General features: G+C 46.9%; 2 protein-coding genes across 4 annotated transcripts; one reads left to right on the plus strand and one right to left on the minus strand.

Annotated features, from left to right (window-relative positions):
• The first annotated feature begins 24,774 nt into the window (after nucleotides 1-24,774).
• LONP2 (lon peptidase 2, peroxisomal) lies at nucleotides 24,775-75,352 on the plus strand. The gene is made up of 15 exons (XM_044274636.1): nucleotides 24,775-25,064; nucleotides 27,124-27,358; nucleotides 27,464-27,595; nucleotides 28,465-28,587; nucleotides 28,711-28,886; nucleotides 29,216-29,310; nucleotides 39,238-39,496; nucleotides 41,391-41,532; nucleotides 50,754-50,904; nucleotides 53,483-53,609; nucleotides 54,816-54,949; nucleotides 66,951-67,093; nucleotides 72,388-72,595; nucleotides 74,213-74,403; nucleotides 74,735-75,352. Exons 1-15 carry the CDS (start codon nucleotides 24,835-24,837, stop codon nucleotides 74,954-74,956), a joined length of 2,568 nt encoding a protein of 855 aa, XP_044130571.1. The 5' UTR covers nucleotides 24,775-24,834; the 3' UTR covers nucleotides 74,957-75,352.
• Nucleotides 75,353-79,005: 3,653 nt separating this feature from the next.
• Nucleotides 79,006-101,947, minus strand: SIAH1 (siah E3 ubiquitin protein ligase 1). 3 transcript variants are annotated; one of them, XM_044274635.1, is made up of 2 exons: nucleotides 101,801-101,947; nucleotides 79,006-81,349 (listed from the first exon to the last, which is right to left on the minus strand). In XM_044274635.1, exon 2 carries the CDS (start codon nucleotides 81,345-81,347, stop codon nucleotides 80,499-80,501), a length of 849 nt encoding a protein of 282 aa, XP_044130570.1. In that variant the 5' UTR covers nucleotides 81,348-81,349; nucleotides 101,801-101,947; the 3' UTR covers nucleotides 79,006-80,498. The 3 variants fall into 3 exon arrangements, with proteins under 3 accessions (XP_044130570.1, XP_044130569.1, XP_044130568.1); XM_044274634.1 differs by lacking the exon at nucleotides 101,801-101,947 and adding an exon at nucleotides 83,403-83,791; XM_044274633.1 differs by lacking the exon at nucleotides 101,801-101,947 and adding an exon at nucleotides 81,884-83,381.
• Nucleotides 101,948-144,179: the final 42,232 nt, after the last annotated feature.

Below are 144,179 nucleotides of genomic sequence, written 5' to 3' on the forward strand. Positions count from 1 at the left end.
TATAGCCATTTTCCACCCAAAAACTGATCCGCAGTGCAGAAAATTCACATCATGACAATTTCAGTTACAGATTTTCACGCTTTTCAATATAGTGGGGTAAAACCCGCTGTGAATCGCAGCAAAATCTGCACAATAAACATGTGGATATTGAGGTGGATATGCTGCGGAGCAAAAAAATTGCCTTGGATTTGCAGCAAAGAAAGCCACCATGTGTGGACCTACCCTAAGGGTAGGTTCACACAACGGATTTAGAAAATCTGCCTACAAAATTCAGCATGGAATCCATGCAGTTTTTTCTCATACACTTTGCTGGTAATGTATTAGGGCTCGTTGACACGCAAAGCACAGATGCCGCCCGTGTGCCTTCCGCAATTTGCGGAAAGGAATGGACGGCCCGGTATAGAAATGCTTATTCTTGTCCGCAAAACGGACAAGAATAGGTCATGAGCTATAATTTTTGCAGGGCCACGGAACAGAGCAACGGATGGGTCTGCACCCGAGCCGCAAAAAATGCGCCTCAAATGTGACACCAAACCACAGTCGTGTGAATGAGCCCTTAGGCTGCAGAGAATCTGTATGGAAAAAATGCACGTAATTGGCAAGGTGTGCAGGTAGCCTAAGACTAGTTTCACACTAGCGGCAAGGAACTCCAGCAGGCTGTTCCGGCGGGTGAACAGCCTGTCGGATCCGTGCTGCCACTAGTGCACGCGTGCCCCTGGACTACCGCTCCGGCCCAATTGACTATAATGGGGGCGGGCCGGAGTTCCGGCTGCAGCACGGCAAACATGCCAAGAGGCGGCCGGAATAAAACTATGACATGTAGTTTGCGCCGTGTGCATTCCGTTTTTGGCGGAACGGAACATCTGGCCCCTAATAGAACAGTCCTATCCTTGTCCGTTATGCTGACAATAATAGGACGTGTTCTATCTTTGAATGGAACGGAAAAACGGAAATACGGAAATGGAATGCATACGGAGTACATTCCGTTTTTTAGCGGACCCATTGAAATGAATGGTTCCGTATACGGAACGGAAACGGAAAAAAATAAACGTTCGTGTGCATGAGGCCTAAGTCCTGACACTATCCAACACTGGATCCTGGATTTTAAAATCCATAAATAATGAAACACTGAAGCGTTCATTAGAATGTGACAGAAGACGTCATTACATAATGTTCTTACCTGGACTGCCCTCTCTGTTTGTCCCCGCAGCGTCCCTCCTACCCCTGCGCAGACTATAGGCTGCCATCAAATATCCCAAACTGGACTCGATCAGAAACATTCTTGTAAAACCTGAATCGCTCCCTGCAACAGATAGGAATACTTATGACACTTGCAGGATGAGAGTAACACTGGGTTCACACCTGAGCGTTCCGAAAGGAGCGCTCTGTATGTGCAATTGTACCGGCGTTTACAATCGCGCATACAGAGACAAGCGAACGCTCATTGTCGTGCGTTCCCGAATGTCTATGTACGGGAACGCGCGACAAAACGCCCCAAAGAAGCTCATGTACTTTTTTGAGCGTAAGGGCGTTTTACAGCGCAATCGTACGCGCTGTAAAACGCCCAGGTGTGAACCAGGGCCATAGGGAATCATTGGTTTCTCCTTGTTGAGCGTTTTACAGCGCGTAGGAACGCGCTGTAAAACGCTCAGGTGTGAACCCAGCCTAAATACTAGTTACAACCAACTTTTTAAAATTGCAAAGAGGGACAATATGTGCGGCACGCAACACGGCAGTTTTTTTTCATACTAGGCCACGCCAGTGGGGTACATGGAGAAGTAAGGGCCCCATAGCAAGGATCAAACCAGGCCCCCCACACAGGACAGAAGGGTTTCTGCCTAATTCCTTTAAATGACCGTTGGGCCATTTTTTCCACTGCATCATTTGCTAAAAGTTGTTCTAGAGGGTAGAGTCCTGACCAAGTTTTCACCCCCAGTAGAAGAGGAGATAATCCCAACTAAATCGGGGCCCCCTCTTGCCCTGGGCCCAATAGTAGTCGCATGGTCTGCCGCTATGGTAGTTACGCCCTGGGCCACGCCTCTAACTCCGCCCAAAGCATAATTACGGACTCCGTCAGGACTGCAGGGGCTGGGGGTCGGTTAGGCAAGTGGAAGTTTCTTTATTTTTTTACAGCATGTGGCGACCCAGGGACATTTTTTTTCTTTAGCTTCAATATCCATTTAAATATTAACTCATAAATCATCAGATTATAGATATTTTAAGGTCCAAATAGCACAAAGTTCTGGTCTAATATAACGGTAGAAACCTTGCAGACACTTTAGTAAGGAGCAATTTAGTAAAATTATTAATGCACATTTATGCATTTAGGCTACTTTCACACTTGTGGCAGAGGATTCCGGCAATCCAGACGCAAACGGATGCATTTGTCAGACGGATTCATCTGACAAATGCATTGCAATACCGGATCCGTCTCTCTGGAGTCATTCAGAAAAACGGATCCAGTATAAAAAAAAAACATTTTTAAAAGGTATGCGCAGCCGGATCCGCTTTGCCGGAACACTTAATGCCAGATCCGGCACTAATACACTTCTATGTAAATTAATGCCTGGCAAGTGATCAGTATTTTTGGCCAGAGAGAAAACTGCGTCCAAAAAACGTAAGAGGGACTGAACTGATGCATCCTGAACAAAATGCTCTCTATTCAGAATGCATGGGGATAAAACTGATCAGTTTTTTTTCCGGTATTGATCTCCTGTGACGGAACTTAATATCGGAAAATAAAAACGCTAGTGTGAAAGTAGCCTAATTCTCCAGGTCAAAAAGAGTGACATTTAAAGGGATTCTGTCACCAGGTTTCACCCCTGTCAGCTAAACATATGCTGATGTTCAGGGCCTCATCAGGATTCCTAATGTGGGCTTCTAAATGTGATCCGTAGCCTTATTTTGTTAAAAAAACTGGTTTTACTAACCTGTCACTCAAAGAAATAAGGTGCCCAAGGGGATGTCGAGGGATGCAAGGTGCCGACCACACCCACCGCCGTTCGTGCCCAGCGCCGCCTTTCCAGACTTCTGCACCGCCTCCTAATCCTCTGTGCCGCCTCTCGCTCTCCCTCCCTCCCCCCTCCTCCTGCTGTAAGATCTCGTGCGCACAGGGCTCTGAGAGGCTGGCGCCAGAGTGCAGGTCATACCTGGGTTGAACGAAGTGCCGACGCATGCGCACTTCGCTTTAAGAAGCCAAATCGAGAAGTCCGCACGGGCGCATCAGGCAGAGCCCTGTGCGCACGAGCAAGATCTTACAGCAGGAGGAGGGAGGAGGGAGGGAGAGTGAGAGGCGGCACAGAGGATTAGGAGGCGGTGCAGAAGTCTGGAAAGGCGGCGCTGGGCACGAACGGCGGTGGGTGCGGACGGCACCTTGCATCCCTTGACATCCCCTTGGGCACCTTATTTCTTTGAGTGACAGGTTAGTAAAACCTGTTTTTTAGCAAAATAAGGCTACGGATCACATTTAGAAGCCCACATTAGGAATCCTGATGAGGCCCTGAACATCAGCATATGTTTAGCTGACAGGGGTGAAACCTGGTGACAGAATCCCTTTAAGGATCAAAGAGGGACAGAGGGACTTGGGTCAAAAAGAGGGAAACTTGGGAGGCACGTAGTTAAACAATTGTACGATATATTTTTGCAAAGTGGGACTTTTTGAAGAAGTTTTATCAGTCACCACGGTCACGACTGAGATGTAACCCTTCCTCCTCGCCATCTGTGGAGCCCCGACAGGAGGAATCCATTACAAATCATTCTGATTGTGCTTCAATATAAAGCGCGGCAGCGACCCCGATATCAGATCTCCCATTGTCTCCTCTCCACAGAGAATAATCCCTTATAACCTCGTAGCCTGATTAGGAATCTGAATCGACCAAGTATACAATCAGCCACAGGGATACATGGTATCCAGGATTTTATTACAGCACACGAGGCGAGCATTATGCCTTACTTTCTTTTTACTGAATCCGCAGCTAAAGAGTTAAACATTGATACATAAAAGAAAAACTTGTTTAGGCACAACCTAGTGTGCTTGGACATATGGTAACCAATAAGGATGTACCAGAGAGTATATAAGTAATGTGAGGACAAACTGCGCCCTCTTTCTTTAGCTGCGTCCGCAGTGATAACAAGCTAAGTGAAAAATTTGGAATTTACTATGGTTATATTCATATATACTTTTAACTCCATTTCTCCACTGCTCTACGGCGTATATTTACTTCGTTTCCTCTCGATTACCTCCGATTACCACCTACCACACAGTCTTTTCTGTCATATCTCACACATCCCGACACCCTCGGCCTACACAGCAATTCCAAGCAGCCCGGTCACTATAATTAGCTGCGCGTCACGCAGGGCCGTCTTAAATAATGATTGGACCCTGGGCAAAAATTTACTTGGGCCCCCTGGATCCCGCCTTCCCACACCTTAGCATGTAATCACGGCCTCCACCACAAAAAATCCACACACCTGGTAGAGTACAGTGATATAAATACTTCCAGTTCTGAAGACTCCAGCGGCTCAGGATCAGTGCCCTGGGCTCAGGCTGGAAGTGGGCACCGCTCTGCAGGAAGGAGACCGGGGCTCGGCTCACCCTAGTGTTACAGTGCACCCCAGAGTATGCATTATAGCACCCTATAGTATACAACAACCCACAGTATGCAGTGTAGCACCCTATAGTATATAGCACCCCACAGTATGCAGTATAACACCCCACAATATACAGTATACAGCACCCCACACTATACAGTATACAGCACCCCACAGTATACAGCACCCCTCAGTATGCAGTATAACACCCCACAATATACAGTATACAGCACCCCACACTATACAGCACCCCACAGTATATAGTAGAGCAGTATAGCACCCCACAGTATACACCTCACAGTATACAGTAGAGCAGTATAGCACCCCACGATATACAGCACCTCACAGTATACAGCACCCCAAACTATACACTATACAGCACCCCACACTATACAGTACAGCAGTATAGTACTCCACAATATAGAGCACCTCACGGTATACAGCACCCCAAACTATACAGAATACCGCACCTCACAGTATACAGTACCCCACAGTATACAGCACCCCGAAATATACAGCCCCCCACAGTATAAAGCACCCCACAATATACAGTATACAGCACCCCCATAGTATACAGTATAGTATAGCACCTCACAGTATACAGCACCCCCATAGTATACAGTAGAGCAGTATAGCACCCCACAGTATACAGTAGCTTAGCCTTACAGTATATTAGTATAACAGCCCCTGTCACTTTTTCCTGATGTAATCTTCACAAAAAAAGCTCCACATTTATGGGAAACTTCTCCTGCAGCAACACTCCTGGTAGAGAGAAAGGACCTTATAGCCATGTGACCAGTAATATTGCTAGGTTACTGGTCACATGGTGATGAGGTCATCTAAGGTCCTAGAAAATCACAGCTCTGACAGTAGGCTGCCTGGAGTGCCGGCAGGCAGGCATGGCATGGCAGCACCCCCTGTGTAGCTGACAGCCTGATACCTGGGGCAGCTGCCTTGGGCCCCCCAGGAGCAACTGGGCCTGGGGCAGCTGCCCCTTTTGCCCCTTGTTAAAGATGGCCCTGGCGTCACGTGACCCCGACGTTGGTTGGTCGTCAGCCTTCGTCTCCCGCCCATTCCAGTCAGTGTGAGCGCTGCTTGCTGTGTGAGAAGATTTACCTCACAGGTTCTTCATAATTATCCTCTGTGGTCCCATACTGACCTCCGGTGGCCATATTAGGGATTGCGCTCTATATACAATATATATATATATATATATACGGTATATTAATTCTAAGACTCTGAATACCTCACCTGAAGAAAATATTTAATATATACACTTATATATTATATCTTTTTGCAGATAGTTAATTTATCTATAACTGTGAAAACTTGTGGCTACATTGCCTCTTATATATTTATATATTCAGTCATGTCTGCCCCAAATCAAGACAAAGATACAGACTTTATGTCTGGAGACCAAATCCAAGATTTGGTTAATCAGTCTGTACAGGAGGCTATGCGCTCAGCTATGTGATCTGTACAAGAGACAATTTCCAGGTCTGTCGCTATGGCGATTGCCCAATCGGAACTTCAAAAATCCCCTCAAATTACACCACAAACCCCATCTGAGGTGTTTTGGTCAACAACTGACACTACAACTAATTTTGCTAAAGGTTTTAAAATATCACATAAACCTGTCCTCAAACGGCATTTACTGAGTGATGACCATATTCCCAACAAACAAACTAAGTCTGCCCATACTGGGAAAGGTCAATCAATGTATGACGACTCACCAGTACCCATACTGATGCTCATGCTATGCATCCAAGACCGTGAGGACGATGCATATAGACGGGCTCGGACTGCCGGTAAAAGACTTAAACCAGACTATTATATGGAGTCTTCGGACAGGTCTTCTCTAGATCAGTCCGATAATTCAGACAATGAGAGATATTATGACCTGAGAGAAGAATCTGATTATGATGAAAATGTCTCTCAAGATCCCCCTTTGTAAGAGTCCCTAATTTTAGATGGCACGGGGACTCCTTATTTCGACCCCTCCGTTCCGGAGAGTGAGTTCCTAATCCACAGGTCCAACAGTTTATCTCCGTATGGATCAAAAAGGGCTAGATCGTACCTCTAGTAATAAATTAAAGGCTGAATGCCCACGACTTACATTACTGGGAAACGCAGCTGCTACTCCTGACATAGATGGCATTCTTATCAAATACCTGTTAAAATCAGGAAAAAAAACAAGAAGGGGATAGACCGCTCGTTTTGAGTGTGCCAAGATAAGCTCCTGAATATTTTGGGACCGCTTACCAAAATACTTAATTTGACTGAAGAGACAGCAGTCTCTGAAACTGCTATTGATATACCTACCATGAAAGGTTGGGTTCAAAGAGCCATGGTACTGTTCAGCAACGCCAATGCCGCTCTCTGTGCGGAAAGACGACGTTCAGTACTAATGCGCTTGGACCCACAGTTGTCCCAATTAGCTACCTCAGAACCAGAACTTCCCACAGACGTCTCTCTCGTCGGAGAACCGTTCATAAAAGAGATTAATAAATATGTGGAATTATTTTCCTCTCTTGACCGGACACAAACCAGCCTGAAGAAGGTATTTCAGAATAAGGTTTTTTCTCGGGCCGGGAAAGGAAATAGGGTCCGCTTTCCCGGCCGAGCATACCAGAAATACAATAACAGAGGTTCCTACCAACCTGAGAGAACAGCGTTCACCACTCCACCTAACCTACCTACATCGTTCTTCCCCTATCGGGAACGATCCTGGTGTGGCCGAGGACAACGCGGTTTCACATGCTCAAGAACACCTGGCGGTAAGTCAACACTCTCTCCATTCTTCTCTCATACCCCTAGGAGGCAGACTCCGACATTTTATCCATCATTGGGCTATGATTTCTACAGACTGCTGGATCCTCAGTACTGTCCAGGGCTTCCAAATAGACTTCGTGTCCTGTCCAATACAGTCACACCTCCCTCATCCCATACAATTTTCGACCGAAGTTCGATTATTAATAGACCTAGAAATCAAGGAATTATATTCCAAACAGACAATAATTCTATTCAGAAATTGACAACCATCCTCATTACCCCTTGGTGGCCGACCCAGTCGTGGTTTCCCCAAATTCTGGGAATGCTTATAGATTTCCCGAGAATTCTCCCTTATTCTCCAGATCTGCTGTTCAATCCTTCCGGCGAACAACATCCGTTAATACTGTCTCACCAACTACCTCTAGTAGCATGGCTCATTTCCGGCCTTCCGAAAGCGTCCCAAACCTTTCTCAATCAACTAAAGATCTCCTTTTTGAAGCCTGGGCTACAGATACCAGAAAGGCTTACGGATTGGTGCAGTCAACGGGACTTGGATCCCGTACATGCCTCTCTCACCCACATCTTAAATTTTCTTTCTGCCTCTTTTGAATCCGGCAAAGCTTACCGCACCATAAACCTTTATCGTTCGGCAATATCTGCATCTCATGTTCCTATTCAATCCTTACCCATTGGGAAACACCCTCTCGTCTGTAGACTACTTAAGGGCCTCCTTTTTAGACGCCCCCCCCTGCCAAAATACCAATCAACTTGGGACATTAACGTTGTCCTGGACCTCATATCATCTTGGGGAGATAACGACTCTTTATCTTGAAAACTTTTGTCTTTCAAACTAACTGTCTTATTATGTCTTATATCCATTAAAAGGGTCTCGGATATAAAATCACTGGATATCTCTAACAGATCGTTTTCCCCTAACGGTGTACATTTTACTATAGTGAGACGAACTAAAACCAACCTTCATTCCGTCTTCTATCCAGCCTTTCCACACAACGAACACCTATGTGTGGTCAAATGTTCACATTCTAATGAATCTAGGACTGCTTCACTTCGACATCCCTCTAAACCTCAACTACTGATCTCTTACTGCAAACCACATTTGCCGGTGTCCTCCCCCACTCTAACCCGATGGGTTAAACAGGTGATGTCTAACATTGATATTTCAGTTTTTGGAGCCCATTCTCTTAGGGGAGCCGTGTCTACCAAACTTATTCAATCAGGTGGTTCCCTAGTTGATCTTCTTAAAGCTGCTAACTGGTCCTCGGAGTCTACTTTCCGAACCTTTTATTTCCATCCTTCTTCTCATGTTTCAACTACTTTACTAGACTAATTTCATAGCCATTGTAATTCTTTTACTTATGTATTTTATGCTATTCATTTGGTTAGGTATTATAATCTTATATATGTGATATATAACAAGCTTTGAACTCGCATAATGTGAGCCTCGTGTGCTGTAATAAAATTGGACATTTTCCTAACTATAGTGCTGGAAAATATAGATTTTATTAAGGACACAAGGCGAGCATTATCCCACCCTATTTAACCCATCCCTATATTCTTATCTCATATTTTTTTTTTTCAGCTTATCAACAATAGAAAAGAAGATTCAAGCTTCTGGGAAATATCCGTCGTCTACCTGACCTCCGAATATAAGCATTCCACGAGAATCTTCCCAATTCCTGCCATTCACTCTCCATACCCGGAGTTCTAATATCAACTAATGCAGAGAAACTCCTGTTCCTGTGACCCTCAATATTTAACTGTTTATCCATGTTATACTACTAAAGAAAGAGGGCGCAGTTTGTCCTCTCATTACTTATATACTCTCTGGTACATCCTTAGTGGTTACCATGTGTCCAATCACACTAGGTTGTACCTAAACAAGTTTTTCTTTCATGTATCAATGTTTAACTCTTTAGCTGCGGATTCAATAAAAAGAAAGTAACGCATAATACTCGCCTCGTGTCCTTAATAAAATCTATATTTTCCAGCACTATAGCTAGGGAAATTGTATGATTTTCCTAAAATATGACGTAAAGTCATGATTTTATGAAAGACACGGAGGCGAGTATTGCTTAACCCTTTCTTTACTGACACTCAACAGCAGCAAAGAATCCAATAACAAAATCAACCAATGGGCACACAGCCCTCCCCTTAGCCCCAGTATAAAGGGACCACCCCTTCAGCTCCTCTTCCTCTTTCTTTGTCTCCATAAGTCCACCAACGGAAAAAAACTGGAACAACCGGAACCAGGAGAAACTCCAACGAAAGGATCACCACATCCTCGAACGAACGACTCGGAGGCACGGTGTCCACCGAAACCACCGAAGATATCCACAGCAGGTCCGCAGCAGCGACGAATCAACCTTAAAGAAATAAATAATAATAATAATAATAACGACATCAAGGGCGTCGAAGACGCGCATATCTTACACACATAACCGGAACACCGGACGCGGCAATAAAGCAACAATAAATTAACATTCGGTAATCATAAATAGCAACAGTAAACAATTACAGAACCCCATAAACGTATCAAACGAAACCCATACACCCAAGGGAGGGACAACAATGGGCGGGGCAATACTCGCCTCCGTGTCTTTCATAAAATCATGACTTTACGTCATATTTTAGGAAAATCATACAATTTTATTTCAAGACACGGAGGCTCATATTGCTAGTTTAAAGCCTTCCAACAAGTGGCGCGAAAAGATGAGGATCCAGCCTAAAGTAAAACTCCCTAAACGTGGAGGCACGGGACCAATCCGCCAACCTCATGACATCTTCCAGACGAGCCCCGGAGAGAGTCAAGGAGGTCGCTGAGGCACCACGAACGGAATGCGCCGTAAAAATGGCAGTGTCAATGCCAGACAGGGACAATATCCATTTCACCCAACGCGAGAGAGTCACAGTGGCCACCGGAGCAAAGGGTCTCCGGAAAGATATGAACAACTGAGAAGCAGAGGAGGACCGCAAAGACCGAGTCCTAGCCTCGTATTCCCTCAGACAAGCAACCGGACAAAGCGCCACCGATGAAGGAAAGGCAGGGTAAGAAACCGACCTGATATGAGTCTTGGTACGCCGAGAAATGTTAAACGTCACGCCCTCCGGAGAGAAGGACCGGGCGTCATGATCCAAGGCCCGGACATCCGAAACCCTCTTGCAAGAAATGAGGCAAAAGAGGGTAACCAACTTGGCCGAAAGTTGGCGCAGGGATAAGTCCTCATTGGCGTGCCAGGAGGAAAGAAAAGAGAGAACGGAAGAAACATCCCAAGAACTAGAAAAACGAGGCCTGGGGGGTCGCGCGAACCGGGAGCCCCTGAGCAACCGGCACACCAGCGGATGGCGTCCAGCCGGACAACCATCGAAACCCCTATGGCCGGAAGAAATGGCCGACCGAAACACATTAATAGTGCGATAGGCCTTTCCGTCCTCATAAAGGGAACTGAGGAATTGAACCAACTCACCTACAGCGGCCGTAGAGGGATCCACGTTCCGAAGGAGGCACCAACCAGCCCAAGATCGCCAAGCTGCCCTATAGGCTCTTCTGGTACTTGGGGCCCACGCACTTTCCAATAAGAAAACAGCCGTCTCCGAAAGTCCCTCGGTCCGCCAAGACAACCCGACACCCTGCATGCCAGAAGACGAAGGGATCCGTCCAGTACTAGAGGATGAGGATGGTTCAGAGGATCCAGCAGCAGCGACGTCCGGAGAGGAAGTAGCAGGGGGACCTCCACCAGAAGCTCCAAGAGCTGCGGGAACCACGACTGAGTGCTCCAAAAAGGAAGTATCAACACCAGTTCCGAGGCATGCAGTCGTATCTTGGCCAAAATCCGCGGGATCAGCGAGAACGGCGGGAAGGCATACATCACTCCCTCCGACCACTGTTGAAGCAGGGCATCCACCGCCTCCGCGGCCGGGTCCGGTCTCCAACTGAAGTACCTGGGAAGTTGTGCGTTCCAGCGCGAAGCGAAAAGGTCTATCGAAAACGGACCCCAACGAGATACGATGGTAGAGAAGACCTCCACATCCAATCTCCAGTCGCTGGCGTCCGAGATGTAACGTGCGTTCCAATCGGCCAGCGTGTTGTGTAAGCCCGGAAGGTACTCCGCCACTACCGAGACGTTGCGGTCCAGGCAATAATCCCAAAAGTCCTTGGCCAGATGAGTCAACATCGACGATCGGGTACCTCCCATGGAATTGATGTAACGGACAGCTGAGATGTTGTCCATGCGAAGGCGAATACATGCCCTGGCTCTCCCACAGGTGAAACTGCGAATGGCAAAGGAACCCGCCAGAAGTTCCAGGGCATTGATGTGCAAGTGAGACTCCTCTGAGGACCAAGGGCCCCCCGTGGAAACCCCCTCGCAATGGGCGCCCCAACCGTGAAGGCTGGCGTCCGATTCGATCACCACATCCGGTTGGGGACCAAACAGAGCCCTGCCATTCCAGGCAGAGAGGTTGGCAATCCACCACTCCAATTCGTCCCTCGTCTCCGGATCCAAAGCGATTAGATCCGCATAAGACGCACCAGCCTGTAGGTGTGCGATCTTGAGACGCTGGAGGGCCCGATAATGAAGGGGAGCCGGAAAGATAGCCTGAATGGACGACGATAAGAGACCTATCACCCTGGCCAAATGACGCAGTGAGACCTGCGGAAGAGAGAGGGTGCGACGCAACTCCTTGCGGATCGACCGTACTTTCAAAGGAGGAAGACTCAGAGTCAAAGAGAGGGAGTCCACTTGGAAACCGAGAAACTCCATGGTTTGAGCAGGAATCAGACAAGACTTCTCCCGGTTGACTATGAAACCCAGGGAGGAGAGAAGGCGCACCGCCAACTGAAGGTGGGACAGGAGGGAGGTCCGGTTCACGGCCATGATCAGGATATCGTCCAGATAGATTATAAGTCTCACCCCCCGAGAACGAAGCCACGCCACCACCGGGCGTAAAAGCTTGGTGAAGCACCAGGGGGCGGACGAAAGTCCGAAGGGGAGACACGTGAAGCGCCATATCGACCCCTGCCAGTGGAAACGAAGAAGGTCCCTGGAGGGAAGCTCTATCGGAACCGTCAAGTATGCATCCTGGAGGTCCAACTTGGCCATCCAGTCTCCGGGAAGCAGCATGTCCCTCAGGAGGTGAATGCCCTCCATCTTGAAATGTCTGTACCTGACGAATGCATTTAGGGCCTTTAGGTTGATGACGGGGCGGAACTGGCCTCCCTTCTTTTCCACCAGGAAAATACTGCTGATCACGCCGTCGCGATCGAGCGGGGCCGGTTCCACCGCCCCTTTGAGATAAAGGGTCCGCAGCTCCACGTCCACCAGGTTCTGTGATACCTGCGACCGGAACGTGGGAGGAAGAGGGGGCGGGACCACGGGAGGGGCGACAAGCTCTATGCGGAAACCCTGAACCGTGGACAGTACCCACGGGTCGCTGGTGATGAATGCCCAAACATGCATAAAATGTTGGAGTCTGCCCCCGACATAATGTTCCGAAAAAGGGAGAACAGGAGGTAGACTTACCAAATGGGCGTCTGAGGTTTGGATTTCCTCTGTAAGATCGTCCTCGTCCCTGAGCACCACGGGAGGGGAAGAAGGACGGCTGGTGTCTCTGGTCATGGACAGGCGGACGGTAGGAAGCAAAGGAGCCTCGACCCGAGCCTCGGGTCTGGAACGAGGAGCGGCCGGACAGACGGCCCCTAGTACTGCCGGCCCTAGCGGAAACCCTACCGCTAAATACCCTTCGCATTGACGTCTGGGCTTTATCAAGGGCGGTAAAGGTCCCTACAAACTTCCCTAGCTCCTTAACGAAAGGATCCCCAAAGAGGAAACCTTGGGCCTCTTTACCTGATTCTGACAGGGCCATATTGGTCAGCTTAGGCTCGATTTTCAGGAGGATGGCCTTGCGCCTTTCTATACTCAGGGAGGTGTTTGCATTTCCTGCCATGCAAATGGCTCTTTGGGCCCAACCACGGAGTTCCTCCGGGTCGACCAGTTGCCCTTCCGCCAAGGCTGATTCCGCCAAGTCAAAGATCTTTGCCAGGGGCCCCATAATATCCAATAGCTTGTCCTGACAAGCTTTGAGAGCCGAGTCTAGGCCTCTCTTGGGGCTAAATCCCGTCTTAGACAGGAACTGGACCATCTTCGGGTCCACGACCGGGGTTTCGCATACCTTATTAGGTATCGTCGGCCGAGGGCATTCAGCCCGGAGTTTGTTCCGAGCCTCTTTGCTAAGCGGCTTGCGGACCATGGACTCCAGATAACTGGCAACGTGGGGTGCCGGAAGCCACTCCGCAGATCTGGGGTGATGAAGGGAGTCCGGGTCAAAGAGCGGGACACCCGTCGGGTCTACAAGGGAAACGGACTCGCCAGGGTCCGTCGGGTCGACCTCCACTGGTCTTTGTGGCAAGGTCGAAAACGAAACAGAGGTGCCTTGGACAGGCGACCCATCAATGTCTAGATCCTCAGAATCATTATAAGATTCTAACCAAGCCTCCTCCTCGGATTCCACATTAGAATCGGACTCTAGCTCCGGCTGGGACCGGGCAGACTTCCAGTGCCGTGCTCTTTCTGCCTGGCGCGGACAGGCTCTTTTGCGCGGCCGAGACGCGCCGTCATTGGATGGGGCCAGGCCATCATTCATATTGGTTCTGGAGGCATTAGGGGCTGGCATGGGGGCAGGGGTAGGAATCAGAGCTGGAGGTGATGTATTAGCAATGAGGACCTGGGATATAGATTGCGTCAAGGCTGACGACATAGAACCCATGGCAGACATAATGGCCTCAGATATAGATCTCTGCAGGGCCATGGCCTGAGTGTCCGATGGCACGGGAGCAACCCCTATGGTAGAAGGTATAATCCCCAAATTCTGAGGGGAAAGGGGGACCTCACCCTGAGAGGGGGTCCCTTGGGCTGAAGCTGGGGCCTTCTGGGCGGACATAGCTGTGTGGGTATGAACGACAGTGACACCTGGTAGTAATATAAAATCCCCTATGCTGCGGTACTAACCCTAACCAGAACTAACTATGCAGGGTTAGTCACCCTGCAGAAGGAGCCGCCGATCCGAAGTAGGTAGCTGCCGCTGGAGAATCGCCTCCCTAATGACCGGAGCGGTAAGGCGAAAATAAAATGGCGCCCGAAATCTCGCGAGATCTCGGGCGCACCAGCAGAGACGGCGGGAGCCAGCGGCAGGAACAGGAGCGAAGCCGCCCGAGATCCCGCGAAAAATCGCGAGATCTCGGACGCACGGAGGAGCGGAGAGGAGCGGGACCTCAGGGTAAGAGGCGCAGCGCAGTCCACAAACAACAGCCCCAAGCAGCACCGGGCAAGCAAGTGGGGACAAAGCAGAGCCACAAGCAGGGTAGAAAAAACAAAAAGGGGGGGAAAGATAACAGAGGCGAGGACCGACAGAAAACGGTCAAAACGAGCAGTAGGGAATAAAATACCACATTATAATACCCCCCAATATATGAGGAGAGAAAACCAACGGGAAAAAACAATATATTATACAGATATAATAACCACCAACCCCTGCAAGCAGGAGGGTGGACTACTTAACTTGAGTGCAGCAGCAAAGAAAGAGGAAGAGGAGCTGAAGGGGTGGTCCCTTTATACTGGGGCTAAGGGGAGGGCTGTGTGCCCATTGGTTGATTTTGTTATTGGATTCTTTGCTGCTGTTGAGTGTCAGTAAAGAAAGGGTTAAGCAATATGAGCCTCCGTGTCTTGAAATAAAATCTCCAATTATACAGTATGTATCAGGTCACGCACAATACATAGTAATGTCCCTAAGTTATAACAATACCATAATGACAGGCTTCTCCTAGTGTGACAACCATGCTCATCATACGGAAATGACTGACAGGTTGTCACAGCTCCCGCTTCTATGAGACATTATGCTCTCACATGGAGCTTCTATGGAGCTGAGCGGCAATACCAGACACACATGGACAGGTGTGGTGCCATTTGTGAGAGAAGGCAGACATCTTTTTGTGGTCCTGGAGAACCCCTTTAATATAGACCCCAGAGCAGTCCCCAAAGTTAATACAGACCCCAGAGCAGTCCCCAAAGTTAATACAGACCCCAGACCAGAGCACACGATTCAGACTCCAAACAAACTCCTAAATATATAGGAGTCCGTGACTGCACAGGCCAAGAGGGGCAAGACGAGGCTGGCGAAGGAAAGACCCATGGGATCCCGTGAGGAGGCCGACCGCTACCTGGGGACAAGCTGATGAGGAGTGGTGGACGGACAGCACCCGGGTAGTGGGATTACTTAGAATCACTTATAACGCAGCATTTTTGGCCGTGTTATATTTTAGAAATGATGAGAAAACACAAGTTTTTAAATGGCATAAAAGTCAGATAAATTTAAAACTGTCTAAGTTTGCAATTTATACATGGAAGACGGTTCTAGAGGAGACTAGTGATGGTTTCCCGCATAAGTAGCAGCCTCTTTAGGACTAAATATTCTTTATTTCAATAACTGCAACTTTCGTGCTGCTCCTCGGCTAAAAATACTCCTCAAAAATGGCAAAAGGAAACAATGTAGTGCGACTTCTGCCGTCACTTTAACAATGAAAAAAATAAATGAATTACCTATTCCAGAAATGTTTGTTGGCGGGAGGGGGTGGGGGTGTTGTGTGAAATATGTCAGGACTGATCGGGTGTAATATTAACATTTTACTTCTGTAATAAAGCCTGCGCTCTCTATGGACGCAGCAGAGCCGGGCGCTATGAGGTTGTCATAAACCTTAGCAGAGAACAAGACACCTCCAGCCCTGTAGCTGCCTCACAATTGATGGCCATGTCACTGCATACAGCCTCCAGACTACACGCTGGTGACAGGCAGCAGATTATAGCAGAGCCGAGCGCACGTGGGATCTCTAGCCTTGTCCCGGGAGCTTTCACAGACAAATATGAAAATATAAAGTGAAAAATAGACTGATGGTGATGATTGACAGGACGAGCAGCAGAGGCCACTGAGAAAAGGGGTCAATACCCACAAATGCAAGACCTGGGAGGTGACTGAGGTATGGTGGCCATATAATCTGTATGTTGTGAGCTCCCTCTAGTGGTGGCTGTATAATCTGTATGTAGTGAGCTCCCTCTAGTGGTGGCCGTATAATCTGTATGTAGTGAGCTCCCTCTAGTGGTGGCTGTATAATCTGTATGTAGTGAGCTCCCTCTAGTGGTGGCTGTATAATCTGTATGTAGTGAGCTCCCTCTAGCAATGGCTGTATAATCTGTATGTAGTGAGCTCCCTCTAGTGGTAGCCATATAATCTGTATGTTGTGAGCTCCCTCTAGTGGTGGCTGTATAATCTGTATGTAGTGAGCTCCCTCTAGTGGTGGCTGTATTATCTGTATGTTGTGAGCTCCCTCTAGTGGTGGCTGTATAATCTGTATGTTGTGAGCTCCCTCTAGTGGTGGCTGTATAATCTGTATGTTGTGAGCTCCCTCTAGTTGTGACTGTACAATCTGTATGTAGTGAGCTCCCTCTAGTGGTGACTGTATAATCTGTATATTGTGAGCCCCCTCTAGTGGTGGCTGTATAATCTGTATGTTGTGAGCGCCCTCTAGTGGTTGTTGTATAATCTGTATGTAGTGCGCTCCCTCTAGTGGTGGCTGTATAATCTGTATGTTGTGAGCTCCCTCTAGTGGTGGCTGTATAATCTGTATGTTGTGAGCTCCCTCTAGTTGTGACTGTACAATCTGTATGTAGTGAGCTCCCTCTAGTGGTGACTGTATAATCTGTATATTGTGAGCCCCCTCTAGTGGTGGCTGTATAATCTGTATGTTGTGAGCGCCCTCTAGTGGTTGTTGTATAATCTGTATGTAGTGCGCTCCCTCTAGTGGTGGCTGTATAATCTGTATGCAGTGAGCTCCCCCTAGTGGTGGCTGTATAATCTGTATGCAGTGAGCTCCCCCTAGTGGTGGCTGTATAATCTGTATGTAGTGAGCTCCCTCTAGTGGTTGCTGTATAATCTGTATGTTGTGAGCTCCCTCTAGTGGTGGCTGTATAATCTGTATGTAGGGAGCTCCCTCTAGTGGTGGCTGTATAATCTGTAGTAGTAAGCTCCCTCTAGTGGTGGCTGTATAATCTGTATGTAGGGAGCTCCCTCTAGTGGTGGCTGTATAATCTGTATGTTGTGAGATCCCTCTAGTGGTGGCTGTATAATCTGTATGTTGTGAGCTCCCTCTAGTGGTGGCTGTATAATCTGTATGTAGTGAGCTCCCTCTAGTGGTGGCTGTATAATCTGTATGCTGTGCGCTCCCTCTAGTGGTGGCTTTATAATCTGTATGTAGGGAGCTCCCTCTAGTGGTGGCTGTATAATCAGGTGATTTTCCTATTTCATGACGTAAAGTCATGATTTTATTAAAGACACGGAGGCGAGTATTGCTATTCTCCTTCTTTACTCTGACCAATAGCAGCAAAGAACAAATAAAAATATTGAAACATGTCATCAGCCCCTCCCCATAGTCTCTCTATAACAGGCCACACCGCCTGCAAAACCTCCTCTTTCTTTGTAAATCCAAACCGAACAGTCCAACTGAACCGCCAACCAGGAACCGGAACAGCCTGGGAACAAAAACGCCATCCATCCGGAAGCGAACAGGAACACCAGGAACAACCTTGAAGCACCTCCTGAAGCTGTCCACGTCACATGACCGGCTGGAACCAAACTGCCGACCCTCCGAACCAGGACGTAGACCAAAGGACACCACGGAACTGACCAATCTCAACCTGAAAAAAGGCAAAAACAGAACCATGATAGAAGCAAATTGGTGCATCGTATTCACAAACAATTGGTTGCGACAAACCTACTCAGGAAAAAACTCATAGAGTTAAAGCAATATGCAATGACACACAATCAAAATCATTCCTATTTTAAACCCACATAGGGAGGGAAAACATAGGGTGGGCAATACTCGCCTCCGTGTCTTTAATAAAATCATGACTTTACGTCATGAAATAGGAAAATCTCAATAATTGACGAAAAAACGTGAGGACCTGGACGAAAGTAAAATTCCCTGAACGTGGAGACTCTGGACCAGTCCGCCAGTTTCAAAATGTCCTCCAGTCTGGCGCCAGAAACCGCCAAAGAGGTAGCAGATGCCCCCCTAGCGGAATGCGCCGAAAAAACAGAAGTATCTACTCCCGCAAGTTCCATGATCCACTTCATCCACCTAGCCAGCGTGGGAGTGGTCACTGGGGCAAAGGGACGGATGGTTGAAAGGAAAAGATGCGGGAACTCACGTGACCGATGCGGAGAAGTGCGAGCCTCATACTCCCTGAGGCAGGCCACTGGGCAAAGTGAAGGTGAAGCCGGAAAAGCAGGATAAGCGACCGAGCGTATGTGGGTCTTAGTCCTCCTCGAGATGTCAAAAGAGACCCCCTCCGGGGTGTACGAGCGAGCATCATAGTCCAAAACCCGGACGTCTGAAACCCGCTTGCAGGAAATCAGACAAAAGAGAGTGACGAGCTTCGCCGACAGTTGCCGAAGGGAAAGGTCCGTATTCTGAGGCCAAGAAGATAAAAAGGAAAGGACACAAGACACATCCCAAGTGGCAGAAAATCTAGGCCTAGGAGGACGAGACATCCGAGAACCGCGCAGGAGACGACATACTAAAGGATGTTGTCCCGCAGGGGTACCATCAAATCCCTGGTGAGAGGCAGAAATAGCCGATCTGAACAGGCTGATTGTGCGGTAAGCCTTGCCTTGGTCAAACAAAGAGGATAGGAAATGTAAGATCTCCGTCACAGGTGCCGATACGGGATCCAAGTCCCTAGCCACGCACCAGCGAGCCCAAGATCCCCAGGCTGATCTGTAAGATCTTCTGGTGCCTGGGGCCCATGCATTTTCCAAAAGGACTCTAGCTGTTCCCGAAACTCCTGGGACCTCCCAGGGGCCCCGGAAATCCGACATGCCAGCAGGCGCAGGGATCCGTCCAGGAGAAGAGGATGTAGCTGGCGATTCGGTCCTCGGAGGAGAGTCTGAGATGTCGGGAGCAGGTACGGGATCTCTATCATCATCTCCAGAAGGTGGGGAAACCATGACTGGGAGTTCCAAAATGGGACCAGCAGCACCAGATCCGCTGAATAACGTCTCACATGAATCAGGGTCCTGGGGATCAGCTGGAATGGAGGAAACACGTAAAGCAGATCTCCGGACCAATCCTGCAGAAACGCGTCCACCGCTTCGGCTTCCGGGTCCGGGCGCCAACTGTAAAAACGTTGGAGTTGCGAGTTGAGACGGGAAGCAAACAGGTCGATGCAGCAAGGACCCCAAACCGACATTAAGGAACGGAACACCGTTGGATCTAACCGCCAATCGCTGGAATCGGAAAGATACCGAGAACTCCAATCCGCATGGATGTTCTGGACGCCAGGGAGATATTCCGCCAAAACAATCAACTCCTTGCCTAGACAGTAGTCCCAGAAATCCTTCGCCAAACGAGACAAGATGGTGGAGCGGGTTCCGCCCATGCCGTTGATGTACCTCACCGCTGACACGTTGTCCATGCGTAGTTGGATGCAGGATCTGGCCGTGTCCCTCGTGAAGCTCTTGATCGCAAAAGATCCAGCCAACAGTTCCAGCGCATAAGATATGGAATCCTGCCTCGGCCTCTGACCAACCGCCTACGGTCGTGATCCCCTCGCAGTGAGCTCCCCAGCCCGACAGGCTGGCATCCGAATCCACCACGAAATCCGGACGAAGGCCGAAGATCGCCTTGCCGTTCCAAGCTCGCAGATTGTGGATCCACCAGGATAGTTCCTCCTTGGTCTCCTCGTCCAGCGAGATCCAATCTGCATAGGAAGCTCCCGTCCGTAGGTGGGAGATCTTCAGGCGCTGTAGAGCCCGGTAGTGAAGCGGGGCTGGGAAAACCGCCTGGATAGATGAGGCCAGCAGACCTATGATCCTGGCCAGTTGACGTAGAGGGATCTGCGAAGACGACCTGGCCCTGCACAACTCCTTCCGTATGGACCGAACCTTGGCCGGAGGTAGGCTGAGCGTCCCTGCCGTGGCATCCACCAGAAACCCCAAGAACTCCATCACGTGAGACGGGGTGAGGCAAGATTTTTCCTGATTGAGGAGGAAACCCAGATCCGACAGAAGATCCATGGTCCAGCGGAGATGATCCAGTAATACTGACCGACTCTGGGCCATGACCAGAATATCGTCCAGATATATGATGAGACGAACTCCAAGACTGCGCAGCAACGCCATAGCCGGAAGCATCAGCTTGGTGAAACACCAGGGAGCCGAAGATAGGCCGAATGGGAGGCACGTGAACCGCCAAATCCTGTCCTGCCAAGAGAAACATAGAAGATTCCTGGACGCGTCCTCTACTGGGACAGTCAGATAAGCGTCCTTCAAGTCCAGCTTGACCATCCAATCGCCCACCTGCAGGAGGTCCCGAAGGAGATGGATGCCCTCCATTTTGAAATGGCGGTATCTGACAAACGCGTTGAGGGCGCGTAAATTGATAACAGGCCGAAGTTGGCCCCCCTTTTTTGCCACTAGAAAAATATTGCTGATTATCAGGCCAGGGGACATCGGAGCCGGTTCTATGGCTCCTTTGCGGACAAGGTCCGACAGTTCTGAGTCGACCAGTATGCGGTTTTCCGCTGAGAGTATTGCCGGGTGCGGGGGTGGGATGGATAGTGGAGAGGACGTCAGCTCGATATGGAAACCCCTGACCGTGGAAAGGACCCATCGGTCTGAGGTGATGCGGGACCAAGCTGGAGAAAAAAGACGTAGTCTGCCCCCTACACAAGCCTGTAAAGAATTTAAATGAGTTGGTAGACTCACCGTAGGGACGTCTAGAAGACGGATTTCCTCGATATCCTCTTGGACGCCAGGAGCTTCCTCGTGAAGGAAAGAACGAAGGCTGTTCTCGTCTGTGCTCCTGGAAGGAAGACCTCTGGGAGAAGGAGCCTCGGCCCGAACCACGGGACTGAAACTGGGCACGGCCGGACAGGCGGCCCCTGAAGCTGCCGGCCCTGGTAGAGACCCTACCGTGAAAAACCCTCTTCATAGAGGATTGGGCCTTGTCTAGGGCCGTGAAAGCCCCCACAAACCTCCCTAGGTCCTTAATGAAAGGTTCTCCAAATAAAAGGCCCTGGGCCTCCTTTCCAGCCTCCGTAAGAGCTAGGTTAGCCAATTTTGGCTCAATTTTGAAGAGGATGGCCTTTCGCCTCTCTATAGCCAAGTACGTATTCACGTTCCCTGCTACGCAAATGGCCCTTTGTACCCATTCGCGTAACTCTAGCGGATCAACCTGTTTGTTCTCGGCTTTAGCGACCTCCGCCAGGTCAAACAGCTTAGCTAGCGGGCCAAATATGTCCAGGAGTTTATCCTGGCAGGACCGTAGCGCCGACTCCAGACCCCTACGCGGGTTCCAACCAGATTTGGCGAGGAACTGCGTCATCTTGGGGTCGACCGCCGGAGTCTCGCATACCCTGTTAGGGATGACAGGTCTGGGGCACTCCGCCCTAAGCTTATTGCGAGCCTCTTTTGAAAGAGGACATCGCACTCTAGCCTCCAAATATTTGGAAACGTGCTCCAACGGTAACCACTCAGCCGAGCGGGGGTGGTGGAACGAATCTGGGTCGAACAAGGGTTCCCCAGAAGGATCTGTCAAAATTGCAGGCAAACCTTCTGCAACAGACGTTAGGGAGCTACACCCGGGTAGGGGGTTATCATCCATGACCCCTGATGGGTCCTCCTCTGCCTCCTCAAAGGCGTCATCTAAAGCCTCCTCCTCAGATCCGATCTCAGAATCGGAATCCAATTCCTGCAGTGCTCTAGCACTTTTCCAGTTGCGCGTGCGTTCTGCCCGACGCGTACGGGCTCTCTTGCGCGGACCAAGCGCGCCAACATTGGTGGAAACATCATCACCCTTACTATTCCTTTTTCTGGCCCGGTGGGTGGGGACACCATGACGGGCTGTGGGGTTTGAGAGGTAGCCGGATGGGCAGCAAGGGCCTGGGCAATAGTTTGGGAGATGACCGAAGTCATAGATCCCATGGCTGCAGCAATGGCGCTAGATATGGACGCCTGAAAATCCGTATCATGACCGCCAGGGATCGGGGCATGGCCATCTTCCCCCGAAGGGGTTAATTCCATTAGAGTAAGACCCTCCTCTGCAGGGCCCTGGGCAGCATGCACATTCTTAGGCATGCTGGCACTTAAATATTATGGCTGACTGTACTTTGAATGTGACTGTGAGAACACTAGATGGGGAAGGCTGGCAAAGGGGATTTGCCCCAAGACCAGTAAAAGGATAGAACCGCTGAAGAAAACCTGTAAGAAAAATGACAGAGGACGGCAGCGATGCGGCCGGAGCTCCGATATGCGATGACGTCACAGGCGGAAGCGGAAGTGCCCGAGATCTCGCGAGATCTCGGGCGCGCTTGCCAGGAAGAAACAGAGGGAGCCGCCGCAGCTGCACTGAGGTAAGCGGCGGGAAAAAACCCGCCCGAAAGGGAGGAGGAGCAGAAAGAAGGGTCACAGATAGGCGCAGCAGCGCAAGAGGATGAACGGAATACAGATAAAGGGGCGCAAAAATAACCTCCTACAAGCCAAGCAGGCGAGGAGATAATAAGGAAAAACCAAGTACACACAAACGAAAAACCAATGAAATATAGATATATATCAATAAATATATCAATAAATGGCCCCAAATCGCCCCAAAAAAGGGGGGGGGGAAAGCAAATCAAGATAAACAAAACCAAACAGTATCTCTATATATATATGTGAGTCATAATGACATGAACAGTAAAATCTCAATACTTATCTCTGCGGTCAGCAGCAAAGAAAGAGGGGGTTTTGCAGGCGGTGTGGCCTGTTATAGAGAGACTATGGGGAGGGGCTGATGACATGTTTCAATATTTTTATTTGTTCTTTGCTGCTATTGGTCAGAGTAAAGAAGGAGAATAGCAATACGAGCCTCCGGGTCTTGTAATAAAATCTGTATGTAGTGAGCTCCCTCTAGTGGTGGCTGTATTATCTGTATGTTGTGAGCTCCCTCTAGTGGTGGCTGTATAATCTGTATGTTGTGAGCTCCCTCTAGTGGTGGCTGTATAATCTGTATGTTGTGAGCTCCCTCTAGTGGTGGCTGTATGATCGCGTCATGGATGGCGCACATCCGGTTTTATGTAACCAAACTTTATAATGAATAGTTCTGCTGCTTTCTAATGGAATCCAGCATTACAAGACCTCGGCTTGCGGTCAGTGACTTGAAACACCTTTCTTCACACTCTGAAAACCTGTACAGACCTAGCACTTCTCACAGCTGAGGGTTCGTTACAGCACCCGATGGCCACTGCAGTCTGCCTGACGTAAGCCCCGGTCCCGGATATAATATGTCTCACTGCTGAGGGTCTGTTACAATTGTATTCAGATCATTCTCACGTTCTCAGCTTGCTGTCAGTGAAGGGAAATTGCAATTCTTTTGAAGGTTGAAACACTCCTGACTTTGCCCGGTTCACCCCGCTGAGAGTTTGTTACAATGTGTAATCCTCAAATTAAAATCTATCAGTGCAGGTAGTACAGGTCGGAGTTGTGACTGAATACACTGGTATCAGACCCGCCAGATGTAGAAGGTCTTCCAGGGCGTAAACATGGGTGCTTCTATTCACTGACAACAAGCAGAGGATTGGAAAATGGTATGGGAAAAGAAATACAGATTGTGTTAACCCCTTAACACCCCATGACATGTTATTACATCGTGATGGTGGGGACACAGGGGCTGTACCCGACACGGCCCACGCTGAACACCGCCATTTAACCCCTCAGAGGCTGCAGTCAGTAGCACCAAAGTGCTTAGACAGAAGGAGGGGCACGCTCTGTCGCCCTGTAGTGTTTGCTGGGTGCTATTGGGCTGTCATGGCAGCCGAGAGCCTAATGAAGACCCCCAGGGGCCAGGCCTGCCTACTAGGCCCTGAGGTAACAGGCATAATACAGAAGTATCAGCTCAGGAAAAAAATGTAAAAAACAAATGTAATAAAATGTCTCAAAATAGAAAAAACCCTCTAAAATACTAAAACCTTTTGCCAATTAAAAAAAGCCTTTTATGTAAAATAAAAAAATAATAAATACAAAGCCAAAATGGATGTTTTTTCTTTATCCTGTCTTCCAAAAACGCAATAAAAAAGGTCTAAAAAAGACCCATGAATCCCAAAAACCACAGCTCACCCTGTACTGATTCAGACGCCGCGATAACTTACGGCTCCGCCGCCCGGTCGGTGGAGGACCCTCACGTCTCGCTTTTCCTCAGCGCCTGCAGTTCCCAAATTGGCCACTAGATGTCAGTGCGCAGTTTAAGCGCCACTGTGCGGAATTTGAGTTTGTTTGGCCGCTCTCTGCTCGCCGTACTTGTAGTCCGGAACTTGCCCTTTGCCCGGGGCTGCCTCCTGGCATCTCTTGGTTGTCTGTCTCAGGGTGCAGATCATGACCAGCGACTCCATCCAGATCCCCCGCAGCCTGCCGCTGCTGCTCACCCACGATGGCGTGCTGCTGCCGGGCGCCAGCATGCGGTGCAGCGTGGACACCCACGGGAACATGGAGCTGGTGCGGAGCCGTCTGCTGCGGGGAACCTCCCTCAAGAGCACCATCATCGGGGTCATCCCGGACACCAGCGACCCTGCCAGTGACGGGGAGAGGCTGCCTGCCATGCACAGGTGATAGTCACCGCCGGGTTGTCAGCTCATGTAGTGGGCAGGTGTCGTGAGGTCCCTGCACTAGAGTCGTCAGGTGATGAAACAAACTATCCGATGGTGTGGCGTCCCTTCCGTGTAGTTGTCAGGTGTCCGGGTGTCCCCAAATAAAGTTGCCAGGTGTCGCGCGTTCCCACCAGTAGAGCTGCCAGGTGTCGCGCGTTCCCACCAGTAGAGCTGCCAGGTGTCGCGACGCCCTCTTAGGCTAGGTCTACACGACGACATTTGTCGCACGCTAATTTTTATAATGGCAGTCTATGGTGTCTCATTGCAACATGCAACATGTTGCGACTGCGACGCAACAGTCGCAGAAAATCCATTCGAAATGGATTTTTCTGCGATTGTTGCGTCGCAGTATGTTGCAGTGCGACACCATAGACTGCCATTATAAAAATTGTCGCGCGACATTAGTGCGACAAATGTCGTCGTGTAGACCTAGCCTTACAGTCTCCTGAGTGAAGTTGTCAGATGTACTCAACATCCCACCCATAGAGTTGTCGGGTCTTGTGATGTCCCCTCTGGAGTTGTCGGGTGATGTGGCGTCACACTGTTGGAGTCGTCAGAGATGTCCCCCCAGTCGAGTTGTCAATTGTGCCTCCCGCTATTTCCCTGGGTCGCCCCTTCCCTGTGCTCAGCTGTTTAGCAATAGCTACATTGCCCATAGGGTTGTCACCCAGCTCTCCACAGACCCCCGGCCAAGGACTCCCATCATCCCTCTGTAAGGCCAGATTCAGGGGCTGCAATATGTCCTCCGACTCCCAGCCCCTGTCTTCTGGATCCCCCCCCCCGTCCGGCAGTTGATGCGTTTGTTGGTCGCGGATCTCATCTCTTCTATACGTTGTTGATACATTGTTGCCCCCTCCCCTGTTTCTCGTCCACAGCCTTTGGACTGTTAACTTCCAGAGTCCTATCAGTTTTACATAACACATCAGTGAAGGGCGACGAGCGCAGAAAGTTCTGGAAAATGTACAGTAAATAGACGGCCGGGAATCCGTCTGATTATGTGCGGCCCTGAGGGTTAATACACACAATGCAGATCTGTGACTGTCAGCTGACGAGGACTTGCAAAAATCCATTGTGGGAAGAAGGGGAGCCCCCGAGGCCTGCCTTGGGTGAAGGGGGGGGGGGGGGAGGCCTGCTTTGGGTGAAGGGTGGGGGGAGCCCCCGAGCCCTGCCTTGGGTAAAGGGGGGGGGGGGGGGAGAGGCCTGCCTTGGGTAAAAGGGGGGGGGCCTGCCTTGGGGGAAGGGGGGGAGCCCCCGAGGCCTGCCTTGGGTGAAGGGGGGGGGGAGCCCCCGAGGCCTGCCTTGGGTGAAGGGGGGGGGGAGCCCCCGAGGCCTGCCTTGGGTGAAGGGGGGGGGGAGCCCCCGAGGCCTGCCTTGGGTGAAGGGGGGGGGAGCCCCCGAGGCCTGCCTTGGGTGAAGGGGGGGGGGAGCCCCCGAGGCCTGCCTTGGGTGAAGGGGGGGGGGAGCCCCCGAGGCCTGCCTTGGGTGAAGGGGGGGGGGAGCCCCCGAGGCCTGCCTTGGGTGAAGGGGGGGGGGAGCCCCCGAGGCCTGCCTTGGGTGAAGGGGGGGGGGAGCCCCCGAGGCCTGCCTTGGGTGAAGGGGGGGGGGGAGCCCCCGAGGCCTGCCTTGGGTGAAGGGGGGGGGAGCCCCCGAGGCCTGCCTTGGGTGAAGGGGGGGGGAGCCCCCGAGGCCTGCCTTGGGTGAAGGGGGGGGGAGCCCCCGAGGCCTGCCTTGGGTGAAGGGGGGGGGGAGCCCCCGAGGCCTGCCTTGGGTGAAGGGGGGGGGAGCCCCCGAGGCCTGCCTTGGGTGAAGGGGGGGGGAGCCCCCGAGGCCTGCCTTGGGTGAAGGGGGGGGCCACCGAGGCCTGCCCCTGAGGGAGCCCAGATTTCTAGGTGTCTGTGTCAGAGGGTCAGCATTGGGGTGAAAACCCAAACGTCAAGGGGTTGATGTTGTGGATAGCCGATGGATTAAAAGAATGTCATCGTACCCTCCGTATGTTTACTTTGATCGTCCTCTCTAGGATCGGCACTGCCGCCTTGGTCGTGCAGGTTGCTGGCAGTAACTGGCCGAAGCCGCACTACACCTTACTGGTGACGGGGCTGTGCCGATTCCAGATCGTGCAGATTCTGAAGGAACGACCGTATCCCGTTGCCGAGGTGGAGCAGCTGGACCGGCTGGAGCACCTGAGCAGTAAGAGCGAGTTTAAGGAGGCGCTGGGGGAACTTTCTGAGCAGTTTTACAAGTACGCTTTACAGGTGGGTGATGTCCGTATCTGGGGAAGACTACAGTACAGGCGGCGGGGTTGTCACCCGACTTTCCCAGTGTCATATATAACTGTAGATCTGTTCTTCCCCTTTAAGTTGCTGGACATGCTGGACAGCTCCGTGCCTGCGGTGGCTAAACTGAAGAGGTTATTGGATAATCTCCCCAAGGAACTGCACCCGGATATCCTGGCGTCCATCATACGGACCACCAACGAGGAGAAGCTGCAGGTCAGGGGCTTTCTTTGGACTGTTGGATGGCAGATGATTGGAGTTCTGTAGGCCGCGCTTTATGGCTGCTGTGACGGACTGGCGGTGTTTCACTCCGGTGACAGTGCCGCCATAGAGAGCCGTATTGCTATGGCGCCATATAGGCGTGTTTCTGTGTGAAGCTTTGACAAATGATAGATTTCCACATTTGAAAGCTGCTAGAATCTGCAACACTGTAACGAAACCTCCTGTGCGAAGTCTGGAAAAATTATCACAAAAAGTTCTGCAGCTTTGTGTTTCAATTTCTCACTTGTCTCACTCAAGATCTCTGCTTGCTGTTAGTGAATGAGAAAATCTTTGTTTGCATCCAGAAGCTGAAATCCCGTACAAACGTGACATGTCTCACATCTGAGGGTTTGTTACAATTGTATGCAGTCTAGACTTTATCCTGTGAGCTGAACGCGTCTGTCCTGAGTTTGTTACAATGTATCAGTCTGGAATCCAGTCCAGGCCCATTAGCTCACAGACGATTGTCTAGACTGGATATTACTGTAACGCAACTAACAGATTGTGACAGAGATGCTCCCATTCACTGACAGCAAGCAGAGATCATGAAACTGGAGAAGAAATCAAACACAAAGTCTATTCGGAAGTTGCGTAACTTTTCATTGTACGGTCATTGATCTTTATTTACGGTGGATCAGCCATTCCACTTCGTGGTCGGAGTTCTTTTTTGAACCCTTAGGCCTCTTATAGACTCATAAAGGGGCTCTCCATCCAGACAAGCCCCTTACATTCCATCCAGTAGTCCAGAAGGTCTTGTAATCTGGTACTTGTCCTAACTCTGATTGCTGACTGCCATATGCCCATATAATAATATTTTATTCCAGATTCTCGACACCGTCGGGCTGGAAGAAAGATTCAGAGTGACCATCCCGCTCCTGCTGCGTCAGATCGAAGGGTTAAAACTCCTCCACAAAACGCGCAACCCCAAAATAGCCGATGACAAACGGGTACGTGACCGGGAGAGGAGCGGGTTTTGGGCCGGCGCTGATCCATTGTAACGAACACGCCAGCTGCGTGTGAATGGGATGAGGGCAGCACACCGGCCTGACGCTCTGCTTCATTGCCTTCAGATCGTTGCGATCCGTCCTCTGAGGAAGCTCGGGGGAGGGGCAGCCAAGCCGTTCTCTCTGGATGACACAGAAGATGACGACGAGGACTCCGATGACATCATCTTATTGGAGAAGAAGATCAAGTCATGCAGCATGCCGGAGCCGGCGATGAAGGTGTGCACGAAGGAGATGAAGAGGTGAGGATAGGGAGACCTGAACACCAGCCGCTCCCCCCCGGGTGTAACCTACAGCTCCCCCCCGGGTATTACCTACAGCTCCCCCCCTCCCCCCCCCGGGTGTTACCGACAGCTCCCCCCGGGTGTTACCGACAGCTCCCCCCCCCCCCCCCCCCGGGTGTTACCGACAGCTCCCCCCCCCCCCCCCCCGGGTGTTACCGACAGCTCCCCCCCCCGGGTGTTACCGACAGCCCCCCCCCCCCCCCGGGTGTTACCCCGACAGCCCCCCCCCGGGTGTTACCTACAGCTCCCCCCCGGGTGTTACCGACAGCCCTATAATCCTCTTCCAGGCTGAAGAAAATGCCGCAGTCCATGCCGGAGTACGCGCTCACCAGGAACTATCTGGAGCTCATGTCTGAGCTGCCCTGGAGCAAAAGTACCACAGGTGAGAGCCACAGAGTCTTAGTAAAGTCTGTGTGCCCTGGGCTGGGGACCCGGCATCTCCAGACCATCCTGTTTAATATTGATGACCTCGGTATAGGTCAGGTCATCAATATGGGATCGGTGGGGGTCACATGTTTGAAGGCGCCGCCTCTTCCTAGGCCTATGACGTCACGTCCATTGGTCACATGATCTAGGCGCAGCTCAGTCCAATTAAAGTGACTGGACCTGAGCAGCAATAGCAAGCACAGCCGCAGTGCTCAGTAAGATGAGAGGAGGCCGCAACCTCCTCACACAGCTGATCGGCAGACTTGCTGATACGATGAGCTATCTTGAGGACAGGTCATCAATATCACAAAACCAGAATACCCATTTAAAGAAGACCTTTCATGGGTCAAGACATTATGAAATAAGTAGGGATTGTGTAGGGCAGGCATCCTCAAACTGCGGCCCTCCAGCTGTTGTAAAACTACAACTCCCACAATGCCCTGCTGTAGGTTGATACCTGTAGGCTGTTCAGGCATGCTGGGAGTTGTAGTTTTGCAACAGCTGGAGGGCCGCAGTTTGAGGATGCCTGGTGTAGGGCATAGTGCAGGCATGTAAGATCACTTACTAGCTTCTCTGTCCGGCGCTCTGCTCCCCAGCTGTGCCCCCCTTTTACTTTTCCCGTTTGGTATGGAAACGAATATCATCGGTACAGGGAGGAGGAGACTGCTCTGTTTCTCAAGGGGTGTCTCCTTCTCCCTGTCCCTGGCTGTGACGCTCTCCGCTGCAATTGGACGGCTCTACAGCCAGGAAGAAGGAGACGCCCATTGAGAAACAGACCCCCTACTTATTTCATAATGTCTTGACCCATGAAAGGTCCTCTTTAAAGGGGGTTGGCCACATATATATACAATGCAAAACACAATAAGACTAGAATATAACTACTGTAATACTGTCTCATATATACAAGAATATAACTACTATAATACTGCTCCTATGTACAAGAATATAACTACTATAATACTGCTCCTATGTACAAGAATATAACTACTATAATACTGCTCCTATGTACAGGAATATAACTACTATAATACTGCTCCTATGTACAGGAATATAACTACTATAATACTGCTCCTATGTACAGGAATATAACTACTATAATACTGCTCCTATGTACAAGAATATAACTACTATAATACTGCTCCTATGTACAAGAATATAACTACTATAATACTGCTCCTATGTACAAGAATATAACTACTATAATACTGCTCCTATGTACAGGAATATAAGTACTATAATACAGCTCCTATGTACAAGAATATAACTACTATAATACTGCCTCCTATGTACAGGAATATAACTACTATAATACTGCTCCTATGTACAAGAATATAACTACTATAATACTGCTCCTATGTACAAGAATATAACTACTATAATACTGCCTCCTATATATTAGAACAGGGCTGGCCAACCTGTGGCTCTCCAGCTGTTGTAAAACTACAACCCCCACCATGCTTTGCTGTAGGCTGATACCTGTAGGCAGTCTGGGCATGCTGGGAGTTGTAGTTTTGCAACAGCTGGAGAGCCTCAGGTTGGCCATCCCTGTACTAGAATATAACTACTATAATACTACCTCCTATATACAAGAATATAACTGCTATAATACTGCCTCCTATGTACAAGAATATAACTACTATAATACTGCTCCTATGTACAAGAATATAACTACTATAATACTGCTCCTATGTACAAGAATATAACTACTATAATACTGCTCCTATGTACAAGAATATAACTACTATAATACTGCTCCTATGTACAAGAATATAACTACTATAATACTGCTCCTATGTACAAGAATATAACTACTATAATACTGCTTCTATGTACAAGAATATAACTACTATAATACTGCTCCTATATACAAGAATATAACTGCTATAATACTGCCTCCTATGTACAAGAATATAACTGCTATAATACTGCTCCTATGTACAAGAATATAACTACTATAATACTGCTCCTATGTACAAGAATATAACTACTATAATACTGCTCCTATGTACAAGAATATAACTACTATAATACTACCTCCTACATACAAGTATATAACTGCTATAATACTACCCCCTATGTACAAGAATATAACTACTATAATACTGCCTCCTATGTACAAGACTAGTACTGCTGTCATGCTTTCTATATGTGATTGATATCTGGGGTCAGGTTGGTTTGTGTGGCATCCAGCAGTACGTTCCCTTCCTGATTTTTGGCTGTGTTGTGCAGTATACTGTACTGATCAGTGAGTAGAGTGCCCCCCTGTGTGCGGCAGCTGCTCTGCTGCGTGTTTATCACACGTGTCTGGATTGTCGTCCTTTTTCCCACGCTCGCGGTGAGTGTAGACTGTAGATGACGACTCTTTGTCTCTGCATCGTGTGAAATAACTTTTGGCGTTTTTTTTGTGTCTGGGGGTTAATTGTCTTCTGCTTTTTGCTGTGTTTTTACAATCCGTTCCCCATGAAAACGAGTTGACTTTGCAGACTGTGCGCGGCTGCTATCTGGTGTCAGCAGTCGGACCAGCTGTTATTTTAGGACTGGATCCAGGACTGGCAGCGCTAATGCACAGCGGGAACCCTGTACTGATACAATATCCTCTTCCCATGGGAAAGCTGACGCACGCACTCTCCGGCCTCCATGATCCATCTCTGTCTACGGCGGGCAAAACATATGGCCTTTTGTTCCTGAGTGTACAAGAACATAACTACTATAATACTGCCTCCTATGTACAAGAATATAACTACTATAATACTGCCCTCTATGTACAAGAATATAACTACTATAATACTGCCTCCTATGTACAAGAATATAACTACTATAATACTGCCTCCTATGTACAAGAATATAACTACTATAATACTGCTCCTATGTACAAGACTATAACTACTATAATACTGCCTCCTATGTACAAGAATATAACTACTGTAATACTGCCTCCTATGTACAAGAATATAACTACTATAATACTGCTCCTATGTACAAGAATATAACTACTATAATACTGCTCCTGTGTACAAGAATATAACTACTATGACACCGCCATGGGAAAGCCAACGCACGCACTCTGCGGCCTCCATGATCCATCTCCGTCTTCGGCTGGCAAAACATATGGCCCTTGTTCCTGAGTAATCTGCCATTAAAGGGGCAGTCCCCCTGTAATCACTGGTGAGATCAGCCATCCATATTTGGTTGCCGGGACCTCCACTGTCACTTTAAGCAGAGCTGCTGCCCCCCCCCCCTCCAGTTTTTCCACATATACAGCCAACACTGTAGGAACTGCAGCATCTTTCAAATATATTTTTGTATTTCACTTCTTCAACATTTTCACATTCTCTGCTTGCTGTCAGTGAATAGCAACATTCCTATTTTATATCCAGAGGCCTAAAACCTGTACAGCTGAGCACTTGTCGTTGCTTAGAGTTTTCTACAATGGTATCCAGTCTATTCAGTCCTGTGCAAGAGGAGCCGTACATTTTACCTGCACTAACACGTGGTAACAAAGTATCAGAAGATGAGAGAGATGATTTTAGAGAATTGTCTAGACTGGATACAGTTGTATCGGACCCTAAAGTGTGAGGATTGTTCGGTCAGGATGGGTTTACAGGCTCTGGTGTAATATTGCCATCCACTGACAGCAAGCAGTGATCTTGAGCATGATGAAGAATTAAGATACAAAGTATATTGAGGTTGTACAAACTTGTTAGCTGCCCGTACTCATTAGATACAGCGCGGACATCATATAGTCATTGGTCAGGTAACCCTCAAAAACACACCCGACAGGTACTGTTTTTTTGGATTTTTAGGACTAAATCATGGTTTTTCCCTTTACCAAAGTTTTTTTAGGCCTCGGGTAATGAGTGCAGTGATACAAGTCTTGGGGTAGGTTCAGACGGAGGATTTTGTCCGTGACAAACTCCTCGGCGTTCCCCATGGCAGGTACTGCTGCGCCTTCTACTGTGGGTTTTCATTTTGATCGGTGCGGATCCAGGATTGGTTTAGTCCCATTGAATGGAGCTATACCATGAGCAGGCTCCCACTGTGGCTTTGCGAGGGGTCCACACAGTAATAGCGCCAAGGATGGACCTGTTCATTCTTGGCATGGTCTTAAAAACCAAGTGGCAAAAATCCCTGGCCGCGTGACCTGCGGCGCAGCCCATCTTTGAAAATAGTGGGAGGCAGTTTCAGCACAAATTAGGCCCAGTTACCGAACCTGTGCTGAAATCCGCGTCCAAGATTCTCCGCCTGAACATACCCTTAGGGGGGCATCAACCAGTCCATGCAAATCATATTGATCAGGGATGCCCAACATGTGGCCCTCCAGCTGTTGCAAAACTACAACTCCCAGCTTGCCCAGGCAGGCTACAGCTGGGCATGGTGAGAGTTGTAGTTTTACAGCAGCTGGACAGCCGCAGATTTGGCATCCCTGATATAGATCACCCAAGCCCTTGACTTTTGTTCGAGTTAGGCCTCGTGCACACGACCGTTCCGTTTTTTTGCGGTCCGCAAACCACGGATCCGCAAAAAACGGCAGCCACCTGTATGCCTTCCGCAATTTGCGGAATGGAACGGGCGGCTCATTGTAGAAATGCCTATTCTTGTCCGCAAAACAGACAAGAATAGGACATGCTATATTTTTTTTTGCGGGGCCACGGAACAGAGCAAACATCACACGGAGTGCTGTCCGCATCTTTTACAGCCCCATTGAAGTGAATGGGTCCACACCCGAACCGCAAAAACTGCAGCTCGGATGCGGACCTGAAAAACGGTTGTGTGCACGAGGCCTAAAATGCAATGGATTTCTAGGGAAATGCACTAATATGTTGCCCCCTAGTGGTGATAATTAACATTGGTCTCAATAATATTATGTCATTTTGAACCTGCTGATAAAGTTCAGTTTAGGGCACCTTTTGCTGTTTTCCTCCACTGTATGAAGCTGCAGTAACAGAGAGTCTCCAGCAGGTGGCAGCATTGCACTGATAGAATCCCATTATATAACCTGTTTACGCGCCGCAAAACCGAGAAGTCAACAAATTACCAGACTCTCTTTAGTTTTTGCTCTCGGGGCTAAATATTTAATTTATTTTTGCTTTTTTAGGCCTTACCACGTCCTGTTGTAATTTCATATCTATGTTGCAATTGCTGGGACTCGCAGATGCGCAACTCGTGTTGTGTGTGAGATACAAACATCGCGTGCAGTATTGTGTATTGTTTCGTGTCCTACAACCCTCCCCCCCCCCTCCCCCTCCACTCCAGATTCCTGGACTGGTTAGGACCGTAGGAGGATCACTAGTCCATGTTTAGACTTCGGAAAGCGATGGGCAGCGTCTGCGCTTCTGTTTTTGGACGAGTCAGATGGACGTTGATAGACGATAGAAACATTGGAACATATTCCGCAACATCCCATTAATCAGGCATAAAAGAGAATTAACGTGTCGGATTATAATATTCCTTTCTGGATTATCAGATGATCATAGAAAACTCTAAAATAATTTTAAACCTTTTGGGAGAAAGTCAGGAATCAATGGTCAATACAATATGCTATTAAAATTTATTTGCTTTTACATTTTTCCTTTTTAAATTAGAATACATTTCCGATTCCATTATCTGATTACAGTAAAATTCCTGTAATCTGGCACACACTGGTTAAGATTTCATACTAATGTGCCTTATTCTGTAGAATATTTAAATAAATTGCTGCCCAGCAAGTGGATGCAAAAGTGAAGCAATTTACTGTAACATGACCACTAGGTGGTGCTGTTTTATTGCATAGTGGGCTATTTTATGCCTGTCTCTTAAATTCTAACCTCCCGGTTTATCAGATGCTGAGTCGGATCTTTTGCTGACTGTTCTCCTCTGGGAAATCTGTAAAAAAGGAGATAAAATTAGCAAAAATGCAAAATGAACAGCAGGCGGAAAAAGAGAGCAAAACAAATCCCCCAAAAAGCTTTAAATATATAAATGCTAAAAAAAAACAAGGTCCGAGCAGGTAGGTCCCCTAAATAGTGGTAAAGGGGGGTAGTCACTGAGGATAAGGAAAAGGCAGAGTTACTAAATGTTTTTTTTAGCTCTGTATATACAAAAGAAGAGAAAGGAGCTGATCTCTGTGGTGCTGGGGCTGTTAGTACATCCAGTGATATAATTGGCTAACTGTAGATATGGTCCAAGACAAGTTAAATAGGGTAAATGTGAACAAAGCTCCGGGTCCAGATGGTTTACACCCAAGAGTGCTTAAAGAGCTCAGTTCAGTCATTGCTGTGCCCCTGTTTATAATTTTTAAAGATTCTCTAGGTACTGTCACAGTGCCAAGTGATTGGCGCAAGGCAAGCGTGGTGCTCATATTCAAAAAAGGATCAAGGTCCTTCACAGGTAATTATAGACCTATAGGCTTGGAAAGTATAGTTTTTAATTGGATTGAAAACTGGCTGAAGGACCGTGTTTGGAGAGTTGTGGTCAATGATTCCTATTCAGAATGGTCCCGGGTTATAAGTGGTGACCCCGAGGTTCAGTGCTGGGCCTTCTATGATTAAATTTATTTATTAATGATATTGAGGACGAGATTATTAGCACCATTTCTATATTTGCAGATGACACTAAGCTGTGTAGTACTGTACAGTCTATGGAGGATGCCCATATACTACAAGGTGACTTGAACACTCTGAGTGATTGGGCATCAACTTGGCAAATGAGGTTCAATGTGGATTTAAAGTTCTACATCTTGGTAGTAATAATCTCTGTGCTTCATATGTCCTAGGGGATGTAACACTGGGAGAGTCACTTATAGAGAAGGGTTTGGGTGTCCTTGTGGATGGTAGATTAAATAACAGCACACAATGTCAATCAGCTGCTTCTAAGGCCACCAGGATATTGTCATGCAGTAAACGAGGCATGGACTCGCGGGGGGATATAATACTACCACTTTATAAAGCGTTGGTGCGGCCTCATCTGGAACATGCAGTTCAGTTCTGGGCACCAGTCCATAGAAAGGATGCCCTGGAGCTGGAAACAGTACAGAGGAGAGCGACTAAACTGATAAGCATGGAGGGTCTTAGTTATGAAGAAAGATTAAAATAATTGAATGTATTTAGTCTTGAGAAGAGACTTGTAAGGGGGGGCATGATTAACCTTTACAAATATATAAATGGGCCATACAAAAAATACGGTGAAAAACTGTTCCATGTAAAATGCCCTCAAAAGACAAGGGGGCACTGCCTCCGACTGGAGAGGAAAAAGTTCCGTCTCCAGAAACGTCAAAGCTTCTTTACTATAAGAACTGGGAATCTGTGGAATAGACTCCTCAGGACGTGGTCACAGCAGGAACATGGGACGGTTTCAAAAAGGGTTTAGATACATTTTTAAAAGTAAAAAACATTAATGCTTATAAGAAAACGTGTAGAAATCTGAGTCTCACTTCCTCCTGGGATTCGCGCCCCCACCTATCCCTTGGTTGAACTTGATTGGACGTTTGTCTTTTTTTTTTTTCAACCGTATCAACTATGTAATTTGGGTAAAGTATTCATCCCTTGCACAGATTGGTGACATTTGTCACTCAGTATCTGAAACAGGGGACGTATAGAAAGGTAAACATTCCCAGATTTTCAGTTTTTCGGGGCGGCCCCTGTTCTGTCAGCTTTGGAATGTTAGGAGAACGGAGCGGACAGGAGCTTGGTGCAGAGCCAGCACATTGTTCCTGCAGAGCCAGGGGGGTGCGGACTGAGAAAAACATCACCCCTTTCCCAGGGGATGCCTGACATTCCAGCTGTGCGACACCGAACTAAAAACGAGCCACATGTTCTGGTCTGCAGCAGAAACCAATCTGTAATAAGGAACGGCGGCGTCACCCAGCTTTCCCAGATGCCTGAAAGGCTCATCAATATTCTGTTAGGATCCTTCCAGTTGTCATCTTCTGTGCTGTTCATCCACTACAGATCCCATGTGTGTGTTTACCCAGCTTTCCTGGGATCAGATCGAATTTTTTTTGCAGCTTTTTTTTATTTTAAAGAGTAACTCCGACATTGTTTGCACCCATTAACCATATTATTTGTAGTTAGATTGCCAAAGTGTGACTACCCCCTACCCCTCTGGGTCCCGCGTCAGGACCGATACTTGCACAGTCCTATAATTGGCACGGGGAGTCATGAAGTAATCAGTAAAATGGCTGCAGGATCCCTAATTAAAGAACCGCAGTCATGTCTCCGTCTTCAGAAGACCCCACCTAATCCTGCATCGGGGGAGCGTCACAGGCCCCATTGTTCTACAGAAGGATTTGTTTTAAGCTGAGAAATTCTAAAAGATCAAAAGAGTCGAGATCTTAAATGTGAAATGAAGAAAGTAACATGAAAAGGAGGACGAGGCAAATCCGTGCTGTGCCTTTACTTCCCACAGGTCACCCCTACGTCAGCGCGGTGCGAGAAGAAAGTGGTCGGGGGGAAGGGGGTGACCGGGCCGTGCGCAGACTTGTACTTTTCTCAGATGTTTTTCCATTAATTGGGTGCCTGGCCCTTTAATAAACTTCAGAAGCTGAGATTTTGCTGCTATTAACAATGTATCAAAATGTTACGAAGTCTGTACAGTTTGATACAAAGTAACTGCGTCTCAAGATCTGGAGCGCCGGATGGACGGGCATAGTGGGGGTCATTCACATGCAGCAGATTAGTTGCCAAAATTTGAAAAAAATAAAAGATTAGAAAAATGGGACTTTGCAGAAATCCATAAGTGTGCCATCAAAACAATCCCCATGCAGGACTGCTTCTTCAACAAGGCCACAGTCACACGGCATTAAAGATGGGCACACGGTCAGTTTTTTACGGCCATTTTGCATCAGTGTTTGCATCCATTTTTCGTCCGTCTTTAACGCAGACATTAAAAGAACGGATTAACTTTATTATTATAATAATAATAATAATAATAATAATAATATATTTATTTTTTACATTCCAACCCCTGCAGTGCCCTCAGTATATATATATAATTGCCCCCTATAGTGTCCCCCGGTATAATTAAAGGGGTATTCACATCTCGGACATTGGGAGCATATCACTAGGCTATGTCCCCACCTCTGGGACCCCCACCTATACTTAGAATGGAGCCCGCAAAGTGCAAGAGGGCGCACCGCGCATGCGCGGCTACACTCCATTTATTCCTGTGGGAGCGCCGAAAATGGCCCCATGGAAGTGAATGGAGTGGTGGCCTCGCTTGCGCAGTGAACTTCCCATTCATTTCATGTGGACTTCCGAAAATAGCCGAGCGTGCAACTCCGCTATTGTCAACGCTCCCATAGAAATGAATGGAGGATGGCCGCATATGCGTGGTGCACCCTCTGGCACTTTATGGGCTCCGTCCCACCTCTGTGCCCCGCACTTATCAGACATTGGGGGTATAGATCACTAGGATATGACCCCAATGTCTGAGATGGGTATACCCCTTTAATGCCCCTCTTAGTGCCCGGCCCCCTTTCTACTTGTGCCGGAAAAAAAAAATACTCCTTTCATCCATTGGAACGCACAGGACACTCGCTCCTCACTGGATGCAGCAGGACCTGACGCTCCCAGGAGGATCATGTGACGTCATATCGTGTCCCCTTTAAGTTGCCACGACATTCAGGACCACCCTATAATATCTTTTAATTGTCCATTACACCCCAAAACAGGCGTATGTTCCCCCGGAGTGATCCCAGCAATGGAGAGCAGTTAGGAATATGATGGATTATGGGGGAGAAGTAATGGAAAATTGGAATTTTCTACAATGGTGACGGCATCTTACTGGTAAAATCATCACACAATTGTGTTTTATGTTTAAGGGCCTACATACTATAACTAGTGCAGAGCATGCTGGGACTTGTGGTTCCCCATAACTCAAGAGTGTTTTCACTTTGTTCTTGCTGTAGATCAGCTGGATATCCGCGCGGCCAGAATCCTGCTCGATAATGATCACTACGCCATGGCCAAGCTAAAAAGGAGGGTCCTGGAGTACCTGGCCGTCCGTCAGCTGAAGAACAATTTGAAAGGCCCCATCCTGTGTTTTGTGGGGCCTCCGGGGGTCGGAAAAACCAGCGTGGGAAGATCCATCGCAAAGACGCTGGGGAGAGAGTTCCACCGGATCGCACTGGGAGGAGTTTGTGATCAATCCGATATCCGTGGACACAGGTATGGCGGGCTGGGCCTTGATCTTACATCAGGATCTAGTAGATGTCCCCCATGGTGACCCCCTTCCCCCCCCTAGACTGTCCATTCCCTACAGTGCAATGCACTGAGGAGGCACGTGGGCAGTCGTGGGTGATCCTAAGGCCCCTTTCACACGGGCGAGTATTCCGCACGGGTGCAATGCATGAGGTGAATGCACTGAATCCTGACCCATTCATTTCTATGGGGCTGTGCACACGAGCAGTGATTTTTTTTTTCATGCATCGCTTGTGCGTTGCATGAAAATCGCAGCATGCTCCTCTTTGTGCTTTTTTCATGTAACGCAGGCCCTATAAAAATGATCGGGGTTGCGTAAAAATCGCAAGCAAGTGAGGATGCGGTGTGACTTTCACGCATGGTTGCTAGGAGACGATCGGGATGGGGACCCGATCATTATTATTTTCCCTTATAACATGGTTATAAGGGAAAATAATAGCATTCTGAATACAGACTGCATAGTACAATAGGGCTGGAGGGGTTAAAAAAAAATAATAATAATTGAACTCATCTTAATCAACTTGCTCTCGCAGCCGGCATCTCTTTTGTCTTCTTTTTTGCTGTGTGCAGTAAAAGGACCTGTGGTGAAGTCACTCCGGTCATCACATGGGCCATCACATGATCTTTTACCATGGTGATGGATCATGTGATGACCGGAGTGACGTCACCACAGGTCCTGTTTCTGCACACAGCTAAAAAGAAGACAGAAGTAGATGCCGGCTGCGCGAGCAAGTGGATTAAGGCGAGTTAAATTTTTTTTTTTTTTTTTATTTTTTTTAAACCCCTCCAGCCCTATTGTACGATGCATTCTGTATTCAGAATGCTATTATTTTCCCTTATAACCATGTTATAAGGGAAAATAATACAATCTATCCAGCACCTAACCAAAACCCGAACTCCTGTGAAGAAGTTCTGGTTTGGGTACCAAACATGGCGATTTTTCTCACGCGAGTGCAAAACGCATTACAATGTTTTGCACTCGCGCAGAAAAATCGCGCATGTTCCCGCAACGCACCCGCACCTTTTCCCACAACGCCCGTGTGAAAGAGGCCTAAGGGTGTTGTGCTGAATATCCTTGCCCCATTTTATCAAAAGTGAAACCCATATAAACCTAGTCCTAATACCCCTTTAAGTCAGTGAGAATTAAGTGAGGAACAACTGTGACAAACCCTCAGCTCTGAGAAATGCAAGGTCTCGATTGGTTTTGCTGGTCCTATTCAGCAGGTAGAGATATTGAAATTAGTGCTGGGGAATTAAAATACTGCAACATGTGAACACAGCCTGAAGAGTATGATTTGTTCATACTGGGGCAGCGGCGGCATTTACTGTGCTGCATCTTGTGGTTTGATATTAAGATGTTTCCCGGTCAGTCCTCTGATGTATTGTCTGTTTTCACACAAGGAATTCTCCTGTAGTGAGAGGAGTCAGTCCGCACATCCTTATCTGTAATGTATATACTATAAGGAGGATCATCTCCACTGCAGCAACAGAGAGGGGTCCACCTGTCTCCAGCATCTCCCCCTCCAACCCATGGGCTCCCTCATTAATAATGCTGGATCTGCCGGGGTGAGAAGATCCGGCCGGGGTTGTCGCCTGCAGATGACGTCTCCTGTTACTAAGCTGCAACATAAATTTACTGAGTGTGTGTGTGTGTGTGTGTGTATGTGTGTGTGTATATATATATATATATATATATATATATATATATATATATATATATATATATATATATATATATATATATATATATATTTATATATATATTGATACACCCAAACCCTTGAGCTCACTGAATAATTGCATAAAGGTCTTCTTCCTTTGCACACACTGACCATTCCAAATGGTCTCCTTACATTTATAGGCGCACCTACGTGGGCAGCATGCCCGGACGTATAATCAATGGGCTAAAGATCGTTGGTGTGAACAATCCAGTTTTTCTCCTTGATGAGGTGGATAAGCTTGGAAAAAGTCTCCAAGGAGACCCAGCAGCGGCACTATTGGAGGTGAGCTACGTACAGGAATATAACTACCATAATACTGCCTACAATGTACAGGAATATACCTACTATAATACTGCCTCTCCTATGTACAGTAATATAACTACTATAATACTGCCTCCTATGTACAAGAATATAACTACTATAATACTGCCTCGTATGTACAAGAATATATCTACTATAATACTGCCTCCTATGTACAAGAATATAACTACTATAATACTGCTCCTATGTACAATAATATAACTGCTATAATACTGCTCCTATGTACAAGAATATAACTACTATAATACTGCGTCCGATATACAAGAATATAATTACTATAATACTGCCTCCTATGTACAAGAATATCACTACTATAATACTGCCTCCTATGTACAAGAATATAACTACTATAATACTGCCTCCTATGTACAAGAATATAACTACTATAATACTGCTCCTATATACAAGAATATCACTACTATAATACTGCCTCCTATGTACAAGAATATAACTGCTATAATACTGCCTCCTATGTACAAGAATATAACTACTATAATACTGCCTCGTATGTACAAGAATATAACTACTATAATACTGCCTCCTATGTACAAGAATATAACTACTATAATACTGCGTCCGATATACAAGAATATAATTACTATAATACTGCCTCCTATGTACAAGAATATAACTACTATAATACTGCCTCCTATGTACAAGAATATAACTACTATAATACTGCTCCTATATACAAGAATATAACTACTATAATACTGCCCTCTTATGTACAAGAGAAGAGACCTCCCCTGAGTCTGTGGCTTCCAGCATCGTTGTGGGGGAGCTCACACTTTGCGCTGTTACTCTGCTGGATGGAGTCTGTGCGGCCACTTCTAGGGTTTCCGTGATGAAAACGCGCCGGTCTTACCTGGCGGAGGACACACGGGCTTCATTAGGAGGTCAGGAGAGGAGTGAATGAGAGAAAATCTGCTTTTTACTGCCAAGCTTAGGAGCGGTCATAAAGCGAGAGAGTGATGAGGTGCTGGAATAACAGAAATGGGGAGAATCTGGGCGGGTGTCCTGGCAGACGCAGAGCAGGGTGCAGGGGGTACAGCGGCGCCTTTCATCTGGGACATTTCTGGGGTTACCTTAAATCGCTCCTCTAAGACGTACATGGGGGTGTGATACAAAGGACCAGAGCCGCAGCTCACTGACCAACCTGGTAATATCAGGCAGTTACATAATAACCACCTCTGAAGCCTGGGTTCTAATGATATCAGGGAGTTGTCCTTTAGGCAGTTGTATTCATGTTCACAACATGTGGCGTTAATCATTATACAGATGTGATCGCTTCCATTAGAGGTGATTTAACGGCAGGGGAGGTGACACATGACCTGGCAGGCTGTCGGGGTGCCGTCCCCTGCACCCCAGGGTCACATTCCAGTCCACAGCTGGTTGTCATCTCGCTAGATGTTTGCCGCGATTTTTACAGACATCTGTCCGCCTCGCGTAGGGACCAGCGATCCACAGAGCCGGGTAATTCTTCTCTAGGGCTGATCACATCAGGGGGGTCGCATCTGTTTCACTTTAACTAACTAAAGCCACCATTGATGGCTGCACCCACCTAAAGGGGCACTCTCCAGTCCGATCGTGTACATTGAGTCTATTGTTCCCTGTTGTCGGCACTTCAGACACAGAGGGAGGATGAGGGTAGTATTTTTCTATAGGATGAGAGGCTGGAAGAGCAGAATCCTCCCCTAGGTTCACTACCTTACGTAAATATGTCCGGTGCTGAGACCCTCTAGAGAACGGTATGGCGGCACTATTAAGAGAGTGGTGGTGCAGTACCATTCACTTTGCTTGTTCCTGCAGCTAATCAGTGGAGTGCCAGGAGTCGGACCCCTAACAATTAGAAATCGATGACCTATCCTAAATATAGGATATCCATATTAAAGTCCCGAAGGACCCCTTGAATACGCCCTAAACATCGCTTGTCATGGCTGACTTTTATTGTGCCCCCCAAGAAGTAGTGTTAGGCTCATGTAGTGGAACACTAGGGGGCGCACATGGGCTCCTTATATATTCCACTGGGCACATAAAACGGTCGTGTCCCTTTTTAAGGATAATGTCAGTGTTACATAACATTCCGGAACAGAATATCGATGTAATCAGGGGATCGGCTCCCCCCATGTCGCCCGCTCCCTACCCCGAAGAGACCCAGCGATGGCCAGTGTGTTTACACAGCTGTGACCCCGCAGTATCAGGGCCGATACCAAGAGAGTCTCATGATGGGATTCTCTGCCGCGTTACACATTAAGGCATTAGAGCGCTTTCATTGGAATAAGACACCAATAATATGAGGATGTGACATCAGTGCAGAGATCGTTATCAGGGCAGCCAGGTGACAACCAGTATGGCCGTCGTTACACCTCCCACCATAGTTGTCACTCAGCTTTTCCAGCAAATCCCAATTCTGTAATGAAGACTTCCCTGCATGTGTCACCTGGAAGAGCTGCTAACCTTGTGTGTTCTGTGATAGAGGCCATATTGGTTTTGACCCAGATAGACGGTTGAGGTGGCGAGTACGAATGTCTTCTATGTCTCCAGACTTCATAACGTTATATTAGAGAATTGCTTATAAAGTAACTGCAAAGCTCCAAAGTAGAACTTTACTATATGAAAAACAGAAATATATATGGAATTATTGACTTTGGCATTTTATTCCGAACCTAAAAATCAGTGTTCAAATAAACCCGACTGTCACATTAATCCATCATAAAAGCAATGAAGAAGGAGAAAGTTTTTCTTCAGTCTTTCTCTTCCTGCTGTAGAATATCATTAGAAAAACAGGACATTTCTCACAATGATTTAATCTATTTTTGAAAGAAGTGCCTTGAGAAAATACCAGTAACATATCATTACTGTTTACTACTATAATACTGACCCTATCTACAAGAATATACTATAATACTGCCCTCTATGTACAAGAATATAACTACTATAATACTGCTCCTATGTACAAGAATATAACTACTATAATACTGCTCCTATGTACAAGAATATAACTACTATAATACTGCTCCTATGTACAAGAATATAACTGCTATAATACTGCTCCTATGTACAAGAATATAACTATATAATACTGCCTCCTATGTACAAGAATATAACTATATAATACTGCTCCTATGTAGAAGAATATAACTACTATAATACTGCCTCCTATGTACAAGAATATAACTACTATAATACTGTTCCTATGTAGAAGAATATAACTGCTATAATACTGCCTGCTATGTACAGGAATATAACTACTATAATACTGTTCCTATGTAGAAGAATATAACTACTATAATACTGCCTCCTATGTACAAGAATATAACTACTATAATACAGCCACCTATGTACAAGAATATAACTACTATAATACTGCTCCTATGTACAAGAATATAACTGCTATAATACTGCCTCCTATGTACAAGAATATAACTACTATAATACTGCTCCTATGTGCAAGAATATAACTACTATAATACTGCCTCCTATGTACAAGAATATAACTATATAATACTGCCTCCTATGTACAAGAATATAACTACTATAATACTGTTCCTATGTAGAAGAATATAACTGCTATAATACTGCCTCCTATGTACAGGAATATAACTACTATAATACTGCTCCTATGTACAAGAATATAACTACTATAATACTGTTCCTATGTAGAAGAATATAACTACTAGAATACTGCCTCCTATGTACAAGAATATAACTACTATAATACTGCCTGCTATGTACAGGAATATAACTACTATAATACTGCTCCTATGTACAAGAATATAACTACTATAATACTGCCTCCTATGTACAAGAATATAACTACTATAATACAGCCACCTATGTACAAGAATATAACTACTATAATACTGCTGCTATGTAGAATAATATAACTACTATAATACTGCCCTCTATGTAGAAGAATAGAACTGCTATAATACTGCCTCCTATGTGTTGCTTTCTCTTCGATGTCCTTTGCTCTGTGACCTTTCCTAATTCCCTGACATCAGGTTGCGGCGGCTCTCGTTCTCGGAGCACTTGGCATCAGGTGATGGATCTGGTTGACGGCGCTGGGTCACATTTCCAATGTTGCGGTCAAAGTCTGTCTCCCCCCCCGAAACTGTGAAACCTGATCCGATACAGGGAGATCACATGACCTGTCCTTGTCGTCGGAATGTCCTCGGTTTCCTGTCCTCGGAGTCATTAGGCAGAACCCCGGATTCCTTCCTCTTTGCCGCCGTTATTACACTACAGGGCCGCATTTGTTCTAATTTTAGATGACCTTTGATAATTCTTCTAGAAGAGGCTGTGTATTATAATGGGTGGGGGGGGGGGGGTCGCTCCATTTTTACATGGTTTTCCCCTCGGACGGCTTGTTATAAAATATTACAGTGCGCTTTTTGTGTGCGGCGAGCACTTAGCCGGCGCTGGTGACTGCCATGTATTCATATCCAGCCAGAAAGACACTTTGGCTTAATCCTTCTAAATTGAGGTCTGGCTGGCCGGGCGCTGCGCCGTACCAGACCATATATCTTACGTATTTTTCTTGGACGCGCCTGCTCCTCTCCCCCTCCTCTTGCTGCTCCGCCGCTGAGGCTATTAAGCGTGCGTTATGAAATGTGTGGCAGATGCTGGAACCCCCCAGAGCTCAGCGCCCATGGTGAGAAGCGTGTGCCGTCCCGGCATATCTTTCTCCATAAAGCAAGGTCGCAGTTAACCCTTCCTCTCCTGTATTACTCCCTAAATTGGCGAATTCTGCGGAAATGCTATTTAAATGGTCCTCATAGGTTATTAATTGCCAAATTTTTGCCTAGACTTTTGTATTGTGGCCTGTCCTCGGGATAGGTCATCTATATCAGATTGGTGGGGGTCCAGCTCCCAGGAGACCCGGCAATCAGCGGTTTGAAGAGGCTTCAGCGCTCCTGTGAGCGTAGTAACGTCTTGCCTCTTCCTAGGCCAATGTGGTCACACTCATCGGTCACATGACCTAGGTAACAGCTCAGTCCGATTCAGGTGAATTGGGCTACGATGCAATAACAAGCACAGCCACTATACAATGGATGGCGCTGTGCTTGGTAGGCACCGGAGTGCCACGGCCTCCTCAAACAGCTGATCGGCGGGGGTGCTGGGTATCAGACCCCCTCTAGAAGTCAAACCCATCCCTCTCCACCTTTTTCCAAATCTTGAAAAAACCCTTTAATAAAAGTGCCGGTTTCGTAACAAAAGTGGCGCATCTTCCTACAGTCTGTGCACCCGGAAAGCAGATCTACGTAAGTGATGACCCAGCTTGAGTTTGCTCTATAACTTACGACAGTTTTTGGTGATATGATGTAAATATACCTCTGGGAGGTTCCACTATCCCCCACCTTAATATTTTTTTATTTATTTTTTATTTCCAGGAAGTAAAATTTTTGCACAGATTATGCACGCCCCAAACTTTTTTTACTTTTTGACTCCAGAAAGTTGCACACATTTCGACCATCTCCTTTTTGTGTTTTAGTTCTTTGCTGTTTTAAAGATCTCTCCTTGCCGTCAGTAAATGGAGGCATTCATTGTTTACATCATCCAGGCTGAATACTTCTCACAGCTGAGGGTTTGTAACAATTGTATCTAGGGTTGTTGCGGGTATCGAAATTTCGATACCCAATCGATGCTCTTGTCCCAGTATCGTATCGATACCGGGATTTCCATTTTTTCGATACTGTGCTGCGCTACTGCGCAGTCTAGTATCACAGAACATGAGCGCGCTGCTGTCGGCGCGCTCATGTTCTCTCAGCAGCACGGGGAGAAGGAAGCAGTCTCTCCCTCCCTCTGTGCTGCCGCTGCCACCAATGGACGGAGAGAGGGGCGGAGGAGGGGCGGGCGCACTGCGCCACCAATGATAGGACTATTCCTACACAGAGCGGCGCCCAGCGATGTCCGAGCAATTACTATTATTCCTGGGCGCCGCTCCGTTCGCCCGCTGTGCCCCATTACTGTCTCCTCTCCTGCTCCACATGCCAATTACTATCGGAGCGATGGCGAGGAGAAAGCAACTTCTCTAGTGGGCGTTCCTTCTCCCTGCGCTGTGATTGGACAGCGCTACAGCCAGGGAGAAGGAACGCCCACTAGAGAAGCTGATGTCTCCTCCCCATTGCTCCAATAGTAATTAGCATATGGAGCAGGAGAGGAGACAGTAATGGGGCACTGTGGACGAACGGAGAGGCGCCCAGGAATAATGGTGAGTGCTGAGACATCTCTGGGCGCCGCTCTGTGTAGCCTAATACTTAAAGTCTGGACCCAGGAAAAGTAGTCTAACACATAATACAGGAGGCGGGTGTCGGCAGCAGAATCGCATTGCCGGCACCCTGCCTCTGACAGAGAGCTGCGATCAGCGGCAGTTAACCCCTCAGGTGCGGCACCTGAGGGGTTAACTGCCGCTGATCTGCCAGTACCAGCCTCCTGTATTAAGGGGTAATTATCATTGGTGGCGCAGTGCGCCCTCAACCCCCACCCCATTAAAATCATTGGTGGCACAGTGCCCCCCCACCCCCCACCCCCCCAGTATTAAAATCATTAGTGGCAGTAGCCACAGGGTCCTCTCCCCTCCTCCTCATTGGTGGCAGTGGCAGCTTCTGATCGGAGCCCCAACAGTGTAATCCTGGGGCTCCGATTGGTTACCATGGCAGCCAGGACACTACTGAAGCCCTGGCTGCCATGGTAACATCCCTGATGCTGTGTGCACAGAGCAGCAGGGGGAGTGTGAGGTCCTAATCACCCTGATAGAGCTCTATCGGGGTGAATAGGACAAGGGATGAAAAAAATCCCAGGTTCTATCCCCTAAGGGCGGAAATAGTTATTAAATAAAAATGAAAAGTAAAAAAAAGCAAACACCAAAATATTAAGTATGACTCACCCTCTTTCCCAATTTCACGTGTAAAATGTATAAACAATAAATAAACATATCACATATCGCCACGTCAGAAAAGTCCAAACTATTAAAATATAAAAAAAATCTATGCGGCAAACGCCGGAACAGAAAAAAAAAATATATAAAAATTGCGCAATTCGCAAGTTTTTTAAATGCAGAATGCACGTGGCTTTTATGGTTTATTTTTTCGCGTGGTATCGAGTATCGCAATACTTTTTTATGGTATCGAAACCGAATCAAAAATTTGGTATCGCAACAACTCTAATTGTGTCCAGTCCAGGCAATCCTCTGTGAGCTGGACACCTCAGAAATCTCTCCCTTGTGTTGATTGTAACATTTCGCCGGCAGTGACACCGTCTATCCTCTGTGAGACCATCATCCTGGACACCAGACTGTTACCGGTCGCTTGTGTGGATACATTGTATCCGTCTGATCTCCACGAGTGATGATCTCGGAGGATCCGGGCAGAAACAAAGTATCGCTGCCGGTGAAATGTTACACGTTGTCAGGACAGGGGAGAGATCTGTGCAGCTGATGTGTGTGACTGGTTACTATGTAACAAACCCTCAACTGTCAGAAGTATTGGTGTTCCACCCTCTCTATTCACTGACAGCAAGCACATTCTTGTGACGGTGAAAGCATCAGGTCTAATACATACAAGGAAATGAGCAGATCTGTGATTTCCTTCTGAACATAGAAATATCTGGATTTTTCCAAATTTTAGGCCTTTCTCTGCGCACGCTGCCGCTCGTGACTGTAACCTCTTGAAGACAGGAAGCGCGCGACGAGCGAGCTAGAAAGTTCCACTATTTTTGGAAGCGCTTCCTTTCCCACGATTCTCTGCACTGGTTACATTGTGTCTATAGTCTCGTCGCCGGGGTTGGGGGAGAACTTCTCACACTGGTCTGGCTGGGACTCTCTCCTGTGTCATGTGATGTCAGCCTGCGTGTGTGTGTATATGTATGTATATATATATATATATATATATATATGTGTGTGTACGCACGCACGCCCGGTTACTGTAAGGAATATCCAGATACTCTTCATGGTCCTGTGTGCGGCTAGTCATCGGCCATGATACATCATCTCCATTAGGCTTGTTGCACACGAACGTGTGTGCTCCGTGGCCGTATTGTGGACCGCATTTGCGGATCTGCAATACACGGGCACCGTTCCATGTGCATTCCGCATCACTGATGCGGACTCATTAACTTCAATGGGTCGACAAATCCGGAGATGCAGAATGATGCGGAACAGAAGCACTGCGGAGTGCTTCCGTGGGGTTTCGTCCCGTACTTCCGTTCCGCAAAAAGATAGAACATGTTCTATCTTTTTGCGGAATGGGCGGATTGCGGACCCATTCAAGTGAATGGCTCCGCTGCGGCTGCCCCACGGTGGGTGTTCATGCATTGCGGCCTGCAATTTGCGGGCCGCAGCACAGCCACAGGGCGCACACGTTTGTGTGCAAGAGGCCTTAGGGAGCCGCATCAATATTTTGGATCAATACTCAAATTTGCTTTAATTTCTTTGCAGTGCAGAATGAATGTTCCTTACTTAGAAACTGTCAACAAGCTGCTGTTGACTGATCTATTCTCCTTATCAGAAGCTTCTGTTTAGAATCTGATTAGCTCCCTGGCTTCATGAAAACCCTAACGGGCAATGCTCGACCTGATTTATTTGAATGTTCATTTATTAAAAGGACTGTACAGTTTTATTTTTTTTTAGATTGCACAAATGCAAAACGTTACTGAGAATGTAATGCAGACTTCAAATGTCTTGTTTATGAAGCCAATATAAGTGACTTTGGAGCTCCCCTTTAAGTACCCCTTAGCTATGAGTAATCTCCTGCACCTGTAGGTAAAGGCCCACAGGTCTGGATGCAGAGAAGGGAACATCTATGTCTAAACCTGTCAACACCCTGTAAAATAATTACCACCGTCCAGGTAAACTCATTATTGCAAGGCAGGAACCTTTTAAACTGGATGTAGTCATCATCCGCAGATGTAGGATCCATTCTGCTGAGTCGTGTCACTGTATCCTTTAGTGCGGCTTCAGTTACAGGCAACACCTAAGTCTCTCCCAGATTTCCAAGTAGGAGTACAGTAAAACCCTGATGTATAACCCGACACCCAGAATGCACTGCTGCTGTCAGCCTCCTGTGGTGAGGTCACGGACAGCAGCCCTGGAACTACAGATCCCAGCATGACCTGTGTGTTTCACCCCGATGAAGACTTACTACCATCATTGCCATTCACTCCTAGTCTTGTCCCTTTTGTAGGTTCTCGACCCGGAGCAGAATCACAGTTTCACCGACCATTATCTGAATGTGGCCTTTGACTTATCCCAGGTGCTATTCATTGCCACCGCCAATACAACCGCCACTATTCCACCTGCGCTGCTAGACCGCATGGAGGTTCTCGAGGTTCCAGGTAAAGGTCCTGTCTGGAGATATATTCACCTTCCCTTAAAGAAGACCTGTCACCTCTCCTGACATACCTTTTTTAATAGCTTCATGCATCCCCCATGTAATAACAGTTCTGGAGCATCTCTTCTCATGGCTCTATGTTGTGCCTTTATTATTTCTACTAGAAGTTATGAATGAATTGCCAGCAGTCTGCAGTAAGGGTACAGAGGGGCGGTAACCAGTTGGGGGTGGGGGTGTCGCTGCACAGTCTCACTCTATCCAATCAGTGCTGCCATTTTCATACTGCGCAGGTACCCCCCCCCCACACTGGTTACCACCCGTCTGTGTCCTTACTGCAGACTGCTAGCAATTCATTCATAACTGTTGGCATGTACTTAGCTTTGTACCACTATTGATATGGATTAAAGACCCTCTTCTATTGGATGCTGCCTCCACTCTTCCTTTTTGTTTGGACATTGATAAGGAGCCACTGGACAAGGCTCTACAGCAGGGGTGTCAAACTCAAATGCATCGGGGGCCGCATCAGCAGTTTGGTCACCCTCAAAGGGCCGGTTGTATCTGTAGGACTATGTGTCCACTCACTGTATAATCGTATCTCTAATAGTTAATGGTTACCGTATGTATATAATCGCATAAGGAGCGCTGACAGTGGCGTTGCTAGGGCTGGTGTCACCCGGTGCAGTAGAAAATGGTGTCACCCCCCAAGCCCCCCCCCCCCCCCCCCCAGTAGTTATTAACCCCTTTTAGCAGTCCCCTGCTGGGACTGCTGAAAGGGGTTAATTATAACTACTGTGGGAGCAAAAGAGGGAATAAATAACTACACTGAAGAGGGGACTGAAAGGGGTTAATAAATACTGTTAAGGAGGGACTGCTGAAAGAGATTAATAACTACTGTGAAGGGGCTTCACAGTAGTTATTAACCCCTTTCAGCAGTCTTCACAGTATTTATTAAACTCAGCAGTCCCCCTTCAGTGAAAGGGGGACTGCTGGGGTTAATAACTACTGTGAAGGGGGACTGCTGAAAGGGGGAAATAACTATTAAGAGGGGGCTGCTGAAAGGGGTTAATAACTACTGTGAAGGGGGACTGCTGAAAGGGGTTAATAACTACTGTGAAGACTGCTGAAAGGGGTTAATAACTACTGTGAAGCCCCTTCAGTAGTTATTAACCCCTTTTTCAGCAGTCCCCCATTCACAGTATTTATTAACCCCTTTCAGTCCCCTCTTCAGTGTAGCTAATTATTCCCTCCTTTGCTCCCACAGTAGTTATAATTAACCCCTTTCAGCAGCGCCAGCCCAGTAGCCATTCACATACGGTCTTTCCCCCCTTTCAAGTTTCACAATCACCAGCCTTCACCTTTTTATTATCATTATCACTTACACCCGATACAGGAGCCGGGAGGATCAGCTGTGAGGGAGGCGGTACTTACATCTACAAGCGCTCGCCGAGAGGAGGGAGGAGGCAGGCCGGGAGGACAGGCGCTGGCAGCGTGGGTCATACAACATGCGCTCACGCCGCCTGCTTCATTCATAAAGTGGGCGGCGCAGGCGCGTGACGTATGACTCACACTGCCAGCGCCCATCCTCCCAGCCTGCCTCCTCCCTCCTCTCGGCGAGCGATTTGTAGATGTAAGTACCGCCTCCCTCACAGCTGATCCTCCCGGCTCCTGTATCGGGTGTAAGTGATAATGATAATAAAAAGGTGAAGGCTGGCGGCCGGCGGCGGCTACGCGGGGCACATGACAAGGTCTGGCGGGCCGGATTCGGCCCGCGGGCCTTGTTTGACACCCGTGCTCTACAGAGACGTGCATCTGAGATATTGATCATCACAACTCAAAGTGGGTGCTGTATTTTCCTTTTCTTTTTGCAACATTACTGCAGGCTGCTAGCAATTCATTAATAACTTCTAGCAGGAATAATAAAGGAACAGCACAACATAGAGCCATAAGAATAGATGCTCCAGAATCGTTAATAAATGGGGAATGCATGAAGCTATTAAAACATGCATGTTAGGAGAGGTGACAGGTCCTCTTTAATCCATCTCTATGAATGTCACTGTCTGCTGCTGGTGGAGTCACTGTGTACATACATTACTTATCCTGTACTGACCCTGAGTTACATCCTGTATTATACTCCAGAGCTGCACTCACTATTCTGCTGGTGCAGTCACTGCGTACGTACATACATTACATTACTTATCCTGTATTATACTCCAGAGCTGCACTCACTATTCTGCTGGTGGAGTCACTGTGTACATACATTACTTATCCTGTATTGATCCTCAGTTACAGCCAGTATTACACTCCAGAGCTGCACTCACTATTCTGCTGGTGGAGTCACTGTGTACATACATTACTTATCCTGTAAATCATCCTGAGTTACTTCCTCTATTATAATCAAGAGATGAACTCATTCTGTACACTGTTCTACTAGCTTCAGAGCTGAAATCTCCCACTATTGCCTGGTTTATCAGTGTGTGCTCAGAGCCTCCTTTTTTAGTTTTGTATTCTGTTTCTAATAAGACGTAGCAGAATTGTGACTGCAGCTCTGGGGTCCAGCACACATGGTTTGTGATTCATTACAGGGTACAGCCAGGAGGAGAAGCTGGAGATTGCACACAGACACCTGATTGCTAAACAGCTGGCCCAGCACGGGCTGACCCCTGAGCAGATCCAGATCCCACCTGAAACCACCCAGGAAATTATCACCCGGTAAGTATTCCCTGAGGCACGAGGTGGGTGTTTATTATCACTTTATAATCATCTGATGAGTCGGGGATGGCTTAGTAACCACCTAATTACTCTGGCCACATGTTAATTTCATTTCTTTTATGTATCTCTGATTGCTGGCAGTGAATGATGCTGAACACTTGCCCTGCTCAAGTCCATCTAACGCAGCTGCACAATTCACTACAGGAGAGGGCTCTGATGCACTGCAACGTTCTTCTATACTTTGCCTGAATTCACTATTTCGTAAAGATCACCGTTTGCAGTCAGTGAAAGGAATCGTTTTTGCTCAACTGACAGGGTTGCTGTCAGTTGAGCAAAAACGATTCCTTTCACTGACTGCAAACGGTGATCTTTACGAAATAGTGAATTCAGGCAAAGTATAGAAGAACGTTGCATAATATTCCATTATACAATTATTTAAAGGCTATGTACACCTTCGGAGGCATTTTTTTTTTATGATTGTTTTTTCTCATTTTGGGCAAAAAATATTTTTGGGAATTGTTTTTTATTAAAATATTGAGCCGGTCTGTCTCAAAGGGTTAACTGTTTAGCTGTGTGACTGGTACTTTCACTTTGTGCTGGTCATCTAATAACCTTATCTCTGCTTTTCTAAGAGGTCATAAAGGCTTATTTAAGCCACATTCTTTTCCGTAAGATGAGAACTGAGCTATAATGAGTGTTTGTAATGTCAGAGAGCAGAGATAAGGAGCCCGTCACCTCCCCAGATGACAGAGCAGAAAGAAAATTCAGATCCCTCTATTTGAGCATCTCAGACCTGTACAGAAAAAAGGGCTCCATATTTGTAATATTATTGTAAATTATTGTAAATTATTTTTAGTTCAAAATGAGTACAATGCAATAAAAAAAAATGCCCCAAAGGTGTACATAGCCTTTAAGATTTACTCGCATGCAACCAGAAAATCCTTGGTGAGAACACTATAAGGCATGCAGAGGTGTAACTGGAGCTTCTAGGCCCATTGCAAATCTTGTGGCCATCGCTCCCACGCCCATGTGCCATTGACTGCTGTCCTCCTATGTGGAGATAAATGTCTCCAGAATTAGCTGAGCTGCAATACCAGACACAGCCTGTGGACAGGTGTGGCGCTGTTTATGGAAGAGAGCAGCCCTGTTTCTCTAATCTTGGACGGCCCCTTTTATTAACCCTTGTGCTGCCATCTCTCCTGGCAGGTACACACGTGAAGCTGGAGTCCGCTCCTTGGACAGGAGGTTAGGGGCTGTGTGCAGAGCGGTTGCTGTTAAAGTCGCTGAAGGGCAACACAGGCATGGAAAATCGGAGACCTCCGATGTGACGGACGTAGAGGGTGAGTCGTTTGCTCGGCCGATTATTCTAGACATTTTTGCCGGTGGACAATCCCTGGTGATGAGCCATACAACAGCCACCATTCAGGTCATTTTCTGATCCATTTAAGGATTGGACTTGTGCCTGACGTCAAGCTTGCTGACTGTCTCCAGTAACGACGATCAGCCCTGTAGATACAGTTTCTTACTCCTTCCCGCTTGGCACATGAGCTCTGCTGCTGATGACATGATACACGACTGCCGTCTCCTGCTGATGACCCCGCACTTGCTGACTGTCTCCAGTAACGACGATCAGCCCTGTAGATACAGTTTCTTACTCCTTCCCGCTTGGCACATGAGCTCTGTTACTGATGACATGATACACGACTGCCGTCTCCTGCTGATGACCCCGCACTTGCTGACTGTCTCCAGTAACGACGATCAGCCCTGTAGATACAGTTTCTTACTCCTTCCCGCTTGGCACATGAGCTCTGTTACTGATGACATGATACACGACTGCCGTCTCCTGCTGATGACCCCGCACTTGCTGACTGTCTCCAGTAACGACGATCAGCCCTGTAGATACAGTTTCTTACTCCTTCCCGCTTGGCACATGAGCTCTGCTGCTGATGACATGATACACGACTGCCGTCTCCTGCTGATGACCCCGCACTTGCTGACTGTCTCCAGTAACGACGATCAGCCCTGTAGATACAGTTTCTTACTCCTTCCCGCTTGGCACATGAGCTCTGTTACTGATGACATGATACACGACTGCCGTCTCCTGCTGATGACCCCGCACTTGCTGACTGTCTCTCCAGTGTTGCCAAGAGAGATTTCCTCATCCTGATTTTGCTTGCTCAGCCGCTTTACTCATTCGCAGGTGCCATTTGGAGTGAATTTTCAGATTTACGGCGGTTATTTCCGGTCGGATTTGCCTGCTCCCCCTGCTCCCCCCCCCCCCATTCAACGCTTAGTAGCAAAAGGAATCACTGTCACCTTCCCAGAAAGGTTTAAAGGTTTTCCGGCGTTGCACTTGACGCTTGTGAGTTCTCACCTCTCGCCCGCCACGCAGCTGCACACCTGCCGGCCCCCTGCTATGGTAATGCGTTCCCCAAATGTTAAAGGGGGGGAGGGGTCGTTCTCACTTCCACCGTCCAGGGAAACACTTCTGTTCTCCTATGGCCTCCTGCACACGAACGTTGTGTGCATCCGTGGCCGTTGTGCCGTTTTCCGTTTTTTTTCACGGACCCATTGACTTTCAATGGGTCCGTGGAAAAATCGGAAAATGCACCGTTTGGCAGCCGCATCCGTGAGCCGTGTTTCCTGGCCGTGAAAAAAATATGACCTGTCCTATTTTTTTCACGGCCAACGGTTCACGGGCCCATTCAAGTCAATGGGTCCGTGAAAGAACACGGATGCACACAAGATTGGCATCCGTGTCCGTGATCCGTGGCCGTAGGTTAGTTTCATACAGACGGATCCGAAGATCCGTCTGCATAAAAGCTTTTTCAGAGCTGAGTTTTCACTTCGTGAAAACTCAGATCCGACAGTATATTCTAACACAGAAGCGTTCCCATGGTGATGGGACGCTTCTAGTTAGAATACACTACAAACTGTGTACAAGACTGCCCCCTGCTGCCTGGCAGCACCCGATCTCTTACAGGGGGATATGATAGTGCGGCACCTGAAGGGGTTAATTGTACTATCATATCCCCCTGTAAGAGATCAGGGCTGCCAGGCAGCAGGGGGCAGACCCCCCCCCCCCCTCCCCAGTTTGAATATCATTGTGCGGCCCCCCCCTCCCCTGTTGTTAACTCGTTGGTGGCCAGTGTGCGCACCCCCCTCCCTCCCTCCCTCTATTGTTTTAATACATTGGGGCCAGTGTGCGCGCGCCCCCAACCCCCCCCCCCCTCCCTCCCTCTATTGTTTTAATACATTGGGGCCAGTGTGCGCACCCCCCAACCCCCCCCCCCCTCCCTCCCTCTATTGTAATAATAGCATTGGGGCCAGTGTGCGCACAACCCCCCCCCCCCCCCACAGCCCCCCCCCCCGATCATCGGTGGCAGCGGAGTAGAAGATTTTCATACTTACCTGGCTGCTGGCTGCTGCGATGTCTGCGTCCGGCCGGGAGCTCCTCCTACTGGTAAGTGACAGCAATGCGCCGCACAGACCTGTCACTTACCAGTAGGAGGAGCTCCCGGCCGGACACAGAGATCGCAGCAGCCAGCAGCCAGGTAAGTATGAATCTTCTACTCCGCTGGCCCCAATGCTATTATTACAATAGAGGGAGGGAGGGGGGGGGGGTGGGGGGGCGCGCACACTGGCCCCAATGCTATTATTACAATAGAGGGAGGGAGGGGGGTGCGCACACTGGCCACCAACGAGTTAACAATAGGGGAGGGGGGGCCCACTGGCCACCAATGAGTTAAAAACAGGGGGGGGGGGGGTCTGCCCCCTGCTGCCTGGCAGCACCTGCCAGGCAGCAGGGGGCAGTCATGTACACAGTTTTTTTGTATATTCTAACCTGAAGCGTCTCCATCACCATGGGAACGCCTCTGTGTTAGAATATACTGTCGGAAATGAGTTTCACGATGTAGCTCATATCCGACAGTATATTCTAACATAGAGGCGTTCCCATGGTGATGGGGACGCTACAAGTTAAAATATACCATCGGATTGGAGAAAACTCCAATCCGATGGTATAACAGAACTCCAGACTTTACATTGAAAGTCAATGGGGACGGATCCGTTTGAAATGGCACCATATTGTGTCAACATCAAACGGATCCGTCCCCATTGACTTGCATTGTAATTCAGGACGGATCCGTTTGGCCCCGCACGGCCAGGCGGACACCAAAATGACTTTTTTTTCATGTCCGTGGATCCTCCAAAAATCAAGGAAGACCCACGGACGGAAAAACGGTCACGGATCACGGACCTACGGACCCCGTTTTTGCGGACCGTGTAAAAAAACGTTCGTGTGCAGGAGGCCTATGACTGTGCATACCGCCGGCGTCCATTACCACATGTGCGAAGAAGGCAACCACGCTTTTTATGTAGCAAATGTATAGGTGCCCATAGAGGTGGGGGGCAATAACCCCAGCCCATGGCATCCATATACTCTGACAATTTTGGCGCTGCCTCTTTAAGACTTCCTGCTGTTTGTGGATCTTCATGCTTTGCTTGTTTCACAGGTTTTCCACATTACTGAGGGGGTCATGGATATTAAAGGGGTTTTCCACATAGCGTCGTGTGCGGTCACGTCACTGGTGGACATGACACCGGTACCCAGAGGAGTAATCTCAGTCCCAATGCTAAATCGGAAACAGCGCCCGCACCTTTTGTGTGCCCTTCATTACCCTGTTGTCTTCTTATGTGGGGTCTTTGGCCCCCTCGGGCACCAGGGACTCCTGGGTGCGACTGCTACCTCTGCAACCCTAAGGCCTCTTTCAGACGGGCGGTGTGGCAAAGGGTGCGGGTCCGTTGCGGGAACATGCACGATTTTTCCGCGCGAGTGCAAAACATTGTAATGCGTGCTTGGGATCGGTGTTCTGTAGATTGTATTATTTTCCCTTATAACATGGTTATAAGGGAAAATAGCGCTGGAGGGGTTAAAAAAATAATAATTTAACTTGCCTTAATCCACTTGATCGCGCAGCCGGCATCTCTTCTGTCTTCTTTCTTTGCTTTGTGCAGGAACAGGACCTGTGGTGACGTCACTCCGGTCATTACATGGTCCATCACATGATCCATCACATGATCCATCACCATGGTAAAAGATCATGTGATGACCGGAGTGACGTCACCACAGGTCCTGTTCCTGCACAAAGCAAAGAAAGAAGACAGAAGAGATGCCGGCTGCGCGATCAAGTGGATTAAGGTGAGTTAAAATTTTTTTATTTTTTTTTAACCCCTCCAGCGCTATTGTACTATGCATTCTGTATTCAGAATGCTATTATTTTCCCTTATAACCATGTTATAAGGGAAAATAATAATGATCGGGTCTCCATCCCGATCGTCTCCTAGCAACCGTGCGTGAAAATCGCACCGCATCCGCACTTGCTTGCGGATGCTTGCGATTTTCAGGCAATACCATTCATTTCTATGGGGCCTGCGTTACGTTAAAAACACACAAAATAGAGCATGCTGCGATTTTCACGCAACGCACAATTGGTGCGTGAAAATCACCGCTCATGTGAACAGCCCCATAGAAATGAATGGGTCGGGATTCAGTGCAGGTGCAATGCGTTCACGTCATGCATCGCATGCGCGCGGAATACTCGCCCGTGTGAAAGGGGCCTAAACATGTGTGACTTTAAAGGGAACCTGTCACCAGGATTTTGGATATAGAGCTGAGGACATGGGTTGCTAGATGGCCGCTAGCACATCCACAATACCCAGTCCCCATAGCTCTGTGTGCTTTTATTGTGTAAAAAAAAAACAGATTTGATACATATGCAAATTAACCTGAGATGAGTCCTGTCCCGACTCACCTCGGGTTAATTTGCATATGTATCAAATCGTTTTATTGTTTTTTTTTACACAATAAAAGCACACAGAGCTATGGGGACTGGGTATTGTGGATGTGCTAGCGGCCATCTAGCAACCCATGTCCTCAGCTCTATACACAAAATCCCGGTGACAGGTTCCCTTTAAGAGAGGGGCACAGCAGGGATCTGGCATATATTTTTAGTACGTGTATGACAGTATTTTAGGTCTCCCCCTGGAATCCCCCTTTAAGGTCAACTGGTTGTGTCTGGTATTGCATCTCTGCTAAATTGAAAGAAATGGAGCTGAGCTGCAATACCACATACAGCCTGTGGTCATAGGTGGCGATGTTTTAGGAAGAAGGCAGCCATGTTTTTCTAATCCAGGGGGCATTTTCTGTACTTCTACCTGTGTTTCAGCCCATTACAGCAGCCGCTATTGTATGGGGCGTTTATGGGAGGTGGAGGTGGAATGGAAATCCTCGGTAGATGATTACTGACGGGTCGTCCGTGGCAGGAATGTGCACTGGGGTCCATTGATTGCACATTTCAGTCTTCAGTGGCCGGCTCCCCGGTGCAGACGCTGCGCTCATTCCTCTGGATTCTGGCTTCGGATGGATCCAAATGAAACAAATCATTGTGTGTAATCTGCCTCCACCCGTGTGGGCTCCACCTGCTCCCGCGCAGCCGCCCGCTCCTAAGTGGAAGCACAAGGTTCAGCTCAATGTCTCATCGTAAAGATCCTAATTCTCATGGAGTCTGAAGTCAAAGGAAAAATTGTGCTATTTTTTTAAATAAAATTATAAAACTAAAAAAATATATATATATTTTTAAACTTTTTATTTTATTTTATTTTTTATAACTTTTCAATTTTTTTCCGGTTTACAAAACCTCCATTTATGCATCTGGTTAGGGAATTCTGGGACACCCCTCTAGTAGCCAGTAAGGGGGGGCTGCCAAGAATATCACTTGGAGGACCTGGCACATCGTTGCCAATTGATTTCAGTGGTGACTGCATGTAATACTTCTTCTGACCTGTGGTGGTGCTGCAGGGAAATTGAACGCTTGCTTTCAGCTTCCTCTGCAGGTGATCGCAGGTGGTCAAAGCACCGAAAGCGGTCATCAACTGTGATCATCTAATTGTAGGTGGGACCCCAATAAAAAGGGGTTGATCAAAGTGGACTTCCCCTTTAAATTCTACTAATGTAATAATCCATCACAGTGTTACCTGTAGATGCCAGATTATCAGATGTCCCAAAATGTGTTTTGCGAGTCAGTGATCCCCCCTCACGCAATGGTTTTCTTAGATCAGTTAACCCTTTCATTCCTCGCTTCCGCCCTCTCCTCGTACAGGACCTCTTTCCATCTCGTGTCTACGACTTATCTTTTCCCGATTAGGCACTCATGACAACCTACAGGCTCTTCCAGTCTGACTTACCTTTCGGGCTTATCTAATTCAGAATCCATTAATGCGTCCCTGAGTGGACGCGCCACGATCTAGGTAATGGAGCAGGATCTCTGTGGCCGTACGCCTTTCACGTCGTCCTCCATATAACGGGGGCTGCGGTGACGCCTGTGGATGATTGGGGGAGGAGGCGACGTACCTACGGGCATTTCTTATTGTTCCAGACTTGGTTTCTTAGTCATTGTCTGAAGTTACGGTGTCTGATTTATTTTCCCCTTTAAGATGGTTGTCCGGTGACTCATCCTCCATTGTCTGGAGCTAATATTCTTATCCCAGATTTATACTGGAAAGTTTCTCCGGGAAAAACCTCCCATTACTTCAGTGCGGTGGGTAATCGGCAAGAATATTCTGTGATTGTAGAGCTCAATCCCTAGTGGCTGCCGCTCTCCGTAAAGCCGCCTCACTACTGGTCCATTTAATACCTTATGGTGGTGCTTGTGTTTATAAGCTCCTGGTGGGCCAGTGTTGTGGTTGGACCTGGTATTTTACAATCACTAGCGGCCTGCATTGCACCTTGTGATGAGTCAGTACACAATGTAGAATGTATTCCCTGGTGGGAAGTGTAAAATTCTGTATAATCTTTGGGTGCTGAACCTTGTAAGCTACAGATCCCAGTCCCTTGTAGTTAGAAAGCTCCATAGTGCCCATTTAGTAGTGGCTCATTTCATACTTTTGGTGTTTTAAACAGCTTAGTCCCTGGTGGGCCAGTGTAGAATATGTTTGGTATGTGTACATTTCAGGATCTCTTGCATAGCGGACCAGAGTCCAGTACTTGGTGGCTAAATAGGCTCCATAACTTCCGATCACTAGTGACCCATGTAATACTTTTCGTGGTGTTTTATACAGCTTGTCCCTGGTGGGCCAGTGTACAATGAAGAATTCATTCCCTGGTAGTAAGTACATAGTTCTGCGTCTGCTGCATGGTGGACCTTGTATAGTTCCTGATGGTTTGTGAGCTCCGTAAGGATGTCCCAGGTGGGCTAGTGTACAATGTGTTCCATGATGGTAAGTGTATAATTCAGTATCTGTTTCTTGTTGGACTTTGTATTTACAGATTCCAGGCCCTTGAGGCCGACTATCTTGATGGAGCCTGCTTGTTAGTGACCAGATTAATACAGTTTAGTCTCTTGTGGGACAGTTTACTATGAAGAATATATTCCCCTGGTAGTCGGTGTAGCTTTGTTGCTTGCCCGACCTTGTATCTTAAACAGCCCATAGTTCCTGGCGGTTGCTGCACTTAATAAGGACATCCACTAGTGACCCTTTGTCTTAATTTGTGGCAATATTTCGTATGGTATTGTCCCTGGTGGGCCAGTGTACAATTAAGGATGTATTCATGATTTCATCATTGTAAGTGTACAGTTCAGGATCTGTTTCTTGTTGGACCCCAGTTCCTGGTGGCTGATGAGCTTGATGGAGCCTGTTCATTCGTGACCAGATTACTACAGCTTAGTCCCTGGTGGGCTAATGTACAACAAAGAATGTATTCCCTGGTAGTAAGTATACAGTTCTGGATCTGTTTCTTGACAGACCTTGTATTTTACAGCTCTTAATCCCTGATGGTTGAAGAGCTCTAATGATCCACTGTCATACTTCTTGGTATTTCTATTTTTTTATACGGTACACAGTATTGTCCCTGGTGGACTAGTGTACAATCTAGAATGTGTTCCGTGGCTGTATGTGCACAGTTCAGGAACTGTTTCTTGGTGGACCTTGTATTTTACGGAACCAGTTCTCTGGTGGCCGAGGAGCTCCATAGAGCTTATTCCCTGGTGGGACGGTGTACAGTTCAGGATTAGTTGCATGGCGGCCTTTGTATCTCTTATGGCTGATGATCTCCATAAGGTGCATTAGCTAGTAACCTTTCATACTTGTCCCTGGTGGGCCACTGTACAATCCAGAATGTATTCCATAGCCCTAAGTTTACAATTTCGGATCTGTTCCATGGTGGACCTCACATTTAAAATAGCCTGGTCGCTGATGAGCTCCATAGAGCCTGTTCTTTATGAACTCCTTCTTAGTCCCTGGTGGGACAGTGTACAGTTCTCCAGGATGGTGTCCTCACCACAGTGCATGCGCAGTACCATCAAACTCTGTCCTTTGCCGGGATACACGGAGACTTTTGCTCTTCGAGCCCTCCCCGGGTCCAGGCCCCATCACTGACACACAGGAGTGTCATGTTACCTTTGACCTTTCTAACTTTTTGGCATTGACGTTCCTCCGCCGTCTTCCTGGAACTGCAGGCTCTTCATTTCGTGGGCACAGCTTGAGCCAAAGCTCCTTGTGGCATTCTTCTTCACATCGCTTGCATTTCTGGCCCCCGGAGCTGGCACGCTGCTTAGGAAGGTGACGACAGCATGCAGCTTCCTATACGGCATCCAGCACCCGCTGAATAAATGCGCTTTCCGAAAATTAGAGCGTGGCGTTGACTGCTTTTTACATCTGCTCCGTTATGACCGGCGACTCTGGCTCAGCTGCATTGTTTGTTGGCATCTGAAGTAGTTTTAAATCCATCTCCCGTCTCATGCTGCACTGTCCCTCCACTGTGCTTTACACTGCAGCTCTGCTTGTTCCTGTTGGCTGCTGTGTATTGCCAACAGCCGCTAGATGGCAGAGATGCATTTGGGCAAGCAGTGACAGGACGAAGAGTTACATGGTAGAAGAGGCAGCAGCACAGAGTATTTCAGGAGAAAGGTGTAAGGACTGGGCTGCATCTGACAGGGGAAGGGATAGAGGCAAGAAGGAGGACACATAGTAGGGAGTTACATAGCAGACAGGGCAGGGATCCCAGCAGCACAGAGGATTTGAGGAGAGGAGTGTGCTGATCTTTTGGAGGTCACAGACTGAGCGTTATATAGCAGAAGTGGCAGAGTCCCAGCAGCACAGAGTATTTCAGGAGAGGAGTTAGCTAATCTTGAGGGAGGTCTGTCTGTGTCTCCCACAGGTGCCGTCACCCAGCTTTATTTCACTCTGAACGGCAGCTCTGCCTGCATGTCATCCAGAGCTTTACTTTGCAGCCCCCACAGATGGCTCTGGGTGCTGTCACCCAGCTTTCCCAAGCTTCTGAATGGCAGATCTTCCCGGTCGTTATGTTCTGGCTCCCACTCAGCTCAGCTGCAGGGCTGATGGCAGGCGAGGAGGATCCGTCATGCAGCTCTCTAAGGGCCAGCTCACACCACTGATTTTGAAAAACACGCTTAAAAATTAGCTTTTTTTGTTTTGTTAGGGCCTAAATACATGTTTTTTTTAATGCAATTTTTCAGCGTCTGTTTTTTTTTAACCAATGGGTGTTCACTTCAGTACAAAGCGGAATTTTCAGGTGCAGATCTGTGCCAAAAAACGCATGGAAAACGCACTAAAAGCGCATGGACTTTCATGGAGCTGTTTTGTTCTTCTGATTCATTTCAATAAGAAATTCAGCGCTGATTCTGCCCCAGAATAGGGCACGCGGCTTCTTTTTTTACATGTGTTTTTACAGAAAGTGCTGCTTCCCATTGAAATGAATAGGAGGCTGTTTTGAGGCGTTTTTGCAGCTGATTTTAAGGCAGAAATGCTCCCAAAAAAACTCGCTGTGAATGCCCGCGTACAAAAATCTGCACATAAATCCGCACTATTTATCGCTTTTTTTGGTGCGCACGTAATCTGCATCATGCACAGGTGTAGATTTTATGCAGATTTTCTGTAGATCCCACCCTTCCATTAAGGCCTCTTGCGCACACACAACACATAATGCGGCCCACATACGGCGGGTCCGCAATACACGTGTGCACTCCGCATTCACTTGAATGGGTCCGCAATCACGGAGATGCGGAACGGAAGCACGGATCGGAACCCCACGGAAGCACTACGGAGTGCTTCTGTGGTGTCTCTGCACTGCAAAAAAAAAATAGAACGTGTTCTATCCTTGTGCAGTGCGGACAGATCACGGACCCGTTCAAGTTGAATGGTTCTCGTTCCGACCCGGCCGCTGCACGGACACTGCTCGTGCATTGGGGACCGCAAATTGTGGATCACTGACCAATTCAAGTCAATACTCTTATGGTTCACAGTACAAGCATGGGGCCTTTACGGAGCTTGAATGAGCCCTAACCGGAAGGCCCCCCCTCCCCTCCCAAATTCCAGTGGAACACCCTGACACCTCTGCCCTTCTTGTTGGGTTATTGCAGAGTTTTCAGTGTTGCACTGAGGTTTTTCTTATGTTTTGTTCTGCGTTTATCATGCTGTTTTTTCACTGCAAGAGTTTTTTTTTTTTGCCACTGGCTCTTTGTCTTACTGGGTTTTCAACCTTGTAGTGTTTTTAATTTAATTTTTTTTTGCTGCTTTTTTTCTCTTGTGTTAGCAACTTTAGTCTTTTTTTATTTATTATTATTTTTTGAGGATTTATTTATTTGTTTTGCTCTCATTTCTGGGTTTTCGTTGCAGTGTGTATGTTCCTGTTGCTTGGCGATGTCCGGAATAACAGCAGGGTTAACGCTGGGCGTCTGGTTAGTCCTGGGTGATCCCCCGCCGCAGTTCTGGGTGGAGCGCCCTCTTTACATGTGTAAACATTCACCTGGGGATACGCCCTCCATTACTGCCGGTTGTGTCACCGAGCCCTCGCCTGACTCACCGCTTGCGCCATTTATTTACATGGAGTGGGTGCTAAAAATAGGGCATCTGGAGTTCTGCTTTTAGGTTCATTCACAACTGACACGTAAAGGAGGAGCACAAGAGCCGGGAAAGCTGAGTGACAACCAGTACGACTGCGGGTGCGGCAGCCAGCTGTCCAGGCTATGCTCCGTTTTATAAAAACAGACCCCCCAACCCCCGTCATATATACTAGTCGGGAGCCTGGGAAAGCTGGGTAACATCCCACAGCAGAGCTGGAGGAAGGAATGATCATATCGATTGGCACCCAGCTTTCCTAGATGTAGATATAACTGAGAAACACTTATTGCAAATTCTACAATAGTGTCTGAAAGAATGGAGCATCCCTTTAAATACTGAAGGACGTCAGAGGGAATTGTAGACCATTGATGGGTTAAAGGAATCTTATTACAGTGCAACAAACCCCCAGCTGTGTGAGCAGGACAAGGTCACGATGAGCTTTCAGTCTCTGGATGTAAAAGAATGTTCGTATTGTCTGAAAGCAAGCAGAGATCTTGGAAATAGAAAGTGTTATAACTGCACCTGTCGGCTCCCATTGATGCCGTTGACGGAGACGCAGCTGTTCATTAATATGGAGCGAATCGGATCTGATAGAATCCAGCAGTAATTACAGCGTCTGCCCCAACCCCAGGGTTATTATAGAGGGGAGCAGGTGCCGGGGGCAAGAGCGGGGTCACCGAGGCCAGGACACTAAACCCATTACAGTCACTCTCAGGAGACCCCAGAAATCTATAACCCAACCAGCTAATAACTGCTGCCGGCGCGTCGTTGTCCTGTCCCCCCCAGGTGCCGGCGCGTCGTTGTCCTGTCCCCCCCAGGTGCCGGCTCGTCATTGTCCTGTCCCCCCCAGGTGCCGGCGCGTCATTGTCCTGTCCCCCCCAGGTGCCGGCGCGTCGTTGTCCTGTCCCCCCCAGGTGCCGACGCGTCGTTGTCCTGTCCCCCCAGGTGCCGGCGCCTCCTTGTCCTGTCCCCCCAGGTGCCGGCGCCTCCTTGTCCTGTCCCCCCCAGGTGCCGGCGCCTCCTTGTCCTGTCCCCCCCAGGTGCCGGCGCGTCGTTGTCCTGTCCCCCCAGGTGCCGGCGCGTCGTTGTCCTGTCCCCCCCAGGTGTCGGCGCGTCCCTGGGGTATTAGGTCTTGAAGAGGTATTCAGGATTTCTTTACCGTCTTTTATATATCTCTGATTGCAGTGAGTGAATGGAAACCAATTGCATGTTTGACCATTATATATCCAGGAAACCTCTATAAATGTGGTAGTGTGGTCCGCCCCTCCCCCGCGCAATAGCTGTGAAAATGGAGATTGTATTGCCTGAGGTCGGTGACCAGCCGCGCTCCTTACAGATGTGTCCCCGGCAATTCATCTCCATTTCATTTTTCTGTCCTTGAAAATTCTCTTCCTGAAATCTCTTGTGATTTTCTTTTGCTAGACCACAAGGCAAACCCCTCGGAAGACTCCAGACCCCGGGACGTCAGCGGCCCAGCAGACCTGTCCCTGCCCCCCGAGATGCCAATACTGATTGATCATCACGCATTAAGGGACATCCTAGGAGCTCCCATGTATGAGACAGAGGTAGGATGTGTAGTGATAATTCACTGCCTGCTACGTGTGTATCGCATGTAGATGTAGCAGAGCTGGATTTGTCACGTCATAGCTGCATTGCCTGTGCTAGTGATGTAGATGTAGCAGGGCTGGATTTGTCACGTCATGGCTGCATTGCCTGTGCTCGTGATGTAGATGTAGCAGGGCTGGATTTGTCACGTCATAGCTGCATTGCCTGTGCTAGTGATGTAGATGTAGCAGAGCTGGATTTGTCACGTCATAGCTGCATTGCCTGTGCTAGTGATGTAGATGTAGCAGAGCTGGATTTGTCACGTCATAGCTGCATTGCCTGTGCTAGTGATGTAGATGTAGCAGAGCTGGATTTGTCACGTCATAGCTGCATTGCCTGTGCTAGTGATGATGCTCTGTTTATGCATAAGGTTTTCCTGCTGTGCTATGTATGAGCTCTGCTACATCTGTATCTACAATAAGTAAATTCTGTTAACTCACTACTGATCGGAGGGGCATTTCTAGTGGCTTTAGGGTGCGTTCACTGGGGCTGCGCCGCCCTCGCCCTGCTGAAGGATGGTCTCTCTATTGCGGTCTTTCTCTGTTGTTCTCGGTCTCTATTGCTCTCTCTGTCTATATTACTGTCTAAAGACCTCCATCTATTGCTGTCTCTTTCCATCTCCAGCTGTTTCTGTTGCTTTCTATCGCTCTCTATTGTTCTGTCTCCGTTGCTTGCTCTCTATCGCTAACCGTCTCTTTCTATCTCCACGACTTTTTTTCTATTGTTCTCTACATCTTTTGCTGTCTCTACCAGGCTCTTTCATTATCTCCCAAGCTCTCTGTCTCTCACTCATTTCCATCTCTGTCCCTCTCTCTCTATTTCAGTCTCTGTATCGATACCTCCAGTTGTCTCTCTCTCTGCCTCCATCTTACACTCTGTCTCTCAGTAACGGTTGTTCGGCTGACGTCGGTCTCTCCTGACTCCTCCATACACATAGACGCCATAGGTCCTTCTCCGTCCTCTGTCTTCAGTGGGGAGAGTGGAGTGAACCGCTGCCGGACACTTCAGGGGGTCAGTTATCTCCCTGGAGAAAAAGGCAACCAGATGCTGAAATTGAAAGCGCCCGATCTGTCTCTGCCCCAACGTCATCTGTCCGTGGAGAGTCGGGGTCTCCCCGAACTGTCGGCCGACCTTGGCCTGATGTGTCTGGTGACCTTCCTCTTTGGTGGTCAGTTATCACACGAGGTGACGTTGATGCTTCGGGGGCTGGAGGTCTGTGGTTGTGACATCTGTACACCTGAAAGAGGGGATTCTGCTGCCACAACGATGCAACTGAAACCACTGAGTGGATTAGGCCTCGTGCACACGACCGTATGTATTTTGCGGTCTGCAAAAAGTACAGATGACGTCCATGTGCATTCCGTATTTTGCAGAATGGAACAGTGCGCCACTAGTAGAAAAGTCCTATCCTTGTCAGTAATGCGGACAATAATAGGAAAGGTTAAATTTTTTTGTGGAACAGAAATACGGACATGCGGAATGCACACGGAGTAACTTCCGTTTTCTTTGCGGACCCATTGAAATGAATGGTTCCATATACGGTCCGCAAAAAACCCAGAATAGATACAGAAAGAAATACGTTCGTGTGCATGAGGCCTTGGGGGGGGGGGGGGGGGGGGATCGAGCATCAGTCCATGGAGCTTCCCTCCACAGGGGCAATAGCAGAACAATGGGTTTAAGGGGTTCAGTTACAGCGGAGGGGGGTGAATAGACTGGGCGGCTCTACTTAAAGGGCCGTGAAATCCGCTTACAACGCGGATCCCTGTTCTGGACGGATTATTGTCTTCATCTATGGGATGATTGTCGGACCTGTGAACACAAAAGGCGGTTGTATCAAACAGTGGAGCAGATTTACTAGTGGTGGCGAAGAATACCAATATAGACGGCACTTATTTGTTTTACACCACTTTGTGACATTTTAAAGTCGCAGATTTTGTCTTGCAAAACTGTTTTGCAACAAAATCTGTGCCTTTACACCGCTCACACTATTTTCCAAAGTGGTTAAAAAAACGGAGGCGTGGCGTGGGCCGGGAAGAGGGCAGGCTGGCTGGCCCGTCTCATTCATCATAATCAGAATGGCTTTAAACTAAGCCAGGAAGGGAGCTGGCATAGTTTAAATCGTGTTGCACGGCCAGCGGCAGCAAGAGCCAAAGTTGTGTAGAAGTCTGCGCCTCTATATAACTTTGGCGCATCTGCCGGCAGCACAGAGAGATTGATATAGTCTTAATAAATGGCCCCCATAGTCATAATATTAGACAAATTTACTATCCTGACATTGACCTTCAAAAATTTGGAGCATCGTAAATGCTGCACCAGATTTATGTTACAATTCTGCCCATGCACCAAAATTTCCATGAGACAAAATATGTCTATACTATAAAGTCTGTGCGCCAGAAAAAAATGTCTGTGGCTACTTTCACACTGGCGTTTCTGGGTCTGCTTGTGAGATCCGTTTCAGGGCTCTCACAAGCGGCCCAAAACGGATCAGTTCAGCCCCAATGCATTCTGAAACAACAAGGATCCGCTCAGAATACATTAGTTTGCCTCCGTTCAGCCTCCATTCCGGACACCAAAATGCTGCTTGCAAAAAAAAAAAAGCCAACATTATTGTCACTGAGGAATATTTAGCCCGTGTCCCATTTCAGCAAGCCACGCCCCTTGTCCATGAGGCCACGCCCCTTGTTGGACACAGCATAAAAAGTTTCGAAAACTGTAAAATAGTTAGTAAATGTGATGGAAAGCATGCATGCCAGTTTTGTTGAGCGAAATTGCACCAAAAAAGTGTCACATTTTCAGTAGTAAATAAAATAGGCGCCGTGTTTAATAGATTTTCATTATAAGTGCATTAAAATTCCGGGGTGCCTGTACGACCATCACATCATGATGTAAGTGAGAGCTGGATGTGATGGGTGGCAGGTCGGGATCTGTAGTTCTATCGCAGTGGGATGATGGCTCGGTGATCTATCCTAGCCAGTTTCCATTCTGCCGGCTGTGTCCACCATTTCCCTATTGACTTTAATGGGCACATTTGTGACTTAGGCTACTTTCACACTAGCGTTCGGGGCTCCGCTTGTGAGTTCCGTTTGAAGGCTCTCACAAGCGGCCCCGAACGGATCCGTACAGCCCCAATGCATTCTGAGTGGATGCGGATCCGCTCAGAATGCATCAGTTTGGCACCGTTTGGCCTCCGCTCCGCTCAGCAGGCGGACACCTGAACGCTGCTTGCAGCGTTTTCATGTCCGCCTGGCCGTGCGGAGCCAAACGGATCCGTCCAGACTTACAATGCAAGTCAATGGGGACGGATCCGTTTGACGTTGACACAATATGGTGCAATTTCAAACGGATCCGTCCCCCATTGACTTTCAATGCAAAGTCAGGAGTCCCCATCAGATCGGAGTTTTCTCCGATCCGATGGTATATTTTAACTTGAAGCGTCCCCATCACCATGGGAACGCCTCTATGTTAGAATATACCATCGGATTTGAGTTACATCGTAAACCTCAGATCCGACAGTATATTCTAACACAGAGGCGTTCCCATGGTGATGGGGACGCTTCATGTTAGAATATACTGAGAACTGTGTACATGACTGCCCCCTGCTGCCTGGCAGATGCTGCCAGGCAGCAGGGGGCAGACCCCCCCCCCCCCCTCCTCCTGTAATTAACTTATTGGTGGCCAGTGCGGGCCCCCCTCCCTCCCCAGTATTAAATATGACCAGTGCGGCCTCCCCCTCCCTCCCCAGTATTAAATATTACCAGTGCGGCGGCCTCCCCCTCCCTCCCTCCCCAGTATTAAATATGACCAGTGCGGCCTCCCCCTCCCTCCCTCCCCAGTATTAAATATTACCAGTGCGGCCCCCTCCCTCTATATTTATTGGTGGCCGGCCAGTGCGGATTCCAAGTATTGTGAGCAGTGCGGCCTCCCCTCTCCCCCCCTAATTAAAATCACCCCCCCCATCATTGGTGGCAGCGGAGAGTACCGATCGGAGTCCCAGTTTAAATCGCTGGGGCTCCGATCGGTTACCATGGCAACCAAGACGCTATTGCAGTCTTGGCTGCCATGGTTACTTAGCAATAAATACAAGCATTATACTTACCTGAAGAGCTGCGATGTCTGACCGGCCGGGCGCTCCTCCTACTGGTAAGTGACAGGTCTGTGCTATAGGCAATGCGCCGCACAGACCTTTCACTTACCAGTAGGAGGAGCTCCCGGCCGGTCAGACATCGCAGCTCTTCAGGTAAGTATAATGCTTGTATTTATTGCCAAGTAATAACCATGGCAGCCAAGACTGCAATAGCGTCTAGGTTGCCATGGTAACCGATCGGAGCCCCAGCGATTTAAACTGGGACTCCGATCGGTACTCTCCGCTGCCACCAATGATGGGGGGGGGGGGGGGGGATTTTAATTAGGGGGGGAGAGGGGAGGCCGCACTGCTCACAATACTTGGAATCCGCACTGGCCCGGCCACCAATAAATATAGAGGGAGGGGGCCGCACTGGTAATATTTAATACTGGGGAGGGAGGGAGGGGGAGGCCGCACTGGTCATATTTAATACTGGGGAGGGAGGGGGGGCCGCACTGGTCACCAATAAGTTAAATACAGGAGGGGGGGGGGGGGGGTCTGCCCCCTGCTGCCTGGCAGCATCTGCCAGGCAGCAGGGGGCAGTCGTGTACACAGTTCTCAGTATATTCTAACATGAAGCGTCCCCATCACCATGGGAACGCTTCTGTGTTTAGAATATACTGTCGGATCTGAGTTTTCCGAAGTGAAAAATCAGATCTGAAATAAACAGTTATGCAAACGGATCCGTTCTGAACGGATGCAAGCGTTTGCATTATAGGAGCGGATCCGTCTGTGCAGACACCAGACGGATCCGCTCCTAACGCAAGTGTGAAAGTAGCCTTAGAGGGGTTTGCACTGATGAGGACCTGTGGTCCTTCGTTTTGGGCATTGGTGAGGATCTGACTGCCAATCAATGCACAATATGTGTCCGGAAAGAGGAGGTGATATTCTGGGCGTTTCTCCACCTCACTCGCCTTCCTGTCAGAGGACGCGTTTCGCCTTTTCTCTTCTAGCTGGTTACAAAGTGTATAAGAATCTGCGTTTTGGGGGCTAGGAATATTTGCAGAAAGTGTTTAGTGCAGGACAATTAACCGTGCAGCGCCACACCGTACCCATCAGCCAGGAACTGTGAGAAGGATGCCATAGCCGGTATATTGACGACGTTCTTTTCTTCTCATTGCATGTTCTCAGGTATTTGAGAGACTGAACCAGCCAGGCGTTGCCATCGGATTGGCCTGGACCCCACTTGGAGGGGAGATCATGTTTGTGGAGGCTAGTCGTATGGATGGAGAAGGGCAGTTGACGCTGACTGGCCAACTGGGAGATGTCATGAAAGAATCGGCGCACCTGGCGATCAGCTGGCTGCGCAGCAACGCAAAGAAATTTCAGCTGACCAATGGTAAATGGTCACAGACGACTTCATGTCACGTGATGTAGATAAATGCCACAGCCATACTGTACACACCGTACTGTCCACAATGTTATAAACGCACCTGCTGTTCAGCCTGGTTCATGGGGCGGTAGTTTTAGTAATGTGTACACAGCACAATGCAGCATCTATAGAACCAAACCAGCGCTGGATTATCAAGTATTCAGGATTACAGGACCGCTATAGAACCTAGAGGAAGACATGGAGCCCAGAACAGAATGTTACCACAGCAGATGGTTCTCCTGATCTTCCTGCAGGTTCTTTCCCTTTTACAAGTGACATTTATTGATTTATCTAGCCGTCCAATAATCCAGAATATTCTCTGAAGATTGGTAAATAATGAGATGGAGATTATTGGTGTCAACTGGCCAATGTCAACTCATGTCCACTTGAGGAGGTTGCTTTAGGAAGTAAGTGACATCACTATGGCGAGAGAGATGTTGTGCCTTAATGCTCAGTTGTAATTTCTCATAGTTAAAAGGAGACCATGATAAAATGCTGCCAGCACTAAGTGGGGCTTTTATTATCAGGAGTAGTGTGAACATGAAGTTTTTATTCTGCCAGGTTCTGCTCCTGCAAGTGTCCTGAAGGCGGAGCTCCACAGCCCCTCCCCTCAGCTCTAAGTGACAACGGTAGCATCCAATCAGGAGACCTCTATAGCACAGCATAAAACCTTCATATTCACTCTACTCCTGATAAAAGCTCCACAAAAGGTATATTTGTCCTACTCTCCTCAATTCCTACTGACTGCTGGCAGAGTGCCTTTAAGTAATTTCCCCAGTGAGTAGGCACAATAAAGACCTCTCCCGATTTCTCTGTTTTAGTAAATACTTTTATTCAACCATCCTGGAGCATCTCTTTTTAATAACCGAATGTTGATGTTCCTCTGTTATTTTTTCAGGAAAATTATTCAATTGGCAATTAATTGTTAAATTAATTGAACTGGCAGTTTAGTAATACGTTTCCTCTAAGAATAACAGAGGTACGGCACAATGAAGTTATAGGGAAAGATACTCCAGAAGTGGGGAATACAAGTATTTACTAAAATAGACAATTCAGGAGAGGTTGTCTTTAATCCCTGGCTTCCATCTCCAGAACAGGGCCATAAAGTGAACAGAGAGCACACAGCGCAAGCGCAGCAGTCATTCTATGCTATGGGACACCTGAAAATAGCCGCGCGAGCAGCTATTTTCAGAAGTCCCATAGCGGTGAATAGAGGTACGCCAGGCATGTGCAATGTGCTTGCGGGTCTCTTCTGAGCCCTGTTCTGGAGACAGGTGCGGGTCCCACCTCTGGGACCTGCTCCTACCTGACATTTATTGCAAATGTTATCTATATCCCAGATGGGACAACCCCTTGAAATGACTTTTTCAGTGATATAACTACGTAAAGAGTAAAAATAAAATATTCACCTCTATTAGTGGCATGCAAGCTGCGGCGAAACTACAACTCTCAGTATCCTGAGAGCGGCAGTGTTTCATCACAGGCTACAGACCCATATTGTAAGGCATGTGACTTGTATATTTGGGCTATGGCGTAGTCCTAGGGGAGACGTGTTGCTCAGCTGTCGTCTCCTCTCTCCTCCAGCATCGGGCACCTTTGATCTACTTGACAGCACCGACATTCATCTGCACTTCCCAGCTGGAGCCGTGACAAAGGACGGACCGTCGGCTGGAGTCGCCATAGTAACCTGCCTCGCTTCGCTCTTCAGCGGCCGGCTGGTGTGCTCTGACGTTGCGATGACCGGAGAGATCACCTTGCGAGGCCTGGTGCTTCCTGTAAGTAACACCGTTTATATTCGCAGGCTTTCATCACATCCTCTTTCACTAGGTGACATTGTGGCTCCAGATCACCTGCTTTCCTTTGCACAACCACTAGGGGGAGCTCACTGCCTAGGAATTATACACTAAACTAGATAAAACCGTATACAAATAGCTCCCCTTAGTGGTGACTGCAGGTAGCTGTAAATGAATCGTGGAACACTATGGCTGTAACAGAAAGCAGGGGATTTTACTGCAAGGCTACAGTCACACCTCCATATTAACAGCCCCGGCGGACATGTGTTGTAGCTATAGTTGCTTTTTCTCATTTTGATCCTCTCTCATGTAGGTTGGAGGCATCAAAGACAAGGTTCTAGCGGCTCATAGGGCCAAGCTGAAGCGTGTGATCCTCCCCCAGAGGAACGAAAAGGATCTGGAAGAGATCCCCTTGAACGTGAGGCGGGATCTGACTTTTATCTTTGTAGGATCTCTGGAGGATGTTCTGAATGCAGCATTTGATGGGGGGTTTTTCCATAAGAGGGGACAGGAGCTTCTCAACAGCAAACTATGAAAAGACTATTCCTCCCACTTATAAGCATGTCAGGACCCCTTAAAGGCACACGTATAATTTTTCTGAAGGGTTAAATTACTGGGACCTCAGAACCAGGAGGTGTATACTGTGCCTAGCATCCAGCTGGAAAGGACATTGAAGGGTAAAGTCCTTTGTGTTACCAATACTGATTGGCTGAGAGAAGCTAACAAAAGTCTTTTCCAGCTGGATGCCAGGCATAGTATACACCTCCTGGTTCACACCCATTACTTTAACTCTTTATTATAATTTTCTGGATATCCTTGCTTACCATATCTTTTTTTTTTTTTTGGTGACTCAAGAGGTACAGTCCCTACCTACCTCATGGCCTATGCTGCACCTTACTGATGGAAATAAATAAAATAATCCCAAAGCACACGTTAACGATCACCTGATAATTTACATTGGCTGTTAGGGCTGGATAGATAATTATATGGATTTCAAATAAACACGTATACATACAATATGGCCAACGATGGACACTGCTCGTATCCTATTCATAAAGGTATGTACTTCCTTGCAGTGTTCATGATCCCTGCTTGCTGTCATTGAATGGGAACATTCATTATTTACAGCCAGAGGCTGAAAAAACATTCTGATCATGTTCCACAAATGTGCAGCTTGTTAGGAGACCTAGCGCGGACAGTGACGAGCGGCGCACCGTACAATGAAGCCGATTTATTACAGTAATGAGAAATGGATTTTCTGGCTTTATCTTCATCATAGAAATGATGATATGGGGGGGCGCAGTAAGTAAATGTTTAATCCACCATGAAAAAGATGATTTCTTTTATTTTCTTATCGGCAAACATATTATGTAGCACTGTCCACAGATTAGGAGCATTTGTTTTGTTGATCCGATAGTCACTAGGCGTGCACCAAAATTTGTGATTTTAAGCCATAATAGTAGTGTAAGCTATATAATTTCCCTCTGTTAATAGAGTGGGGGGGGGTTATTTATTAAAGCTTGACTGGCGTAAAGAGTCGCAGGTGAGCACAATGAATGGGACTGGACTATCCGTTTTTTTTTCCAGAACATACTCAGAATCTGCTCCCATAATGAAGGAGCGGATGCCTGTTCAGCGGCCATCAAAGCAAATTAACCTTAGTCGAATACCGAGTGCACAGCGCCAGTAAGCTGCCGTGTTTAAACAAGCCCTTCCTTTGATTATCATACATGAAACGGTAACGCCGCCCAGGAAGGCTTTGAAATTATAAGTGGGTAGAAAGTTCTTGGGCTGCTGTATTCTCGTCATTGTGCCGGTCATTATCGAAATTAGCAGGTGAAATATTAAAGCTAAATAGAGGTAAAAAACAGGGAGCAGGTTTGGGCTGGGAGCGGTGCCATATCCATGGGTCAGGGTTCACTCTCCATGAATTACACCCAGGGATGGCTAACCTCCAGCTGTGCTGAAACTATGACTCCCAGCATGCTCCACGAACAACCACGCAAGTGTACATGTTGGGAGTGCTGGAGGTTAACCATCACAGGTCAATGCATTTTAATAAGTATCGTACCCGAGATCATCAGGAGACACATAACGCACGTGTGCATTGTTTGGCAGGGTTCACATGCTGCATATAAAACAAGCACTAACCTCTACAACAAAATCCGTGTCCTGTGTGTACCACGAGCCACCTACATACGTATTTGAATTGGATTTCACTGCATTTCTCCTCCAAAATCCACAGGTAGATGGTATTGCAAATTTACTCCAGGTTTCACCTTTTTGCAGCACACAAAACTGTCACAGTGAATTTTTAGGCCCATTTATGTGAAAAGTTTACACGTGATTGACTTCGCTGGTACTGTATTATCCCCACCGTCTGCAGGTACTCTGACACGGGGGCTACACTACTACATCACGCCTGATGGTGACTGTGGTCCAGTCCTGACATTTGCAATGTTACGTTGCACGACTACAAGCCTAAAGGAGACACGGCTGCTTATTTCCAAAAACAGCAAGTCATTATGCCGATCCTGAGTTATGATCGGTGTCACGCATTTAATCCAGAGCGGACGGGGCAATTACTCCTTCCATGTTCCTATGGCGGGGGTTGAGTATTTACACCGAAAGGTTAGACATGACCCCTGTAGTCTTCAAGAGGGAGGTATGATCATATAGGGCAGGGATCGGCAACCTCCGGCACTCTATGTTCTGGAACTACTACTCCCAGAGTGCTCCATTAACGTGTATGGAAGTTACAAGAACAGCAAAGAGTGTGCATGCTGGGAGTTGTAGTTTGGCAGGAGTGCCAAAGGTTGCTGATCCCTTGCATAGTGTAAAGTACTAATGTCTAACCAGGCAGAACCAAAACAGCAGCGTGTACTGTGGTGGAATAATACACTCAGGAAGTTCTCGCTTCCTCCGTCCCGTGCAGCGAGGGTGGGACAAGGGGCGAGGTGCACAAACCTATAGATAAAAATCATCACGGGAAGAAGCAGTTTGTCTGACCTTACATTGTACCGGGGCACAGCATGTAGCATTTTTGGCGCACTTTGTTTTTGACATTTTCCACGATTTTCTATCCTTCCTGTGTACTGTGGAAACAGAAGCAAGAATTGGGCTTCCCACTCTGGCACTACAGGGCCCGACTGCTCTGCACGATCAGCGTAATCCAGGACCCCTGAATACCACCCCACGGGCACACAAAAAACTGCAGTAACCACGGGTCTTATAGTACAGTCACACCCACAGCTGCATTCACAATTGTGCGAGCATGCCCTGCTTGTTCAGATCATCATACATATAGAAACATTACAGCAGAAGTGGCTAGCGCATTCTCTTTTTAGAAGCGGCCAGCAGAATTGTGAATGCAGCTCTGGAGTTTTATATACACCTAGGTTTTCACATAGACTTTTCGTGCAATGCATGTATTCTTAGCCAGTTTATAAAATCCTAAGTCGTGCCCCAGTCAAAAATGCATCAATAGTCGGCAGAAGATCCCACGTCGTGGAGTCTGCTGGCTCAGACACCGGGGGATTTTTTTTTTTTTTTTTAGGGTTAAGGTTTGGACCACTTAGATTTTCTATAATATATGACTGCTCCATCCCCCTTTCACTTGCATGGGAGCTGAGCAGCAGTACCCCAGCACGACCACTACACCGTGCTCAGACAGTAGTTTTCAGCAGCTGCCTGCATCAGCAGATTGGTGGGGTGTCTGACCCCAACTGCTTTGACACTGAAAATGTTAACTACCAGAGAGCTCTTTAAATGTATCCTTTTTTGTGCATGTACAGTAAGCTCCCCCTAGTGGTGGCTGCAGGCAGACAAAAATATATAACTATGGCTGTCAATGCTGGAGCTTTGTGCATTAGAAAAGCAAGACAAAATTGCAATTGTTTTTAGATTTTACATTGCATAAAAAGCATCAGCAATTGTTTAGCATTTTCTTTCCTTTTTTTTTTTTTAAGTCAAATAAATTCCAAACGGCCACGAGATTAAGGACCGTATCCGTACTGTAGTAAGTCTATACACTCCGGCTGTTCGTTGTTGCAGGTGACAAAATTACAGCAGAGAGGGTCGTTTGCCAAGTATTATTTTTAATGACAATTATAAAAAGATGGAGAACATCTCATTTTGAGACTACTCATTAAACAATATCTGGTTTCCATTAGAAGTTTGAAGAGACCATGGAGTTTTGCACTACAAAACAAAGAGGCTCCGCCACTGTAAACTCTCCACATGCATCCTCAACTTTTATTACCGCTGTAACATGGGCGCGTTCAAGCGCTGCGAGTACAGCCGCAGATCCAGAGCCCATCTAATGACCCGAACTAACAGGAACATAAAGGTGCTGCAATGTCAGATCATCACTCAGTCAGGCTGGGATTTGCGGCTGTGAAGCTGCGTGCAATATTCCAGTCCAGGTGCTGTCCAACTTCAGTACCGTAGGTCCGTTCAGCAAAAATCATGGCATGTTCAAGTTTGCACATTATTCACACTAGACTGGCCCATTCAAATCAATGAAAAAACAAAAACTGACAGCACATGGATACCATACGCGTGCAGTCCGTTTTTCAATGATGGTTGTCTAAACTGGGCGTGCATTCAGTATCTTTCATGGACGAGATGCTGATGCCTCACAATGTAGTTGCAGAAAAAGCTGATTCAAAGGCGTCAGAATTTTCACAGACAGAACTCGGACGGGTTTCATGTTCCTCGTCTGAAAGGGGCATAATACGGCTGCTAAGCAGCGCCCAAATTACGTCCGTCTGATTGAAGCATAAAGCCATATCTAAATTTCATAAGGTAGCTGCAACACTCAGGATAATTCAGCTTTTACAAAAAAAACACAGCTTTCCATTCTCATATCTGTTTGGTAACACTGCCACCTCCACACCGGATGCCGCCATTGTACGGTCAGAGCCGCTACTTTCAATGACACAGTTTATGGATTCTCTTTGGACCCATAACCATTTCCTAACAGGCAAAATCCTTAAAGGCGTTGTCTGGAGTTAGAAAAACATGGCTGCTTTATTTAAGGAAAAAAAAAAACTGCGCCACCGGTTTATGGTACTACCCATGAATAGGGGTGACGCCTTTTTTAGTAAAAATAAATAAATAAAAAATTGCCATCATTTTTCTAATCCTGGCCAACCCCTTTATAAAATGGCTGGCACTCCCTATGTGTAGGCGCCATTACATGCAACCAGTAGTCATACCTTTCGGCATTTTAGAGAAGGACCTTCTTATAGGGTTTCGGCAAAAGAGACAAAAAATGTAAATGTCTGACCAACACAAACAAGTCAAAAACAATCCCGTTAGGTCGAACAATCACTGAAAATATCAACGTTCCTCATTCCAGATTTGGGAGCAGAAAAATAAATAAAAATATTTTAAAAAGAAAAAAAAAAAAATTATGGAGATGGGGAATAAATCAAGAAATTATACATAGCAAACGTATGTGTACAAAAAAAATATATAATATATATTTATATACTTAATTACAGAAAAGAAAAGTCAAATTTATTGAATGAAAAACTAGAAGTTATTAAAAATTAGCAATACACAGAAAATATACACAAACAGCAGCAATTCTATATAGTGACTTACAAATGAGGAAGACGGCGCCCCGGAGAGGAGGCCGCGTGTAATGGCTTGTTCGTCAAAAAAAAAGGGGGAAAGAAACACAGACTGTATTTTACTGTACAAACTACAAACACAAATTCAGTTGGGGTTAATCTTAATTTTCTTTTTTAGTTTTTTTTTCCTTTAAATAAAAAAAATAAAAAACAAAACAAAAAATAAAAGATGCCCGAGTACAGGGTGTAGGGGGTCTTTTCAGTGGTTGATTTTTAAATATTAGTGTTTTTTTTTTCTCTTTACATGCATCTGCTTCCTGTTTTTGGAATTCACTGGCCGGGCCCACATTTTTTCCTTTTTTTTTTCACCTTTTTTTTTTTTTTGCACAGTCTGTGGCCGGCAGTGAAAGTCAATTGCAACTGTAGAAAGTGAAATATAAAGCGAGGACATGAAACACTGGCCCTGGAAGTTTGTGATTGCCGTTTTGTTTTTTGTTTTTAACACATGGAGATTGTCACATTTATTCCTAAATTGCCATTTTCCGCAAAGAGCTGCGCAATGCTTGTGTCAAACACGAGGCAGTCGCTGTTCATGATGGCGGTCGCAATGCCCTCGTGAATAGAGCGAGGAGTGGCTTCCCAAGTCAATCGTCGCCGGTGACCGTTCAACTCCAGGCGGTAAGCAAAGTTCTCGGCTTGCTTCCGCGTGCCTATTAGCTGTACAATAGCAAAGAACTGTTGGTGACCATCGTATTTTTCCTGTTTCTCCAAAACCAGCATGAAGTGAAAGCCAAAACAGGACTGCATCATGACCCAGTCCACAGCCCCGGGAAGGTTAATGTCTGTGGCAAGAAACACAATATCCTCTCCTTGTAACGTCGTGATGGATTTATGCTGATGCATAAGATGTGGCATGACGGCATCCAAGGAACCCTGCCATTTGCAGGATGCGCCGGGGCAGGGGCACGAGTACGGTCGAAATTCACACAGCTCTTCGTGGTCGGCTTTCTCCGTGTGCGGCAAGGTTACCTCGCAACCTGACGAGGCGTATTTGCAGGGGAAGAGGACAGAGTTGGCAACTTTTTCCATTGCCAGGTTGCGGATGGATCCCAAGGGCCCTCTGCAGGTTGGGCAACATGTGAGCTTGGGCCGACAGTTGCTGCACACGAGGTGTCCGCTCTGACATTGAAGAATAGGTGGCAAAACATAGTCAAAGCATACGGGGCATTCGAAGAGACTCGCCAAGTCATTGTTTGAAGCCGTTGTTCCGGTCAGGGCTGGCACCCGCTGGGATGGTGGACACTTTGAAGTACCAGTCGGGATGGCTGCGGCAGTCTGACGGCTCATTTCTGCAAGGGAAAAAAATAAAAACGGGAAAAAAATTACTTTTCAGAAACACACGAGACCAACCAAAGCCTTCAAAACACAAAGTGATCTGTGCAGCCCTGATCAGCAACCTCCGGCACTCCAGCTGTTCTGAAACTACAACCCCCAGAATCCTCCTTTCACTATAATAAGTCTCAAAAGAAACAGTCAGGCAAGTGTGCACGCTGGGAGTTGTAGTTTCACAGCCACTGGAGTACCGAAGGTTGCTGAATCCTGGGCCAGGGGTTGCAGCAGGCTGATGAGAATGGAGCAAGCCGTCACACAGCCGCCATGTTTCCTGACGTAGATAGGACGGGATGCCAGCACTACACACAGGAGCAGAGGCGACTGTGGAGCAAAGATCTACAACTGTTGTCAAGCTACAATTCCTTTGACTCTGAGCACGGTGGGAGTTGTAGTTTCACAAGGGCTGCGGAGCCACACATTGCAGAGCACATCCTCTGGGATATAAAGAGCAGTCAGCAGTTCTATACAGGACGAGTGAGTTTTTTTTGCACCTGAGTAAGATTCAGCAAATCTGCACAACACAGGAAAAATCGTCCCCGTTCTCAGAATAACGGTGGGTGACCTCTGCCAGGAATTTGCCTCTGGGCATAGGGTGCACATGACCCCCGCAGGCTGGTGCTGCACGTGCAGGTGGGGTGCAATGTGTTTGTGGCTCTGTTCCGTGCTGGGCGCTGTCAGCCGCGTCTCCTTGCTCCTCCGACAGGAGATCAGTCACACGAAGCTCGGATTCCTTACGTCGTACTAAACCAAGGTCAATTCCTAGTCCAAAGCAACAACCTTTAAGTGCAAAGTTGACAAACAAGTCTAAAAACACCCACGCAGTGTGCAGACACCGGCCTGGTGCCGCCTGCGCGCCCCTGCAGGGCTGTTCATACCGTACTAGGTGGGCTGCACGACTGGATAACATGCAGGGAGACTTCCACACAACCCCCCAGCTTCAGCTGATGACATCACTAGGGAGACTCCGGCGAGTACATAAAGTCCGGGAAGCTGCGCCCATTAACAAAATACAAGCTAGGTTTTCTCCACATCTCACTTTTTCCCTTGGAAAGGCTCCCAATGTGTGCACTGAGGACATCCACAAGGTGCACCGAGCCAGACGAGAAGCAGCGGGGCGTCCTTCAGACGCACAATGAGACAACGCTGTCAAGTACCTGCAACCGAATCACTACAACTCCACCAATCCTGCAGCACGATAAGCACGGAGCTCTGCCCCATCGACATCCAGAGGACCATGCAGCGGAGCCTTCAGCCTCAGGAGCCGACAGCAACATTAGTCCAGTTCAGGCAGGAGCTGAAATCCTCCTGTGCACCTGTAGGGATCGGCCAGGAAGGTTCATGGCCATCGCCCCCCTGGTTGCTCTGCCCGGCTTTGTGTCTGAAGGAGCGGCGCGCTGAGATGTGACCAGTTTCATTACACAGGATACAACATGGCCACAACGTTACCACTGACCACACGCTGTTCATGTCAGACTCAAGCCAGCGACCAGCCTGATGGCAGAGGATATAACAGGACCATTATATTACCCACTGACCCCACGCCTTTCATGTCAGATACTAGGAAGCTCCCAGTCTGATGATAACATAATCTTACCCACTGACCCCACGCATTTCATGTCAGACTCAAGCAAGCGCCCAGCCTGATGGCAGAGGATATAAGAGGACCATAATCTTACCCACTGACCCCACGTATTTCATGTCTGATACTAGGAAGCTCCCAGTCTGATGACATAGGATATAACAGGACCATTATATTACCCACTGACCCCACGCATTTCATGTCAGACTCAAGCAAGCGCCCATAGCCTGATGGCAGAGGATATAACATGGCCATAGTGTTATCACTGGTCCCACAGGGTACAGGGCCACAATGTCACAGGGGCGGCTCCAGAATTGCACTATGCAAGAGACAGACAAGGGCCCACACCATCACCAGGGGCCCCACATTACAGGACAGGCTGGCAGCGAGGACCCCGCCTGCAGAGCTGTCACTGCCGGTCGGTGCGTTACCTTTGCGTTTCCGCGGGTCACTCCCGGACAGGCAGGTGAAGAGCACCCCTTTCCACGAGTAGAGCACTTTGCTGTGGGTGGCTTTGCCAGTCATGAGTCGGCCGGTTCATAGCGGAGCCCCCTCCCCTGGTGAAGCCTGAGCAGTTGTCACAGGCCGGGCGGAGGGCTGAGGTAAGGCGTCAGAAATAGCCCTGCGGCCGCCCATGCCCCGTCCAGGCTCCGTTCACATTCCAGCACTCCCTCCCCCGCCACCGCACTGCAGCCGGGACCGGGCTCCCGCACACCGACGACTCCTCCTTCCAAGGTGCCTTCCCAGGACTCTCGCTGCAGCTCGGATCCAAGCACCGACCACACCCGCAGCAGACCCGGCGCGCATGCGCCGTATCCTCCCCACTCCGCCTAGCCCCTCCCCGGCTTCTGCTATCAGCTCACTAGTCGCCGGCAGGAGAGGCTGAAGTCCCCGCCTCCTGGAGAGCAATGGCTGCACCGAGCGCCAGAGGGCAGCACCTCCACTAACTCGCATCAGCACCCACTCCTCTGATGGGGACATTTAAAGGGGAAGTCCACCGTTACTGCTGACAGCTCAGACTCTACTGAAGGGCAGTGTGGACCTACGCACAATAACCTCCAGGTGTCTAAGGTTGCTTTGGCATCTGTACCACCCAGTGTGCGCTAGAGAATCCCCATGCCAAATTACTAACTGTCAGATCAGAACCAAAGCTACACTTTAATTCTGTTCCATACATCTGCAGGGGTCCTGCGGCTGCCATAGGGACCCTACAACGCATCTGTATTGAATCCGTTAGAAGTCAGAGGGGCGATTAAGGCCTCTTAAACACTTGCGTTGTCCGAATACGGCGTGTACTCCACTTGCCGGAATTACACGCCGGATCCGGAAAAACGCAAGTGTACTGAAAGCATTTGAAGACGGATCCGTCTTCAAAATGCTTTCAGTGTTACTATGGCACCCAGGACACTATTAAAGTCCTGGTTGCCATAGTAGTAGTGGGGAGCGGTATACTTACAGTCCGCGCGACTCCCGGGGGGCTCCAGAGTGACGTCAGAGCGCCCCATGCGCATGGATGACGTGCCATGCGATCACGTGATCCATGCGCTTGGGGCGCCCTGACGTCACTCTGGAGCGCCCCGGGAGCCGCGCGGACGGTAAGTATGCTGCTCCCCGCTCCCCACTACACTTTACCATGGCTGCCAGGACTTTAGCGTCCCGGCAGCCATGGTAACCACTCTAAAAAAGCTTAACGTCAGATCCGGCAATGCGCCAAAACGACGTTTAGGTTAAGGCCGGATCCGGATCAATGCCTTTCAATGGGCATTAATTCCGGATCCGGCCTTGCAGCAAGTCTTCAGGATTTTTGGCCGGAGCAAAAAGCGCAGCATGCTGCGGTATTTTCTCCGGACAAAAAACGTTCCCGGTCCTGAACTGAAGACATCCTGATGCATCCTGAACGGATTTCACTCCATTCAGAATGCATTAGGATAAAACTAATCAGGATTCTTCCGGCATAGAGCCCCGACGACGGAACCCTATGCCGGAAGACAATAACGCAGGTGTGAAAGAGCCCTTACACAGGTCTATGATCCGGTAAACGCCAGACCTTTCAGGTGCCTTTTACCGAGCCCCGACAAATGCTCGGCTATTTTCAGCGGTCCCATAGAAGTGACTGGAGGGTGGTCACGTTCACTTTGGAGGCCCCGTGCTATAGATAGGTGCAGGTTCCAGAGGTGGGACCCGAGATTGGCATCATATTGCTAGGATAGGTCACCAGTGTCAGATCTCTAAGGGCTCCTGCCCATGACCTGCCATCTCCCCAGACCCGAACTGACTGCGTCATAGGACGGCTAGTTTCACATTAATATTTATCATCTCTGGCAGGGGGCAGCCTGCCGGAGTCTTAAAACTGCATTGAAATGCCGGATCTGTCTTTCCTGTGTCATCCGGCAAAACGGATCCGCATTTATTTTTTTCACCTTTTTTTCGGTCCGTGCATGTGCAGACCAGAAGGACTGATGCGGCATTCAGGCAAATCTTCGGTTTTATCTCCAACCCAAAAAAAAGCGTGCTGCGGTTTTATCTTTTGCCTGATCAGTCAAAATGACTGAACTGAAGACATCCTGAACGGATTAGGGCTCTTTCACACTTGCGTTCTTTTCTTCCGGCATAGAGTTCCGTCATCGGGGCTCTATGCCGGAAGAATCCTGATCAGTTTTATCCTAATGCATTCTGAATGGAGAGAAATCCGTTCAGGATGCATCAGGATGTCTTCAGTTCCGTAACGTTTTTGGGCCGGAGAAAATACCGCAGCATGCTGCGCTTTTTGCTCCGGCCAAAAATCCTGAAGACTTGCCGCAAGGCCGGATCCGGAATTAATGCCCATTGAAAGGCATTAATCCGGATCCGGCCTTAAGCTAAACGTCGTTTCGGCGCATTGCCGGATCCGACGTTTAGCTTTTTCTGAATGGTTACCATGGCTGCCGGGACGCTAAAGTCCTGGCAGCCATGGTAAAGTGTAGTGGAGAGCAGCATACTTACCGTCCGTGCGGCTCCCGGGGTGCTCCAGAGTGACGTCAGGGCGCCCCACGCGCATGGATGACATGATCACATGGCACGTGATCCATGCGCATGGGGCGCTCTGACGTCACTCTGGAGCGCCCAGGGAGCCGCACGGACTAAGTATACTGCTTCCCCGCTCCCTACTACTACTATGGCAACCAGGACTTTAATAGCGTCCTGGCTGCCATAGTAACACTGAAAGCATTTTGAAGACGGATCAGTCTTCAAATGCTTTCAGTTCACTTGCGTTTTTCCGGATCCGGCGTGTAATTCCGGCAAGTGGAGTACACGCCGGATCCGCACAACGCAAGTGTGAAAGAGCCCTTACTCTCCATTCAGAATGCATGGGGATAAAACTGATCAGTTCTTTTCCGGTATTGAGCCCTTTTGACGGAACTCCGTGCCGAAAAAAAAAAAAAAATAATATGAAACAGGCCTAATTTATTATTCAGTCAGTTCCTATCTGATCGTGGGTCTATTGTATTGTACTCACAGCATACACATTAATAGCCCTACAATCAGACCCGAACGGACCATAATAAATTACTATGATAGTCACTTTGGGTCAGGGGAGCCCACGGTGGGCCGGGAGATGCAGGTGACACCGGGACTGTTTCCCAGGCTGATCATGGTCACGTACACAAGTCCTAACCTGGTGCCCTTCTTTTCAGCAAAAGATTCCCGGGCAACTCTTCTACCATCCAAGATGGCCGCACCACTTTTTAGACTAAGGCTACTTTCATACTGTATATGAGAGGTCCAAGGCACTCCCTGCTGGCCAACCCAAGAACCGGGCTGGACAATCAGGATGTGCCTGGGACCACTGATGTACAGTACGCACCAGGGAGCCCGGGGATCATGGATCTGCAGCGGATGATGAGCCTTATGTTCGTTCTTCGGTTACATACACAGTGACGATGAGCGCTCTGTGCAATTCAAAGCCGATCAACTTGATGTATCACCGACTGGCATTCATTAGCAGTAGAAAATCTACCAGTTAAAATGGGCCCTAAGGACTGGTGCACACAGCGTGGTATGAATGTCGTCAGGATTGTTAATCTGATTATCACACGCAGCCAATATTATCCAAATAATAACTGGAAACCCCTAATGTCCACAGCACTGATGAAGACACGGGAAGCATGCTCCACCAACAGTACAATGAGGACAATCACAGTATGTACAAGCAGATGGAAAAAAAAATATAAAAAAAAATAAAATAAAATATCCGGAATTGCACTTCTATTTTTTTGGGACGATCAGCAACCCTGTCTGTGATCCTGTGTCTGCTATAGAGCCATGGCATACCTGTCCACGTGCCATGAAATGCTCCATCCCATGTAGTTTATGAAGGCACTCTCCCCTAAACGGTGCACAAAGGGACTCTATTCTGCCGTTAGAGGATACGAGCCCTGAGATTTACCTCCAGAACCCAAGAGCTAGATAAGGGGTATATCACCTCACAAACATGACCAACCAAAGGAAAAGCCCCCCTGGGTTACATGTGGTGGGTTTTGGTACAATGGATCAGATCACTGAAGAGAAGGACTTGAATCCCACTGTGATCAGATCCTAGAAAAGACCCCGCCACCGGTAAAAGCAGGTTCGATCTGCCAGAGACTGATCTATAAGACATCGACCGATGTGGGGGCTTCACACAGCACGGATGTTCTACAGAATCAGAACTGCACCACCATAGCAGCTTGTCAGGATCACGACAGACTCCGGGCTCGAGCACACGACCGTTGGCGGTTTTGCAGTCCACACGGATGTGGAAGAAAGGTCTGGCCCCTGAACAGAACAGTCCTATCCTTGTATGTAAAGCAGACAAGAATAGGACATGTTCTATAATTTTGCGGAGGGCATAGAACGGACATGCGGACAGCACACAGAGCGCTCTTTTTGAAGACCCATAGAAATGAATGGGTCTGTGTTCAATCTGCAAATAATGTGGATCGGACATGGACTAAACACAGGTGTGTGCCCGAGGCCTAAGATCTCAGCTGCCACCGCTTGTCATATTAGATGGACAAGACAGTGACCCACTCAGACCCACCATGCTCTCCCTAGCATTCATAGGGTTAACACACAAATATACGCAACGCTTCTCCTAAGGTCGTGGAATCGTTTAGAACACAATGCGGCTCTTATTAATGTGACATTTTAATATCCACAGGACGGAGCGTAGAAAAATGCAGTTATCAGAATGTACAAACACGACATAGAAATACAATGCAGAAACTAATAGTTTGAAAATAAAAGGATTAAAAAAATAACTTAATACTTTACAAGACGGTAGAAGTCGGAGTTGCCGGGGGTAGCCTAAAAGTTGGCCCAATCATCAAACGAGAAATGACAAGGACTAAGGCTACAAGCACACGACCGTGAAAAACAAAACAAAAAAAAAAACGTCTGTTAAAAACAGACATTTTTTAAAAAACATTTATTTTACTAATGCCTTTCTGAGAAACGGACGTTAAAAAATGGACCCATTCAAGAGTGTCAGTGAAAAACGGACAAGATAGAACATGTTCTGTTTTTTTTACGTCCGTTTTTTACCGACAGTCAAGAAAACTGCCGTGTGAATAACCCCATAGACGACCATTGGTCTCAAAACAGGCCGTTAAAGTGTACATCACTGTCGTGTGCATGTAGCCTTAGGAATTTTTGTGAACATGAGACTAAGGGCTCTTTCACACGAACGTTTTTTTGCGTTCGGTATATGGAACCATTCATTTCAATGGTTCTGCAAAAAAACAAACAACTGAATGTACTCCGTATGCATTCTGTTTCCGTATTCCCGTTCAAAGATAATGTCATTATTGCCCGCAAATCACGTTCCGTGGCTCCATTCAAGTCAATGGGTCCGCAAAAAAACAAAAACAGAAAACACATACGGAAATACATCCGTATGTCTTCCGGATCCGTTCCGTTTTTGCGGAACCATCTATTGAAAATTTTATGCCCAGCCCAATTTTTTCTATGTAATTACTGTATATGCCATATGGAAAAACTGAACAGAAACAAAAAAAAAATTCAACAACGGATCAGTGAAAAACAGCCCGCAAAACACTGAAAGACATACGGTCGTGTGAACGAGCCCTAAGCTGTAGAAACCAGTGTCAGGCAGCTGTTGCCAAGGCCAATAAGATAATGGGTTGCATTAAAAGGGGCATAGAAGCCGGAGATGAGAACATAGTCCTACCACTTTACAAATCGCTAGTCAGACCACACATGGAGGACTGTGTACAGTTCTGGGCTCCTGTGAACAAGACAGACATAGCAGGGCTGGAGAGGGTTCAGAGGAGGGCAACTAAAGTAATACCTGGAATGGGTGAACTACAGTACCCTGAAAGATTATCAGAGGACTGAGGGGAGATCTAATAACTAGTGTTTCCCCGAAAATAACACATACCCCCAAAAAAAGCCATAGTGATGGGTGTGGCTATGTACCGGCACAGAGCAGTAAAGACGCGGGCAGCCCTTCTCATCTGCCGCATCGTGACAACCGATGTAGGTGCTGTCTCACCTACTGTACCCCATCGTGGCAGCCGCTGTAGGTGCTGTCTCATCTGCCCCACATCTGTAGGTGATGGGAGAGTTGCGGGCAGCCCCATCAACACAGTCAGCTCCCCGTCAGGTCCCGGTGGTTCTGTGCACAGCAAGCTGAGGGAGAAAGTGAAAGTAAAAGTCTCCTCAGCATCAGTGTGCAGATTGGACTCAGTTCTCACTGGATCCCTGATAAATAGGCCATAGTGTGTTTTTTTGAGGAAAAATAAATATAAGACAGTGTCTTATTTTCGGGGAAACACTGGTATGTATAAATATATCAGGGGTCAGTACAGAGATAACTCCCATCATCTATTTATCCCCAGGACTGTGACGAGGGGACATCCTCTGCGTCTGGAGGAAAGAAGGTTTGTACACAAACATAGAAGAGGATTCTTTACGGTAAGAGCAGTGAGACTATGGAACTCTCTGCCTGAGGAGGTGGTGATGGTGAGTTCACTATAAGAGTTCAGAAGGGGCCTGGATGTATTTCTGGAGTGTAATAATATTACAGGCTATAGCTACTAGAGAGGGGTCGCTGATCCAGGGAGTTCGGGCTCATGCACACGACCGTTGTTTTGCGTTCCATTTTTCATTGATCCGTATCCGATTTTTTTTTCCCCCTCTGATTTAAGTCCTTTTCGGTTATTCCACAAAATAACGGAAACAGTAACTTATTAATCACCAAACACAGGCTTGGCATAGCATTTCTACAGTATGGATCCGCAAAATACGGATGACATACGGATGTGTTCCGTGTGCGTTCCATATTTTTTGCGGACCCATTGACTTGAATGGGGCCTTCGACCGTGATTTGCGGACAATAATAGGACATGCACTACTTTTTCGCGGAACAGAAATGGAATGCACAAGGAGTACATTCCGTTGTTTTTGCGGACCCAGTAAAGTGAATGGTTCCGCATATGGTCCACAAAAAAAAAACAAAAAAAAAAAAACACGGAAATGGAAGTGGAAAGAAAATACGTTTGTGTGTATGAGCCCTTATTCTGATGCTTGATTGGAGTCGGGAAGGAATTTTCTTCCCCTAAAATGAGGAAAATTGGCTTCTACCTCACAGTTTTTTTTTGCCTTCCTCTGGATCAACTTGCAGGATAACAGGCCGAACTGGATGGACGGAGGGATTTTTTCATCCTTATAAACTATGTTACAATTTGCTAAAGAGACAAACACCTCATGCGTTATTCACTCAGTCGTGCTTCATGCACACAAACGTATTTTCTTTGTGTCAGTTTTTTTTTTTTTTGCGGACCGTATGCGGAACCATTAATTTTAACGGGTCTGCAAAAAACACAGAAGGTACTCCATGTGCATTCCGTTTCCATATTTCCGTTCCGTAAGAAAATAGAACATGTCCTATTATTGTCTGCATTGCGTACAAGGATAGGGCTGTTGGATTAGTGGCCAACTGTTTCGTTCTGCAAAATACAGAATGCACATGGACGTTATCCGTATTTTTTGCGGATTGCAAAATACATACAGTCGTATCCATGAGGCCTCAGTGTTCGGTCAGTGATTTCCATCAGTGATTCTGAGCCAAAACCAGGTGCGGCTCTAAAAACAGTCGTTCCGCAAATTGCGAAATGCACACGGACGCCATCCGTGTTTTGCGGATCCGGAATTTGCGGACTGCAAAACACACAACAGTGCATGTAGCCATAGCCAGATGCGGCTCTAAACACAGAACAGGAGCAGATCTTTCCCTTATACCTTATGTCTGTGGAGGCTCCAATTCTGGTTTTGGCTCAAAATCACTGATTGAAATCACTGACGTATGAATAAGGCTACATGAACACGACCGTATGTGTTTAGCGATCCGCAAAAAAAAACACCAAAATCGATAACATCCGTTTTTTTTATTTGCGGGGCTACGGAACGGACATCTATGTAAATGCAGCTTAAGAAGGCCTGCCGATTCCACCACTAACCCCCCTTTCTCGGATATCAGAGAGAAGCTCCTGGGTATGCTAGTGGACTTTAAAGACCAAGTTTTATGAGGTCAACTCAACAAGATTTTGACTCAAAACCTCTCCACTAGGATATATTTTCTTCTGGGCATCATCGCAACTTCATACTACCTTCCATCCTTCCCGTTATGTTCTGAACATGTGCATATCAAACATGGAGGGGTTAGGCCCCTTGCAGACAAGTATGTGTCACGCTGAAAGTCCACAGCGCAGCTCCCGGCCTGACCTCCCTAGACCTCCAGTTCTGGAATGTATAGGATAACACTGGCAACGTTGTGTCAGTGTCATCTAATACAATCCAGACCTGTAAGGGTTACATAGCATCACAAAATCAATATAATGCTATGTGACCCCGTCAGTGCTGGGAGGTCAGGCCAGGAGCTGCGCTGTGGACTCGCAGCGTGACACACGCTGGTCTGAAAGGGGCCTTAGAGGCAGTACTTTGTGAGTTCCTTAATTACTACATCATACAGAGCCCTGATTGAAGTGACGTTAACACAGGTCCAACCTGAGGAAGCACATGGCCAAAATATGTATTAGGCCTAGTATTTCTTTGTTATGGGTTTTTAATACATGCCCCTTCTATAGGTGAAGCTATCCTCACAGCCTGACCTTTCCAATGGCTGCACTATGTTTTGGGGATAAGACCTGGAGGATTTTATGGCTGAACATAAGGAGGTCACCACAAAGCCAGTAAAGGTGATGTGATGGTTAGGTAGGAAGGCAGGGGTCCAGGGGTGGAAGTAACTCCAGCCTCAGTTTATTCTGGGATTATCTGCATCATCTTGGGGTCACATGAGAAGCAATCATAGGATGCGGACGGAGAGAACAGAAGTGTCAGGGAGGAGCAGACGATCCTCTATACAGCATCACCTGATATTCGGCACAATGACTCCTAGCATCCGCAGAACATTACTGCATCTGTAAAGATCACGCCAATCTCATGACGTTGCAGAGGGATTAGAACAGGGTAAGGCAGGTATTCACTATGGCAGTCCCTCCATTACTAGACACTCAAGATCAGATAGAGGACATCATGGGGCACGGCGGTATCACTAAACAGACTCCTGTCATAGCTGCCTTGATAGTAAATATGCGGACGCGGAGAAGCTCTTTGATGAATAATGGCTGAACCCTATCCGAAGTGACCCTCGCTCAAATGTCCAGAGGTTTAAAAATAAAAGCCCCCTACACCCATGCTAGTGCACAAGTATTCATCTACTCACTGGACGTCTGTCCCTCTGGTCAGTCAGTACCTTCTGAAGGTTGCCTCATCTGCAAAACCTGAGACACTTCCTTTGACTGAGGGCTCACCTGTAGTGTTTCCCGCCCCATAGACCTGCCACAAGTGCAACTCCTTAGCTCGTTATGTAAATGTGCACTCCTTAATGAAGCCTGGGCTCCATCGTGCCACTAAAGACCACTGGCTGAACTACCTGCAGGACACAGGATCCAGGGAAGTATAGCTCTATACAGTGCAATGCAAGCTCTCCTCATGTCCTTCACTGCGGTAAGGGACACTTGTGTAGATGCTGTAACCCTACGGTTACCTGCTGATATCTGTCCTTAGGTCTCCTTTATCACATTTTTATCCTACCCCTCTCCCTACCAGGTCACTTTCAGATTAACTCCTTAATGTCCTATATAGCCCTAAAACATTAGCTCATCCCACAAAAATAAAAAAAAACACAATGAAAAATAAAAAAAGAAGAAGTTTACATGCGGGGACCAGTTTTTGTGGCTTGGATGTGGACCTATTCACTTCAATGAGGCCGCAAAAGATGCAGACAGGACTCAGTGTGCGGTCCGCATCTGTTGCTCCGTTCAGTGGTCCGCAAAAACAATATAACCTGTCCTATTCTTGTCCGTTTTGCAGACAATAGGCAGTTATATCAATGGCTGTCCGTGCCGTTCTGCAAATTGCAAAAACGCACATCGGTCGTGTGCATGAGGCGTAAGGGCGCAGTTGTGTGATTTTTCAGGCCCAAAAAAAAAAAAGCTAATTTTTTTTCTCCCATTTTTGTAGGCCATATAGTGCATTTTTGTATGCCTATTTTTATTTTATGTAGGAAAGTATGTAACCCTTCCCCCCCCCCCATAACGTTACTTCCTGTATAGAACAGTATGGGGAAAATACGCAGAGAAGGAAAGCCATCACACTGCGTTTGTCTCATTTTATATTTCCAATGGACTTCAATGCAACTTGAAAAGTTTATTTGCAACACTTTTAGGCACGAAAAAAAATAAAAAAAAATTCAAAAACACCAGCCTGAGCAAACCCGCTATGACCACGTTCCGCACCGCAAAAAAATAAATAAATAGAACAGGTTTAATTTTTTTGCGGTGCGGACGAAACTCGGACCCATTTAAGTTGAATGGGTCTCGATCTGTCCCGGCTGCTGCCCGTGCATTGGGGACCGCAAATTGCCTAAGGGGGTGAAAGGGATGCGGCATAAGGCGCACTGTTTTGCGCCAAAATTGCACAATTCTGGTGCAAAATTCTGTGTCAAAGTAAGGCAGCCAACAGTTACAACCTTGCACCACATTTATCATCCAGCCTTAGCCCCTGTGATAAGTCTGGTGCAGAATAGACGGCCTAAGCTTATGTCATCTACAGGCTTAGTAAATCTGGGACACTGCATATTTTATTTATATTTTTTTCGTAATGGCATTTTAAGACCGTTCCCTGACTTTTTTTTTTTTTATTGCTGCATTTGCTGTCTTTTTTTTTTTTTTTTTCTTCATGAACAGTCCCATAGAAGTCCTGAAATCTGCAGCGTTTAGCAAAAAGAATGAGAACTTAAGAAATCTCATTCACAGCTTTAACGGACCTATGGTGTGGATCTTAAAGGGGTCGTCTCACTTCAGTAAGTTGCATTTATCCTGTAGAGAAAGTTAAAGGGGTTGTCTGAGTTCAGAGCTGAACCCAGACATACCCATAATTTCACCCAGGCAGCCCCCCTGAGGCTAGCATTGGAGCATTTCATGCTCTGATGAGCTCCCTTGCCGTGCGCAGGATAGCGCAGGGCAAGGGGTCTTTCATTTATAATAACACACTGCCAGGCGGAGGCTTCTGCCTGGCAGTGTGTTCTGTGACGTCACCGGGCTCACTGCTGGGCGGAAGCCTCTGCCTGGTAGCCCCATGGGAAGCCCGGTTCATTACCGGAACCCCAGAAAATTCCTTTGCCCTGTGCAATTTAGCGCAGGGCAAAGGAGAGCATCGGAGCATGAACTGCTCCGATGCTCAAGTCAGGAGGGCTGCCTGGGTGAAAATGGGAATATGTCCGGGTACAGCTCTGAACCCCAACAACCCCTTTGATACAAGCCACTTACTAATGTATTGTTATTCTCCATATTGCCTCCCTTGCTGTCTGGATTCATTTTTCCATCACATTATACGCTACTTATATCCATGGTTACAGACCACCCTGCAATCCATCCATGATGGTCGTGCTAGCACAATATGGGAAAAAGCACTAGCCTATGTGCGCTCCCATGGTCCCGGCCATCAGAGGCTGATGCTTTTTCCTATATTGTGCAAGCACGACCACCACTGATGGATTGCAGGGTGGTCTGTAACAATGGAAATGAGCAATGTAAAATATGATGGAAAAATCAATCCAGCCAGCAAATGAAGGAATATGAAGAAAAACAATACATTAGTAAGTGGCTTGTTTTAACTTCCTCTACATGATAAATGCAACTTACTGAAGTGAGACGACCCCTTTAAATCCTTGGCATGCACTGATGCCAGTTTATTCTGTGGATATCAACCTTTGCAATGCAAGTCCACTGCAGAAAATCCACCCAGTATGGCCATACCCTTAAAGTGCCACCGACAAGTGGCTCAAGGCTCAGGGATGTTCTGTACACATAGATGCAATATTCTATGACAGCCATAACCCCCTCCTCATATGGGGCCTGGGGGTGGATGGGAACAATTAGCACTGGCAGATAGTAGTGCTGCATACAAAATTTAGCATCGACAAGCCCTGCACATAATGCCTCATTCACACATCAGTGTTTGGTCAGTGATTTCCATCAATGATTGTGAGTAGTGTTTAGCGAACTTGTGTTTTAAGTTCGGGGTCTAAAGTTCGAGTTCAGGTTATCGAAGTATCCCGTTATGGATTCTAAATTCCGTTATGGTCCATGGTAGCGGAATCCATAACGGGATACTTCGATAACCCGAACTTTAGACGCCGAACTTAAAGGGAACCTGTCACCGGGATTTTGTGTATAGAGCTGAGGACATGGGTTGCAAGATCACCCCTAGCACATCCGCAATACCCAGTCCCCATATCTCTGTGTGCTTTTATTGTGTCAAAAAATCGATTTGATACATATGCAAATTACCCTGAGATGAGTCCTGTACGTGAGATGAGTCAGGGACAGGACTCATCTCAGCTTAATTTGCATATGTATCAAATCGATTTTTTGACACAATAAAAGCACACAGAGCTATGGGGACTGGGTATTGCGGACGTGCTAGCGGCCATCTAGCAACCCATGTCCTCAGCTCTATAAACAAAATCCCGGTGACAGGTTCCCTTTAAAACACAAGTTCGCTCAACACTAATTGTGAGCAAAAACCAGGCGCGTCTCTAAATACAGAACAGGTGCAGATCTTTCCCTTATACCTTGTGTCTGTGGAGGCCGCATCCTGGTTTTGGCTCACAATCACTGACGTGTGAATGAGGCTTAAATCTTCTGCTCACCTGGGATGTCCCCAGAAGTGATGAGCGAAGTTTACAAAAATTAGATTCGGCTGCATCACCGAATTTCAAAAAGCAATTCGCTTTGTGACAAATTACTTCGTCATGAAGCGCATTTCTTTGTGAGTAGCGGGCGCAACGACGGGGAAAAGCGATTGTGCTGCCCCCCCCCCCCCCCGTCATTTAACCCCTAAGATGCCGCATTCATCACTGATCATGGCATCAGAGATTAAAAATGGAGGGTTTTCAAGGGTTCATCAGTAAAAAAAAAAAAAGTGCGTGATGAAGTCATCACACTGCCCGGCATGGTGACAGCATACATCACCGCACATGTGATTTTGCACAGGATCTTCAATCAAGATGGCCACTTTGTGCTCAAATGGATGAGGCGAGTGTTTTTAACGCCATTTCAGGGAAAATTACATTTGCGACAAATTGAATTTTTCTGTCCACTTCGGATACTTTGATTCGCTCAACTCTAGTTCCCAACTTTGAACTTGGGTGAAAAGACTCTGGAATATAAATTATATAATACGCTATATTGGTCAGGTGGACAGTCCATAGAAATGTGCTGCTGGCTTCCCCATTCCACAAAATGTGCAGAGACTGGGTCAGATGATGCACTATGCACAGTGTGAACATGTCGCAAGATTGCCCCACACCAAAACTGTAATCAAGCAAATCCCCAGAGAAGTGATGATGCAAGCGACAGAAAAAAAGCTGCTGAGCAGCAGTGTTCATGTTGTGGTAGCCGGGCCACAGGATAGTGGAGGTTGTTCTCAGCTTCCCAGCCTACAGTTCCCCTCAGATAGTGTCAAGGGTTAAACTAACCATACTAATTAGATCAGGGGTCAGCAACCTCTGACACTTCAGTGTTGTTAAACTACAACTCCCAACATGATGCATTCACTTCTATAGGAGTTTCGAGAAGTCAAGAAAGTCTGCATACTGGGAATTGTAGCTCCACAACAGCCTGAGTGCCCGAGGTTGCCAAACCCTGCATAGTCTTGCGAGCCTGGCACTTCAGGTGAACCAGCCGACCATCTACCACGTATGGGGGACCTCCTGATTGTCCCCTGACAATGTTAGAGGAGAAATGAATCAGGCAATTGGATTTACATGCCCAATCCCTTTTGTTCTCGCACATCTAAAATCATGTGGCAGCGGCTAACCCCCTCCATTCAGAATATATGTATATTTAGGGGGTGTAGGGAGAAACAGCTATGTGTACGGCCTGCCTTAACCGTAAGCCCTCGGCTTACACAACAATTGTGCCAACATCTGACGTATATACACTGACAACATGTACACAACTGTAGTTTCGATCCCCGTCCAATCCTTGTTTTTTGTGGACTGCATGCGAACCCATAAGTTTCTTTGGGTCCACACAAAATGTCACCCGTGTCCTGTCTTCACATTACAGAACATGTCCTATTCTTGTCAGTTGTAAGGCCAAGAACAGCCAGTTCTAGTAGAAAAACACGTCATGGACACGGCCGGTATCCATATTTTACAGATATACGATTTGCAGACAGCAAAATAGATACGGCCGTGTGCATGAGGCCTAAGTGTCAATAGACTGACAATGGCTCTGGTCACCGTCGCTACACGCAAAATATTAGTGGAAGAAACAAACCTGCAGTATACGGCACTGGTGTCCATCCTATCAACCTCCAGCAGTTGCAAAACTATAACTCCCTACATGGTCAGACTGCTGGGAGTTGTAGTTTCACAAGAGTTGGAGACTTACCATATACTGAAGGACAGTAAGCAGACAGCGACCACTTATCCGTACTCCATGCTGTTTGCGGCACTGGGTGGTGTGATGCATCCCGTCTCACTGCTGAAGACAGGCCAAGTGTGCAAACACGGATGGGAGCGATTACATGAGATTTACAGGAGTTTCCAGATTAGGCTACTTGCACACTCGCGTTTGGTGCGGATCCGTCGTGTCTCTGCACAGACGGATCCATCCAGATAATACAACCGTCTGCATCCGTTCAGAACGGATCAGTTTGTATTGTCTGTAACATAGCCAAGACGGATCCGCCTTGAACACCACTGAAAGTCAATGGAGGACGGATCCGTTTACTATTGTGCCAGATTGTGTCATAGAAAACGGATCCGTCCCCATTGACTTACATGGTGTGTCAGAACGGATCCATTTGGATCAGTTTCATTAGACAGACTTGCAGCGTTTTGGTGTCCGCCTCCAAAGCGGAATAGAGACGGAACGGAGGCAAACTGATGCATTGTGAGCGGATCCTTTTCCATTCAGAATGCATTAGGGGAAAACTGATCCGTTTTGGACCGCTTGTGAGAGGAGCCCTGAACGGATCTCACAAACGGAAAGCCAAAACACTAGTGTCAAAGTAGCCCAAGAATACACACAATGTGCAAGGAAGATGAAAACTGAAAAAAATTTCCTTATTATTTAACCTCTGTGCCATCATAAGGAACCGTATGGGCAGCACAATGGCTCAGTGGTTAGCACTAGTGCCTAGCAGCTCTGGGGTCATCAGACCATGGACAACATCTGCATTGGGTTTGTATGTTCTCTCCATGTCTGTGTGAATTTCCTCCGGTTTCCTCCCACACTCCAAAGACAAACTGATAGGGACCTTAGATTGTGAGCCCTATTGGGGACAGTTGGATGCTAATGTCTGTAAAGCGCTGCGGAGTATAGTAGCGCTATATAAAAGTGTATAAAATAAAAAACCTATGTAGGCCTTTCCAGCACTTACGACTAAGACATTCAGGAGGTGCCTCTGTAACTGAGCACCAAAGGTGTTATCAGTGCGTAATACATTATGAATGACAGATGTCAGGGGTAGTAGTACATACACACTGTATCCTCTGTGTATGTGTCACCTCCACATACAATGCTATGTGGCCGTACAGAAAACAATAGTGTAACACACCCTGCAGCATGCTCGGGGATTGATTTTCCACATACAGGACAAACCCTCTATCTATAGATCCAGCGAACGAGTGACATGTGTCACTTCAAGCCTCGCTGTTTCCAGCTTTTTCCACTCATTACACAGGAGCATCAGGGGCCTCATCACGTGACAGCCGAGAAACAGGATTACTTTCTGGGTCATAGGTTTAGATCCACCGACCTATAACTTTCCATATCTATTAGGCTTTGTTCACATTTGCATCAGGCATTTTGTTCCACCATAGAAACAGAAAAGCAAAACGGAGATGGATCCGTCACATGACAGACCCTATGGACTATAAGGGGGCTCGTCTGGTTTACCGCCATGGTGTGGGTCAATGTGCTGCGCTATTCTGCCTGCCATCTTTGAAGGAGTATGTGGAGGAAGCCTTCCGCAGACTTCTCCCTGATCTCATGTACCATCCTGCGTCCTCTGCTCTGCCAGCTTCAGTACCTTGGTCATCTCCTTCAGAGGTAGTTAAAGACTCAGCTCATCTGACCACAGCTCTGCCTTAACAAACATGCAAAAAATATATATATATATAAAAAAAAAAATAATAATCAGCGTGAGCAGGAAGAAATCGGATATCACCACAACAATTTAGCAAGTCATTCAAGGCAAAACACGTGAACAGCCAGGCATGAAGACACAATGACCAGGCCCCGTCCTTCGCCTGCAGAGGTTAGACCCAGAAGCCGCATGCTGGGAACAATAGATATGTCACGGAAGACCCCCGCCCCCAATACTGCAAGACCCCTGCACAAATACAGCTAGGCCTCGCCGTGTTGGCAGACATCAGGGGCATCCATTATTTTTCCGTACATTACTAAATGAAAAAAAAACAAAAAAAACAACTCAAATGAAAGCCCGTACATGAGAGCGGATGACGAGATCAGCCCCCGGCACGCTCTCACATCCACGCTCCGAAAATAAAATGAGATCAAACAAGGATCCGCGCAGTAGATGCAAAACGCGTGGATCTGCCAGCAGATAAATATATTTATGCAAATTCACATCAGCTCTGCAAATTAGACAGACTGTAATCACCATCGTACCGAAGCCGTCACACAGTATACAGGAAGGCAATACTGCATCCCGTTATATAGCATGGGAAGGCTCAACACACAATACAGAAGAAGGTGCTGGTCCAAAACAACGGTAAACAACCCAATAACACAAGCCGGACCCTGTATCAGACACGTGACGCACAATGTCTCCCAGAAACATCTGCACCGCTCATGGACTATTGCATGCTCCCCTTTTCCTTTTATAAGGGTCTACATAAAGGTGTGAGGAGCAAGGAGAAAACATAAATTACTGAGGTGCTGGTCCACACAACGCCTGCTGCGACCACCTAGTGCCACCATAGTCCACTGGGTAATAAGAATCATGGGTACATTACCACCCTAAAGAGGGACCCCAACTCACATAGTGTATACACACACACATCGAATAATAACACACCAACTAGAAACATGCCACGCGCCCCAATGTCCGGCTCAAGGGGGAGCACCCCAACTCAAGGGGGATCGCCCCAACGTCCGGCGCGCCCCAACTCACATAGTGTATACACACACATCCAAAATTAACACACCAACTAGAAACATGCCACGCCAGAAACAGGCTACGCGCCCCAACGTCCGGCTCAAGGGGGAGCGCCCCAACGTCCGGCGCGCCAGGCTCAAGGGGGAGCGCCCCAACGTCCGGCGCGCCAGGCTCAAGGGGGAGCGCCCCAACGTCCGGCGCGCCAGGCTCAAGGGGGAGCGCCCCAACGTCCGGCGCGCCAGGCTCAAGGGGGAACGCATAAAAATGTGTTCTGCAGATCAGAGAGAAGAGAAATTGCAACACAATTGATGCCCCCAAATGCATTAAAGGGGTATCCCGGTCATAAACAATCACCTAACTAGTGAACAAGGGATAACGACTAGACCAGTGGGGGGTCTGACTGCTGATCACCAGTCCAGGGGTCCCAGCGAGCGGTGGAGTGCGCACAACGCCAGTCCATTCAGAGCTAATGGCACTGACGGACATAGCGGGTGCTGTACCGCCATTGTACCGATACACGGGACACAGGGTGCCCGCTTGGGTGATCAGTGGGGGTTCCATCGCTCCGACCCCCATGACCTATAAAGCAGATCATAAATTAAAATTCATAACCATCACCTTATTGTTTTATCAATGGATATTATTGTCGCTCGTTATTCATCATCACTATGGAAACACTAACGAAAGCGTAAAATGAGTGAAAGCCCTGTGGTAATGAATGGGAAGACTGTGATAAACACATCCATCTAGGACACAATACACACCATGCAGAGGAGCAGCTCGCAGAGGTGCTGATTCTAAGTGCATTACACCGCAGGCGGCCGGCTCCTGGGCAGCTCCAGGCCCGGGAGGACGGATTAGAGGGGAGGTGGGGTGAGCCGGGGCGGATTAGGCCGCAGCCTCAGCACAGACAATAACTCCTAGGAAGACAATGCGGCTGCCGGTACCGGGAGGAGGGGATAAGGAGGGGGAGGGGATTAGAGAGGAGGAGGAGGGGGGGGGTCACAGTTACCACAGCGAGACCCGTACGTCCTTCCCTCACAGGACCTATCACCAGGACAACGTCACCCCTCCAATGCCCGGCACTCACCTCTGCTCTGCCCCAGCCGCGCTGCTGTAGGGTGAACGCCCGGTCTCTCCTCCTCCTCCCCCCCTCTTGGACGAGCTGCCGTTACCGTGCCCAAAGCGCGCCTCCGCCCTCAGAGAAAGACACTGCGGAGGGGAGCGGGCGCGTCCACAGCGGCTACGTCGCGGCTGTCACTCAACGTGGACGCGCACGTAAAGCCGGGTATAGACTAGCCGGCAGCCCCGCCCACTTCAGTGTGGACACGCCCACCGAGCATTCGTCTCTGTTTCGTGCTGCTTTTCCCGCTTTTTTCCACAGAGATCTTCGCCTGAGCTGTCTGCTGAACGTGGGGGGTGTGAGGCCCCTGTCTCCTCAAAGTGGAGCAGATAAACCGAAGGCGTGGGTCCTGCTGTCAGAGGTTGACCAGGGCTCGCTAAACTACGGCTTTTTTCAGCCACAGAGGTGAAGAATTGATTGGAAGGACAGACGTGGAGAATATGCCTGGTATTGGAGTTATAGGGATGTCTAATGGTGACTTCAAAGTCAGAATTTCTGCCACATTGAGGTTGTGTGACTGTCTGGACACCAGCTTCATAGAAACATAGAATGTGTCAGCAGATAAGAGCCAAATGCCCATCTAGTCTGCCCAATATACTGAATACTATGGATAGCCCCTGGCCCTGTCTTAGGGTCCATTCACACGTCCTGTTTTTTTTCATCCTGAAAAACGGTCCGTTTTTTGCGGATCCGTTGTTCCTGAAAATGTTTCCGTATGTCATCCGTTTTTTGCGGATCCGCAAAAAACGGGAGCATGTATACATTTCAATAATCAAATAAAGTTGTTTGGATTTCTTTGAAAAAAAATTGAAGAAAAAAAAAAAAAAAAAAAATTTGTTATGTGTTTCCAGGAACGGAATCCGCAAAAAACGGATGACATACGGAATGACATCCGAATGTCATCCGTTTTTTGCGGATCCATTGACTTTGTATTGTACCAGGATCCGATTTTTCAGGACAAGAATAGGACATGTTTTATATTTAAACGGACATGCGGAACGGAACAACGGAAACGGACAGCACACATTGTGCTGTCCGATTTTTTCCAGGACCCATTGAAAATGAATGGGTCCAGATCTGGTCCTGATCTGTTCCTGAAAAAACGGAACAGATCAGGAAAGAAAAAACGGACGTGTGAATGGACCCTTATATGAAGGATGGCCTTATGCCTATCCCATGCATGCTTAAACTCCTCCACTGTATTTGCTGCTACCACTTCTGCAGGAAGGCTATTCCATGCATCCACTACTCTCTCAGTAAAGTAATAATTCCTGATATTACTTTTAAACCTTTGCCCCCCCAATTTCAAACTGTGTCCTCTTGTAGCAGTTTTTCTTCTTTTAAATATTCTCTCCTCTTTCACCTTGTTGATTCCCTTTATGTATTTAAAAGTTTCTATCATATCCCCTCTGTCTCGTCTTTCTTCCAAGCTATGGTTATAGGCTATAGGTTATGTGGCGTCCTAGGTCCGAAGCCTTAAAGGGATTGTCCATAATTAGAAAAACATGGCAGCTTTCTTCCAAAAACAGCGCCACACCTGTCTATTGGTGGTGTCTGGTGTTGCGGCCCAGCTCCCTTGAAGTAAATGGTGCTGAATTGCAATACCTAGTCGCTGGCTGCAGCAGTGACATGCTCACATGACCATTTGTCATGACGCAAGAAGGGCAGGTCATCCATGTGGCCAGCAGTTGGCTGCAGCAGTGTCAAACAGGAAGTTTACTTTCACTAAACCCTGCGAAGCCTTGGAGCAAGCAATTTGGGGAGCAGGTAAGCATGCTTCCCTTCACTGGGGGTGGGGCCTTTGCCAAAAAACCCTCTCCTCAAAGTTGTACAACCCCTTTAAGGGAATGGGTAGATGTGCTGTCTGTGGAGACCATGGACAGCACATGTCTGTGATTTACTGGAGTGTGAACAAAGCCTTAGTTATTTTTAGGTGCTCAGAAAATCTCAGTTTAAACAAGCCCTTCCCAGACGTCTGTATCAGCGCAGTCGTCATGTACTGTCTGTGCTAGCTGAGGACTTGTGAAAGAGGTTTCACGCCCCGATGACCCAACGTAGCATAGACCGAGATATAGAGATATACATGTCCCAGGGTGATCGGCTCCTCACACATAAATCTTAATGAGTCAAAGTGAAATTCTCATTACTCATCCATATCCCTTCACCAGTCTGAGTGTGAAGAGCGGCCGCGCATACGAGACAAAACAAACCTCTTCAACATCTGTCGTCTATCCCTCCTACCAAAATCATTAATGGGGTTTTCCCATAAGAGCACTTTATGGCATGACAGTCGAGCATCGCACCAAAGATCGTTCAGGGTGAAAACCTGGGACATCCATGATCCTAACCAGTCAGTATCTGGTGTGGCCACTGTTTGCCTCACGCAGTGCAACACATCTCCGTCGCATGTTGTTGATTGTGGCCTGTGGGATGTTGGACCGCTCCTCTTCCTCTGCGAAGTTGCAGAAATATTGTCAGGAACTGAAACACGCTGTCGTATACACCGATCCAGAGCATCCCAAACATGCTCAATGGGTGACATGTCCGGCGAGTATGCTGGCCATGCAAGAACTGGGATGTTTTCAGATTCCAGGAATTGTGTACAGATCCTTGCAATATGGGGCCGTGCATTATCATGCTGCAACATGAGGTGATGGTCGTGGATGAACGGCACAACAATGGGCCTCAGGATCTCGTCACGGTATCTCTGTGCATTCAAAATGCCATCACTAAAATGCACCTGTGTTCGTTGTCCATAACATACGCCTGCCCATACCATAACCCCACCGCCACCATGGGCCACTCGATCCACAACGTTGACGTCAGCAAACCGCTCACCCACATGACGCCACACACGCTGTCTGCCATCTGTCCTGAACAGTGAAAACCGGGACTCATCCATGAAAACGCCTCTCCAAGGTGCCAGACACCATCGAATGTGAGCATTTGCCCACTCAAGTCGGTTAAGGCTACTTTCACACTAGCGTTCGGGTTTCCGTTCGTGAGCTCCGTTTGAAGGAGCTCACGAGCGGACCCGAACGCAGCCGTCCAGCCCTGATGCAGTCTGAATGGAGGCGGATCCGCTCAGACTGCATCAGTCTGGCGGCGTTCAGCCTCCGCTCCGCTCGCCTCCGCACGGACAGGCGGACAGCTGAACGCTGCTTGCAGCGTTCGGGTGCCCGCCTGGCCGTTCGGAGGCGTGCGGATCCGTGCGGATCCGTCCAGACTTTCAATGTAAGTCAATGGGGACGGATCCGTTTGAAGATGCCACAATGTGGCTCAATCTTCAAGCGGATCCGTCCCCCATTGACTTTACATTGAAAGTCTGGACGGATCCGTCCCAGGCTATTTTCACACTTAGCTTTTTTTTGCTAATATAATGCAGACGGATCCGTTCTGAACGGAGCCTCCGTCTGCATTATTATGAGCGGATCCGTTCAGAACGGATCCGCCCGAACGCTAGTGTGAAAGTAGCCTAAGACGACAAACTGCAGTCAGGTCCAGACCCCGATGAGGATGACGAGCATGCAGATGAGCTTCCCTGAGACGGTTTCTGACAGTTTGTGCAGAAATTTCTTGGTAATGCAAACCGATTATTGCTGCAGCTGTTCGGGTGGCTGGTCTCATACGTCCATGGAGGTGAACATGCTGGATGTGGAGGTCGTGGTCTGCGGTTGTGAGGCCGGTTGGATGTACTGCCAAATTCTCTGAAACTCCTTTGGAGATGGCTTATGGTAGAGAAATGAACTTTCATTGCACGGGTCAACAGCTCTGGTAGACATTCCTGCAGTCAGCATGCCAATTGCACGCTCCCTCAAACGTTGCGACATCTGTGGCATTGTGCTGTGTGATCAAACTGTACATTTCAGAGTGGTCTTTTATTGTGGGCAGTCTATGGCACACCTGTGCCATATTCATGCTGTCTAATCAGCACCTTGGTATGCCACACCTGTGAGGTGGGATGGATTATCTCGGCAAAGGAGAAGTGCTCACTAACACAGATTTGTGAACAATACTTGAGAGTAATAGGTCTTTTGTGTATTTAGAAAATGTTTCAGATCTTTGACTTCAGCTCATGCAAAATGGGAGCAAAACCGAAAGTGTTGCGTTTACATTTTTGGTCAGTGTAGTTTGCAAACAGTGTGTGAACTCAGGCTTAGTTCAAAAGCAGCTGACCAAACACGAGAGAAAAATATTATAATAAAGGCTTAAGATAAATAATATACATAAACAATAAAAATGCCTAAAACTCATTATTGAAGTTGAGGCTTTCACCCCCTTCTCCTACACTCTGTTGTCACCCGTGCCAGGTTTCGTTGCTCCTGCTTATCACTTTCTAATGCTGTCACCTCCACATAGATTATTACTGTGAAACCCAGAAGCATAATGCAACAATGAACTAGAAAGTGAATTAGCGCTCAGTGATGCTAGGCAGCTAATCTCAGGCAATTACTTGTACAGCAATTGAAAATTTCATCTCTTAATAGCAATAAATTGGACTAAAATCTGTATTTCTCTTATGTAAGACGCCAGCAAGCAGTTACTACAAGCCCTCTGATGTAAAACAGAAATTCCCTCTATTATGATTATAATTCATCTCGGCAAAAGTTTCCACATGTCCCGCTTACTGAACTGTCAGCTCTCAAGCGAAACCTGGCAGGTCCTAGAACAGGCTTTGACTTGTACATATGGGATGTTCCCGAGGACTGCGGAGCGGACATGATAACAACTGACTGTGAAGGATTCTGATGAGCTATATATATAATGCTTGTGGCTTTTTATAGCATGTTCAGAGTTTTATGTTATAAACACAAGGCTATCATTGGTGAGAATGTTTGGTCTTTTTAGGCTAGGTATCGGCTGTGGGTGTCTTGTGCGCCAAATGTAAGCTCATAACCAGTGATGAGCAGTTTGCCGTGTTAGCCCGCGAACACATGCGAACTGCCATCTTAACTGACAAGTCCGGCGATGCACAGGCAAGTCCTTGCCTGTGCGCGAGCCGGTCTGAAATAAAATGCTGTCTACGGGTGCAGGCAGTTCCGAGAACAGCCTGATGAAGGCCCACGGCGGCTGTTCTCGGAACTGCCTGCTCCCAGTAACCGCATTTCATTTCAGACCGGCGGCTGCTCTCGGAACTGCCTGCTCCAGGTGACCGCATCGCTGGACTTGGCAGTTAAGATGGCAGCTCGCATGTGTTCGCGGGCCATCACTGCTCATAAGTCCAGTTTGTCTAGTTCCATAGGCCAATTGTTTTTATGAGAGGCTTTCAAAACAGGAACCCCTTAATGTGGACATGGGCTTGTCTTCATGAGGGGGTTGTTCTTGGAAGGGGGGGATCTTTTTGCAGACCCCTCATCCTAGCATCATTACCTGTTCCCCGCTGCAGGGTCCCGTGACCAACGTGATGCAAGGGGGCAAGTCACCGCTACGAATGCAGCAGCATCTAACCAGATATTGGCACCAGGGGATGAGCGCTGCATTGGGGGGGGGACCCAGAGTCACGGAGCAGGTAAGTATGCGTCTTTCTGTAGGGCCAGCCACGAGAGGGCCATAAAAACTCCCTGAATGATGCACAACCCCTTTAAAAGGAGACTGCACATCTGTCTTTAAATCTCTTAAATGTCGTACATGTAAGCCTCTGTTCACATTACATTTACTCTCTACTGCTTCAATGTTTCTCGTGATATTGTGTAATATTGTGTAAGATCACTTTCACTACTGTAGCACATCTGGTCACAGCAGGAAGAACTGCGTCTGGCCCGGCTGCATTCAGACTCAAAATCGAGGCAGGAGGAGGGTGAAGAACTTGTAAGACCTATGGAGAGAGGGGAAAGGTTCAGTGGTGCAGTCTTGTATATGGCGATTCTTGTTTCTCTTTTTCTTTGTTTCCTCTTTTCCCAATTAGACTCTTTATTAGACACTTTATGGAAACAATACATTCTGAAACACGATCATTGTGCTTTTGTTACATTAGGGGCAGAGAGGTGTCTGTCACATTGAGGGCAATAAATGGAGGTGAGTGCACGGTCCACACTATGTGCTGTTGGTGTTATTGACTGTCCCCCACATTTGTTGGGAATCTCCCTCTTTTAGGCAAGGGCTACACAGCGACACTGGTCACGGGGCACCTGTCGCAGCCGCATGAAATCCAACACTGCTGAATTTCTTGCGACTGCCGCAGTAATCCCATTAATTTCTATGGGATCACCACTACTCAGCGATCCTGGCTGCGACAAGTGTCGCGTGCCCTTGTTGCCCTTGCCTTAGGCCTTTTTCACAGGTGATAATATCTGTGACAAGATGGTCGGTGTTCATCCGTGAAGGATCAGTCTTCGGTCCATGTGCGTTATATTTTTTTGGTCACCGTGGAAGACCACTGATGTGTGAATACACACAAAGTCCGTGGATACATGTGCTGTCCTTCAAGACCCCACGGATGACACACGTCTGCAATTTACTAACATGAAGGAGGCCTTAGTTTTGAGAAGGCCTAGACAACTTGTGGTCTAAATCTGACCATACAGATTTGATATTTTTGGGTGAAATCCACAGGTTCTGAAATGATCCCACTCTATCTCTATACAATTCAAAGGTTAGACGGATGGATTTTAACGCCTGATTTTTATTTTTGTCTGGGAGTCTTTTTTCTTAACATGTCAGACTGATTCCTCTTTCCAAAATCAATAATGAACCACTGTGATTTTAGCAGAAGCCTTGACTATTATAAATGAGCACCAGGCCTGCTAAGTACTCCTAATGAAGTGTTACCTGGAAGGGAGCCGACCAAAGTGCTACTGTCAGCATAGGAGACGGGATCAGGCTAGGCTAGGGCTTTGATAGCAATTTCACCTTGCCAAAATGTAGACCCTATTGGCTTATTTACCTTCAGGGGCCTTCTGCCAGACCCTCTCATCGTGGCCGGACCTGCTCCACACCGCTGTATTTATGCTCCTTTGCTCATCCCCTGCCTTGCGACTGGCTGCAGCGGTGATGAGTCCCCTAGGTGTCAGGTCACAGTCATGGGGGACTGGTCACACTCATGGGGGACACAGTGGCAGGGGAGCAAAGGAGCTGGAGCGCTTCGGGGAACAAGTAAGTATGCTTCTCTCTAGTCTCTTTAGGCGTGGGGGGAGTCTGGCAGAAGGCCCCCGGAGGGGAACGACCTCTTTAAAACTAATAGGGTTTACATTTGCAGGGTCTGCATCAAGATAACTTATTGTATCAAGATAACTTATTGTATCAAGATAACTTATTGTATCAAGATAACTTATTGTATCAAGATAACTTTATGTATTTAGTATTTAACAACTTTATAATTTGATACTTTCACAAAATGATACAAAACAACACGGTTACAAGATTTTTCTTAGGCTACTTTCACACCTGCGTTAGGTGCGGATCCGTCTGTGTCTGTGATCGGCACCTATAATGCAAACGCTTGTATCCGTTCAGAACGGATCCGTTTTGACTTACATTGAAAGTCAATGGGAGGCAGATTCGTTTTCAATTGCACCATATTGTGTCAGTGAAAACGGATCCGTCCCCATTGACTTACATTGTAAGTCAGGACGGATCAGTTTGGCTCCGCATCGTCAGGCGGACATCAAAACGCGGTAAGCAGCCTCCAAAGCGGAACGGAGACAAACTGATGCATTCTGAATGGATCCTTATCCATTCAGAATACATTGGGGCTAAACTGATCCCTTTTGGGCCGCTTGTGAGAGCGCTGAAACGGCTCTCACAAGTGGATCCAGAAACGCCAGTGTGAAAGTAGCCTTAGCTGGTACTAAAGGGGTTGTCTCACTTCAGAAGTTGGCATTTATCATGTAGAGAATGTGAATACAAGAATACAATTCTTTTGCTGGCTTGATTCATCACATTATACACTGCTAGTTTCCATGGTTACAGCCACCCTGCAATCCAGCAGTGGTGGTCGTTCTTGCTTACTATAGGAAAAAGTGACGGCCTCTCTGGTGGACTGCGGGGGCACACATAGGCTGGTGCTTTTTCCTATAGTGTGCAAGCACGGCCACCGCTGATGGATTGTAGGGTGGCCGTAACCATGGAAACGAGCAGTGCATAATTTGATTGAAAAATGAATCAAGCCAGCCAAAGGAGACAATATGGACAATTACAAGACATTAGTGTCTTGTGTTTACTTTCTGTACATGATAAATGCTATTTGCTGAAGTGACACAACCCCTTTAAACAGCTTCCTGTAGGGAAATTATCAGATAGAAGCAGATACCCTGTGTAAAATTAAATATTTCGCACACATTCTATAACTTTTCATCTACAATTGCATAATGTATCCAGAAAAATAACTGAACTTCTTGACAAAAACAAGTCTATAAGAAGAACTCCTGACAAGTCATCTGGTGCATGTGAAGTGTAGTAAGATTACATCAGCTTTTGCCTTGGGATTCCTTCTCAAGTCTTTATGACTCACAGTCACCTGATGACTGTACCGACGAGCGCCACGTCTGTGATGTATTGGTATGACAACGTCAGCAAATACAGCTCACAATGTACACCCTTAACACAAACCGTTCTCATGTTACACAGCAGCCTACTGCTGGATTTATTGCAATTTTGTAATTGCCACAACTTGCAAGTCTTGCTGTGACCCTATTCAGTTCAGGAGCTGCAGTGCTATGTAATAATCCTTGGTTGCACAAAAGGTATCGGGGCCACGATTGTCATGTAGCCCCATCCTTAAAGGGGTTATCTGGAAATTTGATATTGATGACCAATCCTCAGGATAGGTCATCAATGTCAGGGAGTCAGCTGTTGGATGAGGCTGCAGCTCTCCATGAGTACATAGGCCTCTTCCTAGGCAACTCTGTCCTATTCAAGTGAATGAGCCTGGCTTGCAATACCAAGCACAGCCACTATACAATGTACAGCACTGTGCTTGGTAAGCTGTAAAGAGACCGCAGGGATCGCCGGAGCTAGAGCTGATTACTCCTCCCCATTCTCTGGAGGAGATTGCTGCATGCAAGTGCAACAGTCTCCTCCACCAGTGATCAGCAGATCATCAGGAAGGAATGCTGCTCTGTCATGCCATGTAAAGGGACCTTAAGCTGCTAAGCTGGCCATGCACACAAGATATCTTTCGGCCAAACACTCGTTCAGCCTGCTATCACTCCCAGTCTGCACATGCCTGCACAGTTCAGCCGAGGAAAAGTGTTTTCGGTAGGAAGAGTTAAAGGAAGCCATGGCGAAAGAAGTCTAATCTCCATGAGTACAAAAGGGTTGGGCAGCTGAAATCCAGCTTACCCGATCCTTATCTCCCCCGACATCTGCAGTTGGAAGGCCCCCATAAACATTTGGATGTCAGGCAGTCACACCAGTGCGGTGTGTTTGGCCCACATACATCTAATGTGTATGGTCAGCACATAAATCTCTAAATCATTGTCCCCACCCATTGTTGGTGCCCCCTCAACACACAGAAAATGGCTTGGATTGCCAACTAAGCCAATCACCGACTGCAGCAGTGGCAAATGGATGACATTTCATTTTACAAAGTCTCATCTGCATGCTGTGAAATTTGACCCGCGATGCAGCGAAGGATCGGGCACATTGGATTTCAACATGCCCAATTCTTTTATTCTGTTGGAGATAGTCTGGGGGCTGCTTTACCCCTCTCTGATTTACAACATATTGCTTGGCCGAGCCAGGTGTGTGTATGGGGGTCCGGAGAGGTAGTAGATGTCTCGTATATATACCCGGCTTTACTTGTATAGTATTTGTTGTTAGAAGTACTTTCCTTCCTTCTAATCTTTTTGGAAACAATAAGACCTATTTAAGAATATTGAGACATTTATTTTCTACATCTCGTTCATTAAGCCCCAGAGCCTGTTTTTTATTAGATTACAGTAGTCTCCGTCCTGGTATAACCTGGCATTGGTTTTCAGGTGTAATAGCATACAGGTCTGCTGGTTTTTAGAAGTTGTATAACTTGACACTGCACATTTCAGTCTTCAGATCGTATTATTTCAACTAGACAGACACACGGCGCAGAACAGTTTATGGTTTATCTCAGGGGCAAAGCTACTGCAGAGCGTCTCTCCGACATTTACCTCCATGTTAGCATAAGGCTGAGTGAGAGGGAACGGATGCAAGTTTATTCTCCACGTAGCGTGTACATTTATATATACGCTTCCTTTGTTTTTGGCTTAGGGCCGCTCATCTAATGTCTCACACAGGTTGGCTGTTTCAGGACATTTCAGCCAAATGGTCCATGAATAATTGAGGGAGGTTTCTATCACCAGGATGCTAACAGTCATGGTAGACAAGTGCTCTTCAGAGGTGTTTGGTTTCTGGATTTCACAAAATGTTCTCAGAGGAGCCTTTATAATTGCAGCAGCTGTTAGACTTGACTTAGCAAAAAACAAAATATAGGATTGGCCTGGTCATAAAAATCTGGACATTTATGTATTTTACACATATGAAGCTATGCATTTGGCTGATAGAAGCTCATTTGCATCCTTTTTTTTTCCATGGATCGTTGCCTGAAAATAAGTCTCCATGTAATCTGAGTCTCTTCAATAAGAGAGACTGTGCCCCCATGGACTATAGTATACATAAGTGATGATTATTCAATTTAAAATGTTAGAACTTAGAAATGCTGATTGTCTGGTACAGAACTAAAAAATTATGTGAAATCTCACAAACAACAGCAAAAAACGGAGTGGAGGAATCCACCCAGGAAAGTCTAATTACAAACAACACAGGGAAAAGACAGGGTTTTAAAAGGGGGTTCCAAGTGTGTTAAGGCGCATTTACACTGCCCAGTTGTTGGGCAGATTATTGGGAATGAACGTTCCTACAAACGCTGTAAAGGTGCCGCAGATCACCCCATAAAGCAGCAAAACGCTAGAAAAGATTTTTGGTGCAGACACTTCAATTATTGTTTCTGGGCAGCAGATCATACTGTGTGAATAGCTCTCTGCTGCCCAGAAACTATGAATCTGTATGAGGACAAACTACTGCAGTAACCATCGCTCGTCCGACTCCTCAGACAGTGGAGGATCATGGTATGTACGATGAGGAACAGAAGTATTTGAACACCCTGCGAATTTGGAAGTTCTCCCACTTAGACATCATGGAGGGGTCTGAAATTCACATTGTAGGTGCATTCCCACTCTGAGAGACAGAATTAAAAACAAAAATTCAGGAAATCACATTGTATGATTTTTTTTCTTAAAGATTTTATTTGTCTTGCACAGCTAAACATAAGTATTTGAACACCTGAGAAACAGCAAGAATTCTGTGTTTCAAAGACCTGTTACTGCGCCTTTAAAAAGTCCACCTCTACTCCACTCATTAATCTAACTTAGTAGCACCTGTCTGAGCTCTTTAAAGACCCCTGTCCACCCCACAGTCAGTCAGACGCCAACTACTACCGTGGGCAAGACTAAAGAGCTGTCAAGACACCAGAGAAATTTTGGACCTCCACAAGGCTGGAAAGGGCTACGGGGCAATTGCCAAGCAGCTTGGTGAAAATAGATCAACGTTGGAGCAATTGTTAGAAAATAGAAGAGGCTAAAGACAGGCTACCTGTCAGTCTCCCTCAGACTCGGGCTCCATACAAGATCTCACCTCGTGGGGTATCACTAATGATAAAAAAGGTGAGGAATCAGCGCAGAACTACAAGGGAGGAGCTGGTCAATGACATGAAGAGAGCTGGGACCACGGTTTCAAAGGTCACTGTCGGTAGAACACTACGCCGTCATGGTTTCAAATTATGCATTACACGGAAGGTTCCCCTGCTCGTCATCACATGTCTAGGCCTGTCTGACCATCTGGATGATCCAGAGGTGGTCAGATGAGACCAAAGTAGAACTTTTTGGTCTAAACTTCACTCATCGTGTTTGGAGGAAAAAGAAGGATAAGTGACATCCAAAAAAAGCCATCCCTACTGTGATGCATGGGGGTGGTAACATCATGCTTTGGGGGTACTTGTTTGCGAAGGGGACAGGATGAATGGGGCCATTTATTGTGAGATTTTGAGCAACAACCTCCTTCCCTCAGTCAGAGCATTGAAGATGGGTCGTGGCTGGGTCTTCCAACATGACAACGACCCGAAGCACACAGCCAGAATAACCAAGGAGTGGCTCCGTCAGAAGCATATCAAGGTTCTCCAGACCTAAAGCCAATAGAACATCTTTGGAGGGAGCTGAAACTCTGTGTTGCTCAGCGACAACCCGAAACCTGACAGATCTAAAGGAGATCTGTGTGGAGGAGTGGGCCAAAATCCCTGTTGCAGTTTGTGCAAACCTGGTTAAGAACTACAGGAAACGTTTGACCTCTGTCATTGAAAGGGCTTCTGTACCAAATAGTAACACAGATTTTCTCAGGTGTTCAAATACTTATATTAAACAGTGCAAGACAAATACATTCTTTAAAAATCATACATTGTGATTTCCTGAATTTTTGGGGAGAGTGGGAATGCACCTACAATGTGAATTTTAGACCTCTCCATGATTTCTAAGTGGGAGAACTTGCAAAATTGCAGGCTGTTCAAATACTTCTGTTCCTCACTGTAAATGCAGCTGTTTCCTCTGCTGATGGGCAGGCAGTCATCTGGAGGGAACGCTTGCTTCCCGATAATTGGATGCTAGCCGGCACAGGGTAAATGCACCATTAGTGCCTATGACAGAGATGACACAATTATCCTCCTTCTCCCTCCACCCTTCCTTTATATTTGCTTTCTTAATGTTTCACAGGTACCACATCCCACATTATATTCCTGTAATATCCATGGGGGGCAGTGGGTTGTCCGGTCTGAACCTGTGCCCCTGAACATATAAAAAATTAAGACTTAACCGTCCACGGTCCTGCCACTGCTCCGGTCAGGGCCGCTTCAGGTCCCTGCAGTTACAGTGGCTTGAAAGCTGCATCACAGATGTTCAAGCCCAGGGGCGGATTGGCCATAGACCCTACAGGGAAACTTCCCGGTGGGCTGATGCCCCAGGGGGCCACCCAAGTCCTCCTTTCTGCTGCTGACCGGGTACATAATGAGCTCTCAATAGTAATTAACGCTGTGAGAATCAGGTACTCATGTACCCAGCCAGTGACCGCACATGCCCTCCTGAATTCAACTGATGGGGCCTGCACCTCCCCTCCTAAGCCCCCTGCTCCATAGACAACTGGAGGAAGAGGACAGAAGATGATAGCTAATGATAGCCGTCTTTTGGGGCAATATATTGTGCTACACTGTGTTATTTGGTTCTGCTGGGATGGTATTTTGCTCTATGGTGTTGACTCCGCCTACTTGTGTTGCCCTGCCTTCTGGTAATTTGGACCTGCCTACAAAATGGGGCAACTTTAAGTTCCCAGTCGTCCCCTGTTCAAGCCTCTGTGACCAGTAAGGTCTATGATGGGCTGCAGCGGTCCAGGGACCAGACTCTTCCTGCTTGTGCAGGGACCAGACTCTTCCTGCTTGTGCAGGGACCTAAAGCGTCTGGGAAGGGAGCAGTGACAGGTGAGTCTTTTTTTATGTTCAGGAACACAGGTCCAGATCAAAGAAATTCTCAGCTCCAAGGCCGGACAACCCCTTTAATACAGAGTATCACTGGTGATCCACGGTGATGAAATGGTTAATATGGATATTTCATTATACTGTACATGATGGGCTAAGTTAACATCTAATATCCATTGAGGTTTAGCACGTACAGGGATTGTGCTAAGGATAGGGGAAAAGTATGTGACTGGTGTTGGTCCGACCACTGGGACCTCCAGGTGCCACTCCATTCATTCTTTGTGGGACTGCTGGAGAGAGAGCTGGGCACAACGCTTCGCTATTTCTGTCAGTCCCACAGAGATGAATGATGTGGCAAAGCACATGCTCAACAACCACTCCATTCATACGAGGGTAGACATGAGCCCGTTCTTGTAATTAATGGGGGTCCTCCATCTAATTAGTTGATAGGGGATGGAATTTAGTTCTTACCATAATCTCTTTAATACCATATATTGAACTCAACATTTTCAACTGATCTGCTCAGTGGACGTTTTGAACACTTTTCTCCATAATGATAGTAGTTTACTGTATATTAGCATTTTCATTCTTATGTTTGATAATCCAGCATCTACTAGTCTTAATGGCAGACTGGTTCCTCTCTCTATAGTAGGTCTGAAACGATTGCTCGAATTAATTGATTAGCTTGACACAAAAAAAATCCTCGATGCAAATTTTTTGCATCAATGATTCGTTTGTGCCATGTGACCATGGAGTGTGATTGAAGAGCTTGCTATTACTCACGCTCGGTGGTCATCCGCCTGCCTGCACAGCGCTGCACTGGATCCTGATGTACACACATCGTCAGGACATTTTAGATCACTGGCGCTGCGGCTGGGCACTGATGGCTTGGAGGGGGAACTGATGGAAGTGGTGGCACTGGGGGGAGCTGGTGGCATTGGGAGGGGAAAGCAACTGATGACATGGGGAAGCTGGTGGCATTGGGGGAGTAGCTGGTAGGATTGGAGCGTGAACTGGTGGCACTGCTGAAGGAACTAATTTCATTGGAGAGGGAACTGATGGCATTGGAGGGGGGACGGAAGGGAGAAACTGATGGCACTGGAGGGGGGGATCGATCGCAGGGGGGCTGCTGAGTTTTTATAGAAAACGTTCTTTTAATTAGTTTTTTCTTATTAGAGTACTCGATTAATCGTTGGATTAATTGATAGAATACTTGATTACTAAAATAATCTATAGCTGCAGCCCTACTCCATAGTTTCCTAAAGTTGAGGAGCCTTGCTTGGATTTGGACCACCCATGAGATAGTGGCGTCCCTAGGCCCCTCTCAACAATTACCAATTCTAAATTACTGATTCTGGCCCCCGAACTGCAGGACCCTCTAATAGCCGGAAGGTATCTGTCTGTGCAAATTCTTTCTCTTTTATGTCTTCTTTAAAATCTCATCCTCTGTAGTAGATGGAGAATTCATGGTTTGTTGTATGTCAGATCTGTATAATGGACCTGATTGCTTGCAAGATTTTATTATTGGAAGCCAATGCTCTCACTATAAGAAAGGTGAATGAATATTTTAAGACGGATACATTAGAGCCAGCCATAAGACGAGATCTCCTAAGGTTGAATTTCAAGCACAAGCTGCTCAAGAACCCAAAGGAAAACTTCTGTAGTTAAATATAGAAGCTACTGAAAAGACCTTTCTTCAGCAATGAATTTTCATTCTGGGGCAGACGCAGCATTGTATGGGCCTCACAATTATCATTTTAAGAAGATTGTGTTTCATACAGTAGCTCAGTTACGTCCTTATTATTTTCTATTTAGGCCACTCGCCTAACGGTGTTATGGTAAGAGCCTGTTTCAAAGGGTGGCTCAGCCAAAGATAATAAAAGCAGGGAACACTGGGAAATAGCTCATGTCATTAGAGAGGCCTCTACACCCCCTGCCATTTATGTGAAATGAATAGATCTGCAGTGTTAGAAGGCTATTTTCTCGGTTAGGTGGTCAAATGCATTAAAGGGGTGGTCCAGGATTATGATATTGGTGGCCTGTCCTCAGAAGAAGTCATCAATATCAGATTGCAGGTGGTCCGACTCTCTGCACCCCCTTCGTTGAGCTCTGTGGCCTCCTCACAGCTTACCAAGCATAGCGCCATATGTTGTATAGTGGCTATGCTTGGTATTAAGCCAGAAACCTTTCACTTGAATGGGACTGATGAAAGTGATGTCACTGACCTGAGAAGAGGCCAGAGCAGCTGATCGGCAGGGGTGCTGGGAGTTGGACCCTCACCGATCAGAAAGTGATGATCTATTCTGAGCATAGACCACCAAAATATGTAACAACCCCTTCAAACTTATGCAGTCAATTGTAAAAATATATTCAGGAAGTTGTCCAATGGGTAAAAATTGTGAGAAAGGCCAAAGAGTGGGCTAAAAAAATTATAAGAAACCATACTCGCGCCCACCAATCTCTCGCCGCTCCCGTCCTCACAATTAACGGGTCCCCACTGGTCTCTGCTTCCCGCCCTCGTCTTGACATGCAGCAAATGGCTGCAGACAATCAGTCATTGGCTGGGGCAGGTCACTACTGCGGCAAATGATTGGATGAGCAGGCATTTGTTAAGACGGAACTAAGAAGCAGAGACCAACCGAGACCCTGCAAGCATCGGAACAGTGGGGAAGTATGGATGAGTATGGTTTCATTTCTCTTATTTGGTTATCCCACTCTGACATTTTTCACACACATTTTTACCCCCTGGACAACCGTTTTAAGACTGGTGTTTCACACACTGGTCTAGAAATTAAGGCTCATTGGGGTAAAATGAGCAGTAGTACATTTGTATCACAGTTTGTGCCATTTTCTGGCTTTGAACGTAACTATGCCCCCTTCCAGGTAACACCAGGGCTAAGAAAAGTTGCAAATATGTTTGTGACTGGTTTACTCAACAAAATTGCCGCAAATAGCTTTTGTAAGGCAGCAGTCCCCACTTTGCAAATCTACAGTCCAGAATTTGGCTGTCAGGATGCTGGGAGTTGTAGTTTTGCAACAGCCTGAGAAGTTCAAGTTAACACAATTGTTTTGTTTTAGGGTTAGATTGTTTTAGTTTGCTCACTTCCCATAGACCCTCATCATGATTGGTACCATCACATGGTATTTACATCAGTGTTATACTCTTAGAATTTCTGTCCATGAAGAAACGTGACATGTTTGATCAGTGATGGTGTTTGCGCCTCCTCCATTTTCGGTACATTTTTATATAAAAGTGCATGAAAAAAATGGAAGGTGACCCATTTTAGTCCATCCCACATCTCCCAGGAAAAACAGACCAAATGCTGTCTGTGGTTTTCACAGACCCATAGACTTGAATGGGGCGTGTTTGGTCCAGAAAGCAGACCATTGTATTACATGTTACTATTTTTTTCCATGGACTAATATTTAGTGACTTTTCCAACCGTAATTGATCTTTTTTATAGACAGTCCTCATCCCTAATTAATTCATCTAGTTATAACCGAAGAAATACTCCGCAGCAGACGTCATCCAGTTATGACCATTGGACTACTCCACAGCAGACTTCATCCAGTTATGACCATAGGACTACTCCGCAGCAGACTTCATCCAGTTATGACCATAGGACTACTCCGCAGCAGACTTCATCCAGTTATGACCGTAGGACAACTCCGCAGCGGACGTCATCCAGTTATGACCGTAGGACAACTCCGCAGCGGACGTCATCCAGTTATGACCATAGGACTACTCCGCAGCAGACTTCATCCAGTTATGACCATAGGACTACTCCGCAGCAGACTTCATCCAGTTATGACCATAGGACTACTCCGCAGCAGACTTCATCCAGTTATGACCATAGGACTACTCCGCAGCAGACTTCATCCAGTTATGACCATAGGACTACTCCGCAGCAGACGTATCCAGTTATGACCATAGGACTACTCCGCAGCAGACGTATCCAGTTATGACCATAGGACTACTCCGCAGCAGACGTATCCAGTTATGACCATAGGACTACTCCGCAGCCGACGTCATCCAGTTATAACCGTAGGACAACTCCGCAGCGGACGTCATCCAGTTATAACCGTAGGACTACTCTGCAGCAGACTTATCCAGTTATAACCGTAGGACAACTCCGCAGCGGACGTCATCCAGTTATGACCGCAGGACAACTCTGCAGCGGACATCATCCAATTATGACCATAGGGCTACTCCGCAGCGGACGTCATCCAGCTGTGACCGTAGGACTACTCCACAGCAGATGTTTTCAGCTTTCCACGAGACACATTAGAGCGCTGCTATATTTCTTATGTGCGCCAATCTCAGGAAGCTAAATAATCCTAGTAATAAAACCTATCATCAAGAAGATAACCCCTGTTTATTTTATGATAGCACACTGGGCTTCTCACTTCAAGTTTTTTTTTTTTTTTTTTTCAAAAGGCGTTTGCCAAAGCTGCAGTGTAGACTGTTATGACGTTCCTATACAGGACCAGTAGGACGCTGCATTTGTAAGACGATGCCTGTACAGGAAGGAGATCTGCATTATCTCGGTGACCATGCACTCAGGGAGCGACAAATCTTATGTGTACAAACTTCAAATGGACCTGATTAATGGCCTTGTTCTTGGGAATCAGGGTGCAAGCAATTAGTTAAAAGCACCAGCAAAGCAAATCATTGCGCAGAGACCTGGAAACACTTCAAGAAAAGGGAAAGTTTCACTTGGTACTTGACATTAATTGGATCCTTTGTGCTTTTTTTGCTTCTCGTGGAGCAGGGAAATGGACCACACAAGGTATATTAGCCTGCCAGCTCCCGGTCGCCAAGCTGTGCATTGTTCATGGAAGAAGGCAGGTTTAACCCATTGAGTGGTACAAGCTATGTAATCCTGAAGCAATATATTGCAAGAGAAACTGCACTCAATTTGTTTAGGTTGTTTTGGAATGTGTTTAAGAATATTGTTTTAAAGGGGTATTCCTTTTTGGGACATTAATGGTATATCGCTAGGATATGCCATCAATGTTAGATATGTGTGGGTCCTACATCTGGGACCCGCACCAATTTCGGAAACGGGACTCCCAAAGTGAGCAGAGAGCAGCAACGCATGCGAAGTAACCCTCCGTTCATCGCTATGGGAGTTCCCAGAATAGCTGAGCGCTGGTTCGACACTCTCATAGAGATAAATGGATAGATGTCCGTGCTTGTGGGGTGCACTCTCCATTCGCAAAGCGAAGGATCCAGCGGATAAAATACAACTTTATTTCTTCATTTAAAAATGAAATTACAGCACAATGATTTATGTATTCCCCTTTTGACGCGCTTCGACCTATACGGTCTGAGTCTAAGAATGGAACACTACAAAACCAAGTTAGAATATATTTCTGCTCCAATGTGCAAGGAGGGCTGGGCTTGTGTGGATTCGCACATGTGTTAAAATCAGGAAAAAAGGAGTTTCAAATCTGATTAACCTTTGATTCTGCACTCTCCATTCACCCCTATGGACCTTCCAAAAATAGGTTAGCCAGTGCTCGGATTTTCATAAGTCCCTTAGCAATGAAAGAAGAGCACAGCGAGCATGCGTGATGCACTCTCCGTAACTTCATGGACCCAGAGGTGGGACCCACACATACCTGACATTGATGGCATATCCTAGCAATTTGCCATCAATGTCCTAGATGGGCCAACCCCTTTAAAGGGACTGTCTGCTTGATTTGAGAGGACACTGTGTAATGCCTCAATATTAACCCCTACTGTTAACTTTCCCCAGAAATCTGTGCTTGATGTGCCAGCAAGGAGACACTTTGTGATCAGCATATTGTCAATGGACTCCAGTAGGGATTATCCAAAACAGAGAACCCCTTTATGAAGTAATACCATTATACCAGATCACCCCAGTTCCAAGAACGAAGAGGCAATAGTCCTTTTGGCATTTTTTCTGCACAGTAGGGGTCCAATCCACCTACAGAGAAGGGAACAAATAAAATTAAATGCAAAAAAAAAGAAAATTGTAGCAGAACACTCGCCTCCTGGTTTACATGCACAACTATATGTAAAACCGGCTTAAAGGGATTGTCTTATGTCTCATACATTGGTGGCACATTGCTAGGATATGCCACTAATGTCAGGTGCAGGTCCTACCCCTGGGACCCTTTCCCATCTCCAGAATGGTACCCTAGAAGTGAATGAGAGCGCATTGTACCAAGTGCGGCCACCCTCCAGAAAATAGCAGAGCGCTGGCCATGAGATGGCTGTGTGCGTGCGCAGTGTGCTCTCCATTCACTTCTATGAGAGTTCTGGCTATTTTTGGAACTCCCATAGAAGTGAATGGTGAGGTGGCAGTGCATGTATAGTGTGTTCTCATTCACTTTAGGAGGCCTGTTCTGGAGAGGAGATAGGAGTGGGACCCATAGGTGTATATGACATTGGTGGCATATCATTAGGATATGCCACCAATGTGTGAGATGGGCTAGCCATCCAGAGTCTGGATTTTCTTAACAGTTTTATAATGATCAGCAATCCTAAATAATGTATATTAGGGGAAAAATGCATTGACTGTGTCTAGGAACCTTCTGAAGTTCTGCAGTGAAGATGGAAGCAACAAGACCACAGTGACTACATCCACAACATACCATTAACGATTCCAAGAATACATTATCATTGGAAATCACCGATATCAGCAAATGCTAGAGCAGCAGGATTGAGTCCTAGGTGTACAGCATGCTGATGACACTGCACAGGCTGGAGGCAAGTCTGTATAGGATACTAATGACATTGCAATGGAGCCTTAGGCAAGACTGGATGTCTGAATAAAAGAAAGTACCAGTAGTCATCACTTTTTCCAGTGTGAGATGCATTGCATGAAGAAGGGACATGTAAGAAGCAATGAATGCTGTTTCCATATGGTGCTGTGCAGTAAATACAGGTTGGTTCTTTTCCAGGACACGAGACATTCTGGACAAATGGTCAATACGTATAAATCCCAGGAAAACAGAGTGACAACCCCTATCGGAGTTGAAAGGCTGACCAAATGGGCTCTCACCCAGTTGTCCATATGGCCAACTTCTTTCCAAATGATGATGGTGTGTCACCCGTTGGCTGAGATCATATTTTGTTGTTAACTTGCACCAGATGAATGTTCATTATGGATGAAATCGCCTATTTTAGGTTAATGTGTATGAGCAAAAGCTGTAGGTTGAATGCTCATTTGGCCGACGGCTCTTTCTCCTGACTCCCCATAGACACACACTCTTCTGGGCCAAGCGAGTGTGTATTCACAGTGGGTATATAGGAGAATGCCACTGTCGGACCCTGTGGTGACTGCTTATTTCCAGGAGATCAAAAGAAGCGGGCATTGAAATTAACTGTGCCCGATCCTTAACTTTCTGGATATCACTTTTTAGGGGAGAGTTGGAAGCTCCCTATAAACATTCCCAGGTGGGGACAGCCAACAGCTGGAGTTCTTTAAAGTTTTTCTTTGAGCTGCACTTTTTGGTCCATTGTCTGTAGGTTATAGTAAACCATCACAAACCTCTGGAAGATTACAAAAAAAATGTAAAGAATGTAAAATGCTCTGCAGCTGCTATTATCTAAAAAATGTTGGAAACCTCCAAATGAGCAGCAAGAATTCCCAGCAGAGGCGTCCTCGCTGATTCACAATAATATTTATTTTCACTTTTTCTCTATTTTTTTTCGCTTTGTACTGCACTCAGCAACAGAAAATGTAAGCCGATCCCATCAGGAACATCTGGCCCGAGCCATTTGTCTAAAGTCCAAAAGACGAAGCAGAAGGAAGAAAGTAATCATGTCTGTCCTGACCGCGTGTGCAGCAACACCACAGTGTATGGGAAGAAAAGAGAGATGATTCCAGGGGATTGTGAAATGAAAGCAACATGTTGAAAGATTATTATTAGCGGACGTAGCTTTCCTGAGATTCCCGGGTGCTTGGTATGAAATGAATTCTGAAAGTGATAGCCAGCATCTGCTGTGAGCAGCGAATTGCTTCGTACCTACATAAAGATACTGGGGAAATGGGAAAGCGTCATTCGGGGGCGGACTGGGCGTTCAGGCGTAGAGAGGGCTTAAGGCCCCCATACACATTACTGCATTGTCTTCTGAACCCCAAGAACAGAGAGTTCACCAACAGTCTAATGGGGTTGGGGAGCTCAGGACTCATCCCCAGATGATGTCTGGGAGAGAAGGATCAGTCAAAATGAAAGTTTTTGCCCAATCTTTTTGTTCTCCCAGGAGATAAGAAGTGACTGACAGCAGCTTTCTCCCCTCACTCAGACATGTTTGGCCGAGCTATTGAATGTGTATGACCGCCCTTAGCCTACAATAAAAGAAAAATGCAAAATATATACACATAAATGCTGCTGAAATTGTACCTATACCCTGACGGCACACGACCTTTCTTGCATGCACCACAATTTCACCTTTTTGTTTGTAAATATAACTCATGCAGAATAAAGTTCAGTTCTTAACCAATATATGGAAATAATCATTCAGTAATTTTGTGCTGTGAGGCACCTCAGGTGCTCCTTTATCCCCACGTACAGTATATAATGGGATGTAGAGATCCCAAGCTGTTAGTGAAGCAGATTACGTTCCGCTCCGCTGAAAACACATGAGTAGCATCTCACATTGCCTGACATAACTGAGTAGTGAGATCACTAATACTTGGGTCCAAAGACCTTTCAGTTCCCCCCAGTGACTTGCCTCAAGCGTATGAATACGAAAAGTTTACACAATCGTAATTATGAAATCCATTGCTTCTACTTCTGTGTATCAGCTAGTGCAGCATTGCCGCATATTCAGGGGCGTAGGTCTAAGGGGTGCAGAGGTCTAGTCGCTACCAGGCCCAAGGAGCCTGTGGGGGACTTAAAGACCCCTCTGCCACATTAGAAGACACAGGTTTTATAGAAAGCACATGGTAGGTGTGTGTGGAAGGGGGTCCTCTGGTTTTTAACAGCCATTAAAAAAGGAGGCAAAATGGCCATGAAAAGTTGACAGTGTGTCCGTTTTTAATGGCTGTCTTTATCACTGTAGTGTGAATGTAGCCTTAGGTTTCTGCATGCAGTTTTATAAGCCAAAGTCAGAAGGGGATCCTAAAGGTAGAGAAAGTATAAAAGACAGATACTACTTTTCCTCCTTTTTGAATTCACTCCTGATTTTGGCTTCCAGAACTGCTTACAGAAACCTGATCGTGTGGCTGTATCCTAAATTAGTTCATCCACCTATATAAGAAAGATGTTCAGAGCATAGATGCTGACAATGGGCAAACAGCCACCGCCTGATTTATTTCCAGGTTCTGCTTCATTTGACAAGTCTGCTTTCGGAATACACAAGATTTGTCGTGTCCAGCAAATGATTGCGGTGGCTGAGAACCAGGCGGAGATGCCAAGAACATCTCGACAATACTAGAGCCAGCTCCATTTATTTATACTGCTTTGAAGGCCTTCCACATACCCACTGGTGTAACCTACTGGGGCTTCAATACCAGCGTTGTATGGACACATGCCCACTACATGGCAGGCCGGAGTCCAAAATCAACTTCTCCATTTGTTGACTTGCTTTTATCGACGCGGTCTAAAAATTGCTAGGGGACGTAGAATCAACAGTTTTCTAGTATCCAAAACAGAGGCAGATTATTTGTGGAAGTGAATGCGCAGGCAAAAAGCGAGCCTCCATGAAGTGATGGAAAGAAGCAGATCCAGCATCATATTCCCTGGGATGCAGCTCTCTGTTTTGGCTGCTACGTGCTTTAATTAGGGGGCGGGTAACGCTTTTCGAGAAGTCATGTTTATTCTCTGTGCACATTTTTGGTCTCCCTCTTGTTTGTCTTGTAAACTGATCTCAGCTCTTTTCTGTTCTCCCAAGTGATTATGGTTCCAATAGCTGCAAATTACGGCTTGTGATATTGGAAATAACATTTGTAGTGGTCTCTATAGATCAAGGGGGCAGCTGCAGCGGCAATGTTAACTGCCAAGATGTACTTGGAGCAGGGATGCCCAACCTGCAGCCCTCCAGCTGTTTTAAAACTACAACTACCACCATGCTGTGCTGTAGGCTCTCCGGGGATGCTGGGAGTTGTAGTTTTGCAACAGCTGGAGGGCTGCAGGTTGGGCATATTAGACTTAGGCCTCATGCACACGACCATTGCTTGGGGCCGCATCCGAGCCGCCGTTTTGGCGGCTCTGATGCAGACACATTCACTTCAACGGGGCCGCAAAAGATGCGGACAGCACTCCATGTGCTGTCCGCATCCGTGGCTCTGTTCCACAGACCCGCAAAAAAATATATAACATGTCCTATTCTTGTCCGCGCTTTGCGCACAAGAATAGGCATTTATATTGCCGGCGCCCGTTCCGTACCGCAAATTGCGGAAGGCAACACGGGCTGCTTCTGTTTTTTGCGGATCTGCGGTTTGCGGACCGCAAAAAACGGCACAGTCGTGTGCATAAGGCCTTAGAGGAAATAGAGAAGAGCACTGATAGGTAAGACCGTATGGAACAAGTAAATGCACAGTATACAGTCAGGTGCACAAGAAACACAACACCAACTAGCTGCAGCACGCCGAATCCCCCGATCGCAACGGATCGGGTATCCAGTGGAATACATGTGAAAGTATTTGGCAGGCGGCGCTGCGCCAATCTCAGCAGGCCTAGGTATTTCGCTAAATTGAACCTGATGAAGGGGCCTGTCTGGCCCCAAAAAGCGTTGTTATTGAGAAAAATAAAGCCAGCTTTCAACGATCTTCTGTGTCTGAGATTGAAGTGGTGCCGTCTGACAAACACTCACATATATTTACTGCCAAGATATGAAGAAAAAGGGGAAGGATTTGGGGTGAAGGTGATGAGTGGATTCATGCATAAAATATCATATCCAAAAATGAGACCGGATACGGTTACAAGTACAATACTCACAATACAAGATGGAAATCCATTCAGCCAAGCGTAATGCAGGAAAGTCATGAACCACTCCTGTGCCCGGAGGTGGTGGCGGGATTTCCATTTGTCACTTTCCTACATTTAGTTTGATTGCACCCATTTATATTATATTGATAAGCGTATTAAAAGTCCCAGCTGCACATGCCCTGTCTATTTATGACCTCATACAAATTGATCTTGTTCATGCCTACTAATTTCTGCCGACAATCCAAAGTGTATGGGGGTCTCTCAATTCTTCAAAAGCAAGCCCTGCCACCCAATGGTCTGTGTGTGGGGATTCTGATTTCTTGCATTATGGGACTCAAGGCACACAATGTGCCGAGTGCTGGAAAAACAAGGTGGCACCTGCGGTATCCCCAAGCAACCAGAAGTGAGCAGAGCCTTCTGGGCTCTGTAGTCCACCACATGGCAGAAGAATGGGCAAAGCAATGGGATTGGTGTAGTGCAGCATGTGGGGACTTGACAGGGCTTTAGAGGGGCTTAGCCCAGTAAGCGAGCGCTGAACAAGGATTTTTTTGGCTAAATGCTGCACCCTCCAGCAAGGCTGCAGGCATGGTGGCAAATCGGATGGAGTTGATGTCTGTGGGTTGTGTTTGGTATTACAGCTCTGTCTTATTCACTTCAATAAACATTAGCTGCACAACCAGGTGAGGGCTCTGTTTCCTGGAAGAAAGCAGCCATGTTTTTCTACTCCTTGTCGGCCCCTTTAAGATTTTTAATTGTAGAAAGGAAATAATTACGTGTTGAATTGTAAGCGCTGCTCTGGGGGAAAGACAGTCTCTGCCAAGTTTGAGTGCCAAATGGCATGTCACACCAGTGATGGCCGCTTCTCTGCCTGTCTAGACCCCCGCCACATCTGAAGCCATTAACAATTCTATAATTCATCATCTATTAATAATAAACATGCTGAAGTATCTTCCATTGTACCCAGTTTGATGCCTTCAGTTATATGAATTCTTTCCACTTACAGATTTCTTTTCCTCTTGGCTCTCGGGGACCATTTGTTAATATTTTATTCCATGTAAACATCTGGGTTTGATCTGTCTGCAGCATATTTAAGGACAGCGGGCTTCTTTCCAAGTCCATTTCCAAATGTGCAGGCTGCTTTAAGTTTAGAGCATTCCACGTACGATCTGGCCAGCTGCAGATCCATACAATACAAGAAAAACAAAGCCAAGATGACGTCGAAAATTAATGAAAATAAACGGAAGTGTCATGGTACTTTTACGTCTATACCGAGGGGCTCCTGCTGCACCGTTCTTTCTGGAGATGCAGTGCATGAGAATGTTTACTTGGATTATTTCAAACACTGTGTTCTTGATGGTTATCTTTGTCAATAATATTTAAAGGGTTTCTGTCACCAGGTTTAACCCAGTTAAACTAGCTGACATTAGCAATGTGCTAATGTCAGCTAAACCTAACTAGCCTATTCCTACTTTTATCTATGCCCCCATTACGCCAGAAATCTAACTTTTATAATATGCAAATTTTGCCTCTAGGAGCGGGGGGGGGGGGCGTTGTTCCTGTTCCTAGCGGCTCAGTTCGCCCACCTTTGTCGCCTCCCTCCAAGTCCCGATTGACAGGGCCAGGCAGCGCTCGAATCTGTCTGCCAGCCCTGTGCTCTGGTGAAATCTTGCGCCGTTCAGTATTTGGTGCAGGGAGGAAGCTGGCAGCCTGCGAGTGTCTTTCCCTCACCGCGCCTGCGCCGAATGCTGAACGGCGCAAGATTTCACCAGAGCACAGGGCTGGCAGACAAAGGTGGGAGAACGGAGCCTCTAGGAGCAGGAACAACGCCTCCTGGTCCTAGAGGCTAATTAGCATATTATAAAAGTTAGATTTCTGGCATAATGGGGGCATAAAGGGGTGATCCCATCTGGTGGGACATTTATGGCACATCGATAGGATATACAACAAATATCTGATAGGTGTGGTCCCACCTCAAAGACCCAATCCTATGTCACGAACGGCTCAGCTATTTTTAAAGGTCCCATAGTGATGAATGGAAGGAAGGGTGGTCGCTAGGGATGAGCAAATCGACTTCGGATGAAACATCCGAAGTCGATTTGCATAAAACTTTGAATACTGTATGGAGCGAGCGCTCCGTACAGTATTAGAATGTATTGGCTCAGATGAACCAAAGTTATTACTTCGCAAAGTCTCTGTTAAAAACCTTTTACCGAACTCTGTTTCGGTTCCAAGTGGTACCTTGAACCTTAGAAATTAATTTTTAGAGTTATTACTCGAAGTCTTGCGAGACTGCGCGAAGTAATAACTTCAGCTCATCTGAGCAGATACATTCTAATACTGTACGGAGCACTTGCTCCATACTGTATTCAAACTAAGTTTTATGCAAATCTATTTCGGATGTTTCATCCAAAGTCTATTCGCTCATCCCTAGTGGTCGCACCTGCTCGAGTAATTTTGGAAGTCTCATACCAGTGTATTGAGAGGACACCGCGTGCACATCCAGTGTTGGGTTGGGATTCCTTGAGCTCTCCAGAGAAAGTTATTCTCAGGGCCCAAACCTTATATCATCAGTAATGTCTGCTCCAAATGGACTTTTGTTCTCCTGGACCTTTGGGGCCCTCTATTGCATCAGAGCATGGGTCCCCTGGAGGATTATCTGGTACTCTGGTGGGCCAGTTCATCCCTGTTCGTAGTCTGCTCTCTGTTTTTGATGGGGTCCTAATCTTGAGATTGGAGTCGATGCCAGGGGTCCTATTGATATGCCATAAATGCTCTAGATGGGACAACCCCTTGAGGGCCCTTTTTAAATCATTCATAAGAACATCAGCCTGCAGAAACAGGGCAGTGATCAGCCGACAAATTATCAGGCCTAAAAGCCATTCATGCACAACATCTCCCTGTGTAAACAGGGTAATATGCTGCCAACAATATGCAAACTGTATGGGGACCGTCGCCACCTAACAATCTTGTTTATTTCCATAAAGTTTGAATGGGACAATGCAAAAAGCTCTTGTTAGGTCGTCCATCAGCGCTTGCTATAGACAGACAGCAACTTGTAAAAAAGGAAAAACACATTGATGACCTATGCCTAGGCTATGATGTATGGTTTGTGGATCCGACCCTCATGATCAGCAAAATAGGGCTATGTTCACATCTGCCCTGTTTTTTTTTTCTTTTCTCCATTTCTCTGTTCCAGGCAGCTTAGGCAGGGTGCTGGAACTCCTTAAAGAGACCAGTCCTGTATGAAGACGTACTGAAAGTATTCAGTGTTATGGACACTTATTGGCAATGCTTCATGGGAAACGAATATGCAAACAGGTATCGCCCTAGGAAGACAACCATCTCACAAGCACCACCTATTGGATGTGGCTTCCTACGAGTCAAGGTAATATAGCCCAGCCTTATATCCATCCTTAGCTGTTTCCGGGTGCTTGTCCCATGTCAGTACGGAGTAGGATTCTGGCTGGCTGGGTGTGATGCCTTGAATGCGGCTCAGGCAGGATGCCGGGTGTCCTTAAAGAGACCAGTCCTGTATGGAGACTTACTGGAAGTACTCCGTGGTATGGAGACTTATTGGCAATGCTTCATGGGAAACTAATATTCAAAGAGGTATCTCTGCAAGAAAGAGAAACATCTCGCTAGCCAACCATCCAGGATCCTACTCCGTACTGACGAGGGGCAAGCACCTCAAAACAGCTGTCATTTGAGGGATATCCGGCTTCGCTATATTCCCTTGTCAAATCCCAAAGCTTATTGGAAAATTGGATTTTGACTCATAAGGAGCAACTGCTAAGAGGTGGTGCTAGCGAGATGGTTCTCATACTTGGGAGATACCAATTGGCATATTTGTTCCAGGCGCTAATGTTGCCAGACAGACCCAATTGATTACAACAGGTTTCCGTCAGGGAGTTTTCCTGGACAAAATAGTGCACCATTCTGCACTACTTTGTTCAGCATTTTGATGGAATCTGTCCTAACAAAGCCACCAAATGGGTGTGACCTCATTGTGTAGGGGCCGCGGCACATCACTGTATAGCACCACATCGGATCTTTTTATTTCCTGCTGTTTTTACATAAATGGTTTGCTGGCAGCCAGGTCCCCATCAAAGGGAGATAAATGGTGCTGCTCCGCTGACCGCATCATGTTGCTTAGTAAATGAGAAAAGTTTAATGCACAGAGTAAACAGGAATCATTATAGATCTGAGTCCTTTGCAGCCACTTACCGATCAATAGTCACGCACTTACTGGATGAGGTCTCCTTTGCACACGTCATCTGTTTTCAGAATAGAATTGCCAAGTTCTGGGACCTTCATACAGTATTTCCACTGCACACACATTACTCTCGATTCATTTCTTTTTTTAGACATTTTCATTAAAAGGGGTCATCCAAAACCCAGTGCAATTTACTCATGCCTCCAAAAGTGCTGAGCATAAAAAAAAAAGCCACATACCAATTCAATTTGAGCACAGAAGGTCATATTCCTGCTGCTTCCAGCCCCCTGTGGACTGGAGTTGTGACATCCTAGCCGTCGTCATGTGCCCTTCTGCAGCCATCCACTGGCCTCAGCAGTGACATGTCCGCATGCGGCTTGTGACCAGAGAAGCAGGTGTAGCAGTGCGTGGGACAATGGATGGGACGTCACACTTCCACAAAGGGGCGGAGGTAGAGGGGACAGGGCCCTTGGCACTGGAATGGAGCACCAGTGATTATGGAAGTGGCTTTTTTATGCGAAGCATTTTCAACAACATAAGTAAAATTGCTTTGGAGTCAAACAAGCCCCCTAAGGGGTTTATTACCCCTGGAGACCTCCTAGTATGGCCAGACATACAGAGGGAATCTTACATGATACCCACCACTGATACCCTTCACTCCCTCCGGGTCGCTGCAGTGCTAAGGTCTCCCCCATGTCAACATCCGGTTTAACCTGACCCAATCAGCCCCCAAGGCTCAACAACCCCTTTAAGTATATGCTTAGGTATATGTGCACGAGGACAGCATGATAGGAGTTGTACTTTTGCACAGGTCACAGGTTGGAGAGCCCTGGATTACAGAACAGTTGCTCAAGCAGCTCCCAATTATATAAATGTAGGGTCCTCAAAGATAACCCTACAATAAGTTCTTCCACACATTAGATATTATCTATCTAACCTGATTCTGAGAGCATCATATAGATCTCTTCATCAGGCTGGTGCACTTTCTCAATTATTAAAACCCCTTAGTCTATTGACTGCAGGCACACTGCCATCTTAATAATAATGTAATGTTGGAGCTGAACACATCCATTTAATGTGTTCCATCAATATATCACGCTACAATAACCCCCATACCTACAAGAACCTCAGTCTTTCTGTAATTGCTCATTTGTAGCCTGAGAAAAAGATTAGTGACAAACCACTGGATGCAGAACAGAGTCAGAGGAGTCCAGTGAACTCTAGAGCCGCTTTCTCAGGTCACTCACTTCTGAGGCTGGAATCACACATGCAGTTTTTGAGCCATCCTGCTGGATGAACTTCTGGCTTTGGCAAAAAAAAAAAAACCTGTATCATTCAAAGTCAAGCTTAATCTTTATCAGGAAAGGTTCAAGTTTTGGATCTTATGAAAATGGGCAGAAAATGATCACCCTCTTCCTGTTTAAAAAAAAATAAAAATACTTTAAACTCTCTCTTGGCTCAACTGCCTCAAACAGCTGTGTATCCTGGGCATTAGGGCCCTAGACACATTAGAGTATTTTTGGCCAAACTGGCCAACAGTCTAATGTCTATGGGCCTCCAGGCTCCTCCCTAAAGGTGATATGTGGGGAGAGAAATATTGGCCACTTTGAACTTCAGCATCCAGTCTTTTCCTGGAAGACAGGCCACCATTAGATGTGCCTGGCAGCTGCTTTCTACTCTCTCCCCATAGAAAACACATGTATGCTCTGCAAAACCCAGCATGTATGTGCACGGGAGAGTCGGTTGAGCATTTGTCCAGCTGCTATTGAAGGCTACTTTATAGCTATGAAATTCTTTTGCAGCTATCTACTATGCAAATTTGCTCATATTAACCCCTCCAAAAGGAAGAGCATCTATTGGAGGTTCTTACCCTTGTCCTCAGTGAACATTTTAAAGTATTTGCTAAGGAGCATTTAAACTAGGAAAGGGGGGCAAAAGAGTGATAATCCAGCAGTCCGACTGCCCCCCGGAACAATGCCAGAAGATGCCAGTAGCACATAGGTTAAGAAATGACAAGCTCAGATTCTTGTCTACAAATGCTCGCAGTTTAGGGAATAAGATCAATGAACTTGAGTTTATAATGGCATCTGAGAATATAGATTTAGTGGCTGTTACTAAGACATGGTTCAATGGGAGTAATGACTGGGATATAACAATACCTGGGTTCTCTCTATATAGGAAAGACAGAGAAGGCAAGAAAGGGGGAGGGGTGGCCCTGTATGTTAAAGATAGCATAAAATCTAATTTAATACAAGTTAGCAAGACCAATTTAGAGTCAGTTTGGGTTACGTTGCAGCTTGATAATCATAAGGTAACTCGTGTAGGTGTGATATATAGACCACCTAACCAAGTCAAAGAATTAGATGATCTACTAGTTGAGGAAATAGCTAAAATGACATTGAAAGGGGAAGTTATCATTATGGGAGACTTTAATATTCCTGATGTAAACTGGAAAACCAAAATAGCTAGTTCTGCCAGGAGTACAGATATTCTAAATTCCCTACTGGGATTATCTCTACAGCAAGTAGTTGAGGAGCCAACCCAAAAGGAGGCCATTTTAGATTTCGTATTCACAAATGGGAATTTGGTATCTGATATTACTGTAGGGGAAAGCTTGGGATCTAGTGATCACCAGTCAGTGTGGTTTACTATAAGTACAGTGACTGAGTCACACCACACAAAAACAAAAGTTTTAGATTTTAGAAAACTGACTTTTCTAAAATTAGATTAGTGGTATACGAGTCCCTATCAGACTGGAACCAGTTTCAATGGAGTCCAGGAGAAATGGGACTACTTAAAAGTGGCACTATTGAAGGCAACAGATAATTGCATTGGGCTAGTCAGTAAAAGCAAAAAAAGGAAGAGACCACTGTGGTACTAAGCAGAAGTGGCCAAAATCATTAAAAACAATAAGATAGCATTTAGTAATTACAAAAAAACGAGGATGACAGGCAAATTTATAAGATTAGGCAGAGAGAGGCCAAGCAAGTTATAAGGGCTTCTAAAGCACAGGCAGAAAAGAAATTGGCTCAGTCAGTGAAAAAAGGCGATAAGACATTCTTCAGATACATAAATGAAAAAAGGAAACTAAAACAAGGAATTACCAAATTAAAAACAAAAGAAGGAAGGTATATGGAAGAAGATAAAGAACTAGCTGACTGCCTCAATGAATACTTCTGTTCAGTTTTTACAAAGGAAAATGAAGGAAAAGGACCTCAGTTAGGAAGGAAGACTAATGAATCTTGATGCATGTGTCTTTACAGAGGAAGAGGTTCTAAGTCAGCTGTCTAAAATTAATAGTCACAGGGGCCTGATGGGATGCACCCAAAGCTATTAAAAGAGCTCAGCGGCGAACTAGCAAAACCATTAACAGATTTTTTTAACCAATCACTGGTAACAGGAGTCGCCCCAAAAGATTGGAAATTAGCAAATGTTGTGCCCATTCACAAGAAAGGTAGTAAGGAGGAATCGGGCAACTATAGGCCAGTAAGCCTGACATCAATAGTGGGGAAATTAATGGAAACCATACTTAAGGAGAGGATTGTGGAACATCTAAAATCGCATGGATTGAAAGATGAAAAACAGCATGGGTTTACTTCAGGGAGATCATGTCAAACTAATCTTATTCATTTTTTTGATTGGGTGACTAAAATGATAGATGGAGGAGGTGCAGTAGACATCGCTTATCTAGACTTTAGTAAGACTTTTGATACTGTCCCACATAGAAGGCTTATCAATAAATTGCAGTCTTTGGGCTTGGACTCCCATATTGTTGAATGGATTAGGCAGTGGCTGAGGGACAGACAACAGAGGGTTGTAGGCCATGAAGTATATTCAGACCATGGTCTTGTTACCAGTGGGGTACCTCAGGGATCTGTTCTGGGACCCATATTGTTTAATATCTTTATCAGCAAAATTGCAGAAGGCCTCGATGGTAAGGTGTGCCTTTTTGCTGATGACACAAAGATTTGTAACAGGGTTGATGTTCCTGGAGGGATACACCAAATGGAAAAGGATTTAGGGAAACTAGAGGAATGGTCAAAAATCTGGCAACTAAAATTTTATGTTGATAAGTGCAAGATAATGCACCTGGGGCGTAAAAACCAAGAGCAGAATATAAAATCAGTGATACAGTCCTAACCTCAGTATCTGAGGAAAGGGATTTAGGGGTCATTATTTCAGAAGACTTAAAGGTAGGCAGACAATGTCATAGAGCAGCAGGAAATGCTAGCAGAATGCTTGGGTGTATAGGGAGAGGCATTACCAGTAGAAAGAGGGAGGTGCTCATGCCGCTCTACAGAGCACTAGTGAGACCTCATTTGGAGTATTGTGCTCAGTACTGGAGACCATATCTCCAGAAGGATATTGATACTTTGGAGAGAGTTCAGAGAAGAGCTACTAAACTGGTACATGGATTGCAGGATAAAACTTACCAGGAAAGATTAAAGGACCTTAACATGTATAGCTTGGAAGAAAGACGAGACAGAGGGGATATGATGGAAACTTTTAAATACATAAAGTGAATCAACAAGGTAAAAGAGGAGAGAATATTTAAAAGAAGAAAAACTGCTACAAGAGGACATAGTTTTAAATTAGAGGGGCAAAGGTTTAAAAGTAATATCAGGAAGTATTACTTTACTGAGAGAGTAGTGGATGCATGGAATAGCCTTCCTGCAGAAGTGGTAGCTGCTAATACAGTGAAGGAGTTTAAGCATGCATGGGATAGGCATAAGGCTATCCTTCATATAAGATAGGGCCAAGGGCTATCCATAGTATTCAGTATATTGGGCAGACTAGATGGGCCAAATGGTTCTTATCTGCCAACCAGGGGCGTAGCTGTAGGGGGTGCAGAGGTAGCAGTCGCTACCGGGCCCAGGAGCCTGAGGGACCCCAAAGACCCTTGTACCACATGAGAAGATACCTGTTTTATAGAAGGTGCATGCTGGTCAAGTTACACCTCTGGCTGGAGGGAAGGTGCTAGGTCAAGAATTTGGCGTGGTGGGGGTGCAGTTTCAATTTTTTCCTCAGGCAGCAGGAAGGCAATGTGCTTCCCTGCCCCTGGCCACAAAGCAATAATGGAAGCGGGGCCCAAGCTGAACTCTTGCACCAGGGCCCATTAAACTTTAGCTACGCCCCTGCTGCCAACACAATCTATGTTTTTAAGCTTCTTCAGTATGAATCAGCACAAAAAGATAAACTGAGTCTAAAGCAGCTCCAAATGTATAATACATTTTATTCAAAACCATATATAGAAAATTGTTAAAAAGAGACAAAAGACATCAAGAATAAAGTGCAGTATACACCTGAGGTGATTAAGTAAGAGTATAAAAAACATACGAGGGAGTTGATGAATGGTTAAATACAGTATATCTGATGAATGCCAATGCAATACAATATATTACGCACCTCTGGACCAGATACAGATCGATGGACACGAAAAATTGGGGCTAGTGCATAACAGTGCAAAAGATGCTAATGCATCAAAAACTAATAGATATCCCTGCACAAAAGGTCTGTATATGGTCAAAGTGTGCAAAATAGACAAGAGCGTATCATAATGTCCATGCCAGATGATATCATACAGATAGTAACATGTATGGCATACCCATAAAAATGGGGAACTCGCCTCAGGAGAACCGCGCACCCCGCCTCGCGTTTCGGCAACACCTCCCTCTGGGGGTTTGGGTATGCCATATATGTTACAATCTGTATGATGAATGTTTTATATCATCTGGCATGGGCATTATGATACGCTCTTGTCTATTTTGCACACTTTGACCATATACAGACCTTTTGTGCAGGGATATCTATTAGTTTTTGATGCATTAGCATCTTTTGCACTAGCCCCAATTTTTCGTGTCCATCAGTCTGTATCTGGTCAAGAGGTGCGTACATTTTTTAAATATATTGTATTGCATTGCCATTCATCAGATATATGTAGCCATTCATCAACTCTCTTTTATGTTATTTATACTCTTACTTATTCACCTCAGGTGTATGCCGCACTTTATTTTTGATGTCTTTTGCCTCTCTTTTAACAATTTTCTATATATGGTTTTGAATAAAATGTATTATACATTTGGAGCTGCTTTAGACTCAGTTTTTCTTTTTGTGCTGATTTATCCGTTTCATACTGAGTTGGCTTGTTGGGGGTTTGTGATATTGCCCAATATTGCTTTGTGTAACCTGCAGAGATTAACCCTTCTTCAGTATGGAACAGGGTACTGTTTGGCTGGATGAGATGCCTAAGAAATATTTTAGGGTGTAGCGGGGGTACTGATTCTTACTGAAGAGAAACTTTGGTGTATATTTATTTTCAGGCTGGTGAGCTAATTTGCACACTTTTTTTTTCTCCAAGCAGCATTCACTTAAAAATTAGCCTCCATTCATTGAGAACTAGTACCCCCTGAATTGGCTGCTTACAAAGGTTTAGCTAGAACGGGGTGCAAGGGTTAGAGTTTCGTCGGTTATACCCATACGATAGCTGTCATTTGGCACATTGTGTGTCTATATTGAAAAAAAGGGAGAGAAAGATAAAGCTTCTGCAGACACTTCTGATGGCCGCTTATCTCCTGGCACAAGGATGAACTGGACATGGTAAAATACAACAGTCTGTAGACCCTCAGATGCTCAAATCGACTGGATCCCTGTGGATTAGACGGATGTGTTTGGGCCTCCTTTGTAAGCAGCCTGGTACAGCATTGGTAAGAATGTGCATGACCTTCACTTGAAATTAGTAGATGTCTATGCGTTGGTGCTAGATTCATTGAAAGGTGGGAACCCCTACGAGATATGAAGTATTATATTTAAACAATATGATCCGCAGACATTTAATGGACTGCCAGGGCATGCCAGCAATGCTGCGCCCGCCTCCTCTTGCTATGTGTGCCCCAGTGAAGGTCTGCCTTGCTCTGTGACTTTCACACCTTCTAGTTCAGGTTTAAGTCACTGGTGACACTTTGCACAAACACAGGCTGTCCAGGGGCTTCTTATCTCGAAAGTCTTTACTGCTCTGACATCAGCGTCCGGAATAGTCACTCCTGTTGTCTGCAGGAGCCATGTAACCCGCGAAGGCCTCTCTTCACAGCACTTATCTCCGCACAGAGCTGTGGCTGCTATTCTTAGACCCAGTACATCATCCATATCCAGCTCTCATTTGTAACAAGGAGAACTTTCCATGTTTCCACGCAGTGGTCACCTCCTAACGTTAGGTTACTGACTGTAGAAAAGTGGATAGATTAGTACTCGTGCAAAATAGAACTGTAATTACTATATACTGTACAAACCCAGTTTCCAAAAATGTTGGGGCGCTGTGTAAAATGGAAACCAGAATGCCGTGACTTGTAAAGCTCATAGTCCCATATTTTATTCACAGTCGATCATAGAACACATATCGGATGATGAAAGTGAGACTTGATGGCAGCAACATCTCAAAAAAGTGGGACAGGGGCATCAAAAGGCTGGGAAAGCCAGGGGTATTAATAAAAACCAACTGGAGGAGCAATTTACTATCAAGTCACATGACTGGGTATGAACAGAGCATGTTAGAGAGGCAGAGGTATGCCAATCTGCGAAAGACTGTCTAAAATTATGGAACAATTTTAGAAAATAGTGGAATTGGGGTTGTAGGAATACCAGCACTGACCCATCCTGGGGCGCCCATGTGGTACAGGTTTGGGGTCAGTGACACTGGGAAAACATTCTTCCATAGAAGCATCTCTTTTGGCTGCTATGGGACTCATGGCAAGAAGGGGTCCTACACCTGTTGACCTCAGTGCCCTTGGCAAGGTATGGACTAGTGCAGTACTTGCAGTCATTTCATCTGTATCAAAGGAAAGTATATCTGATGATACCAGGGTTCACTGTGACCCTGTATTTGTTTAGAATTTAGGGAGTTTGGTCTAGGGTTTAAATGAATTTAGGGTGTTGCTTTGGTGGTCCATAACCACAGCCATCCCGCTCTCCCGGGCAGGCATGGTCGCAGCCTCACTCATCCTCTCTGGTGGTCCAGACCAGCCATCCTTCTGCTACTTTCCAGTAGCAGGCCTGGCCACTAGAGTCTTCCATTCCCCTGAAGGATACAGCCTGCTTCCTGCCTTCTAGGCCTCTCTCTTCTGCCTGTAGATCATGCATGCATTCCCCAGCTCTTAAAGGGCCAGTGAGTGTGCACCCTAATTGATTCCAGCCAATAGCTGGTCACCTCTGAGTACTTAAGGCACCTTCCCGGTGGGAGGGTGCCTGAGCATAAGCTTGTCTAGCTTGTTAGTTCCTGCAAAGGTGGGCTGTATCTTTTGTCTGTCTGTGTACCAACTCCTGCCCATTTCCTGGATTTTGTCCCTCCGCTGCCCTCCATATTCTGACCTCCATATTGACCCTTTGCTTCCTGCCCTGACCTTGCACTGTTTATTGGATTGGTCCTATTCTGATCCCTTGGTGTTCTGCACCGGTGTCTCTAAGCCCTGTGGGTCACCTTTCAATCGCACAGAGACTACTACTGGAGGTTCCCCTGCAGTGAAGGCCAGATCCCAATATATGGGTTAAAGGATGAATACCAGGCGACCGCCAGCACAATGCTATTAGGATTAGCTCAAAGTTAAATCTGTTGGTTGACCCAATGGTCTCTCACTCACTGCTGCAACAAGGGCTCTGGTCTGGGGTCTTAGTTAATTTTGAGATATTATCTGGGGTTCACTGTGTCACACCTTGTCTTTGTTTAGCTCAGTCTGTTGACCTCACCTGTACAATACACCTGTATGTGACGGCCATATACTGAATTGCAGGCTCCTGACTACTCCGAGCACGATGCTACTAAAACTGCCAGACGTTTCTTGTCATTTCCTTAAGTTAAGTATATGGTGAGATATGGACAGGTATATAGACAACGAGGGCAATGATTATGCACCAGAAACTGACCGGCACTCGCTGTTAGTATTCCACTGGAATGTTACAATAAATCACAAGATTATATACTAACAGCGAGTGCCGGTCCGTTTTTCCTTTGATTTACATGGGACTCCTGCCCTGGGACACGCGCACCGCCACTCTATCTCCCACAGTGCCGATCGATATATTGTACACATATGCACCAGAAACATCAAGAACGGGTTCTGTCTTGGTTGAGTTTCATGGAGGAAGAATTTGGCTCTGTTGTAGACCATGACATAGTCTATATAGGACAGTATATAGTGTGGAATCACATATCAGCCAAGGATAAATTGGAGGTAATTTACTATCGGATATACACCAGTTTTCTGGCGTATATCTGTTGCAAATTGCGGAGCAAAGGTTATTTGTGCCGCCATGTGAAGACTTTTCCCCGCATACACCAGGTCTAAAGAAAGGTGCAGTGGGAGGGGAAGGGCTCCTAGGCCAGTCTCATTTATCATGATTTTAGGCGCAGATTTAGACCAGCGGAGGATGCGCCGAAGTTATGCAGAGCCTTGCGCCTCTACATAACTTCAGCGGATCCAGAGCACAGGGTTTTTAAGACCAGTGTCTAAAACGCCGGTCTTAATAAATGACCCCCATTGTGTTTATGAGGAAAATGATGACATCACACTATCACATTTTATGTGAGGACACGGGTAACTGATTGTTCTTTGTATTAGGTATAACCTTTAACACTGAAGCCAGGGTGCGGGTGTAACGTGAAAAAATGTGGAAAAGTTCAAGAGGTATGAATACTTTTTGAAGACACTGTATGTTGCCATTGTGTTTGGTTTCTTATGCAGGGGCGTAACACTACCAGGGTCTGTGGGAGGCACTAATGGGGGCAGTGAGCGGCATTACTGGGGGCAGTGGGGGACACTAATAGGGGCTGTGGGGGGCACTACTGGGGCCATTACTGGAGCCAGTGGGGGACACTAATAGGGGCTGTGGGGGGCACTACTGGGGCCATGACTGGAGGCAGTGGGGGACACTAATAGGGGCTGTGGGGGGCACTACTGGGGCCATTACTGGAGGCAGTGGGGGACACTAATAGGGGCTGTGGGGGGCACTACTGGGGCCATTACTGGAGGCAGTGGGGGACACTACTAGGGGCTGTGGGGGGCACTACTGGGGCCATTACTGGAGGCAGTGGGGGACACTACTAGGGGCTGTGCAGGGCACTAGTGGAGTGCACTACTGGGGGCTGTGGGTGACACTACTGGGGACATTATTTGGGGCAGTGGTAAACACTACTAGGGGCTGTAGGGGCACTACTGGGGACATTACTGAGGGCAGTGGGGGACACTACTGGAGGGCAGCGAGAGACATTACTGGGCGATCAGGGACCAGGGGTGTGACCGGACATGGCGTGGGGGAGGGGCCCCGATCCAAAGTTTGCTATGGGGCCCATAGCACTCTAGTTACGCCACTGTTCTTATGTATACTTAGTTACCAGCATTATCTGTACACAATGTGACATCAGAATCCTAGTGGCCATGGATTAACAGATTCTCAGTTTCCTCCTCATCAATCATTCCACAATCTTACATACTTCTGACATAAACGATCTCCAGACATTCACTCCAGCAGCAACACATAAAATAAAAACCCCACCAGGGCACCGGAGGACTCTATTACACATACAGTATATATATAAATCCATGATGGAAGGCCCCAGCGTAAAATGTCCTTACTGGCAAGAGCTCTTACTGACACAATGCAGTGGCCACAGCAGTCATCTGGGCCGGGTCGGTCTGTAACCCGATGCAGGCGGCGCAGATCCCAAATTAGAAGCCTCATATCTAATCTGTATTATTGCATAGTGGTGCCTGACGTAGACCCTCGTTACAGGATAAGTGAAGGCTGTGCTACAGAAATTATACAACTGAGTACTATATAACAATGTCTGAATATTGGATATATAGATGCAAAGATCAATAGATAGATAACAGATGATTGATACATACTGTAGACAATAGATGATTGATAGATATGAGATAGATGATAGACAGATATTAGATACATAGATATGAGATAGATAGTAGATATATAGTCGATAGATATACAGTATATTAAATAGATACTGTAGATATTTTGCTAACTTTGAAGATGAGATGGTTATGTTGGCACCAGTTCACCGGGTGCTTGATCTCCAGGTAGGCCATCTCATCATTATTGGAGATCAGACCGACCACAGCAGTGTCATCAGCAAACCTAATCATAGTGGAGGAGGCCACACAATCATAGGTATATAATGAATACAGTGGGGGCTCAGGACGCAGCCTTGTGGGACACCGCAATTCAAGGTGAGGGGGGATGAGACACGTCTGCCCACACGTACTATCTGTGATCCATCCTAGATTCCCTAACATAGTAATGAGTATAGAGGAGATGATAGCATTGAAAGCAGAACTGTAGTCCTTAATGTCCTGTTTTAGAGTCCAAATGAGACAGTACTGTGTGTGATAGGAGATTAATAGCGTCTTCTGTAGGGGGTAGTGTGTAAGCAAATTGTACTGGATCCAGATTCACAGAAGGAGAGGAGATAAAGTCTCTGACCGGCCTCCGAAAGCATTTCATCTCAACTGAGGTCAGCACCACATGGTGATAATCATTCCAACAGGTTGGATGTCATTTCTTTGGGACAGTCAATACGGGCCTTTTTGAAGCATGCTGGGAGAACAGACAGTTACAGTGATTGATTAAAGATAACGGTAAACATTGGGGCTAAAGGCGGGTTTACACAGGCTGAGCTAAAGCCGATTGTTGGGATGGAAGCGTTCCTTCCTGACAGTCAGCTGCTCATTAAGTGGAGGTGAAGAGCTGAATTTATATGCAGCGATCCCCTCCACAGTATGAGGACGAGGGATCACTATTGTGATTGCTCATACAGCTGCATTGTTTCTAGGCAGCAGATCCCTGTTTAGACGCCACAATCTGCTGCCCAGAAGCGATGATTGATGTACCTGCACATATGGCAAGATCACCCAAAGAACGAGCGGTTTCTCGTTCATCGGGTGATCTGCGGCATCTTTAGACGGGCAGATTGTCAGGAACGAGCGTTTGCAGGAGCGTTCGTTTCCTATAATCTGCCCGAATATCGGGCAGTGGAAATCCACCTTGAGTGATTAGCACAAGATCTGAGGAACCGGCCAGAGATAGCATCTGGACCTGTTCACCCTCTTACAGGCCCTTCTTACCTCATGCTCAGGGATGATAAGGGAACACTCCCTGGTCTGGCTGGCTCCATGACCAAACTCTCCCCAGCTTAACGGTTAGGTGATGATTAACAGTATCAGCATCAAGGCTGCTCATCCCCCAGAGATATGTCCACATGCCCTATACTGTAAGGTGATGATGTGAAGCCTATTTACTTATTATCTATTTTACACATTTATATGGTTCTGACATATTCCGCAGCGCTATACATACAGTATCATTGCTTGTCACCAATGGTATCATTCTCAGTCCATGCCACATACTCTTGGCACCATTGATAGATAGATCGATCAGCAACCTTCGGCACTCCAGCTGCTGTGAAACTACAACTCCCAGCATGTACTCTTTCTTATATGTTCTTGTAACTATCACAGAAGTGAAAGGAGGATTCTGGGAGTTGTAGTTTCAGAACAGTGGCTGAACCCTACGATTTCAGCCTAACCAGAAGACCATCCAATGTGAATGGGGTGGCCTGATGCTCCCCTGACGGGCAAATGGTGGATTTTAATATGATAACCCAGCACTAGAAGTTTCTATGGAGAACACATGCATGCTCAGCTGAGCCCAGTGTTCATGTTCACGTGGGGGTCTGGAGGAAGCTGTAAGCTTCGACAGCCACGGGTATATAAGGTGTATGGCGGGCCTCTCAACATGTTGGTGGGGACATCATTAGTCCCCGCCCAAGGAAACTAGGCCCTTTATTATCTGACATCTTCTATTCAAAGAGATTAAACTCATGGAAGGGAATTCTTAGCTGTTTCCAGCCATTCAAGTAAAGCATGGAGGCGCACAAAAAGAAACGTATCCCTGCAATATAAAGGGATGCAAAACCTGAACCCATATGATGACGACATACAAGATCCGGATCCCAACATAGAGCAGGACTATAAAATCCCCGGGACGTCCACATGGTTTACATCCAACGTTGCGTACCTGATTCTATGCACTAAGATCTCTATGTTGGAGAAACAGAACAGAAACGTCAATCAAGGATGAGGTTCAACCACCTCACTTTCCTGTGGCTAAACATTTTTGTGGCCCAGGACACAATGAAGAACACATAAAAGTCATAGTAAGAGGCAATTTCAGAAGAATTTGGGAATGCAGATTTATGACACTGTTTCACACACTGAAAACAGGACTGAATTTGTCCCAAGGATTTATGGCTCCTTACAAGATCTAAAGAGCCTGCTGTAGAGATAGTGGGGGCACCAGGGCTTTGAGATAACCTATGTAGAGACACTTTTACACCCCTTATCTGTAAGATAATTAAGGACTCATTCTCAAGCTCTTTTTGATATTCTGTTGTTTTTCAGCAGATGTCCATCTATTACACCATGCTTCTGCTCTTTTTGGACAGTATACACACTGAGCAAAAATATAAACGCCACACTTTCGGTTTTGCTCCCATTCTGCATGAGCTGAACTCAAAGATCTGAAACATTTTCTAAATGCACAAAAGACCCATTAATCTCAAATATTGTTCACAAATCTGTCTAAATCTGTTAGTGAGCACTTCTCCTTTGCCGAGATAATCCATCCCACCTCACAGGTGTGGCATATCAAGGTGCTGATTAGACAGCATGAATATT

This window comes from Bufo gargarizans, unplaced genomic scaffold (genome assembly GCF_014858855.1).
Source record: "Bufo gargarizans isolate SCDJY-AF-19 unplaced genomic scaffold, ASM1485885v1 original_scaffold_1921_pilon, whole genome shotgun sequence".
NCBI classification, from domain to species: domain Eukaryota; kingdom Metazoa; phylum Chordata; class Amphibia; order Anura; family Bufonidae; genus Bufo; species Bufo gargarizans.

Coding starts and splice junctions, on each gene's coding strand:
- SIAH1 (XM_044274633.1), bottom strand. CDS start 81,992: ATGTGCACCCTATGCCCAGAGGCAAATTCCTGGCAGAGGTCACCCACC. Junction 81,350..81,883: donor ATTTGCTGAATCTTACTCAG/GTGCAAAAAAAA, acceptor TTTCCCTTGCAG/AAATGAGCCGTCAGACTGCC.
- LONP2 (XM_044274636.1), top strand. CDS start 24,835: ATGACCAGCGACTCCATCCAGATCCCCCGCAGCCTGCCGCTGCTGCTC. Junction 27,359..27,463: donor TTTACAAGTACGCTTTACAG/GTGGGTGATGTC, acceptor TTCCCCTTTAAG/TTGCTGGACATGCTGGACAG. Junction 29,311..39,237: donor CTGGAGCAAAAGTACCACAG/GTGAGAGCCACA, acceptor TTCTTGCTGTAG/ATCAGCTGGATATCCGCGCG.